This window comes from Ciconia boyciana, chromosome 7 (genome assembly GCF_034638445.1).
Source record: "Ciconia boyciana chromosome 7, ASM3463844v1, whole genome shotgun sequence".
Taxonomy (NCBI): domain Eukaryota; kingdom Metazoa; phylum Chordata; class Aves; order Ciconiiformes; family Ciconiidae; genus Ciconia; species Ciconia boyciana.
Window position 1 is genome coordinate 53,380,461 of NC_132940.1, and position 121,896 is coordinate 53,502,356.

Consider the following 121,896-nt stretch of genomic DNA (forward strand, 5'->3'; position numbering starts at 1 on the left):
CTCCTCTCCCAGATCCTGTCCTCACTTCTTGGACTTCTACTCCCACATGCATTTTTCTTCCTCTCTCCCCAGGATTGTCTACCTCACCTGGTTCTGTCTTTGAGGTTTCTCCACAATCATATTTCCCACTCCTGCTGCTTGCAACTTGGTTTCCTTTCCTACTGCCACACTGGTCTCTCTTCCAACATGCCTTTCACATGGCTTTGTGTCCAGATCTGAACTGGACGCTGTCATTCTCCTACCTGTCTGTGCCCAGTGGCATTGGGGCAGCAGCTTGGCAGTGAAGAGGAAGCAGAATGACCGATCTGCTTCCTCATAATTTACCTGTTTAATCCCAAGCAACACTTTGGTGCTGGGGAAATGAGGCTTTGCTCACATACAGTTGGTCTGGAGCTTGCTGCATGCACTTAATGCAGCCAGAATAGGAAATTCATTTACAGGGATCTGGCCAAACTGTATTCTGGCCAGAAGTCTGATTCTTCATGAAGTTGGACAGACATGGTGTCAAAAAGCATGGTTTTGATAAATGCACTTCCCCCAAAACAAATTATAAGCCCCCTTTTTTAAAGGGAGAGAGTACTAACCTCTAATGAGGAAAAGGTCACTAGAATTTTAAAATGCAGACCACATAGAATTTTTGTCTCATTTTGGGGGAGTTTCTTTTAAATGACCAGTGTTCTGGTTGGAGTACTGTCCTGGTTTTGGCTGGGATAGAGTTAATTTTCTTCCTAGTAGCTGGTATAGTGTTGTGTTTTGGATTTAGCATGAGAATAATGTTGATAACACACTGATGTTTTAGTTGTTGTTAACCAGTGTTTATACTAAGTCAAGGACTTTTCAACTTCCCATACTCTGCCAGCAAGGAGGTGCACAAGAAGCTGGGAGGGAGAATAGCCAGGACAGCTGACCCAAACTGGCCAAAGGGCTATTCCATACCAAATGACGTCATGCTCAGTATATAAGCTGGGGGGAGTTGGCCGGGGGGCAGCAATTGCTGCTCGGGGACTGGCTGGGCATCGGTCGGTGGGTGGGGAGTGGTTGCATCACTTGTTTTTCCTGGGTTTTGTTCCTCTCTCTCTCTCTCTCGTTGTTTTCCTTTTCATTGCAATTTATTATTATTATTATTATTATTATTATTGTTGTTGTTGTTATTGTTATTATTATTATTATATTTCAATTATTAAACTGTTCTTATCTCAACCCACAAGTTTTCTCACTTTTACCCTTCTGATTCTCTCCCCCCTCCCACTGGGGGGGAGTGAGTGAATGGCTGTGTGGTGCTTAGCTGCTGGCTGCAGTTAGACTACAACAAGTACACCAGGAAACCAAACCTGAGGCTCATAATCCTATGGAAAATGTCCCAAACTGTTGAGTTTGGCCATATCATTAGTTATTGAAGACAGCAGCAGAGTTCGACTTTTAGTTGCTCAAATTGTCTAAGTAAGTAGTTATTCTGACTGCCTCCATTTCAAGACATTCAAGTATTGAGCTCCTGATGGCCTCTGAAAACCAAGCTTCTTCAGGGTAGTTTTAAGGTGGGCAGGAGAAGTGAAGTGTCCTGATCACCTGACACGTTAAAGTGGAAGGCTTTCAATTTTTACCTGGTATCTGTTGGTCTTTTAGGCAGCCTTTGACTAGGAACTACAGAAGGGTGCCTTTTAAATGTTTCTCCATGCATAAAAATATTTTAACTCTTCCCAGTTAGCTAACATAATCTCTGGTACTTTGAAGGCACTGAAAGATCTGAACTATTGTAAGAGAAGTCTCAGCTCTGGAAGTTGTTCATAATCTCATTTTTTGTAATGAATCCTGTGAGTTAGGGCAAATTCTGCTATGGGATGTATCAGTGGTAGACTGAAAATCTCTGCATCACACTGCATTGTATAGGCATGTCCTGAGTCATATTCTTTAATTGCCTCAGATTGCAGCTGTAGAAAGTACAAAGATTAAAGGAATCCTTCATAGGAGCATGACTAACTTAAATGGTGCCCTTTGACATTGCATGACTGAGAGCATAGTGTAAATGAAAGCTTAGGAGTTGTCTCATTCTCAGGTTAATGCAGCAGAGTAGGGGCTGAACAGGGGTCCTGTAGTCATTCAAATTTGAAAGTAATGGATAGTGCAGTTTAGGCAGCTTAAATATTTTTCAATATTTCCAGGTATGTCAAGGTAGGGTCCTTAGCATGGAAGCATCCCAAATCATTAACCTTTCCTGAAACCTGTGGGTAAAAACTAGTCTCAATATGGAAGAGACATACTCTGAGGTACATATGGATGAAAGATGGTGTATAAAAGATTCTTTAGGAATATAAAAGGAATCTATAAAAGACCATCTAGAAAATTCCCACAAATTTCTGAAAGGATTTTAAACTTCAAGGAAAATTAACTTTTTATCCAAGGTTGTTTCTTCGTCTCTTTATATCAGGATTCTTTGAGTGACTTATGTGTTGATGGATGACACTGAACAATGAAATCTATTTATCTAATATTATTGCAGTGATTGCTAAAGAAGCATCACAGTTTTATTGCCAGCAGGAAACTTTAATATCCCTCAGGCTAAAACAAGTTGATGGTGAAATGATTGCAACTAGGTATTCCCCTCTATCAACTCTTCAACTTTGAAATACATGCCCCTTTACTGGAGGCCAACTTGAAAGTTTACCTTCACTTAGATACTGGACAGAAGACCCAGGGTTAAATCCTGGTTCTTACAGCCTATTCACATAGTGGTGGATGGATGTTCTAGTGTACATCCAGATGTTGACTCAGCCATGCTAACTCTGATGCAAAGAAATTCAAAAAACCTGGGGGGTGGAGAGGCAGACTGGCTGTTTAATCACCAGTCTCAGTCTGGAAGCAATCTAACCATACTCACAGAGCACAGATCTGGTAAGTCAGGATGAGAGGTGTGCTAGCTCAAGGCAATGCTGTAGGGTGCTGCCCTTGCCTGTCCAAACAGTGATTTTTAGCAACACCAAGCATTATAAGCTGGTTCAGGGCCCTGAGCAGCAGTGTACAGTTTGGAGGTACACTTCCTCCATTGTCTGTCTATAGCATGGAGACAAAAATCCTTTCTTTCTCTCATCTTCATCTGTTAGGACTGCAAGGTCTTTCAGGCACTGCCCATCTGTCAAAGTACTTTTGTGCTACACCTTTTCTGACGTGAAGCCTGATCTCAGCAGACACACACAGTCTGTGGGTGGCAATAAAGCCTTCTCTGACAAATGGAATTTTGCTGCAGCCTGTCATGACTCAATGAAATGCACTGGTTTCCAGTTTGCTAGTGGTTTACTCACTGACTTTGACCTAAGAAACCTTTAGGACCTGACCCATTCTGCCTTACAGAGACCCTCTCTTGCCAACGTGTCATCACAGCAGAGATCAAGCAGAGTGTCTCCACTAGACCTGCCCACTGGGGAAACAAAAAAATTACTGAGACCCCTGCCTTTGACTATCAAATCTTCCCTCAGTCCAACAAGACTGTAGATTGGCAGGACAATTAACATGAATTATATCTTGGGCGAGACTTCTGTCTGAGGGTGGGGAAGAGCACAGGTCGTTGGGTGTGAAGAGCTTATTTGCAGCCAAATAAATGTTAATATATAATTCAGGTTTATCTTGTTCCATGAACATGAAAATGGTCAACCCACAAGATGACTGAAAGTTTCACCACCTATCGAGAAATGATGCCAACAGGGAAGGAGGAGATGACAAAACTCATTGCCTAAAGATGAGGAAGGTATTCAATGCTTGCAGCTTAAGGTGCTGCCAGCTTCCACAAATTCCTCTCTGCCCTGGAGATAACCCAAACCAGAGAGCAGGAATGCACAGCAGAAAGAGCAGCTCTTTCCTAAAGGCAGTAATGCCAGATGAGGCAGGCAGGAACTGGTAGCTACTGTGGGGCAGAGAGTTGCAGCACTGGTATGGGTGTATTTCCATTCTGACAGCAGCATGTGTGGTGGGGCAGCTCTGGCCACCTGTCTCTTTGCTGTAGGATTTCCTCATGGATTTCCTGTGTGGCAACTTCTGAGAGAATTCTGCTGTCTATTCAGAAACTACAAACCTTGCCATATGGCTGCTATACAATAAATCAAGGCACATATCAATGTTATTTCTGTTGTCTGATGCTCACCGTCCCACAGCAGTTTTGCTTTTGCTTCATCCATGTGCTGGTTTTAGCTGGTGTAGAGTTAATTTTCTTTGTAGTAGTTAGTATGGGGCTATGTTTTGGATTTGTGCTGAAAACAGGGCTGATGATAACACAGAGATGTTGTCATTACTGCTGAGTAGTGCTTACACAGGGTCAAGGCCTTGTCTGCTTCTCACCCCATCCCACCAGCGAGGAGGCTGGGGGTGCACAAGAAGCTGGGAGGGGACACGGCTGGGACAGCTGACCCCAACTGACCAAAGGGATATTCCGTACCATATGGCATCATGCTCAGCATGTAAAGCTGGGGGAAGAAGAAGGAAGGAGGGGAGACATTCAGAGTGATGGTGTTTGTCTTCCCAAGTAACCAATAAGTGTGATGGAGCCCTGCTTTCCTGGAGATGGCTGAACACCTGCCTGCCGATGGAAGGAGTGAATGAATTCCTTGTTTTGCTTTGCTTGTGTGCGCAGCTTTTGCTTTACCTATTAAACTGTCTTTATCTCAGCCCACAAGTTTTCTCATTTTTACTCTTCAGATTCTCTCCCCCATCCCACTGTGGGGGGAGTGAGCGAGTGGCTGGGTGGTGCTTCATTGCTGGCTGGGGTTAAACCACAACAATCCACAACATAACAAAAAGATCTAAAAGCCTTACATCTGTGGGCTTCATTAAGTTGGTCTCTGTTCAGACAGACTGGACAGAAGATGCATGTTAAACAAATCAGAAGGAATGTCTGAGTGCACCCAAGTGAAACAGATTTGTTTTCCAAGTATAAAAGGGGTTTTTTATCACTCCTGGCACATACATTTCAAAAGTGTTACACTGCAGGAACTGTTATTCTAAGGCTTCTTTGTAGCAGTAGTTGAAGGATTAAGGTCTGCTTGTTAGAATATATTTTTCTCTCAAAGAAAGTTGTAGGCATAAGAAGGTGCTGGCTGTATAAGCCTTTGGCAGCAGATGCACATGTGTAGTCAGGAAATCTTCTATCTCTTGGACCCCTAGTGGGAGGCGTCAGCTCTCTCAAAGAATGCTGTCCTACAGCCTTCCAATTAATGACTCTTATGTAATAATGAGATAGCAAAAGCAAGCCACTATTTAAATATGGCATGTGATCATCCCAACCTCAGCTGGGCCTGCTGATGCTGCAGGACAGATGTATGCTGGTGGACAGCTTCCTCTGTATCACTGTGGGGGATAAAGGGCCAGAGAGATTCATTCACTCACAGCAGAGAAATGGGGATGTACTGAACCAGCCATCTCTTCTGCATCAGTAGGTGAAGTGTCATAGTAAAAATTAAGTGAAAGGGATTAATGAACACAGCCCACTTCCAACTAGGCTGTGGTCTCCCCACATCCCCTGACTGGCCCAATGGGAATCTCTCTTGAAAATGCTGATGGAGGGATGGTAAATGAAAGGAGTTCAAACTGTTGCCAGTCTGTAACAGGCCAGCATGTTTTCCAACAGCTCAAACCTGTATGAATGCTCAGGGACTAGTTGTGGGACACCATTCACCAGACAGAATTAGCCATCATTTCTATTCATCTCAGAGTGCAACAAAACACATTTGTTAAGCCTGGATAGCCTGTTTCAATTTCTCCTTCTGATTGCAATTTTAGACAAATAAAAGACTTTCCTTTCCACTGGAGCTTATTTAGCTCCATTGCTTTTAATGTTCTAGTGCAGACTTGTTTGCCTTCACTATATGATTTTAATTTAAGGACTGGTGAAGAGTTTCCCCCAGGACTTCCAGTAGCAATCACATCACTGATCTTGCTCAGTTGCCCCAGGAAGTGGCGGTGTGTAATCCCTCTAACTGGGCTGGGACTAGCCGGGTGGCAATTGGCAGGGGCTATGGGACTGCCATGAGAAATAGCCAGCGCTGGAGTTCATAGCCTCTGAAAGGCCATTCCCAGAACAACAACAACAACAATAAAACCACAAATTGGATTTTAACTTATCTCCATTCTTTCTGGTCCATAGGATACAGAGGGCAACAGTTTTTTTCTCCTCCAGGCAGAAGCCTTTGCTGTGTCTCTAGATGTTGCTACTTGTATCAGCCAGTAGTTCTCTTACTGGCCAGTGCTCTTGCTGGCAGTGATGTTGGTGGTGTTTGTTAGGCAGGTTTTCAGGTTGGTGTCTGCCCAGAGAGCTGCGTGTTTCCCTTCAGGCTAAGACCCTACCTGTAGGGATTACTTCTGCCTTCACACATTTCCAGATTTGTGATCCTACTAGTCTGATCAGTTCTTAGTTCCTCCACACGTTTCCAGATTCATTATTTTACTTGCCTGATCAGTTCTTAGTCCCATAGTGAAATAACATCTGCTTTGTCTGAGGTGTTATCATTACTACCAGCTATAACATTTCTACCAGCTATAAAGTTAGTCTATTCAACCACAGCTAAATTTAATTTTAAATAACAAAAAATGAAAATGCAAAAAAAATTAAGGACCCTTTATTAGAACAAAACACATCTGAGCTCAGTCCAGTGGTCAAAAGGTATTTTACTGGCTTTTTCTAAATCACAGGCTCCAAGATACAGCTTCCAGTACACCACCCTGGGATGCACACCGACTACTTTGGTGCATTCACAAGGAACAAACAGAACACAGAAAATCTGCATACAAGTCAGACATAGCAGAGCAGATTGAATGGTGTCTCAGTCAAGACTTGTGGTTCATGCAAGGTAGAGTATTTGTAGAATGCTGTCAAGAATTCAGGAGTAGGTTTTAGACACCCACTGCTACAATTTGGGAAGTCTGGGCTTAGTTTCCCAAATCTTGTTATTTCTCAGCAATAGAAAAAGGAACACAGACCTGGAGGGAGCCCCAAAGTGACCAAACCCAGTCCCTCTGCAATCACGGCAACTACGCAACCATTGAGATACACAGTCTCTGAGTCTGTCTCTTGTTAGGAAACAGAGAAGACAAGGAATCACTCTTTCATGAAAGAGAGTCCTCACTCGACCAAGTCTGTCTCCTCTGACTTGGGCACCAGCTGACCTGTTAGAGAAGGCCATGGTTCTTTGTTGCTAATTTTTGCCATTGGTACTAATTGGGAAGGGGGAGGGAGAAGCAACAGGGGAGGGCTTGTTCCTTGCCAGGGGGAAGGTACAAGATCCCACAGGTATCTTCAATTTATGGAAATGCTTATTTTCCGGTGAAAAGTATTCCTTTTTTTCATCAAAAGTCCACAAGCAAAGTCCAGCATTTTGTACTTTGGCAATGGCCAGCTTCCCTTTGTTAAGGGTAAGGAGAGACCTGGTCACAATTTTTCAGAGGAAAGGAAGAACCTTATTCATGGGAAATTCTGAAAGGAATTTCTGTGGGAAAGTGAAGGGAAGTAGTCTTATTCCTCAGCTCTAACAAGTCACAGTGAGGTGATTTCTTCCAGCATTGTACAAGAAATAGGGAAATTCATACCAGGCCTACAATAGATTTGTGCCTGTTTGTTCCCAACAGTTTCTACACAGAATCTCCTGTCACGAGGCATAACATCATGCAGTATACATTTATTTCTTCCCAGCAATATCCTACAGGAATTTGAGATACAAACGGCTAATGATTCTAGTCACTGCTCTGGGAAATAAGTGTGCTCGTCCCAGAAGGGTTTATGTTCATTTTTCTTGCTCATTGTGGAATTTTCTAGAGAAGTAAATGACTTTACATCTCTTACTTGGCATCTGCTTAACAAACCGGAGCACACTCTGCTTGTCCTTCTCGTGTTGCTAAGGCAGGAACTGCCACATTCAGGACCAGGAACAGTCTTGCCGCGCAGAGGAGAGCACTAGTGCCTCCCAAAGCCACTGGTGCAAATGGCACCCGGAGAGGAGCCAGCACGAACGCCTGCAACAGCAGTCCTGGTGCTGGTTGTGACCACAGCAAACACTGCAGGAGACTGAATGTTGAGCTCCATGGATGGTGATCTGGCTGTTTCAGAAGCCACCCTAAGCTTTGAGCACTGGTGAGGTAGCCCCAAACAGTAGAAATTAAAGATTCAAAATACATTTGTCAGCATCAGTATAACTAAATAATAGGGAAGAGTACAGTTCTGCAGGACATGGCTTTGGCACGCTGCCTCTCTCCTTGCTCCAAACCCCTGGCAGGGGTTTGATTATGGCCTGCCAGCCAGAGCCTTTGCTGCTCTGCTTGACTGCACAATGGGAGTGTGTCAGGACAAGTTCACTGCAAGGGAAACTCCACTGAAGTCAAGAGAGTTGTACTAAGAACAAATCCAACCCATCATTAGGCTTTTTTTCAGGGTGAATTAAGTGCTGACGCAAGCAGGGGCAGGTCCCACTGCGGTTGGCAGGAGTCTTTTAAGGGACTCAGGCCTGCCTATTCTGCGCTGCTCTGCTCTAGGACCAGCCAAATCGTCTAGTGCTTCTTGCCACATGACATTCCTCTGCAGGGGGAGATATCATTAAGGACAAGTATCACAAGTGCTTACAGCTGTGGAGAAGACTTCAGAAATCTAAGAGGGATGTATGTCACTGATAAAATGCTATTTTCCTGGTACTGCAAATAGTGTGGGAAACTAGTTTTGAGGCATCCGCATGCAGTTATCACAACCAAGTTACTACTGTTACTACCATAGCACTGTATTTGTCAGTTCTGTTTTGCCACTGATCATATTACAGAAGCATCCAGCTAATTTACTTATCTCATCATCCCCAATTGCCTTCTGTGGCTGTCTGGCTAGCACTCATTGCCTTCCCTTCCCACTGTTCCCACTGTCTCCAACTGGGACAGCTTCTGCACCCCCATGCTGAGCTATCAGCATGGAGATCAGAACACATGAAGCTGAATATGTGGGGTAGAGTCTAGTGAAATCTGATTTAAAATAAATAATTAAATAAATAAAGTAGCACGGACACTTCTCCAAACTTTGCATCATTTGTGGTAACCATTTATAGAGGAGAAACCTCCAGTTTTCAAAGATATCTGCTACTAAGTTTTCAGGCTACTGCATTGATCAGATATAGAAATCAGAGGGCCTGGCTGCAAAATAGATGCTCAAAGTACTCCATGAGGTCCTCAGCAGTATCCCAGGGTTTTGGAGATTATCTTCCAGGATTATTTTCTAAGATTTTTCCCTGATTTTCTTCTCTTATGCAAAACACTGGCTGAGGCAAAATGTTCAGAAGAACCAGCCTCGCTTCAGGATCTCTGTCACCTAACATACACCAGTACAACTGCACTGCCTCCGCTGAGGCAGCAGAAACCAGCTCTAGGCAAATGTCTGGACAGGCGTGGTAGAAATAAAGATAGTACTGGAATGGCATTTTTCCAGACTCCAGCAATAAATTTGGTATTAGTGTTTTTAGTGGCCATGACATTTTGCTGAAGATTAGTAATGCAAGGGGAGGTTTCTGTCCTGTGGTACTAATAAACCTGAAATATGGGTCACAAAACACACAAAAAAGCCCTTCCATTACCTGCTTTACAAAACCTAAGGGACTTCTCATGGAAACGCTGGCTAGAAACCATGCCCATGGGCTGTATGAGCCTCTTGTTTACAGGCAAGCTCACCCCTTGGCAGCAGTATCTCTGGAATAAAACCTCTGCAGTTATGTGGGGCTGTCACTGCAGTCACACTATGCTACAGTTTTTTAAAGGGCAAAAATATATGTAAGTATTAATTTGTAAACAGCATTGACATATCAGAGATGGGAAAAATCACTGATGTGTGCATGTGAATGGCTGAAATTCTACATGCTGATGTGCAGTCTCTGGCATTTGGGATTTCTGAGAGAATGTTGTTAAAAAGGGATCTTATTATTCAAACTAACTGTTCCTTCAGAGAGCAGGGCAAGAGGGGGTGGGAGTTTTCTCTGAATGCAGGGAAATTCAGATGGTAAGTAACGTGTGATGGAGAGACCACAAGTGGAACCCAGCCAGGTTTTGATTATGCCAGTTCAGATCAACACAAAGGAATCAGTGACCTGCTATATTTAAATGGTCAGCTTTAGTGGCCTGATTCTACCTTTTATGTTAAACCCCATCAATGCTTCTTTTACGCCACTTTACAAGCCCTTTGCCTGATTGAGGCCATAGAGAGTGAGCCAAGCACGCACTGCAGCTCAGGAGACACAACACTGCTGATGTCAGGGAAACCCTGTCCACTCCTCCCAGTGCAGGATTTTCCCCTGGATGTCCACATCCGTAGGAAAGTCCTGGGAGGTGGCAGCTTTCAAAGATGTACTGATTCATGTGTAAGCATCTCTCTTACCCATCTGCAGTCCTGGTCAGCTGTTATGCTAGGAGACATGTGGAGGTGGGCAGCAGAGCAAGTAAACGACAGAAATACATTTGCTTATACATGTGAACATACAGTACCCAGCACAGGTGGAGTGCATGCAGCTTCACCTGCAGGAACTGACAGGACAGGCTTGAGAGACACTGAGACGTGTTCTGCATTGTCACAGACATGTTGTATGACCACATACATATTTTGAAGTGACTGCTTCACTTTGCTTTTTCGTATTTTTACCCACCTGTAAAATGGGATGTATGTGATGCAGTTGTGGGAAATTAGGGCTAGGAGCGTGCCCTGAGTCACTGAATACAACTCCCCGGTACAGCAGGCAGCATCAGCTTCATACTGACTTTAACTCAACTTCCAGTTCAGACAAGCAAGAAGGCCTTCACCTTCCAGTAACCTAGCCATCACTCCACACACTTCCCTTGCCCTGGGCTGTGCATGGATAGGGGATTTGGAGTTTGCGTTGTACTCTGGCTTCTCTTTTATTTTATTACCTTACATGAAACTCTTTTCCATGTTTGTACATATGTTGATGTAAGTGAAGAACAAGAAGTCTAGTAGGATAAAATAGTCATTTAAAAGTACTGTGCATTTAAGTAAAGACAAGACAGCTGGTCTTAGTGCCAGAGAAACAAGACTGAAACTCAAGAGGCTTAGGCCGAGTTCCTAATTCTGCTGGGCTCTATACAGAGGCTATGTTTTAACAATTTTCCTCTTACTGTCTGGCCCTGAACAAGACAGCATTTCTGAGGCTGCTTTTATAAAATGCAATAAATGTATTGATTCACCTACTTTACTAAGTCCAGACTGATTAATTCCCGATGAGACAGAGGAAACAAGTTAGGTGTAAGTTGTTTTACTAGTTAAGAGGGTTAGTGTGGCTTGAATTTACACACAGATTTGTATATATGCATAAATACATACATATACAACTTCTGCTCACAGCACAGAAGGGAAGGATGTGGCATATGTGTATTTCCACAAATAAGGATGAAGAAATTTTTTTAAGCTTTCCATAAATAAACTATAACTAGGAGCAAAGAAAGAAAACAGAATTTCATTATACAAAGGATTAATTTTCTAAATCTCTGAGGAGAATAAATGGAGTTGTTCTAGACATGGAAATGAATTTTTTTACTATTGTACTTGCTATATTAAGTGTAGTTGGATCAATATGATAGGCTGGCTTGTAAATATATACAGTTCTTGACTGTGCTTTCCTACATTTAGTTATTTTGTGTTGTGTGGTGTTTTGAATGCAAATATATGGCCAGATATGTAGCTAATGGTGTTTAGTGATTTGTCTAAAAAGCACTAAGAAACTGTCTCCCCTGTATCTGAGTTATGGCTGAGTGGTTTAGAAGGATCCCCAGCTTATGAATGTCCCCTAAGTCCAGCAGGTCTCCCAGCAGCCTTGCTGTTCATGAAATCTGTCTTTGTCACAAATAGCAAATCTTGGGCTATGGAATATCACAATCTCATTATGGGATGTCATCCCACAGCACACATACATTATTCTCAGTGGATTTACAAACAGCGTAGCCAACATTGCCACCCGGACATGATAGATGTACTGGATCCAGATTTACACTGAAACATGATTTACACTGAAACATGATTTACACTTGTCAGGACAGTGGCAAGAACAAGCTGCAGAGAAGACTAGAAATACTGTTGAGAGAGTTTCTCCTTCATGGTTCCTTAGACACCATAATCCCTGTCCTGAAGAATGTGGAGGGGGAGGGAGCAGGTCTCCCTCGCTCTTTCAATTACAGCTGGATATAGGGAATAATATTCTGCTCAGTATTTCTGCCTGCAGGGCCTGAGCTGTGCCGTCCACCTGTGAGAGCAAAGCCAGTAAATAAGCCTTGTAATGTCCTTGTCAGCCTAGTCCATGGATCCTAGAGACGTTATCTTAGAGGGTGAAGGATAATGTCTGTGTCTGTCCAAGTTGCATTGACTCCAGTGCACATGGAGAAAGGATTGAAGATGCACCCTCCAATGGCTCCATAGCAGCCCTAGAAGCACGTTTGTGTCTCCCATTTGATCTACCATTCCTTGCACCCACATCCAGTGAACTTCTGTCCAAAGGGCTCAGGCCATGCACGGAGAGCAGAGAGAGAAGGTTGTGCTGGTCTGTGCTGAGTGCCTGCCCCTAGGCAGTTCCACCCCCACAAGCACATGCCCTTCTCCAAGGCTTTGCAGCAGCATGCAATTCCCATTACCCAATTGCTACCAGCAGCAAAGCACTTCCAGTACCATGTAGGGAATGACAGGCCTTTAGGACAAAAGGCTAGAACTGAGCTCTCCAAAGGAGAGACCCTATGGGTTTCTGCTCCTGTGGGGCTATGGGAGTGGTCTGGAAATTCACCAAACTAGTGCTATGCTGGGTTGTCAAAGGAACCAGATTAGGCAGGAGACAGAGAGGGTTTGTTTTTTTCACCCAGGAGGCCTCCAATTGTGCTCTGTGTGCAGTGTGTCTCAGTATCATCCTGCACTCCCAGGGCAACCACCCTCAGTGGCTTTCCAGGCACTCCTTGCGTGCCAGGGCAAACATCCCTTGGACACACTCTCTGCTCCCTGCTTGAAGGCAGAGCTGTTGTCTTTGCTGATGTTTGAAATCCATCCTCCAGCTCAAGCTCTGTAGGAGCCTACAATCCAGACCTGAGCTGCACAGGGAGCTGTCCTCACAGCATGTATGTCTGCATAGTTAGGGTACCCTTTCAGTCGGTTGTTAGTTTACTGATGGAGGCACGCTATCCAGCATCCCAGTGAATGAGGAGCAAAATGCTAATAACAAAAATAATACCAGTAAGAACAGGCTGGTTTTATTTAATCCAAGAACTGGCCTCCCTAAGAAGGGGAAACATAATTGTCTGGGAATTAAGGTAAATCAAACTGAAACAGGGAAATTGGCTCCACCAGAGCCTAAAATAAATGTGAGCAGACCTCCAGGGTTCTGTGAGATGAGACAAATGAGAGAGGAAATGATCCACTTAGAGCTAGAAAAGTCCAGATATCATATTAGCATAGAGGGACAGCAGGAAAGACCTTAGGGGATGTCTGCAGAGGTCTGTCACCACAGAGCCAGCCGGACTGATGGCAGTCAATATCACAGCAGCCTGCAAGGCCAGCAGGGACCCACTGTTTCTAGGGTACAGGGAGGAGACTTTCACTGTTTCCTGATGAAGGAGGCAATCAGAACATCCTTGCACATGCATATGGGGCAGGAGTGTGGGGTGCTGCTGGGAAGAGGACGTACTCTGCTTTCTGGAGGTAGGAGAAGCAGTGAGGGCTGCCCTGAGGGAGGAGGGAAGGAAAGGAGCTTGGCTGGGATGTAAGCAGAAGTTGGAGAGAGGAGTGCAAGTCGTGGAGCTCACTCTGCAATCTCGAATGCAACCTGGTCCCTAAAAAGGGGTACTCTTCAACGTTTGTCTAAGGTTTGGACAACCACTCATCCCTAAAACACAGTACCCTTTCACATGAGCAGCAGGCCGCAGTGAAGTGCTGAAGTGAGCTCTTGATCCAAACTGAAGGCCACCCTGGGTCAATGATCCTCTAGCCCTGAAAAATGGAAGCAAAGTAGAACAGAGCTGGCGTATCTCCAACCAGCAACTTACAACCTAATTTCCATTTCTCAGCTATGGGCATTTTAAGCCCAAAGCCTTTCTGAGTAAAGTGTCTGTGAAAATCAGGGCCTTTCTGATCCAGAGAGTTTGTTTATAGCTCAGGTCTGCATGAGTCTAGTGCTTGAATTTCCCATCTGTGAAATTTTAATGGGTGAGCCATAGAAAGAAAAGAGTTCTGCATGGTTTTACAGTAAAATCATGGATTTATGTTTTAAATATGCAATATCCACTGTGCAAAATCACAGTCAAGTACAAGGTGAGAAAATGAAAAAGTGAAAAGAAAATGAAAATTAAATGAAAAAAAAATCTGCATGAAAGTGAAAATCTGTTGGCAGATTACAGTTATGTTCCTGTGGTCACCAGTGCAACTAGGCTGTCTCCTTGGACAGAAGTTAGTAAGCTAGATGATCACTTACCTCTTCATTTCTACTGGGAATACCTTTTTTTGCAAAGTTCATGCTAGCGCTGATTCATTCTGGGCTTTAAGTATAAAAAAAAAATGGAAGTGACACTTGAAATGCTGAAGAAAAAATTCTTACAGAGGAGAAATTGATAGTGTTGCCTATGCAATGGCAATGTGATGTCCATTTACAAATTATGCGTATCAGACACTGCCTCTCACTAAAACAGAGCAGGTTTGAATTCAGTGCATAATTACATCGTTTTTCTAACCCAGGGAAATGGGAAATCACATGTCCACCTGGGAAATGAGCACCTCTAACGATGAGGCAGCTGCAGAAGCAGCACGCAGACATTGCTATATCTCATTAGGTCAGACTTATGGGGGAAATTCCCAAAATTAATGCCAGTGTTGCAGCATAATTGATATGGGTCCTGGTGCAGGGAATAAAGTGGGGCTCCTGTCCAGCCAGTCCCCAGTACTCAACTCCCCATTTGCCATCTTCTTAGGCCAGCACCCAGGCTGCTGCGCTGGCGGTCTTGTTGCTGTGTGCTTCATGGCTGCATCCTCCCACACAGCTTTCAAATGTATCTGGACCTGTTTCTCTTGACAGATAAATACAATTGCTTCTGAATGCAAAGATACACAAGATATAGCTGTGAATAACAGCTACCCTTGAGCCCAGTATTTCACCTCATTGCCTAATCAGTTGGAAAGAGAAGCAGGAGCCTTCTTGATGGTCGAGGGACTGAAATATCAATGCTTCTGTGCTGAATTCACGCTTCACCATAGCCTGTCTCTGAGCCTAGGCATTTCTGCTCACCCAGGTACTGACACTTACCTTCTTAAATCCATTACTCTTTGGCTGTCCATGGAACAGCACCTCTTGAAGTTCAGGTGATTTAAGTAGGTGTCTAAGTATGAACTTCCTTTGATTTGGCTTCATAAAATGGTTCAGGGTTGCCCAGAGGGAGACACTCTGCTTCTGGGTTACCAGCGCTTCCACCTGGAGTGAATCAAGAATGGCTTTTCCACTTTCACTCTGCAACTTACCATCTTGCAGACTGCCTTTCAAAATCTCACTGACTAGCAGTCCCTGAGGTCATACACTACACCATTACCAGAACAAGGGCAAAGACCCAGAGCAGGGGAAGAGTCCTGTGAAACTGCTTGGCCACGAGGGCATAGGAAATGGCTGCTAAATTGCTCAAGGCTATTGGTTAGAGCCCAATTTTCATCTCCAAGCAACTCCAGTCTCATCTACACCCTGCCTGCAGCACTTTGCCAGGAGCCCCATGTATCCCCTTCTGTTATGCTCTCTCGATCATAACAACACTCTGTTACTTCATCCTCGGTTCTGCCTCATGACAACCCATCCATGGCAGAGTGCAGTCAATAAATGGATTTACCTTGAGGTCTTCAGTGGGTGTTAGATCAGCTCCAAAGTGTACTGGTGGCTCTTCCTAAATAACATGTGTCTTAACTTTGCCAGGCAACCTTTCAAAGTGTCTCTGCTTAAACTTAGTCTTCTAAACCCTCCTTTTGGCATCTGGCTGAAGTGCCAGAGCATTCTGAGAGCTTTAGCTGACTGACATTAGTGACACTGCAGCCATGTCTCCAAGATGTCAAAATACACATTTTGTCTGGAGCAGGAAACTGTTGGGCTGAATTTGTTTGCATCAGGAACAGAGTTTTGCTATGAAGTTTGTTGTCTGTAGTACAAGGAAAGGTTATATTTCATTTACGGGTAATAGATCTGTGAATAAATACATCATTAGTGCCCATAATCCCAACACTTACTTCTGCTCTACAATAAAAGCGAAGCATTTCATGACAGTTAGAAATATGGCAAGGCAAATATTGGCCTTTTGAGACTCTGGAAAACTTCCTAGGTCTTTCACTCTGTGTGTATGTGTGTGTTTTCACTGGCTGTGGCCAACGCCTGGCTCTGTTTCTGTAGCTCTCAGTATTTGGCTTTGAGAAGAGACGAGAAACATGTCTGCAGAGTTATCCAGCTTGGTCAAAGGTAATCAGACTCAGATATGGTGAGACTGCAGGACAATGCCTACCATGTCCCTGATGCCCCGAGTCTCACAACAAAAGGTTTAGATAGGCTGAAGGGTCCACTGAAGCGATGCCAATCAGCCTGTGACAGATGATACAAATCTGAGATTTCTACAGGCCTTCCACATGAAGGGAGAAAAATAGAATAAGCTTGTGATTTTCACTTCTTTGAAAGTCTCCTTTCCTGTAACACCAACAGGAATGTGATGCTGGGTGAATGTGGGTGCAGGACTCTTTATCTGTCATGCTGGCCAATACTGCCTTGTTTCTGTGTTTATTCACAGACTTATGCTTGTGTGAGAGCTCTCTGAGGCAGAGATCCTCCTTTTTTTTTTTTTTTGGCACAGCATCTGACACAGTAAGGTTTGAATTCATAACCAGCTCTTATGTGCTAGCATAAAACATTTCTGATATGAGTACTATTTAAGAACAAATAAGACTTTTTAAACTGCATGTTGCTCTTGCGCTAGGCTTCTGTGTACAGTTGAACTCCACCCTTTGAGATTTCATTATGGGGCAGGGTTTTATGCTCTGAAGATGTGGCAAAGGCAACGATTTAGGGTATTCTCACACCCTACATTTCACCCCACCTACCCACTTGGTTTTATCAGTGCAACTGTTTCTGAGGGCCATGCTAAGAACCAGAATAGGGAGCTGATCTGGCTTTATGAAGAAGAAAAAGCATGAAAAAGAATGAAACTGTATATTCATTGCTGGCCCACTAAGCAAAGTCTCAGGCCCTTGTACAACCAAGGGAGTTCATTGCAGCCAAGTGAATGGGAACCAGCAGTAGTGCTGGGTTGAGTGTGGGAACCAGTATGGCTGCTAAATGCTTACTATGCTGAAATGCAGTCTGGAAGTGATGCTCTGAAGTCTTGTCTTCCTTCCAGTTTCTCTTTCACCCCATTAAAGTAATAAAACCTCCTACTCACTTATTAAGAGCCAGCCGTCTCTGCTCTTAGGGGAGGTGTTGGTTAAGAGAGAGTAGGAGCACTGAACTGATGCTCATTACCTGAATTGGCAGAGGTACAAATCTGGGTCAACAGGGACTGGTCAGGTCAGGTCAGGCCAGGGGTGTTGCAAGACCCTGTTTCAGTGCTACACAGCTGCTCTGCTTCACAAGCACTGATCTATTTGCTTTTTTTTTCATCTCATGCCGTGCAAGGGGACAGGTGCTCTGATTCTTGTGAAGAGCCGAAGTCGGTGACTCCTAGTTTGCTCATCTGTGCAGCAAAGAAATCAGTCAGTTGAGCTAACACGCTGACATGCATTTTGCCCCAAAGCCTCTCCAGCTAGAGCTGTGAGAATGGCTTTTGTTCTGCCACAATGGAGAGGAGAATTCTCATGTATATTTTAAACAGCATGCTGAAAGCAAGGACTGATCTTCCTTGCTAAATCCAGAGAAATTCTATTGAACTCAGTGAAACTTGCATCTGAAATCTCTCAGAGTGATAACAGGATCAGGTCTTGCAAGCTGTCTGATATGCCTATAGGGTTCATTGCCATTAGCAAATTAATTTTCAGTTGCTTCTGTCTAAATGAGCCATGAGAATGCAGCCATCATTACTAATAAGTGTACTAACACTGGTAGCATTGTCCTTTCCTGTCTATTGCTTCTCTCCTGTCCTGAGTTGCTTTGGACACAAGTGACATCAGTCGCTTCTGGAGCGATTGCAGCCAGGATAAGTGGATGTGGCAGAGAAAGGAAATTGCAGGAGGACCTGACCCAGCAGAGAAGCAGGGAGACACTGCCACTAATCAGTCCAGGAGAGGACTGCGCACATCTTTCAATCTAATGGAAGAATGGGTGTGATTTTATGGTGTCACTTGTAATGCAAGAGACTGTAAATTCATCTATAATCCAAAGTCGACTAAAAATTTCAGCGGACTGTTGACAGAGGATGTGTCCACTTACCTCACGCTCTTACCTCACATATAACTACAGAACATCTGATGGCTCCTGGGTAGGAATAAAATTAGCAGGTGCTCTTGTGTTGTCATTGTCTGTGTCATCATTATAGCTACAGTTCCATCCCATCCTTAATTTTGGTAACTGCACAGGTACAAATTATTGCATCTGCAAGGATTTGCACACACAAAATTGTATTTTAAATTTGGAGGCCTCTTTTCACCCTCTGCGTTCACTGGAGAGTGCGCAGTTGCTGACTATGTTCCCTTCTGGGGTGGGGGACCCTCAAGGAGACAGCTAAACAAGTCTGAAACTTCTTTACTCTGGCAGGCTCACACAGATCTGCTTGAGGAAGCCACATTGCAGTGGAATGTCCCAACACAACATAGTCTGGTTAGAAAAGGCAAGCTGATGTAGTTAGAGAAACCTGCCAGCAAGAAAATGAGGTTTAACTTAGCCCTGACATCTTCATTGTAGGGGGCTATATGGAGAGAACAGTTGACAGCTACCCAAATTTTCAATAAATCATGCTGGTGTTATGGAGATGGACAGACAACTGACTGGCTGACCAACCTTTTGGCTTTAATACATAGTCATCAGTGTCAAATCCCCAACATGCTGCGAGGCACAGTTTCTATTACAGCTTTTCTGCTGGAAATTGAGTAAATTCATGGTTTAACCCCAGCTGGCAATGAAGCACCACCCAGCCACTCGCTCACTCCCCCTGGTGGGATGGGGGAGAGAATCCGAAGATTAAAAATGAGAAAACTCGTGGGCTGAGATAAAGACAGTTTAATAGGTAAAGCAAAAGCTGCGCACACAAGCAAAGCAAAACAAGGAATTCATTCACTCCCTCCATCGGCAGGCAGGTGTTCAGCCATCTCCAGGAAAGCAGGGCTCCATCACACTTATTGGTTACTTGGGAAGACAAACACCATCACTCTGAATGTCTCCCCTCCTGCCTTCTTCTTCCCCCAGCTTTACATGCTGAGCATGATGCCATATAGTATGGAATATCCCTTTGGTCAGTTGGGGTCAGCTGTCCCGGCCGTGTCCCCTCCCATCTTCTTGTGCCCCCCAGCCTCCTCGCTGGTGGGGTGGGGTGAGAAGCAGACAAGGCCTTGACTCTGTGTAAGCACTGCTCAGCAGTAATGACAACATCTCTGTGTTATCAATCAGCCCTGTTTTCAGCACAAATACAGAACAGGATAACTCAAGGAGTCAGGAGCTAAATTACCTGCAGAGAGCATAGATAGATAGGGATACACAGATCAGACAGTACCATAGTCACCAGCCAGTGCATATTACAGCCAAAATGTTGGTCAGCCAGCTATCTCTCCATCTCCATAACACCTCTGCATTATGGATCTGCCCATCTCTGCTTGCCTGTTACATACAATGCAGTGGGCGTCAATGACTCAATAACTTTTGCTTATAATATACCTGGGCTGGCCTGGCTGAAGGCATAATTTATTGTAGTTTTATGCATAACATTTTGCAAACTCTTCCTGTGTCTCTGTTTTACTCTTCCATGAGCAGCTGTTAGATTCTTTCTTGTGCATACGTAAAGTCTTCATTTTCTTCTCCTCTAGCAGCATGTAGTTTACATGCCCTGATTGGAGTAATCAAAGGAACTTGAGAGATGCCCAGTTCATTCAGTTTGATTTTCTGCAGAAAGGTAGGCTCTTTCTTTAAACCTTGGAGTAACGTTATACAGGCTTCCTCAAATCTCCCTTTTCCCACAAAATTAAGAAGCCAGTTTTGCCCAGCTCAAGATGCTGTTTGAAGTCAGATTGTGGCTGTCTATACATCAGCGGAAAACGCAAACATCTGCACTGAATTGCTATCACACTGGGCTCACAGCCACTGTCTAGTTTCATCCATCTGCTTCATCTACTTCAGTTCAGAACTCTGTGGATGAGGAACTCCTTTTATTTCCTGCATACATAGAGTCTAGCTGCCATACATTAATCTAATACAAACCATAAAAACACAGTACCATTTACAGCTAACTTGCTGAGGTATCTAAACCCATTCCAGTGGATTTCCTGATGTTGAAGCTGATGTTTTAGCAGAGCTTTTGTTATAGCTGTGTAAAAGTATCTCTGCACTATGACAGAGACAGTTTCCCTGTAATGTCTTTGTTTCAGGGTACAACCACTTGAAAAGTACATGGTGGAAGGAGGGAACGTATTGGTGACATCTGGTGACGTTTAGGACATGCCATTGTGCACATCTAGTTTCATAATGGAGATAGGCAAGCAAGCCTATCAAGTTTAATCAAACATGCATGCATACTATTGTTTTAGTTACAAGTGGGCCAAGATGAAACCAAGGGGACCTTCCAAGGTCCTTTGTAAGCAGTAGCATTCCTCCTTGGCAAATAGATTGGGAAGCAGCCCTGTGAACATCTTTCCTCATCATTTTGTCAGGTGAAAGGAGGTAATTTCTCAGCTCTGGGATGCCTTCTGCAATATGTCAGCTAACCATTGCTCTGTATTTACTCCTGATGCACTTTCAGGACTCCTGGATTCCTCTAAGCTGCATGTAGTGAAACAATGCAGGAGAATGAATGAATGCTGTAGGAAGGTCCCATGGGTCCCAAAATTTATGAAATTCAGGCTGGTGAGTGGGCTGGGATGCTGACCTGGATCAGGATTGAAATCTTGGCACTTAGCGATGTCTCTAGGAGCTAGCAGCTAGGACTGATAGATTAAATTATTTGCTATTTCTCAGCCAACAGCTCCCAGCCTCCAGTGTGCATTCTCCTGTACCATAGAGTTTTGTGATGTTCTGTATCCATTTATTCGTGTTTATTTTCTGTCATCTAGTCTGTGTGCAGGACACAGACAGCACAGTGGACCTGTTTCTCACGGCTTTCTCCAACTCCGACCATGTATGCCAAAACAAGTCTTTGGAAATACCTCCTCCATAGGCACCTCCACCCCTCCCCATCTGCAACATAAACACCTACCTGGGCTTCTCAGCTCTAGAGCAGAGCACAATGGGGAAAAAGGGCACACAGAGGTATTGTTAGACACCTTGTTCTTCCCCACACTCTTGGCCTGAATACTGGCTAAAGCAACAGAGAACCAGGCTATGAGAGGGACAAAATCATACTGGAGAGGAGGCATGTACAACCATATGCAGGCAAGGCACACAGACAAGGTATCATCAGGCTGCTTGTCTTGCATGAATGGGATAGGAAATTTCCTTCTTAGTTTGCAACTTCTTTCTTAACCTTACTTCTAGCATTACCTGCTGCCTTACTGTGTTTCACTGGCGCACAAGGTTATCCCTTCCCCTCCAAACCACACCATATGACTTGAGCTGCCACTGAAGGAGGACAGACATGGGCCAACCCACTGCAGACCTGCATGGGGTCCGTGCCAGGCAGTGGAAGGCTCTCCCGTGCTAATGCCCTCTGTCGTCAGCTGACGACTTCATCTAACAAGGGATTCTTTATGTTCTAGTGCCAGGAAGTAATGTGGGAAAACACAATCAAAATCAATACTTCTCTGAAATATGTTGTGCAAGCCAACCTGGAGAGGACAACACTGTAATCTTTTTGTGGTTATTGTAACATATTGCCCATAAGGAATAACAAATATCAACTTCAAATTAACTGTGATACACACACTGAAAGCTAAGTGGAGTGAATGAGGAGAGACCAGAGATAAAACAGGCTGCTCTCCAGATATTATTCTGAAAATTAAAGTGAGTGGATGGAAGATATACATCACAAAAATAATCTATTATGCTCAGTGTACTAGAGCAGAACTTTCACCCTTTTAAACTTTCATTAAAATGCAGCCATTTTTGTTTCAAAGGATTAATATGTTGGCTCTAAAGAGAGGAGAAAAATGTGATTCATGGTGTGCTTGGAATTAGATATTGTTAATTGAAAATAACCCTAGGCACTTACACAGTGCTTTTCAGATCAAAATCTTGAAACTAGTTTTTTTTGTGGATGAAATTCATTCATGTAAAGGGGCTGCTGAAAGACTTGTGTGCAGCAAAAATCTCACCAAAAAGTACTGTGGGAGCTCTTGTATGCTTACCCTGTGCACTAAGGCAAACATCACCTTTGGGCAGAAGGCTTTTGAAAATGTGGGGACTCACTGTCACATAGGAACAAAATACCTGTCCATAAAAATAGTAGAAAATGATTTATGATGGTTTGGCTACAGCTGAATGGACATTTGTACAGCTAGGTAAGACAAGCCCCCTGGAAACTCTGGAAAAAAACACACTGGTGCAGTCTGACTTCTGTCACTCTGAACATGGAAAAATATTCATTGTGAAATGAGGGCTTTGTAGCCATGTGCAAACTCCTAATCAAAATAAACATAGAGAAGAAATGACCAGTGGTGGTCGTTGGCCGCAGAGGACTTTCTGATGCTCTGAATCCTCCAGTTTAGCAGTCAAAAAGTCCACTGTGGTCAACAGCCCGCAGTCCCCAAAGGAATTCCACAAGAGCTCAAAGGTAGGCAGACTGTTAAGGGACTTGATGAATTAGGGTCAGCAGCACCCAACTCACCTGCCTAGCATGTTTCTGCTTGGCAAGTGGGGAAACAGGCACACACAAGTATGGTGCCTTGCCTAAGGTCACAGAACAATTTAGTCTGGAGTAAGATGAAAAATCCTTGAGTCATGTCCTTTCCCTCACCCTCCCAGTGTCAAATGAAGAAGGAGCACTATTCATGAGTTATGGTAATTTCATAAAGCATCAAGCAAAAGCCATTAAAATTAATAAAAAACCCCCAGCTAATTCAAAGAGTGCTCTGTTCTTCTTTGGTCTCTGGAGTATTACCAATGACATTCTGTAGTGGTGCTGTGAGGATTTACGGTTTACTTGCTTGTACTGTACTGGCATTGACGTGTTGGAGTGAAGATTTAGCTTTGTAAGCCATTTGTTTCTGAATTCATTGCGACCTACTTTAAGTTTGCTGCTAAGTGGCTGGGATTTAGAGTGGCTGGGACAGTGATGTAATCAAAGTCACACTTTGGTACATGGAGGCAAAATAGGTCATTGGTATCAATGCTGGGCCAGGAAATTTTGCAATGCGCCACCAGATGAAATAAATCACTCTGGAATAAAGATGAAAAGGGCACCATGCACTGAGACAAAGGATCTGTTTGAAATGGAGAGAGCAGGAAGATGTTTTTCATGTGGCTAATTGATGCAATAATTCCAGTAGGAAGCCTTGTTACTGATGAGTGTATCCAACACCTCTGAAAGCCCCCTGGGAAGCAGAGGTGATGAACATCTTTGATAAGCCATTTTCTACAGGCTTCCATAGCCCTCCTAGCCCCTAATGACGTTCTTGTACTATCAGCTGGGGTCTGCCATCTACAGCTCCTGGAAATAGGAATAGCTTCCTTTCACACTGTGTCTGGGAGGCAGAAAATGAAATAGGGAAAGATACAGATACAAGAACCAGTGAAGACCACTAAATCCAAAGTGCTGTATTCTGTACTCAGCTTCGGCTCTGGCTTCTCCAAGGAAGAGCTAGCTATAAACTGCATGTAAAAGGCCAGTGATATTAAAACACTTGGCACTGAAGAGACCTGGGAATGAGAAATGCCACACAGAAGAAGCTATTATTGTTGTCATTTTACTGTGGGAAGTTACCTGCCAGCCTCAAAGAGTGCTGGAGGAGAAGGGTGGAACGGAGGAGGTTTTCCCTCCAGAAAACCATTAGGATGGGCAGAGAGGGCACTACCTGGAGTGGGCTTATGATAGCGCTATGGACAAATCTCTCATACCAGAAACCCAGGGTAGTCAATGAAAAAGCTCTTATTGTTGTCACCAAGGTCAGGATTTCACAGAGGCCTGACCCTCAGCTTTATGTAGTCCAAAGTATAGGTCACAGCTTCACAAAGGGAGCTCCAACAAAGCCTGGCACAGGAGTGATTTTTGCCTTTAAGCTCTTCGATATGTCACCATGGCTTTTATGACCCCTTCTTCTCTCATATGTGTGACCTCTTCCCAAGGCTCTGCAGTGAGTTCCCTCCAGAGGTCGTTAGTGCCTCTCCTGAGGCAGCAAACGTGGAGACAAGGGGCAAAGAAACATTTGGGTTTCACAGGAGCTCAGTACAACATTCTAGAAACATCATCTCTGCTTCCTGGACAAGATATAGGTAGGCACAGAGCTGATTTGGTCCTCAGATGGCTTTCCAAGCACATGATGGGAAAAACACTAGCGGTGTTTCAATTAGCACTCTGCAGCTCTCCAGACGTGCCGCAGTCCTCAGAGCTCTGAGTTCACCGCAACACTGAGCCTCCATGTGTTAATGGAGTGGGACCTGCTGCTGTGTGCAATGCCTCCACAAAGGACACGTTCCTTGCCAGCCCAGAGGGAAGAAGCAGCAAAATCACTGAAATTGTTTGACTCTAGCAGAAGGTGGAGTTTGATGTTCTGATATAAAAATCACAAACAGGGAGCCTAATCCTTGGCCCTCACTGTCTCCCAAAATTAAGTAAATTTCCCACAGAAATGAAAGGAAATTTTATCTGAATAAACCTCCAGAATTTACTGGCTTTACTTTGCTTAAGTAACCAAGGAGAATTTAAACTGATCATTTATTTTCCCGTGGAAAAATCCCATGAACTGTAATAGAGGAGACCCTGAAAGGCTTTTATCTTAATTACTGCAGAAAATTACAGAGAATTAGATCCTTTCTAATGGTTTTCTGAATCATCCTTTGGGATTTGATAGCAGGAATATAATTCGCTATTGAATTGTATAGACTACTGGAAAAACAATGCCTATAGAAAAGTGTTCACTATCTATTAATGTCTATAGGGCTTCCCCATAAAAGGTTTCTAAAAGCCTTTTATTTGCAAATACTTCCAGGGGGTTCTATTATGCTGTACACCTCTGTTTATAATGCACACTCATTAGAGTAAGAAAAACAAAAATAGACAGCAGAGACCAGTGATCTGGTTTCTGGGAAAAAGGACAGCGTGAAATCACAGGAGACCATCCTCATAACCCCATGAAAATGCATCACATAGCCAAGAAAGGCAGAAAAAAGCTAAGGTTTTGATCCCGTATGGAGTTCCTGCTGGCAGACCCTTGTTCCCACATAAACTCTGCAGCTCTAGGGAGGTGCAAAGAGCTTTACTTTGGATTACAGCTTCATAGACTAACACTGTAAATAGATAATGGAGTTTGATCATACCCTGGAAGCTTGCATGCAAGAAACCATGACTGCACGTGTAATGCAGCAATAACTGATCAATTCCTTGTTTACTTCTGTTAGCTAGGCAGCCTGGTCTTCCAACTGCAATTACAGACCCCTCCTGAGCAGACTGTGCTGTATACAGCCTGTTTCTTTCTCCCTTAGTACTTGTCACACTAACAGAATAGGACTCCCCAAACCTTGCTCTGCACCCTCACTCCCACCTCACAGACATCAATGCTGTCACATAACTATAAGGAGACCTGGGTCTTAGTTGTGCAGTCATTTGCTACAGGTCCAGTCTCACAGTTAATATGCTTAAGCTTCTGAGGAATTCTTGCATTCAGAGCATGGTGGGGTGCTGTCATGCACTTGGAGTATTTAGGGGTGATGCTAAGCTCCTCTTCCAAACTCTCTGGTCAACAGGCTTTAAGTAATGACTACACAATATCTGCTTTGGGACTTTTCCATTTCTGATGGGCATTTCTGTTCCTTTTTCTGCTTATGCTAACTACTTTTGCTCTGTTGTTATAGAACCTTGAAGGAAAAGACCTTGCTGAGTGTAGTTGTATGCTTTTCAACAGATTTGTTATTCCATCACCGGATGGGGGACATGCTGAACAGTGCCTGACACTAGCACTCTCTGCCAGAGTTCCCCTGAGTTTAAGCAGTACAGCTAAGGCTGCCAGATGCAAGTGTTTGCAGAGCTGAGAACAACAGAAGTCATAGCAAATGTCTAGGCATCTATTCTCGTTCACCTCTTGCAAATTCACAGCAGGGAAAATGGAAAAAAGATGACAGCAGCAGCATCAGGATTTGCCTGTGTCTGCAAAAGAGCTGAGGAAGGAAGAGGAAACACAGTGACTTTATGTGACTTTCTTCCCAGGTGACAACATGCCAAGCTTTCAGGAGTCACAGAGGGATTCTAGCACCAAAGGATATTGTGGCTTTTTTTGAGAAAAAATAAATTATGAAAATGATACAAATGTCCTTCTGTAGCAGGTGTCCCAACATTGCATACGCAGGCATTGAAAGTCCACATGACAAAAGGTGTTTGATAATCTCAGACTAAAGGATGTTTTTCATTTCCCAGGGAGCCGTTTATATTTCAGGTATTTGTATGCCAGCTGCTAGCACAAAACACTTAACAGTAAATACAGATCATTCCAGCCAGCAGGAAACAGCATGCCCAATACTGGAAGTAGAAAATAAATTATTTTAGTTATTAGATTTATAAGTTGAGCTAAAGCTAGAAAAACACATTCATACATGTTGCAATTCTGGCCAAGTCCTGGCTTACTAGTATCTTTCTTTTGTGAAAAGCACAATTCCGTTGATTTTCCATAACTTTCCTTCCCCCTTGCCTCACATTTTCCTTATTTTTCACTTGCAATTGTCTGTCTTGGCAGACAGACAAGTCCTGTGTTCAGGACACAAACTCCTACTCTTTATTATAGACCACTGAAATATTTTATCTGACACATTTGCAGTCTGTCACAAGCATTACAGGAGATTTTTTTCATTATAGATTGTTGCTGCCTTTTGTTTAGCCATCTCAGGTCTTCCCTCCCTCAGATATGAACCTATCTACCAGCCAGAGCTGTGCTGAATGCTGCTTCTCAGCAACACAAAAAGCAAGCTCTTAAAAATCTGTCTTCAGTGGACAGATGTCTCTTGCCATCAGATGCAGAAAGGTTTTTAGTGAAGTACGGCAGTTAAATACAGTACAGACCTCAGGCCTCCTGGATTTCATTTTATGCTAATATTTTTTATAGAAAGACACTCAGAAAGCTCTTAGATCTTCATGCTAATGAAAGGGAAATTGATATAGAAGTCAGTGGTTTGACAATCAGTTACAGATTAGGATGTTCTAACAGGAAGCACAATGTGGGGAAAGGCAGAGGAAAGAGACTATTGGCTTTCAACACATGACCAAGGGACTGTTTTCTCTTTGTGTGGATGCTGCCACAGGGAATTGTAGCATTTCCTGCAAACCTCCTTTTTCCCACTGCTTTATGACAACGTGTAAGAAGTGTGTTCTTCACGGACACAGGAAAGAGTCTGGGGACTGGAGCCTTTCCTGTTTTCAAACTTGGAAAAATATCCATCTTTTACAGCTACAACCACTACCCAATGGTCTGGGGAACTGAGTCACCTGTGAACTCAATGTGGGATTTTAGATAACAAATGATGCTGGGATTGGTACATTATGAGGCTCCAAAGAAGTAGCAGGTATGTCTAAATCACAAGGACATTTGCTATTTTACAGAGTCTGCATGAAAAGTGCCGTGTTGATATCTGCTCAAGAGCTGCAGAATATGATGTGGGGGTTAAACTGCTGCTGGTAGCCACCTTGTGAGCAGAGCGTTGGCACAGGAGAAATGGTGTAATTGGTTCTTCTCACCCTAGATCTGTACATCACTGCAGGCACAGACCCACTGGTAACTTTTCTAAGCTCCTGGGTGCGAAGAGAGTTGCTGAGCGAGATCTCTGAGCATACAGTGAAATGAAACAGAAGTGCTAATGACCAGTTCTTCATTATGTTTATATCCGGTTTCCAGTACAATAGGGCCCTGATTCTCATTTGTGGCTTTTGATATTACTGTAATACAAGTAATTAGCTACAAATGAACAACCGCAATGAGTGTAGTCAAGCCATACATAATGCATGTAGATGTGTAAGGGAGCGTGTCTTGCTGTTTGTATTCTCCAATCTGCCCCACCAGAATTTATTTATTATATATGGAACCGAACCCAAGCACCAAAGCTGTATCCTCTCCATGTAGGTGGAATTTGCACATACATCAGGGATTTCATGTTCTGGCCATATCCCTGTACCAGAGCATTAGCTCCAGTGCAGCACTACAACCCTCAACACTGCTCAGATCTGAATCCAAATTTTACTACTTGAGATAATCTCAATTTAAAAATAAAACTAATGACAGAAAATTGACATAAGCCCAGGAAACGAGCAGCAGAAATATTTCCAAACATTGTTTACACAGGCCCTGAGCCAACCCACTTACAGACTATGAGTTTATCAGATCAACTTCAAAGGTGTCTGTGTGCAATCAAATTACACTTACCAACAATGAAATAAACAGATCACCAGTATATTTTCACCAAAAAAAAAGGACACTGAGGCAAGAATAGCAAATGATCTGACTGGGATCTTTCAATAGTTAGTGTCTGAAGCTGGTTGAGAATCAGGGGCCTGCTTCTTAGAACCTTACTTCAGAAGCCTTGGTGGATATACGAGCTAGATATATTTCCAGCTTGGGATATGCAGTAAGCATCTGCTATTCTTTTAGAAAACGCTTTAAGCATCCTGAGTATGGGTACTTTGAGGCTGGCTACGACAGATGCAATGCCATTGTTTCAAAAGATTTTAATGAGCACAGCTCCACTGCCATGTGGACAGCTCGATGCTGTGTTCTGCTGACAGGATGTAGGAGATCACAACTCTTCACAGGGGGAGGCATTTATTTTTTTTTAATTTGGAGGAAAAGTTTAAGTCTGTCAAGGAGGCAACACACCCCTTTTTAAAACCATCTCAAGATTGTGGTGTGTGCTGGGTGCTATTGATCTGTCATAATCCTTTGCATATGGAAGTTGTGCCTGTAAATCACTCAGATTTTTATTTACAGACACTAACTTAGACAAAGTCTCTGGGGACTGGAAGGGGAACAAGAGCAGTCAGAGCTTCTCATGGTCTCTGGGAAACATCTAAGACACACTAGGTGTTTGGAGAGGGACAGAGTTGAGTATAATCCATGCTGCTTTGGCTGGCAAATTTTGCAGCTGGTACCACACATGTCCCCATGTGGAGACAGATCCAGGTGGTGAAATTAATGGGGACCATGGGCCAGAATGGGACTGGCTTTCCTCTATAAATGGGGGAAGGCAAGGAGGAGCCCTGGGTGCAGAGCAGGAGCCAAATTCCTTGCCAGCTCCAGATCTCCAGAGTCTGGGAGTGCTCTGGTGGGGCTGTGTGACTTTATGTTCACTACAGTTCCTTCAGGTCTTGCCCCTTTAAAGCATGCAACTTGAATAGCAGAGCCAGGGAGAGATCATGAGTCCAAACTTCATCTGAAAGACTCTCCTTGCCCTGAGTCTACACTAAACTCGGCCCTTGTTGATTCCAGCCTTGTGGAGCCTGAAGGCTCCCTGTGCCCTCCTGTGTAACAGCAGTTACACCTGTAACTGCTGTTTTGAAGATATTTTTGGGGTGTGTGAAATAGAGGCAAAGTTTCTGGCACCAGAATGAGGGGAAGTCCTGATGCAGAGAAGCATAAGGAGTGCTTTGGTGACACCATGGCATGCTGTGACATTCCAATACTGTCTGGGAGTCCCAAAATGCCTCACTCCAGAACCAGACTAGGGACTGCTAGTGGAGGGAAAGACCTGAAGAGCAGCGAAGCAGCTGAAGTACACAAGGATATCACCAGGGGAGCCTAATGAAAGTGAGGTCCTGATAAATGGGAAACTAGGTTTGGTGCTACTCTGGGCTCCTTCCTCCTGGGACTGTCTCAGAGCTGGGAATTAAGGCCACACAGAGAAAGTGTGCAGGGAGGAGAAAAGGGAAAAGATGGAAATCTCATCCTGGGTTCAGCTATCAGTGGGAAGAGCAGAGTTCGGTGCAGAGCCAACTGAAGGAGAGGGAGGAGGATGGCACAGCAGGATCCTTGGTCTGCTGCTGAGCGAATCCCTCCCTGTGCACGGCTCACTTCCCTGCTCTGTGTCACGCTTCTTATCTGCACAGACAGCCTGTTCTGTAGGCCAGGACCAGGTTTCTGCAACACAAGGCACAAAGGGCCCTTGAACAGCTTAGAAGGTACCGCAATAATATGAAGCAGAAATTGCAGCCACCAGACTGGAAAAATAGAGCACTTCCAGTCAGTAATTTTGTTCCTGGTGAAGCCCCTTGCTACATGAAACTTTGAGCTACAGCTGCTTCAGTGCTAAGTACGGAAAGATAAGCTGTTTCTTGAGTCTACTTTTAGCCTCAGAAAATCTGGGTACAATTTCTATGAAATGAGGGATGAATCTAGATCATTCTGTGTCATACTCTAATTACCAGCTGCAATGAAATATCCTGAGATGATGTATCTGAGGCTCCATCTTATTTCTGGATCTTGTTCCAATTAATTCCCTCCCAGTTTGCAGCACCTAAATGAGATGCACTGAGCATCAGGCCCTGGGTTGCCTGGTCTTTCTCCCTTGGTATCCCAGGCCAATTGCTTTTCATAGCTACTGCAGACTGTTTTGCCAGTCTTAGGATGGTGGTATTAATACTCACTTGTTATCCAGCAGTTTTTTGAGACAGCCTATTCAAGTGTGAAAAGCATTTTGAGGTCTCAGGTCATGCTACAGAAGTGAGAACAGTTATTTCTTCTCTTTCGCTTCATTTCTCTGTGGCCTGTTCTCTTTCTAAATGCTGGAAGGGGCACTGAGCAGAAAAGAGGATATCTGTTCTGCAGGAGAAAAAGAGGAAGATGCTTTGAAGGAAAGGGAAGACACATGGGAAAAAAGGAAGAGTGCATGTGAGACAGAGGGCACAGATTCCAGTGCAGGCAAGAAACAGTTTAGTAGTCAGGGTGTTCAATCCCTATGCTGAATAAGGTGAATATCCTCATTGGTAAGTCCTGGGCCCAGTATAGAGGCCGCAGATTCCTCCTAGGTCCCAAATAATGCTCACAGGAGGAGCTTTGAGGATGCTGCAACGTTTCCACAGAGAGTTCCATTTCAGAAAGAAAAAAGATTTGGTAGAAAAACTCCTGGCCAACCATACTTGCAATCTCATTCTCATTTATTTGCTCAAGTAATCCCCAGTGCTTGATTTATGTAAGACTTGAATTAACTGTGTATTTATTCAGAGATCTTAAATTGCACTGATGTGATGAGGTAAAATTGCAAGCTGATGCAGTTTCAAGGGTATTAACAAGCATATGACAGTGCGGCAGATCCCACTTGCCACTGAGGGACCCAAGCCCATTCAAAGGCTTCCAGAGAGGGTGGTAAAAGGGCTCCTTCTTTTGCAAGTACAACTGCTTTTCATGAAGGAGAATTTCTCTTAGCACTGAGGTGGGGCAGAGAGGTTCGGTACCTGTCAGAGACTCTTGAAGAAAATTAAAACTGCTTGCTCGATGCTGCTCTTGGTGAACAGTGTTGGTTTGAGCTCAGACCCTAAATAAAGCACATTCTTTGGTTTTGAGCAATTTCTGAATAATGCATGGTACCAGGAATAAAACAAATGCCAGATGAGCCAGAAGCATGGAGCAGTTAACACCCTGATCTAACGGAAACTTTCTGCAAATATGGTGACTATAGCTTCAAGCAGAGGTGCCATTAAAAAAGGCAATCACACTGAAGTCTCCATTGCTTCTGGCATTAGCTGTTTCTGAAGCACTTTATGTTTCCAATAGGTGTTTAGTGAATTCAGGCAATCAAAGCTAGCTATGAAGCTGTTACTGAATGGGATTTAAACATTTTTCAATGAAGAGGGGGGAAAATGATAATGTAAGTCTGTGATTGATGTGAGTGGAGAGTCAGTGTGACCATTTGGTGACCCACTGGAAGACAGAATCTGAGACAAAATGCTCATGAAGAAACTAGTGGAAGTCCCAGTATTGAAATATGTTGCAGCAAATAAGATATGGTTAGGAGAGAAAGCTACTCGTCCATGAAGCCTGTGGAGAACATCACCTTGAAAAAGATGAGGCAAGAGGGTTTGGGATGAAAAGTGTAGCTTGTATCAAAATGTCCAGCTACTTTGGCAAGCGGTGGCAGTGATGCATACATCATAGCTGCTAGCAGTTTGCGCTACGCAAAAGTGAAACAAGGATACCCACACAACTAGAAATGGTTATGGCAGGAGCAGAGGGGACTTACAGATGTCCAGAGATGGACAGGGCAAAACAGAAGGTCTTGAAGTGGTTTGGGGTTCAGGAGCTACTGTGCCTTCTGTGGGAGCGGTGTTATCACAAGAGGGAGCTGTCCGCCTGTATGAGATTGTCACCCCGGACAAAACCACACCGCAGAGAAATAGCAACAGGGCTCTCAAACCCTGAGAGGGGCAGGAGGCAAGAGGTCCTGAGTGCTCAGACAGGCAGTGCCCGCAGCAGGCTAGCATGGGAGGGCATGGGCTGAGCCGGGTTAGCAGAACTAATCCTGCAGGGCAGGCCACCAACACTGAACTCTGCTAACTGCTCTTCTGCAAGTCAGATCCCGCATTATGTTAATGCTATCAGTGAATTGTTTTTATTTCTAGGCTTTGCTGGGGAGAGAGATGAAGGAAAGGTGCTTGGTCAAAGTCAAACATGGTGCCGGTCAGAGGTTCATGTGACAATGCAGCTGATCACCAAGGCTCTGACGGTGAATGAAGTCGATGTGTGTCAGAGTCGGCTGTGAGCAGTATCTGAACACAATAGGGCCTGTGTACCCAGCAGAGGGCATGTGCATGCACACACACGCACTCCTACCTTTACCTTTGGGACATCATTTCTTAGATAATGAGCATATCAGTGCCCTCAGAAGCTGTGTAAGTGGTTACAGGACAAAGCCAGAGGCACCTCCCGTTCTTCTTTGAATAGGCTGTGGTTTCTGTTACAGGGTCCAAACCTACCCTTGATTTTTATTCTTGTTTCAGATAAGGTCCCACTGCAAGAGGTGCTGAACTCCCATTTCTGATCAAGATTAGTGGTCCAGAGGAACCAAGCCACATCCCTGAGCTCAGGTCTAAACACTAGCATCTGTGTTTACTATGCATCAGGGAAACCAGCCTGTAACCTCTTCACACTGAGCTTAGTTCCACCTTCCTGGTTTTTTCTCTGAATGCCTCATGCCCAATTTTGGTAGACACATTTTACCGTAGTCTGGGACTGAGCTGAAATCTTTGTTTTCTGCCAAGCATCTTGAGAGGATAATACATATCCAAGCAGTTTTGCATCAGTGCCATAGCATCTGAAATGCCCCATAGGAAGGCTAACACAATATATTTGTATGCTCCCTGGGCAGGAAGTCAGACAGTTCTTCCAGTGGATGCACTAAGGTAAATAATGGATTGAGCTAGATATGTTCAGTGATGGGACAAGGCACAGAAGATCAGGCTAAAGGGAGAAAACCACTCCAGGTTGAAAAGTTAGAAGGCATTAAAAATGCATACAGAAGAAAAGCATGTAGTCTTGACGATGGGGAATGGATGGAGATCAGAGATCTGGGCTCCTTGCCACAGGCTGCTTGACCTCAGGCAAATCTTCTGAGATCCCATTTCCCCTCCTACCCTTTGTCTATGTAGCTCCCAGGAGCTTCTAGGCAGGGTTGGTCTCAAGTGCAGCAGTGAGGATACTTTATCTTGGTCATTGCTTCTAAGACATATGATAAAATTATTTCATATATATATATATATATATATATATATATATATATATATATAAAACAATCTTCAGAATGCCTTATGGAGCAAAAAAGGAATAAGCGCAGAATGCCTCGGGAACATGTGGGAGGAGCAGAGTTCCCAGCCGGTTATTAATCCACTTGCAGGACAAGGCTTTTGCTGAAGTTTAAAATTAAATTTAGATTAAAAAAAAAAGGAATTTTATCCCGAGCCAGAGGTCCGGCTCCAGCCTCGGCACCCGCCCGCCGTGACGCCGGCAGAGGAGCGACCCCCCCGCGGCCCCGGCCCCGGCAGCAGGCGGTCCCCGCTCCGCTCCGGCCCGGCCCGGCCCGGCCCCCCCAGCGCGGCGCGGGCGGGCGGCTCCGCGGTGCCGCGGGCGGGCGCGGCGCGGGCGGGGGCTCAGCCGGCGCGGCCGCTTGTTGATCGCGGCGGCCGGCGCCGCTCCGCGCCTCCCGGGCCCCGCTCCGCTCGGCGCCGCGCAGGCAGACCCGCGCCCGGGCTTGCCGCTGCGCTGCGGCGGCGCTTGCATTCTTCCATTGCAACATTGCAAACCCCTCCTTTTTTTTTTTTCCCCTCTCTCCCTTTCTTTCCTTTTTTTTTTTTTTTTTTTTTTTTTGCATGAAGATGGCGGCGCCTCTCGCCAGCAAGGCAGGGTCCGCCGGCACCAACAGCAAGCCTCCCTTCCCGGAGCTGGATTTCCGATCGGGAGCCAGGGTGGAGGAATTGAATAAACTCATCCAGGAATTCACCAAGCACGACCAGAGGGAGTACGACGACCAGCGAGCCCTGGAGATCCACACGGCGAAGGACTTCATCTTCTCCATGCTGGGTAGGGCAGGGACCGTGCGGGGCGGGGGCAGCGGCGATGCCGGCCGGGGACGCCGGGGCAGGGCTCCCCGGCGGTGCGGCACCGGCAGACCCTTTCCCGCGCCGCGGGCGCGCCGGGCTGGGGGGTCCGCGGCCGCAGGGCGGGTCTCACCCCCAGGAAACTCTTTTTTCCCGTCCTGTCCACCTAGCCTTTAGCAGCGGTGTATTTATCAGCACAGAGCAAAGGCTGGGTCGTAGAGCTGGCCGGTGCCGGAGAAACACGCCGAGCCAGCAGGGCTGGAGGCGAGGCGAGCCCGACCCTTTATTGTTTTTCCCCCCAACTATCAAGGCTGTAGGAAACACAGATATTTTTTTCTGGACCGCTTATTTTGGTTATTAGCCCGGCTGATGCTTATACAGGAGCATCCTCTGAACTGCGTTTCTTGCTTAGGTTGCAAAACTTGCGGCGAGTGGAGCAAGTCACATTGTCGCGGGGGAGTCCTCATCTGCGTGAAACTTTGAATCGCGGACAGGGATCCCTAAACCAGGGGGAAACGTGTTGGCCCTTGCAGAAATCACCTGGGCTCTGGCATGACTAAGGCTTCTTAAGATTACCAGTTGGAATGACTAACAACTCTCATTCTCTAGGTAGTCAGTTCCTGATAAATATTTACCTTGTTTTGACTAAGAAATCACTCACACAAATGAGAGCCTTCAGGATACAAAAGGATGCTCTTTAACATGCAGGTTGGACCTTGAAATCAGTCATCCAGGTTTGAATCAATATCTCAGACATTTCTGCATGTAAAATAAGGACATGGGTAACAGCAGGTGTGGCCAGTGAATGGTTCTTTGTAGCTCAGAGGTACACATACACCCTCAAAGCGTATTTGGCACAGACCAAGTGTATGTACACATACATACACATGTACACTGTGAATCACCTACATCACTTTTCTCATTCAGAAGCACAGAGCTATCCTATTGCAATAATAATTATTTTCTGTATTGGGGGGGCTAATCACTATAATAGACCACTTCCTCTATAGCCATGAACATACCTACACTCACAAAATGAGAATCTACCTGTCCATCTGGTTATCTTGTAAGGTACCTGGGTAAGTATAATTGCCTGCTGTGGGATTTGCACAATTTTGAGTGTGTATTGCTTTTTCACCAAGGGCTGGACCGGATATAGCAGACTAAATTTAGCTTGAGAACAAGGACAACAAGCTGAAAAGTCAGTAGCATGTATATTTATAGTTGCTGTTAAAAATATTTTTCCCTTCCTGTTTAAAAAAAACCGATGTGGTGAAGCCACGGTTGCATCAAAGCCTGTAGGATTTTTGTTATTGAAAACCTGATCCTGTGGAAGTCATCCACTATTATGATCTGATAAATTCTTCAATCAGGGCTTTAAATAACTGTCTGAGGAAGCGGAGCTGGATGGGGTGAAGCAAAGAAAAGTGGAAAGAAAACAGCCAGAGCAGCAGTTCTGGGTGTGTGGCTAGCAAGTGGAGAAAGCTTTATATGATCCTGTTTAAGCATTTCTAGTCTTGGCCGGGGACAGGGACCACAGCATTTCTTCCTGCCTCACGCGGAAGAAGGCAGTAGAGGAAAGACAGAAGAACGGGCTGGAGCGTGCCTTGTATTTTTGCAAATGCACCCTAATGCCTTGCTGTTAATGAAAACAGGGAACCTTAGGCTATTTAGAAATAACGTAAATTAATGTGGCTGTCTTTGTTAATATAAAGGCTGGGAGATGAGTGTTCTTCAGTTTTAAACGTGTAGGCTAAACCCGGGGTTTAAACAAAAGCTATATTTCTGTTTAAGTTATGCCTGGCAATTTTCAATGACACTTGTTTCTGAAAAAAAAGAGGCTTAAGGACCAAGCCCAGGACAGAAATGGGGATGGGATGGTTCATTTGTCTTCATTAGACCCAGAAGTTGTGTTTGTGGATCAGACCCTTCTTAGCCAGAGAGGCTCTTAAATCTAAAAGGATTTAACTTATTAATAAATGGCTCTTTCCCCTGTGCCTGATCCCTCCCCTACGTACTACTCTTATCTCATCGGGTGATGATAGGAAAATTAAACGTAGCTTTCCTGATTTAATTACATTGGTGTGTAACTGGTGGATGAATGGTAGGCGAGGAGACTTTATGCGGATTCTCAGATGTTTATACTCTGCATGGCTTGCCCTCTAGGCCAAATCTTTTCTTTCTTTTTATATTAACTCTTTTTCATCTGTGTTGTCTTGCCCTTGCTATTAGCAACTGAACTCTGGGAGCTCTCAAGAGTATGGCTATGATAAAATTAGGGAGAGGTACTGTTTGTTATGCCTTTGTCCAAAATCTTGTGCACCAAGCATTAGAATGGGACTGTAAATGGTGGGGGAAGTGAGTATCTTCTGAATGTGGGCAATTCCTGGGCATCCCATTCATAGTCACTGAGACCACATATGGTCTTGCTGACACCTTCACTGAAACAACAGGTGTCTTTTGGTGCCTTTGCTGGGTAGCTTCCTGTACTGGCGCTGAACTGTGCCTGGTTGTTACTTGTCTCTTTGACACAGGTATAACTGAGCCTCAAAGGAGGGGAAGGCTGTATTAATCAAGAAAAAGAGTGGAGAAAAGACAGTCTTGTGTTCTGGGCAGCGGGCTGGCTGGAAGTGACTGAGAGACCAAGTCTCTGCCTGCCATTCGTGAAAGGAGCTAATTACTCTCCCTGTGACTCGGTTTTGGGGTTTTTTTTGTGCTTAAAGAGTGATAAAGGAGTATTTTTTTGAGTGATGCTATTACAGTCAATGATGTTTTGATTTTTAAAGCACTTGCTGCTATTGTGATGAGAGGTGCATAGCACTCACATTACAAAACCTTTTAGGGGTACCTGGCCTAAAGAGTATTGTTCCTGCAGTACAAGTGCTTCCAGGAAACTTCTTTAATAAACACTACCTGTCTCTTTCTGTTCGACACCTAAATTAAAAAGTGTTGTAATGCACAGATGTGCTAGGCTTAAAAAAAGCCATATATTATGCTCTTGGGAACTAGAACATTGCATATTAAACAACCCCTTGAAATTTCTAGTGCTATTGCTGCCTCAAACCAGATCATGTTATTAGGGATACTGACTCTTGTGTTTTACTTCTTAACAAGAGGAGAAGAAAAGAAAAGAGCAAGGAGGTATGAATGAATACAGACGATACAAAGCTATTTCCTCCACTTCAGGCACATGCTGGCACTCAGTCATCTAGAGCAGTTTTCAAGCTCTTCAGGTTGGTATTTTGTTTCCCTTTCCTATTAAGACATTTTTTCTTCTCTGTAGAGTTGGAAGAGGGATGCTGAGGACATTTCATACCATTTTCTTTCCTCTCATTGCCCTCTTCCCCCCAAATCAGGGGAAGGACTGGTTTAAATTGGTGCTAAACTAGCCTTTTTTTTTTTTTAAGGCCTCTAGTGTATCTTTTTGTCACTTCAGTGGTTGCATCTCACTTCTGCGGGAGAAGACTGGGGCTGCCCACTAGGACAGGCCACATGTTGGGGATTTGCAGCCAGCTGCAACTTAGAGCTGTTGACAAGACCTCTAGAGAGCTTGTGTCAGCACCTGATACAGGAGAGGTGGTGAGCCTATTCTGAGAGCATTTCCCTTTTCTCTGGTGTCAGCCTGGTGCTGAGCTGGGTGTGCTAACAAGTGTTTGTGATAGAGGCAAGTCTAATAGTGGAGGCAGAACTGGCATCAGCAAAAGATTTCTGCTGCCAATACCAGCTTCCCAAATGAAGTGAGTTACCCTGCTGGGCCCCTGCATCTGTAGCAGGGCTTCCAGCTGTTTCTTGGACTGACAGGCCCCTAAAATATGTGCAGTGGAGGTGCAGATTGCTGTGCTGAGAACACAGGTGTCCTGACAACAGCTTGCTTTTATTAGCATCTTCTACAAGAGAAGCATTTTGCAGTCCTCCCCTGTACCCAAGGTCTGCATAGGAGAACAACATTGGTAGTGTGACTCTGTTGTGTGGGTTCGTGCGGCATTTTTTCTTCCTTTCCCTACCTGGCGTAACTTGCTGATGAAACCTTCTATTGTGTTAGATTTCAAGCATTGTTGGAAGTATTACCTGTTTGTCTGTGATACATCACGGAAATTCTCTGGTTTCTGTTGTGGTGTCGAGCTGATGAAATAGCAACAGGATTGGAGTGATCTCTCCAGGGTTAAGTCTTTTGTGTGTGTGTGCCTTTTCTCAAGAGAGGCCAATCATGATAGGAGCACACTGTACTCTGAGGCCTATGTTAATAAAGGCTCCCTGCTGGCATTCCCTGTGCTGCTGAATGCATAATGCACAGCTGTTAAAAACAACCTTACTGTATTGCAGATTTCATTTCTGGCTTCTGTTAGGTCTCCTCTCCCTGCAGGCCACATGTTTCTGTATTTTTTCTGTATCTGTGGGGGTTTTGTGGTTTGTTTGTTTGTTTTTTTTCTTAAGGGACAGGGTGCTATGCTGGTAAAATAACCCTAGCAAAGCATTGGTAGCTTCTATTTGGTTGTAGCTACCAGAAGTCAACCAATGTCATCTAGCTGGGGATTCTTTCTGTGTAACTAGTTAAAAAGGATTGGTAGCCTCCTCCATCTCTTTGTTCAAAGCAATTGCTGCTCCATGTGTGCAGCGAAAATAGCTTGAAAATCTTTCTCTCAATTGGTTTTAAGATGCTGGTACTTCACTTGCTCCACTACTGTTTTGGAACATTAGACTGTGATGCAAAGTATTTAGTGTAATAGCTAGGAACATGTCCTAAGGGCACAAATTCTCATGGCAGGCTCGTCAGACTGCCCACTGCCTGTTCCTTCAGTCTGTGGAAATATTTGTAAAAGATTTGGGTGAATACTTGCCAAGCCCAATTATGCAATTATGTTTTAAGGGCAATTTTATAATTATAGTGGAGGATGGTAACCAGGATACGTGAGTTGTTGGGTTTTTGACTTTTCCTTTTTTCTTCCACATGACTTTGCATGAATGCTAAAACATTCGGAGCAATTCTAGTCAGAAACCAGTTGTTCAACTTTCTTTTAGGCAGCTGGCTGTTTTTATAGGTGAAGCTAAATTAAAGGCAAATACAACATTACTCAGGAAGGCTGGAGGACATGTTTTATTATAGCTTTGGTAATTTATAAGATGGATGTGTACTCAGAGCAGCCCATAGGCAGAGTCCAGTCTAGAGGAGGCTCAGGATGTAATGGTCTTGCCTGGACTTCTCAAAGGGAATCTCCAAGCTGTGCAAGTTTTTTTGATACTTGGGATTGTCTTTCTTAATTTTTATTTGACAAATGCCAGGTTTCTGCTGGCTTTAACCATCTCCTGTACAGCTAAAACTTTTGCATCTTTTCTTGGGCCTTGACATGTACACTCTTGCCCCTGTGTACGTCCCAGTCCTTTTTCTGCAAAGATGGTTTTCCCAGGCACATCTCTGAAACCCTTCGCTGTGTTCCCTTCTCTGTCCAGGTCAGACCCTAGCTGTTTGTACTCTCCAAGATCGGTTAAGTGCAAAAGTGCCAGGAAGAACTGTGGTTAAGGCCAAGAGATTAGCTCTCACCTCCACTCAAGGGGGCTTCAGTTGCCAGGGCTGCTTCAGCATCACGCCGTGAACAGTGATTGAGATGACAGCTGCACCTCCAGGCATGTCTGTGTGAGACCCAGTGGTGGCAGCTGCAGGTAGAGGCTCTGGCATAGACCTCTCAACTCTCTTTGAGTCTAAGAAAAATGACCCGCCGTTGAGTCCATTACCTATGGCGGGGTGATGCCAGTGTATGAAACTAACCTGAGAAGCAAGAGCTGTAGCTCATTTCCTATGAAAAGAGAGGCTCAAGAATTGAATGCATTATGTAGGGTGACATACCTCCCGAGCCAGGTTTTCCTTTAGCAGCTTACAGCTGGAATGGGTTAAGTTCTGTATCCTAAAAGAAAACTTAATTCTGCTCATCGGTAGCTTTCCTTGCTATCCTCTGAACAAGGAGATAAAATTCACTGAGAGTAACAGTCCATTCATCTGCACAACATACTATATTGCATTTAGACTTTCTTGAATTTGCCTGTCTTTGCAGTATGAAACAAGCAGTAGAGTAGATGGAGTTCTGGGGAAGCAAAGAAGGGTATCATCTGCCCTGCTTTTTCCCTCAGAAAAGCAGAGGGCCTATCATGGGAGCTAAAGCAGAAGGCAGCTTTGGATGTTGTACTCACAGAACTTTCCCTTATTGAGAAAAGAGGAGTGTGTCTGCATGGGAGCAAGGGTGAGAGAGCTCAAAAATGACCTTTAGGTGGATGTCTCAAGTTATTTGCCCAAGACTTGTTCTGAACACTAGTAGTGTGATGTGAGTTCAGGAGACTGAACTGTAGCTTTATTGGAACTTGCAACCATACTTCATAGGTTCTCCATCCTAACTGTGGATTTTATATCCAGTGAAGGTTTATGACTTCTGTTAGCACAAACCTGTCTTACTGTCTGACTAACAAAAATATAAGGGTTGGCTTCTTTTTTTGCTAATGCAACTGAAAGGCAGCTTATGAGACATTCAAAATAAATCTTTCAGCAGCAGCTGATGTTCCAATTGACAGATGCTGCTATGGATTTTGCTCTCTTTAATAAAGAGACCTCCACTGTTTGCTTTCATTTTTACCATTCTGTTGCATTCCCTTTTACTGCAAATAGCAATTGTCCTGGACTGAGTGGATTAATCTGCGCCTTAGTACTTCAGCCAACCTGACAGGTCCCTGAATCATGTACTTCTGCATTAGATAAACTTTCTGCAGTTCTTTCAAAGCATCATTTCAGTGACTTTCTGTTTGTAAGGGAATCAACATGTGCTGTAGCATTCAGTTTGAGGAAGATAGATTCCCTTCTCCCCAACAAATTTGACTTTTGAGCTTTTAATAAACACTTGATGCTAAGGAAGTTACAACGATCCTGTTAATGCATTATATTTCATCTGTCAGACAGTATGATTTTGATCTAATTTAAAGCATTTAATTAGAAGGTTGTTAATGCATTTTGTTACGAGCATGCTGATGTCGAAAGTACAATTTGCATACCACTGAGTGGGGGTGATTAATTACTTTAAGGTTCATAATATCCGTGTCTTTGAAACAGCAGTGGTAGCTACTTCCACCCACTCATGTTTAGGGCTGTGGGCAGAAGTTTGCACAGCACTGGGTGGCTTCAGCTTGTAGAACAGGAGGTGGGTGGCATCCATTTCACCCTAAGAAAATGAGCCAGGACACCCTAGACCTATGTTCCATTCTGAGCTGCCCCAAAATTTACACAGAGCTGCACAAGTTTCTGAATATAATGATAGATAGTGGGACCTTGGTACTACCAGAAGCCTTCCTCATCTCCTGTGCTTCAACAATCTGTGAAAGGTGGGGTGATGCCAGAATAGTGGAACATCGTGGTGTTACTGTTCTTCATGATAGGATGGTTTAACCATGCAACCCTCTGAGACTGAGGCTGGAAAAGGAAGTCTGTTTTTGAGAGTCTAGCCTCAGAAAGTATTTTAAATAGTGAAGGCAAATAGTTGCTCTGTCATTGGGTGTTGATCTAGTGGCATCGAGATCAAGTACAGTTCAGCCTCTGAGAGAGAGATTACAACCTGACCCAGTTAGGAAGTTCTAGCAAGTAATCTTATTTTATACTGAAGAGATCCCAAAGCAAAATTGGGACAAATTAGTTTAAAGAATGCATCCTGGCCACACTCTGTATGCTGATGTAATTTGGCAGAGTCAGGCAATGCCAAGCAGTAGACGGCAGCAGTTTGGGACAGAAAGCAAGGGAAAAATACAAGACATGGCCAAAGCTAGAAATCCTGCTGGGATAGCCGTAAGGAATTGGCAGAGAATAATTTTTTTTTGTCCAATGTTGCCTTTCTAAGGTCATGATTTAGATGAAAAGTAGAGGTTTGTGTGTGGGATGTTGTTGGTCTGCTTAGATCTTCTCTACTGTAGCTTGCAGTCGGACCATGCGGAATTTCTTCCACCCACTGACGGGGTGAGAGTTCATAAAAGATTTGGTCCAGAACTGCTGAGCACCTAGGGAACACTTGCAGTTGTATCTAGAAATAACAAAGTCGGTTCTTGTTTTACTGCATAGTCTGTTAGGCTGTGTGCTTTTTCTGTTCTAAAATGTCTTAACTCTTCTGTTCATGTTGTAGGATCTTTTGACACTGCTCCACACCTCTCTCAGGGAAGGATGTTTTTATTCAGTGGTGCATATATGACCTTGTTTAGAAAATCAGGTGCTGAGGTTGTGAGGAAGGAGTTGTATTAAACAGCTATCAGAAATGCTAAGACAAACACTGCAATTAGCTTCTGTGCTTTTCCCTTCAGCACTTCTACTCTTTGCATTTTAATGGATCTCTTGAAGAGCTGGTGATGCTTTGGGTGACTCCCCTTGGAAACGAATCCTGTGCTAATAGCTCTGGCTAGGCCTGACCCACAGGCAGATGCTTGGAGATATTTCATGTTTGTTTTGTACCTCACTAATTAATGTATAACTTAGTGGTAGAGCAGCAGGAAAACTGCATTTGCTGACACTTCATGATGTAATGATTTAATCCTTTGTGACACATTCCTGCTGAGTGTCAAAGCTGATAACTCTAATCTCTGTCCCTAGCTCAGTGCGACATAAACCTGTTCTAGAGGGCATTTTGCAGGAGTTTGCAAGCTCTTGTAGGTACTTTGTGACCAATTTGTGTAAACTTTTTTTGTACAGTGCCACTCTTGAATGTGATTGTACAGCATTGCCTGGTGCACTGAGGAATCTGGAGTTGAGTGCAAACAAAGGAGCTAACTGACTGCATTCAAATGAAATAAGGCTTGTCCTGGGAGGAGGGGGGAAATACCCTAATCTCCTTCTAAATACACTTCTTCCTTGCCAGCATTAAGAGCAGTGTGGTTATAGTAATTCAGTGGTGCCTAAACCCACTGCTCTTTGTTATATATTCTGAAGCCTGGGTATGGGTGCAGATCTGTACACAGGGATGGCTGTACAGCAACTCTCCAGTGGTTATTCCTTGTGACAGAACCAGCAGAGCTTGCTTCTGTTCCAGCATGGACAGTGAATTACTGTTTATTTTAAACTATTGGTTGAATGGTATTCATAAAACAATTTGCGGTTCTGCAAAGAGAGGAGGGAATGTCACTGTAACAACACTTCAGGGGCTCTGTTGCCTTCTGTCTCTGAAATTTGCCTTTTGAAAGTTGCATACGGTGTGCTGAATGGCAGATCAGGTATTGATATTGGCCCCTTGATATTAGGCCCTCAAAGCTTGAGTTGCTGAAATGTCCGTATTTCATAGACAGTATGGCAACCATGTGCTAAGCAATCAGTAACTTGAGGAAAATAAGAGGAATGCAAGTCTCTCTGCAAGTGCAGCATGTCTCTGAACAAGCTGCACCTTCTGAATTAAATGCCTGGGTTTTTTTTCCAATGTGCAAGCTGTAATGCACATGTATCACAGAATCACAGAATCACAGAATTGTATAGGTTGGAAAAGACCTTTAAAATCATCGAGTCCAGCCGTAAACCTAACACTACCAAGACCACCACTATACCATGTCCCTAAGCACCTCATCCAAACGTCTTTTAAATACTTCCAGGGATGGCGACTCAACCACTTCCCTGGGCAGCCTGTTCCAATGCTTGATAACCCTTTCAGTGAAGTAAAATTTCCTAATATCCAGTCTAAACCTCCCCTGGCGCAACTTGAGGCCATTTCCTCTCGTCCTATCACTTGTTACCTGGGAGAAGAGACCGACCCCCACCTCTCTACAACCTCCTTTCAGGTAGTTGTAGAGAGCGATGAGGTCTTCCCTCAGCCTCCTTTTCTCCAGGCTAAACAACCCCAGTTCCCTCAGCCGCTCCTCATAAGACTTGTGCTCTAGACCCTTCACCGGCTTCGTTGCCCTTCTCTGGACACGCTCCAGCACCTCAATGTCTCTCTTGTAGTGAGGGGCCCAAAACTGAACACAGTATTCGAGGTGCGGCCTCACCAGTGCCGAGCACAGGGGCACGATCACTTCCCTAATCCTGCTGGCCACACTATTCCTGATACAAGCCAAGATGCCATTGGCTTTCTTGGCCACCTGGGCACACTGCTGGCTCATACTCAGGCGGCTGTCAACCAGCACCCCCAGGTCCTTTTCTGCCAGGCAGCTTTCCAGCCACATCTAAGTGCAGTATTGAGAAAAAGGATCTATTACAATTTCACTGAGCATCAGAGGTTTGTTTTATGTACTAAGTTGTCTGTAAAAGCTTGACCCTGTACCCCCAGTTTTTCCCAATATCCTGTGAATTTTGTGAATGTGCAAAGCATGCAGTTGAGGCAGCAATGGTATACTGAAAATAACTACATTGACACAGGCTTCTAATATCAAAGAATGACTATGTCTGTGCAGTTATTTTAAGTAACTTGGGGAGGGATTAATATGTTCTATCTAAGCACTTAGCAGAACTATTTGCACATTATCAGAGCTGCAGAGTTAAGTTACAAGTTAGTCTGGAAAATCAAAGTCAAAAAAAAGTGATTTTTCATCTTCTTAAACCTAAATTCTGGTTCTGGATACATAAGGCACTCCTGAGTTCCCTTTCACTCCTTCAGCCAAGCTGCAGACAGGAAGTTGAGAGTCATCTTTTTATCTAAGTTGCTTCTTAACAATGCAGGTAAAGAAATCAGTGTCTAAAAATCTGCTCTTATGCTGAGACCACCAGTCTTGTAAGACATTGCTTGCGTATATGAATCACTCTATTGTGCTAGTGTATGTCACTCTGAGTTCTCAACTTCTTTTAACTAACCCTTTCTTTACCTTGAAACGTGTATGTGCCTTTATTTTCTGTCTTACTTTGCCCCAAACAAATAATTTAGGTGGAAAATATTTTCTGTTCAAGGGCAATGATGACAGTGCTTTGGAGTGAAGGAGAGTGCTGTTGAGAAGTGATATAACCTAGGTTTGCAGGTGGAAGTCTCATCCCCTCCTGGCAGAGCTGTTCCACTGTGACAGGCTTCACTGAGCCGAGGCCAGCCCTACTCGGCAAGGATTGTAGGAGTCCTATGGAAGAGATTTCTGTCTGAGGGAGACAGGAGTGTGGGAGGCAAATGAACAAAATCCCCAGACCCACAAAATGTCGATAGACCTGCTGTCGTTCTTAATTCACGTCTGTAAATGGCACTAGTTTCTGCTGTTGTGCACCAAGACAATAATAAATAACAATCCTTAGCATTTATATACCACTTCACAATTTTCAGAGTGTTCAACACACATTAACTAATTCAGCTGAGATGCAAATATTCTGTGAGCAAAGCTACTCTCCTTGCTGCCCAGGGGAACCTTTCATTACAGCTGGGACAGGGCTTTTCTTTTTCCCCTTAACTGGAGCTGTTGGCAGGAATGTTCTATACAGGGACAGTGTCTTTCTTCCTGAACTTTTTGAGCCTTTGCATGTACCCCTGTTTGCACAGGAATTGGACTACTCCCAAGTCATATGTGGTACTGTTAAGAAAATTATGCAGGAGACTTGCCTGTATGATCTGTGCCACAGGTATGCAGACCCACAGTTAATAGATTTGTGGTTTCAGAAGCTATTGAGTTGATGTATTAAGTGCGTCTTTCTGTGCTTGCATAAGGCCTTGGGGGAACACCATCTCGAGTGGACCTCAAGGCTCAGGAGGGGAATAAACATCTGTCAGTTCTAACTATGCTGGATCATCAGACCATGTGCTGAACAGAATTGAGGATGCTTGGTGGATGGCTTTGGTCCATGTTTCACTAAACCCAGCACCTTATTGCGAATGAGTGATTCAGAGCGCTTAAAAAAAATCACCGTCAAAGGTATTAGCAAAAGTGGTTTTAATATGATGTCATAAAAGTACGACTTAACAAAGTTTGATGGCAAGGTTCACTGTATTAATTACTGCATGGAAGAAATGTACAAAGGAAAATTGGGTTACACTTGAGTTAGAATGATTCACAGAGAGACTGGGGATACAGAAGGGTATGGAGGACACTTCCGTTGAGTCACGAGGTTCAGAGTAGACCCCCTTGCTCTCTAAACTCCTGATGGAGCTCAGGTGTGGCTAGGTCCAATCTTAGTCTCAGACTTGGACAACGGTTTATATCTAATGGAAGGAATATAAAGAGTAAGGAAGAGTAAGGAAAGGGGTGTACTCTGTATCTTTGAGCTGGGCAGGATTGGTTCTACTTTTTATTTGCAAGAATAGCATCTCTTTTTAGCATTCCATTAGGGTTACTAGAAGATAAGCATCTTTTTTTATCAGGTCACATAATAACCTGGGTTTAGTGGTTTACCTTGGAAATAACTATTTGGTAGTCGTAAACTGATGCCTGGTGCTATGGAACTGCCCGCATGCCTTGTAGTTATAAACCTCTTTCTAATCCATGAGGTTTAGTTATAACTAGGTGGTGGCACTTCCAGATTGCCTCTTTGTCTAACCTTTTGGTAACTTTCTCTTTTAGAAGTGATGCCTGCAGGTTTGACCTGAAAGTGATTCTGAAAGAACAGTGTAGGTTACAATTTTCGTATAAATGGTTGTATGAACAGGAACACCATTAGCCTCTTAGTGACCTAATTGTGCAGGGAGGTAGCAGCGCATTTTGAGATCAAAACTCTCATCTTGCTACAGCTTTCCCTTCAGCTAGCAGTGCATGGGAGAACAGCATGTTTCTTGCAGGTGATGATTTCTCTTTCAGTGGCTTTGATATCCTCATTTTCTGTTTGAAGTTAATGTGCAGATTGCTAGGTGGCATCACTCAAATTGACTGACTGAGCTGCCATTGTATGTGAAGATGTCTCCAAGACAACTAATTTCCTGGTCAAACAGCACATTGGCTTCTGCCACAAGACATTTTAAGGGAGTTGGTCAGCTGAAGGAGCAAGATATTTTAACAGTTTATTATTAGCACTGTAGCTGCCAAATACAGCTCAGAGTCTAAAGCTGAAAATGCTCCTATTAAACATTGCAAATTAATAGCTTAAAAAAAAGGATTGTGTGATTTGACTAGCAAACTGATTTGTCAGAGAACTTCTACCAAATAATAGGAATTAAATCTCTACCTCCACAGTTCATTTTCTCCAATTGCTATGTTCCTATGGTGGAAGCATAGGGAATTGAGAGACCTATTTTCACTCTTGTATTTTGTTGTTTTATGTCCAGACTTCCCTGCTACATTTCAACTCTGCCTTTTTACTGTTAGCGTGCCATATTTTTTCTAAAATATACCCCAAAATCAAATGTTTGTTTCCATTTCTTTTCTGCTGTAAAACACAGAAAGGTTTAGTGACTCCTTCCTGTTTTGAAGTTAGGATAAAATAAGCTTGAAGCATTGGATTCTTTTCCCTGTTTTGTCCCCTCCTCCCAGTCCCCTTTGTCTCAAGAGGAGCAGTATTACTGGACAGGTATAGGGACTTACAAGTATTTTTCTTTTGCATTTCCGATTTTTTACTTTTCTTTACAAAATACTCCTATGCCCATCCTGTTTCAAAGGACTCGGTCCAAACCAAAATAAAAAATACCCACATTTTTTCCTGCCTGCCTTGCAAGGCTTGGCTGTACTGCCTAAGTGAACAAACCCCACCTTTGTCTTCGCTTTGGAATAAGAAACAAGCAGGCTTGTTGATTCCTGCTGCATTAACTCTATCCTCCTCCCTCACACTGATGTAGTGGTTATCAGGGGGGTAGGGTAGAAGCTGCTTGCTGCTGTTTTCATGAGACCTCCCAGGAGGCTGCTGCAGTGTGGATCTCCTGCACTCAGGCCCCGGAGACCTTACAGCACTTACTCATGCTCTAACGACTGGAGGAACACAAGCAGAAAACGCTTTGTGCAATAGCGGGTGGAGAGAGGACACTGAGGGTGCTACTCTGAGAACACCTGAAGATTTTCAAATGAAAGCCCAGGAGGGACAAGGAGCCGTATCCATGCCCTGACCTCCGTCCCATGGCACATCTGAACCTGAACTCTCAGCTAATAACCCCTGAGCCACTAAGCTGCCTTCTCTGAGCATGCCTGCATGCGCTGGGGAATTTTAGGAATGCGGACTTCGGCATGGTGTGGGGTTGCTGCTGCTCACCCTCTGTTCAGCCAAGAGCTTTAGAAGCTGCAGTGGGATTGGTATTGCCACGGTAAAGCTCCATTGTGGTTGTTTGCAGCACTCTTTAACTAAAGATTTATTTTCCTGGGTAAGGTTCCATTAGAACAGCAGGAGCCAACATCAGAGAGCTGGAGAGAGGCCTCTTCCCTTCCCTGGCACAGCACAGCTTCACCGCTGTCCCTTCACCATCCCCTCTCCCAATCCCTTTGTTTTTAAGGCATTAAAACTTTGTGACTGGGATATCGAAGAGGCTATAGTTAGTGGTGTATTGCCCCAAATTACAGGGGCAATTGATCTAAGGAGGTAAGAGGAGAAAGTCTGTTGGAGGATGGAGCTGGTATCACTGATGCAAACCTCTCTCTTTCGATGTCCCCTCCATGCTAAAGCAACCCCATCTTTAGCCTCCAGCCACTTAAATTGTTCCTGTTGGAGGATGTGGGAGGTCTGCTGTTGACACATATGGGAGGAAGGTGGGAACTAAGCTGGTCATATGGGCCGCACCGCCTGCTTGGCTTTGTCCACAGATCTGTGTCCTGTGTGCCTTTGCTGTGTGTGTGTCTTGCACAGCAAGGCAGCCTGAGTCTGTGGGTTTTGTTTTCTAGCAGGTATGATAACAAGGTGTGAAGGAATGCACTCCTTAGTCCCTGTCTCTGCTTCTAGTGGATAGTAAAAGGTCCTCCTAGTTGCTTTGAAAACCTGCTGACAGAGGAAGGCAATGCAATTTGTGTCCTCAGTATGGCAGAACAACCATGTGCCCAGCATCTCTGAAAGATCCCAACAGTGCATATTGGAGTCCCATCCAAACTGTTAGCATGGAGTTCCTACACATGCAGGCATTCAGTGCCACACTTGATAACTAGGCAGTGATTCAAGGTATTTGAGATGCTAAGTGCAGTATAAGAAGCAGCCTGGACCCAAATGAAAACGCAGTGTGATTCTGTAGGAAAATGTAAGGTTCTTTTTTAGGGTTGTTGCTATTCTGTTCTACACCAAGGAGGATAATGCTCCAGTTTTGCACTACAGTTCAGCATTGTTCTGCCTTATTCCTCATTTCTTGATCCCATCTATTTTAACTGGCAAATATTGGTTGCTTGAGTACCTCCTTTCCTGACCCTGCATCTTCTCATCTAGGTGCTGGGCAAAGCTGTGGTTTGAGACAATCCAGGGCTTGTGTTCCCTACAGAAGACACTTAAAATCATTCCTGGTCGCCTTGCAGCAAATCTATTTCTGCCCTGCTGATGGCCTGGCTTGCAAGCTGAAAATGTCTGGATAGGATTTATTATGCTCTGACCATTAAATTTTAAACTGCTTTTAATGGTAGATGTTAAATCACTGCTGTCCCAGTTCCAAGCTCTGTGCAAAATTTCTGAGTTCTTAGGAAGGCATTTCACCTGCCAGCAGCCTGTGACAACTTTGGTTTCTGAGAAAGACAAGAACAAGTTACAGGGCTGTTCACAGGACAAGCAAGCAGTAGTTTGCTGAGGGACCTGTGTTCTGGCCAACATCCAGGCATCTGTCTGGCTCTAGAGAGCAGAGCCAGGCAGACCTGGTACGGCTGTGATGGGAACGAGAGATGTTTGTATTGGTGTCTGGGTGCAGACACTCCACTGGGACACAGTGATTGAGTGGCTCTGCCCTTGGCTTTGTTCCTCCCTGAATGAAGCATCTTTGAAGCAGCAAGAAAACTGAAATTCAGTGTTTCAGGACTGAGCTGCTTACAGCAAGCTATTTTATTTTTGTACTTGTCTAATAAATACTGAACTGTTCAGTGTTGTCACTCAATGTGGCTTTGTCCCTTGCTGCTAGGAGCCTCTGTATAGATTTCCCTTGAGACTGGCGAAACATAGCCATAAAGTCCTGTGACTCTGTACAATGCAGGCTGCTTCCTTGAGTATGACATGAGATGCACACTCTTCTAGCTGAGGCTGTTATCTGTCACCTTTGCCTGGAGAGCACTAAAAGCACTAAACCAGAATCTAATATTTCTCAAACCACTTAACAGTCTTAAAGCCCTTTTCAGCTACTTGCAAAGGCAGCTGTGGCAGGTGGGCAGGAGATGACTTCCTTGCCAAGGAGAGGGAGATGCCTTCTGGGTTGCATGTCTTTGCAGGGGAAGCAGAGAGCCACCTGGGGTGTCCCACTCTCAGGCCTGTGCATTTCACGTGGCTCCATCTTCCTCACAGTAGCCTAGCACAGGGCTTTCCTTTCCATCAACAGGAGTACTATCTAGTGTGCTTTGCTTTCTTTATCCCAAAGTTGGACATCATACAAAATAGTCATCCAACACTAGGCTGGTGGGAAGTGTTGGAGATCATCATATCAAAAAAGGCTGCAAAGTTTTACAGTATGCTGTGGCAGAGTTTTCCAGAGCTTGTGCTTGACCGAAGCAGGATAACCCCAGTCCTCAACATGGTGTTTAAAACCACTGTTCACAGCAGTGTTTGCAATGATAGCAGCTAGAAGCAAAGCTCTGGACCAGAGTAGCCAGAAGCTTAAAACCATCTTGTATTTGATAATTTTCCTCTTCTGGAAGATCTGTGCTCTCTAACTCTGGGGTTATTTCAGTTTGCTTACAGTGGGAGAGGCAGGCTATCATCAGTAGAGACTGGTGATACTGGACCAGGGGTTTAAGCAAAACCACTTTCAGCAAGAATGCTTTCCCCGAGTGAGTCTGCCTGTCTCAAGATAAATGGAGACTCTGACTTTTTCTCTGCTTATTCTCACACCTGTAGAGTTTGAACAGACCGTTTTAATGTCGCTGCCGTATGGCTTCTTCCCATATTAGAAAGGAAGGTGCTGAATATGGACATCCCAGTGTGCATGCGTCTGTCTGTCTGGACCTGTCCCATCAATTAAACAGGAGCTGATGTCATATGTGAAGGTCAGCTGTTTTATAACCTAATATTACCATTTTTTTTTTCCTCTGGGTTTATTATCTCCCTCCAACCTGCAGCTCAGCACCATCTGGTGCAGGCACACAAGGGAGAAAGATTAGAGGAAAGTAAAGCAGCTTTGTTCGCTTCCCCCATTGCTTCCGATGTACAGAGGAGTCGGCAGTCTCTTACAGTATTGAATTTTAAGTGGTGGGAAGGGCTGGATCCTGTTGGCTGTCTAAGGGAGGGAGAAATAGTCTGTGCTTACCAGCGATCTGTCAGGAAGTGTCTCATGATTCCTAGGGGACTTACTGTGGGCACAGAGGGCTCTTTGCTGCATTTTATTTTATATTTAAATACTCTTGGTTTTTTATGACCTGTTTTTCCCAGCACCCATATTTTCCTTACTTGTAAATTGCCAGAAGCACTCCTAAATGAGGTACACACACAGTGCCAACCCAGACTACAGTCTGCTTTGGTAGTGAAGTGCTGTGAACACCTGAAGTGCATTTACACCTGACAGAGCCACCAGACTGACACACCACAAGCATGTTCTGCCACATGGGGAGACCTTCATCTTCCCTGGTGGCATCTGTCTGCGCAGACCAAGGAGATGCATATTTACTTGGCCAGCCTCAGCCTACGGTGAAAACGCATCAGTTGTTTCCATTTCATAGGCAGGGTTGGATTTGCACCCAAGCTTCACCGTCGCTCCCATCCTCCCTCCCTCTTTTTCTCCATCCATCTGGAGGTGTGATCGCTCTCTGTCCAGACTGCATGGTGATTGTTTTCTGTAAAAGCAAAGCTCTTTTCTTTCCAATAACAAAATGATAATAATTCAGGAATGCTGATCTCCTAGGCCAGCAGGATTACTTGCAAACTAATATCTTGTTGTTGCAAATTTTACATTGGGCTATTGTGAAACAAAATGTCTCTAGCCATAAATAACTATTATATTTAGCTATTTGGAAAGGATGGCTAATTGGTGTGCACTGGTTGGATACAAATATACAAGACAAGTTATGAAAACATTTGGCTGACTGTGATTCATGATATGTTATGTGGCGCTGTATCATAAGGCATTTAATGTGCATATAGACTCTTTTTTGTCCACCTTTTCTTTGCTGCTGTGTAGCATTCTTCTAAACTGTGATTCTGTCAGGTCAAGGATGCTTTGTACAAATTCCTAATTCCTGGAGAGAAGGTAAGCTTGGAGGCTTTTGGGGAGGTTTATTTTTATTTTTACTTTTTTAAGAAAAAATAAAATTAGTTTCTAGCCCCTCCCATTATATAAAGAATCTTGAACTAACAACAGTAAACATTCAAAAGAGGAGGATTTATTTGGCCAAAAGGAGGGAGTTCAGGGTTTTCCAGTGCTTTAGGTTTAGCTCCAGTTTGTGACAGAAAAGCGTTTGTCTCCTTTCACACATGTTCTGATGCAGTTCTTTCTGCTGTAGTCTTTGAAGACGGGATTGGACTTTTTCTTCTTCTGAATCAGTGTAATGTACAGTGTTTCTTCAATATTTGATTCAGCTTTTCCTGTCCCCAGCGTCTTGATTTATACAAGGTTCTTCCTAGGAAAGATCCATAGTAAATGGAGCAATGGTTCCTGCATTTCTTGACAGGTTTGTAGGTTTGTAAAATGCACTTTTCCAAGTAGTGAGACAAACTGAAGTCTCCGCACGTGGCAGTGAAGAGTTAAGAAGACAGATGCACACAACGAAGGGCCTGACTAAGTCACCACAGTCTTCTTAATGTGAAACTTTGTTGCCTTGAACTGAACTTGAAAATGGTACTATAGATTCTCATTTGCAGCTTAACTCTGAAACCAACTGTGGTATGTCCTGTTAATTGCCTAGAAAGGTGTTTTCTCCGCCCCCCCTTTTGTTTTTAAGACCATTCTTGAAGTAATTTTGATCACTCTGTCCACAGCAGTTTACAGCACATTTTGTTTCCTGTCCAGACTGGGTCGGTTTTCTCTATACCTTAGCACTATAGAAGTAAAAAATACCCCTTCTTTGTACTAGCTTGCCACTAGGGAAGACTAGGTCTAGGAGATACTGAAATAGTGGTTGAGGAGGGAGAAGGAAAGCAAATGGAAGGTTTGACTCTTTTTTGCAAGTTTGCTTAGTTGCTTTTAGTGCCCAAAAGAAAAGGAAGGAGGAATATTTTATTATTCAGGTCATAATGTGGCCTTTGCAACCTAAAATGCTCCTAGACTTACCACTTTTGTACTTCTAGTGCTCTCTCTGAAAAGATCTCCCACTTCCCTTTTCAAGGACAGCATAAGACAGCAGTGCTTGGCTTGGATCATTGCGAAATCCCCTTATCTGGCTGTTCTCACTTTATTTTTCTTCTAACTCTTGTCTTCATTGGTATTGAAAGCATGCAGCCAAGGTTGATGAGGACAAAACTTAAGCTATGGTCAGTCTCTACTTACTCTTTGCAGCTTTTCTTTAAGGAGGAGTGTGAGTGAGCAAAGCTATTAAATCTCTCTTTTTTTCTTTGTTTTTCTTTCTTCCCCAATGCAGAAAGGAGTTTTAATCTGCCTTTTGAAGACCTGAGAGCTCAGTCACTGATCTGAAATGGTGTACTGTGCCTGGTGGTACTGAGCACTCTGCATGGAGCTCGTGTTCCTCCATCTCTTAGTCTTTTCTTTTGGACATCAGGAGATGCATACACCTTATGATTACCGCAGGCGAGGTTGTACATGCCAGATTTCCAAATGTCAAACTTCAGAAAAGAGGCAACATGATAGCTGGCTTTGCTACCCAAGATTTCTGCCCCAGAAGAATGTTGTGCTGACAGACATCTTCATGTAGCTCCTGGTGCTGTGGCCAGAGCGGCACCTACACTATCTGGTGAGGTCTTGGCAGGGAATGAGCCAGCAGTACTGTTTCATCTGATACACATCCAGCAAAGCCATCCCACAAGTGTCAGGTTAGTGGTTGGCAGTAAACTAGCATTTAATGTTGAAACAGAGGCTTTTGGTTTCTATTGCTAGTACCTCTAGGATGTCTTGGTTGAGGACAGAGCCCTATAGTACTCAAGTCTGTGCAAAGATTAATGGAGAACTGCGATCTTTGCTTTGAAGATGTCTTTAGGATATACGTAGCAGAAGCATTTTAAGTAGTCCTGTGCCTTCTGCTACTTTGTTAACTTTCACTTCATTGGGTTATTTTAACCATTGACTGGACTGTTTGCAGTTGCTTGGTTTTTTGATTGCTCCTCTTTGCATCTCAGCAAAAATCCCTGCTGATCATCTTTCAGGGTTTGTCTTATTTGTTTCTGGAAGTTCCCCTGTTGAGGAGCTTGGCAGGGGTTTGCTCACTGTCTCTAGCAATAATTGAGCTGATTTAGTGAGTTACGGAGAATAAACTGGATTGATTTCCCTTTTGCAGTCTGGATTAGAAAAGCTGATTCCCTTGGTCTGCTGCGTGCTCAAGTCCACAAGCCAAGCTGCTATCAATTTTACCTTGTTCTCCTGTGAAATTGCTAAAGAAAAGATGCTTTCCAGATCATGTGTGTGGAACAGATGTGGCTTATATTACTAGATGATTCAGGTGAAACTGGTGCCAAAACATCTTCCAGAACTCTTAGCTGGCTGTTGGGTTGAGAAAAGGAATAACTTGATAGAAATGCTGCACTGGCTCTGCTGTCTGGGTCTAACTACAGCCATGTCAGGTACAGTTCCCTTTGATTTAGCAAAGGTCTAACAGAGCGATGGGGTGAGGGGTGCACACGGAGGTCTTGTGCCATGAGGCCAGGGGAGGCACTGGAGATGTGTGTTCAGAACTGGGTGCTGCCAGCCCAGGAGCATGAAAAAGAATACAGAAATGTGATTGCAATAGGCTTGGTTAATATGTGGAGGAGCTTACATACAGCCTGTGCCCAAATTACACACTACTTCTCCTCCTCCCAGTGTTCCTTTATTGACAAATACCGTCCGCATAGAGATCACTGGGGTCTTCTTGGCCAAATGTATTTCCTTCCACCTTGTGCTGAGATGGAGGAAATTCTGTTTTCACAAATAGGAATGTGATTAGCTCACCTATTTTTCCCTTTGCAGTCACACTTGGCAGTCTCCCAGAAAGCCACTGGAATAAGCTTTTTTGAGGCTAGATGTATACACAGACTCATGCCAGAGATGGGACTGGGCAGCTGCCTGAAAGTCTAGCACTGTAAACGCACATTTATTTGTTTAAAACTTGCTTATACGTAGACTGAGAAGTGCAGAGAATGAGAGAAATGCTTGATCAAATTCAGTCAATATGTCCTAACACTGCGGCTCTTTGGACTTTACTGCTGATGTTGTAAATTGGAGCACTTTAACCCTAAATCAGGTTAAACTTTTATACATGGGTGAAGTCCAAGTGAAGTGTGCTGCTGTTGGTGCCTGGGGAATCCAGCCCAAAGAGCAGAAACTGGCTGTTTTGTAACCCATAATAGGGAAGTATTAATATCTCCTGATGAACAGCTGAACCAGACATGTTTTTTTACTGCACAGAAGGCATTTATGGTGAATACAGAGTAGCAAGTCTTGGCACTGGAGAATGTGGAGTTTGCAGTGTTGTGTCTATGACTGTCAGAAATCACATTTATGCAAAATGATTGCAGGGTACCAGCTGCCTCCAGCAGCCAGAACACAGGGTGCTAGTAGCATCACTTGTGGGTGCATCAAAGGGAAGAAATGTCTACAAGTGGTGGTGGTGGGGGGGATTGTCTCTCCTCCCTGTTCCCAGAAAAACTTAAGCTCTGTCAGAGTCTTCTGCTGAAATCTATACTACATACTGCCTTGATAAAGAGAACTAACTACAGGAAGAGCTGTGGTTTGTTTCTGCGACTGCTGAGTCAGGAGGGGGCGGAGATGAGAAACGCAGGGTTGTCATTCTGTTCCCATGGGAAAGCTGTTCACACCTTGGCATAATAGTTTCTCTCAGAATCTGTTCTCTGGGAGCTCGCTCTATGGTTCAGCAGCCCTGCCTGCCTTCCATTAGAAATCAGGATACCTCCCTACTATTGCTTGGTTCTGGATTGTAGTCTATAAATTGGATCTGCTGTGCCAGTGAGCAGAGCAGCCGAAAAAGCAGTCTCTACTCAATGCCCCTGGTATGTCTCCTGGTAATTTGGGAGAGGTCAAGTGTGGCATGCTTGGGCTACTGCGTCCTATTGGATGTAACCTTGGTGTTCCATGGGAGATGGTGGTCCTTTAAACAGTGGGTGGTGCTCCCCATGCTGTGTGCCTGTAGAGTCCAGCTGCTGGGGAGGGGGCAGGGTTTGCACAGTTTGGCTTGCCTCTTTCTATGTAATTATTAAATAAGGCAACGGGGGTCCCAGCTGTGCCGCTCTGGTTTCTTTTGTGTTTCATGTTGTGTCTTCTGTTCTCTACCCAGCCACTGAAGATTTTCGTGCAGCTCAAAGTGCAGGGGCTGGTGCTTTCAAAGCAGGAGGCTTGATGTCCTTTCAGGTTCGTAAGGGCAGGCTCTGTCAGCAAAGTCTTGCCAAGATGCTTGTAGTTTTTGCCAGGAAGGCTCTTTCCTACCTTTGCCTGTGTCTGAGCAAAAGATGGCACCAAGTGGCAAATAGACTGGGCTCATACTGCAGGGTTTCAATGGCAACACTTTGCTAATCATGAATTGCATCTCTTGCACTTCTTGGCAGTGCTGACAGAGAGCTTGCAGTAGAGGCTGGGTTAATACTGCTTTTGTGTTGCTACCAAATTCTCCTTAATGATAGAGTACTTTGTGGTCCCTTGAATTTCACTCAGAACTGCATGCATGCTTTGGTGCTAAACAGTAAAATGCTGCATATTGCAGACTGAGGTGTGCCATGGTAGGTCAAAAACCACCCAGTAAACACAAACCCAAGCCCTGGTGGATACAAAGATGAAGTAAAATGTATTTACCAAGTTTTATTTACTTTTACCACAAAGATTTTAAATGGAAGCGTAGGTGCTAATCAGATGAAGAGGCTGTTTTGTGTATTCAAAGTGTAAAAGTTTTTAGTCACTTGCACTCTGAATAAGTTGCTGCAGTATCAGAAGTTTGCGGTTCCCTCCCTAGCTCTGTGGCCGTTGAATAGTGGAGAGGATAGAGTAGGCTAAAAACATAATTTGGAGGAAATAATCTTCTCTCTGCCCCACCTCTTCCTGTGAGCAAAAGGAGGGGAAAGGCACAATGAAGACATCTGTTCCTTTGAACCCACTCACAGACTTGCTGGGTAATAAAACTGGGGGAGAGGAGGAGAACCTATTGCTGCTGTTCAAGTGGTTGCTAATCGCTGATTGTTGAGTACTGAGGGGGTGAGCTTTTATCATGTTGACCTTCTTAGGGGATATTGAAAAGAAGCTGGCACTGACCTCTGCCAGGATTTAAATGCAGGAGACTCAGAGTCCCTTTGTGCCCCTTTCAAAGAGGAGGCAAATCTCCGTGGTAGCCACGCTCTCCCCTCCGCCTCAGGGTAGGTGCCTCTGCTGTACTGACCCCGATGCTGCACTCCCCTCTCCTAGATGAGCCCTTCACTGCCAGTATATGACCACGATCTGGGCTGCAGCAAACTGAACAGGAGTCCTGCAGAAAAAGCAAAATTATCTTGTCTCCTGGATTCAAAGCATGCCCTACCTCCCATCCACATTTTGCTCTTGTTATCTGTAGTGCTTAAAATCTTAGGGCCGTAAGCACAGGGCTGCGGGGTCCTTCCCATCCCCCTGCTCCTCCTGCCTAATCTCATTGTGCTGCTTAGTCACAGCGAAGACCACTCTAATGGGTTTAAGTGGCCCTGCTCCTGGCTGGGTGTGTTGTGCTTTATGTTCAGCCTGGGGTGGTTGATATAAGTGAGAGATCAGGGTGCACACATCTACTGCTTCAGAGTCCTCCTGTTGTGTCAGCAGGTGCATGCATGAATATTAGGTTTCTCTCTAAGTATCATATCTGGAAACAAAAGCTGTGTAGTAACCAGCATGTTAAAAAATGCCAAGGGGGTGATTAGATTGATCTCAAACTAATAAAATGTGGCCGACAACCCTTTTATGAGCTCAGCCACAGAATGCAGGGGCAGATGGTCCCTTAAGAGTTTTCCCAGGCCCTTAGAAGTGTCTTAAGGCATAAACCAATGGTTGTGGCACCCACTGGCACTGGTAAGGCTGATGGGGTGCATTCTTAAGTTGTGGATTTCAAGTCTCCCGTGTATTCTTCCATGACTTTCTCCCTTAGCTAGTGAGGAGCTGTCAGAGAAATGGCCATCTGGGAGACAGTATAAACTCTATAAACCTGGGATGTTTGTTCAGAGTGGGAATGGTTCTGCCTTAACCAAAGGTAAGAAGCAGGCAGCTGCTAGAGAGAAGAAAGATGGCTTTGTGCAATGATGTGAAAACCATGAGCCAGGAGCCTGCTGGTAGGTATTTGCAGAGCTGTCTGGGTTGGATAGAAAAAGTCTCTTAGGGGTGTGATGGACACAGAAGTATCTCTGTATTAGTGAATGGGATGGAAACCAAGGCTGAGCTGAGCAGAGGCATTCAAGATGAGAGATAAGTTCCAGAGCACTGAGTGAAACGGCTGATGTCTTCTTTGTGAATGCATGCCTAGTGATTATGGCTCTCAGCACAGCTGAGAGCTGCAGATACACAGTCCCTGAAAAAATTCTCATACAGCCTTATAGAAACAGAAAACTCTCTCTGGCCTTTCAGTTTCTCTCCCAAGGTGCAAGTTTGATGAACCCACACAGTGGAGGAGAAATAGGGACTTTGTTATTGTAGGTGGCACTGGAGCATGATGATGTGATTTAAAGTGATGGGATTCTCTAATTTGTGGCTATAAACCATAGGGACAGACATAATATGTTACAGAGGTGAGAAACGAGTACAGGAGCCCCCAAACACCTCCCTAAACAGTAATGTGTGACATAATGTGAAGGGAAGAGACAGCACCACAATATAACAGTACATATAGTGTGGGCAATGAAGTTGAGCAAGCTAGCAGGGGTAAGCTGCTGCAGCGGCCTGGAAAAAGAATGTGAGAGCCCAACACTGACAGAAGAGAGGCAAGTAAGGCTGGTAAAGCAATAGGCAAGAGGAGAGGCTGGTACTGAATTAATTTTATGAGCTAAATAGGAGTTTGTTCCAGAATTAATCACTTGCAATATTAAGCAATGGAGACTGCTAAGGTGTTATGCGCAGTGTCCCTAGTAGGCACAGTTGTCCCACACCTCAAGGACCCTCTGAGTGCAGGACTGAAAAAAAAAATCACCAGAAAGAACCCTGTGTTTCTCCACCCAATGTTTTTATCCCCCTTCTCTCTCTTACGGCATGGAGCATCTTGAGGTGCTGGGAAGAGCCTTCGGAGACAGATTCACCCTTAGCAAGAGGAACAGGAGGGAAAACCCAGCACTCATACATCACTAAGCTCCAGAGGAGGCACCAAGTGCCTCTAAACAACGTAAGACTGCTTGATGCCAGCACAAAAGGGTGTAATACGCGCAAGAGCTCATCAAGGGAGAGGAACACAAAGCCAAGGATGTAATTGATGGGAGGCAGCCCTCAAAACCAGCATGTGTGTACTAGTCTGTGGGTGAAGTGAGCAGCTGAGTGGGAGAATGATGCTGCAAGGAAATCTTGTGAGGTCGGGGATGGAACTGTTCTGTCATTAAATACGTGGTAGTACCACAAGCTGATCTGATTATGCAGATGGCTACTCTAGCAGTATGTTTGCTTAGTTTCAGTGCAAAGCTATAAGCAGAGACAAGCAGGAAGGAAGGAAATGAAGGTCAAAGTAAGTTCCTTTATAATAAATGCATTAAGGTGGCTAAAGGGGAGTGGCAGATCTCTCTAATAGGTTGCAGCATGTTCCCTAGGCTGGATTAGTTTTAGTTTTAAAGGGGATAGAAAATAGAGCAGAGCAAAGAACACAGGTTAGATAAAAAGGGATACTCTGTCTACCCAATGAGTGGGAATTCAGGCTGATAGACTTTAATGGGGTGTCTGGGAAAGGTTTGATCATATGTGCTAACATCAGGAGCTCTCCTTGTCCTTGAAACACGTTGCTTATCTGGAGTAAATGTGAACACGAAAATGCAAAACTTAGCCGATTTTACTCATCTGTCAGGGCACTAGATGGGAGCAGACCTTACAACCGTATTTAGAGGAGGTTACAACACTGCCTAGCAGAGGTTATAATACTGCCAAATCACCTTCATGGAAAAGAGGTTTTTACACTGCAAGGTAGCTTGAATAAATTATTTTATTTCCTTCACTAAAGCAGCTTTTCTGGCAACACAAACGTTGTGCAACATGATTGTACAGCATACTATATTCTATCCTAGAGACAGAGGAAGAGCCACCGTGGATTTGGTTAGCAGGTCATGTAAAGGTCTTCTAAGTTGACAGGAGCACCAGGAATGCAACCTGTACTGACAGTCTTGGAACAAGCCAGGCTTGTTCTTTCTTTTCTCTGTCAATCCCTAGCCAGTACTGAGCCGGTAGTTAAGATTTGTATGCAACACTGGTAAGTATGGACTCCACTGTGTGCTGGGACTTAGAGGACACTTGAAAGGAAAGGCTGGAAAACAGAACCTGTGAAGTATTGTTCTCCTTTGTCCTTTTCTTGAAGTGCTAGCCTTGGGCCTTAAATGTCCTGGATGGAAAAATTGCTTCTAATAACCCATGATGCTATTGGCTTCATGGAAATGAAATCTCTATGCAACACTGCTCTCTCTTCACCCTGCCTTTCAAGACAGAGTTTGGTGCAGACACCCGTGGTGCTGCTAGGAAGAGCAAACAAAGGGTTGCAATGGTGTCCTGGGAGCTACTGCCTGGCCCTGCCATAGTCCAGCAGGCTGAAGGCAGGGGTCTGAAACCATTCATTAAGGCTTGGTGTGCTCTCAGGTGTGAGTTTTGCTGTTCACACTAGCCAGGGTGTGACAGGCAGAGGGACATCTCAGCACCCTGCTTGCTATTTGGCTAGCTCTGTGCAGAGGATGGGTATTTCTAATTTGAGAGTTGCGTTGAGTCTAGAGTTGTTTCTGGAATTGCTCCCTTTTGCTTGGCCTGAGCTGTTCAAGGAAAGTGCTACAGCGCAGGCAGACTCAGTCAGGAGCCAGGGAAATGGACCCTGAGAAATGGACCTTAAATCTATGATTCTGCTTCAACAAAGAAGAAAAATGTGCTATGAATATCCTTTTAGGGTGCAGATTATTGTCCACAGATTTCTCTCTAGTTGGGAGCAGAGCCCAACTAGAGAGAAATCAGAGCCCTTGGGTGCTTGCACCCAGATTCCCAGTGAGACCCACGTCAGATGGTTCCTCAGGAACGTGAATAGCTGCTGTCCTCCACAAAGCATACAGCCCCAGCCACTGTGTAGGGAACCACAGGGCTGTTGGGCCCTGCTTTGGATGATGTTGATGCTCAGTGCTGCTGTCAGGCTGCCTGGGATCCAGGATGGAGGCAGGCTCTGGGGAGTGCCACCCCACAGGCTGCAAGGAATAATCCTTTTCTGGTGTCTTGGGGTAGTACAGTTAGAAGAAACCGCAGGGTCTTGCATCCTCTCCTGAAACAACCAGACAGCTGGTTTTACAGGCAGGGTGGTGGACTCAGTAGGCAGTTGCTTCTGCTCTGAGGTGGTTGTGACTCTAGTCTGACTGATGCGTAGCTATCTGCCGGGTGGGATGGACAAAGAAAGTGTTTTTTGCTAACAGATCTCCATATCTTCCCTTTCGTCCTGACAGCATTCTTCTACTACAGTTCTTCTTACTAATCTCCCATATATCAGCTTTAATTTAGCAGTGCACAAACCAGAAAAAGTTTGTCAGTTCTTTCCCCTGGAGCAGGATTTATTAGCCAGCAGTGCTAGAAGGGATTCGTCTGCCCTGGTGCCTTCCTCTCTTTGCCCCGTCCTCTGTTATGCAGTGGGATTTGTCTGGACTGGTAATACTGATATCACTTACAGAAGCACTCTGCCCAGACCTGTCATTGGCTGGTAGAGGTGGGGTTTTTTTTGATCATCAGGCCTGGGCCAGAATATAATCTCTCTCTTCCTTCTAAAGCAGCCATAGAGCGGCCCAAACTGTTGAGATAATGCTCTAGGAAAGAAGCAGCTTAAAATAATGAACTCCTGACACGTGGCATTTGCTACTGCGTTTTAAGAGGAGTCTCCTCTTTGTGCTAACCTCCTTTTCCCCCCGATAGGAATGGCGGTGAGTGGGACGGAAATGGTGATTATGATATGAATTCTGGTCATCTTCCACGCTGCAGAAGAATTGCAGGCACCAATAAACTTACGAGGTGGCCACTGAAATGCAAGCATTTGCCATGACCCGTAGTTACAGCATGGAGCTTGTTGCCCCATGACACATGAAGGCCAAAATACAAACGGGTTTAAAAGGAGTTGTGCAAATTCATAGAGAATTTGTCTGTCAGTGGTTATTTAGCATTTACAAGTCCGCATGCAGAAACCACTAAGCCACACACTGCCAAAAGCTGGGGAAGGTGTATCAGAGGAGGTATTGCTGTAGGCTACTCTGCCTTTTTACACTTTCCCCTGAAGTTTCTACTCCTTGTCACCGTCAGACAGTCTGTGGTAGATGAACTGACCCAGGATTGTTTTTCTACTGTTGTTGAACACTGACTGTTGCTTTGTCACGATCTCTCTCCCACCCCTGTCATTTTTGCCTTTTGCACAGAGACTTGTCACGCAGGCTTCCCAGTCGGAGCCTGCTTGCGTGAGGCATCATCCTAATGAGCGCTGGAGCTCAGAAGTTCCCTTTTCACACAAGTAGGGCAGCTGCTCCAGTGTGGGTGAGAGAGGAAAGGCAGATGCAAGTATCATGAGCAATGAGGGTGTTTAAAAATAAATGGCACAGCAGTTCAGTTGTGCAGACAGATCAGCTGTTTTGCTTTTTTTCACCTGTGTGAGCTTCTCTGACGTGCCCGCCATTGTATTTTGCTGCTTGATGCCTTCTCATTCCTCCTTCGTTTGCAGAGCCCTTGTCTCTGGCACTTTGACTACAAGGATCTCAAAGTATGTTAAAGGGATAAATGTTAGAGAGATAAATGTGTCAGTTTTCTGGCATCTTATACTGCCCCCGCTCACAGCAGTGGAATAGAAAGTATATTATCCAACCCCCTTTTCAGCCCCTTTTTTTTTAAGGGGCCTGGTTATGAAGCTCAAGAGCTTTGCTACTGGGAAGGTGATGCTGCTTAGTATTTGACTAGTGTCTGGATAGGTGGCTTGTACACCCAGGTCCTTCTCTCTGGGACCAGCCAGGGATGTGCTCTGTAGCAGACTGTGGGGCACAGGCTTTCTTAAGGATTTTAATCCAAAACATGTAATTCACAAAGCTTGTCTTGCTGGAACAAACTTTATGACCAAATATGAACAGCTCTTAGTTTGTGGACCTGATTGGTTGTGTGTTTTTCTACCTTCCGCTCCTCCACCTGCTATCCCCTCTGCTAGTTGCTTTTCATCAAGCTTATCTGATATTTCTTAGTAGACAGGAATATCGTCAGCCATTCATTAGATGCTTTGGATCTCTGTTGAAATGGCTTCTTCTTAACGGGGGGTCCAGGCTTTGGTGTCCATCCTGCAAAACTTCAGGGTGGAGAGAGACTTCCCATGTTGGAAACACTGGTCTGTGATCTGTTATGTGCTGCAGTTGGATACCTTTTGGCCTGGACTGCTAGGTGAAGGCATCCTGACAATGTTCAGTGCTGGCTTTTTTCCTCCTACCAAACTTTTCACACAGCACACTAATGTTGCTGGGTTTCTATTCCAGTTTTCTTTCTGATGCATGCACCTCTCTTTTTCCCCAGCCCTCACTCTGCTCCTATCACCTTAGCACCCACCATGCGGCTTTGGGTGAGACTTTCAAACACACACTGGGTCAGCCTCTTCACCTCCAACAGCAGGTGAGACAGAGACAGATGGCTGGGTTGGTATTTAAGGCCACACATATGTGTTAGGTTACCTTACTCTGTTTCTGTGACTTCAGGGAGCCTGTGTGCTCAGAGAGAATACAATGCTAGTTTATGTGCTACAAAAATTTGCAACTTAAAGCTCTTTCATTAAGAAGAACTGTTGCATTCCTTTAGGACTACTTGTATGCTTCAGCTAAACTCCCTTCTCAAAACATCACATTAAAATGTGACTCTTCTCAAAAGCTGCATGCATAGCCTTTCTGGTATATGCAAGAGAGGTGCTATTGGTTTTACCTTAGCTTTATTCCCTAGCTAGTCACGAGTTCATTTATTTATTCATATTTATTTATTATTTGCAATGCCCAGCTATGTAACCTCATTGCTGACCCCATTCTGTAATCAGTTCTTCCCATCTAATAGGAAAGAAAATAAGCACACACTGCAGTTTGTGTTACAAATTGCTAGCGTGCTTGTGTATCTCAGCATCGACTGTGAAGCTGTTCTGCGCCTTCGTGTCTTGTGAAAGCTCACAGAGTTACTGTTTTATAGGATCCAATCCAGTTCCTACTTAATGGAAGAAATCTTATTGGTTTCAGTGGTATATGGATCAGTCTTCTAATCCTATGAAGGAATGTAGCTATATTCTTCTGTGGATTTTAGCATTACTGTATGCTGAGTGCCATAATGACTGCTGCAATATTAGCCTGCATATTTTCCATTGGGGTGTGAAATCATCTTGATGTTTGGAACTGCTCAGATATTTTTCTAAACTATTGCTTATCTCTGCATGGGAGCACTATGCTGTAATAGCCTTAGGACTGATTGAATATTGCATGCTGCTGGACTGTGAGTTCCCCCTTAATCCAAGGGATTCCTACAGTCTTTTTGAAAACTAGGATAGGGAAAGGGGAGGAGGATGTGAGAAAGATTTTAAAAGGAATTTGTAATGAACCTTTGCAGGCAGTTAGGTATTACAGGTCTGCTAGTGTGGTTTTCTGTATAAACTGACTGATATCTTACTTTGAAGCCATTCTGTAGATTTCCATCATGTTTTTAATCTTTGTAGCATTATTGAAGCATATCTAAATGCTACCAAGAAGTTTTCACTGACTTACAGATATGTGGGGTCTCCGACAATGTTTCAATATAATATTTAAATATTTTTGGCAGGTTTTATGGAGTGCTGCATATACACAGTGATTTAGAAAGGAATTTAAAAATAAATTTTGTGTTACTAACACCTCCTAAATTGAGACACAAAGTAAAGTCCTATGTGGTTGGTTTTCTTTCTTTATGCTGCCAGGTTTAACTTGCTGCATTGGATTCGTCCTGAAGAGTTCATCAGAAACCAGCTACTTTCTCTGCTTCTGCATTGAGCCTGTTGCTTTCATGCAGTGCCAAAATAGTAGCTGCAGATACTAACGTCACATTTTCTGTAAAGAACAATCTTCTTAATAAAACCAAGACCATGCAACTTCCCCTTCCCTTTCCTCTGGATATAGCTTTTCTTTTTCTGTCTGTAAAAGCTGCTTAACCATTTAGTTTTCCTTGGAACCGACAGCTCCCACTACTGATGTGCCTCTTCTCTGAAACAACTTTGCAAATCATTTCCTTTACATGGCAGAGTGGATGCATGTCCCTTCGGGGTGGTGGAGGGCACAAGCTGAATGTGAACAGTATGCTGGCTGCCTTGTTTTGGTTCCCGTTTCAGGGGGAATTTTTGCTGTAGTGTTGCATTTCTGCAAACCACTTATCAACCTTCTTGTATCCTTTTGCATGGCAGTGGGACAGCCAAATGCCACCGAGTCAGAGGGTTAAACAGATTGTGAGGATCAGCTGCAATGGCTGAATGCAGCTGAAGCCCTTGGCTGAAAATTTGGTACCCTGAAGTCTTAGTGACCTTGTGCAGCACTACAATTGTTTTTCAGAAGGGGACCTACATTTTTCCTACGGTGAAACAGAGCTCCTTTCATGGGCTCATCCCAGTATGCTGATAGCATCAGGACAACAAGATGTGTCAATAGTGTCTTCCCAGGCTTTGCTGGCAGATGAAAGCAGACCTTCCTTATGCAATTCCTGCTTTTTCTGGCTTTTGTTGCTCTGAGAGACCCATCTACCCAGCAATGGCAATGAGCTATAGAGCCCTGCCATCCATCCTGTGTGTGGATGTGGAAATAGCAGCTTCCAGGCCACCGATGGTGACAGCTTGGGGAGAGTTGTCTTGGCACAAGGAGTGCAGAAGTGCTTCACTCGTATTTGGTGCCAGATGTCTGCTTATTTTTGGCTACTGGAGTAATGCCAGCTCTGGGGAGGGTGTGGAAAAAGGGATTTGGGCAGTTAAGAGCAGGATGGGGAAGATGTGTCAGCCCTGGCTGCTCCTCAGTGCCTCACAGGATCTTTTTACAGCAGAAGCCTTAAGGGGCTCGGTGTCCTGCTGCAACACCCATGGGCAGCCCTGTGATCTGTCCCCAGTCTCACTCCTAACTACTCTTCTTTTTTAACATCCATGTGAAATATGTGGGGTTTGGCCTCACACGTGCTTGGCACGAACAGAGCTAGAAACATGCCTCTGAGCATGGGAAACACGCTCTTCCTGGGAAGTCTGGCCAGGAGCACAGTTGGAGCAAGTCAGATGTGGATCACAGGGTCAGCATAACGATTAGTCCTACCCTTCCCCCTAGTTGTAATTAGCTGTGTTGATGTCACCCTCTGTTCTGACTTCTCGCTGGCATTAATTGCAGAGCTGCAAATTTCCTGCCTTTCCCTTTTAATCGCTCTCTGGGAAACTCAGAGTTTACACCCTCTTTTTAATATCTGCCAGCAGACTTCCTCATCACATGCTGCAGGGCCTAACTTCTGGCTTGTAGCACCACCTGGAAATAGGCTTGATCAGGCTGCCTGCTCAGGTGCCTTTCTGAATGTGAACACTTCTGGGTCATGAATGCTCCCTCTGCTTCTCTTGAGCTTGTGTCCTTCCATCCCATTTCATTTTAGATTCAGTCCTGAGGAGCAAGAGATGTTTAAAACCCACAGTGATGTTACCCCTCCCTTTAAGGGAATTCTGTCCCCTCTAGGAAATGCAATTTCTCCAGCTAAGCTGACCTGTAGCCTTAATACTAGTAACTGAGGAATTGGTGAAGGAACCACTAGATGAGCCTGTTTCTGTTGGAAATATCCTCTCTGCTGGTGGGACAGGATCGGGAAGTCTGAACTGGAGCAGTTCTGCATAGCTTGAGTGGCCTGGGATCTGTACTAGTCCCATGGGGACCCTACAGCCCCCTGCCTACAGCCCCCTGCTTGGACTGCACTGCTGATGGACTCCGCCTGTGCAGCTTAAACTTTGCTTCAGGGGCTGTGGCTTGAACCTAACCAGTAGTGGCTTGTAGGACATCTCTGTCACCAATGGACCCTCATGAGCTCTCTGCAGCTTCTAATCACTGGGGTCACATGGGAAGTACGCTAGCGAGTACTGCTAGAGGGATGCAGGAAGGAGATAACAGTGTTTGCACTAAGAGTTGTCAGGGGAGAGAAGGACTTGGGCTGTTGAGGGCAAGCGAGATCCTGGGAGCCAGGATTGTCAGCGTGAGCTGGCTGGATTTATAACGAGTTCAGAGTGGGCAGTCCTGGTTAAGGGCTGAGGCTCCAGATATGGTCCATCAACCCTGGAGCCAGGCTGGTGCTGAGAGAAGGAAAGGAGCCTGTCTCCTCTGTTGGGGTGTTCCTCTTGGCATGTGGGTATGCAGGGCTGCCTGTATCCCTGAGCAGGCTACCCTAGGCAGCTTCTGTGCTAAACATAGAAGCTGACGCAGGGTGTGAGGAACCAATAATACTCCTCCGTTTAGAGAAGATCATAAAAATATGGTTCAGATCCTGTTCTGAGGAAACAAAATGCAGAGCATCTGTAGAGGCACTTGGAGGGTTTATTTTGGTATTGCTGGATGATATTTGCCCCTGATCTTCATACCTGTTTTGCAGCCATTTATTTTACTGGATGATTTCTCAGTGTTGTGCATTTCGCTCTGTACAGACCTGAGCAAGGTGGCCTCGTGGCTCCTTCAGTCAAGCATCTCCCAGTCAATCCTCCTTTTGTTTTGGGTGTCTCTCCCCTTTCAAGTGGGGTGCGTCCATCACAATGAATCCGTCAGTAACATGAGGGGGAACATATCCCATAATCAGGAACGTTCTGTCTAGAGAGAAGTGTTTATTATACACAACTTGTTAGGGACTGTCAATCAACCAGGCTCCCTTTGTTAGTCCATAATGCATCATTAATGATGGCTGCTGCTGTGCATTTAATTTCATTGCACACAAGGGCCTTGTCTTTGTCTCCTCATCCCCTTCCCCTTCTTTATAATCACCAGCACAGAAGAAATTAATAAATCGATCCAGGGAAGGAGAGCTACAGGCTTGCTATAGGCTATGTTCAGTGTCCTTGCTCTCACTGAGTTGTACCTTACTCTTAGAGAAGTCTCTTGGATGTCAGTAGAGCTGTTTTGGGATTACTGCTTGCTCTGCATCCCAAGGAAGGGGATTGGTATCTGCCCGCACACATACATGAGCATGGATAACGGGCCATGTAAAGAAAGGCCAGAGGTGTCTCATGAAAGTGATCTGTTGAGTGCCAGGGATGCATATGCCGCATCCTTTTCAGCTCTTAATTTCTGCCCCTGCCCCTCTGGATCTTTGAGCCCTGAGAAGATGCTGGTGCTTTGCTGATTGTCATTTTGCTCATTCAGCCCAACCCAATTAACTTAAAGAAGAAGAATATTCAACTCCTCCAGGGCTTGTGAAAGGTGGCTGGGAGAAACAAGCTTACTGGAGGCTATAAATTCACTAGTAAAGTCGGTGCCTCCCCTGGAATTTTTTAGGAAACCACTAATAGTAAAAAAAATCCCAACCTGGAAATCCCCCAGTTAAGACTGATAAGAGAAAAGGCTAGTTGTAGTGTGTTTTGTTTGTTAAATAAACCTAACTATGTGGTTTGGGATTGGCCTGTTGGAAGCCCTGAAGCTGATTTTCCCCTACTCTCAAAGTTTGCAGCCTTCATCTGCAGCTGAAATTCAGCACACCAGTAGTGGCTAGGAGAATTCTGCCTTCTGGCTGGAGTCTGCTAATCAGTTTTCGTTGGTCTCCCTGTCTCATTTCTTTCTGTTTGAGTATCTCTAGGGCTTTTTTTAGCAGAGAGGCCCAAGCCCTGGTGTGAGCTACGGATACCAAACTCTGGTTTTGTTGCACTTCCCAGGATTAGAAATTAATCGGATTGCCTGGGTCCTTTCCTGCTCTGTGGAAAATCCAATCCTGTTTTGTGGTCCTGAACCAGCTGCCTGGTGTCTATCTCAGCACCAAATCTTGCATAAGTCCTTATGTGGTGCTGCCTGCTCATTTTACGTCGCTTAGGTACACAAGACACTGACATATTTGTTCATGTGGAAATGGTGGTTTGTGTGGTCATTCCAGCATGAAAGCAAGGAGTGGCTTGCGTTGAGGGTAAGACACCCTCACAAATATTTCTGCTCCATTGTCCTGGGTTTTTCCAAAGGAGGTCCCCTCCTTGTCCTGATACCTGTTTCACAGAAAGACCTGTAGCTATTTCCCATCAGTCCTGAGGGCACTGCATAGCAATTGGAGGAGAAGGAAATTTGGTCAACTTCAGATGGACTTCTTTAATTCTCTCTCCCCACATCCTTGGCTCCAGGCCATACTCTTTTGGGATTTCCCCCTGGCAAACAGCTTTGGCAGAGTGCTCCAGGCTGGGTTCCAGCTTGTTCGCCTTTGTCCCGTGTGTGTTGGGGCAGCCAAGCCTGGCTGTGGGTTTCCAGTATTGCTGGATGGGATCCCACTCCTGTCCATCTGCATGGGTGTGACCTCTCCCTTGTGTAAAAGCGAGGGACGAGGAAGCTACGCACGTGACCTTCGCTGGTTTACAAGAGGGAAAAGCTTGCCTCTACTGCTCATCGCCAACAGTTTGGCCTTTCAGTCAAGAGAGCATCCTGTTCTGGAAGGCAAAGGCCATGAGCGGAGCTGTTTTAAACACCTGATAAGCAGAGATGTTGCAAAAACCTTTGATCATTTCTCAACTGAAGGGAGTAACTCACAAAACGGCTTTGCCTCAGTTTTCCATTGTAAAGGAAAAATAACAAGATTTGAAGTTTATTTTCTGGAACAGAGCACTTGAGGTTTTTTAAAATGTTTTGCATATTTGCTATTTGCTGTTCCTGTACCCAACTATCTGAAATATTTTTAGATTCTTCCCCTTGTGAATAATTTCAGAGGTTTTATGGCCTTTGTTTCAACTCAAAGTCAAATTTCAGAATGTTTAAATCCTGGTTATAATGGATTTCTGTCTTCTGTACTGCTCTGTGGATTTGTTTGATATTTAACAAACACAGAATTTAGCACAGAGGAGGACAAATTTTACCTTTTGTTTCCAGTTTTTTTCTAAGACCCACCATTTCACTGGAGTCACGTTTCTGGAATTGCTTTCTCCACTCTAAGGTTACTTTCTCCCTCCACTCAGCACTAATTCTGGGGCCTCCAGTGGCCCACTAATGGAGCAAATGGTCTTGTGGTTCTGGGCTGTGAACCTGTCTTCCCAGGATAAGAACATGCCACTTGGGTTAAGGGAGTCACCATGCATTCGCCATGGTGCTGGGGGCATAAAGTGGCTCTCAGTGTGATAACTTGTAGAGTTTATACAATTTGGCAGAGGTCCTAAATGCACATTACTGGGAGGAAGGTGTGAAGGTGTAGTGACCAGTCTTGTCTAAAAGAAAAGGAAATTGTTGGCTTAAAATTTTATTGTACTCTTTGGTTTGACCCTGTAGGCTGAATTCAGCCCTTGGATTTCAATAAATGTATCTAGTAAAAAGGATTTACCGATTTACCTGCTAATACTTTATTCTCCTTTATTGGAAGGTTCTTCAGAGAAGACTTTGCCATGCGATAAACGGGTGCTGAATTACATCTACAAGACAAATTGCGTGAGAAGCTTAACTGTCTAGGTCTTTGTGATGGTAGGAGGCTGAGCAAAAAGTTGGTATGAGAATGAAACTCTCAACTTCACATTCTGAGTTCTTTGCTAAATTTTGTTCCTTTACATCGAGTACATTTTCAGGCTTGCTTTATCTTGAGGATGGAGCTATAAACCTTGGTACTCCCTCCCTCATTCATGGCTAGTGTAGAGCAAATAATTAATTATGGAGTCTTAAATCACTGCTTGAAGCTGTAACATCAGATCATCATTCCCTTTAAATGTCTCTGGCACAGACTCACTATCGCTGATTTTCATGTCTCACCAGTTGCTATTTTTACATGTTTTGTATGGAAGAGGCTGCGCCAAATAAAGCTATGTGTTGTAGTAAGTGCTTGCGGACTTTAAAATGGCTCCCACTCTGTTATGTGCCTTATAACCTGAATTCCCAGCTCAGCTTTTTCCCCATGCCAGGAAATGTCTCCTACCTTTGAAACGCCTCTCGAGAGATGAAAGATTAGCCTTATGCTGTCAGGAGCTGTCATTTCAGGCAATTAGAAATAGATCAGCTGATGCCTGGTAGTTTTGCAAATATCTTGCTTTCCTGCAACTGCTTTATTTCTGGCTGGTTTTCAAGATTACATGCAGGGTAACTCTTCCTGATTACCTACATGCACTCTTTGTTTCTGGCTGCTGTTTTCTGGCTGCTTTTTCACTGATGGTGAAGTTTTTGGTAGCTAGTAATGCCCCTGTGAGGTAGCTTTGTTTGTAGTGTGGAAGGGCTGGAGGGGTGGAAGTGGCAAATTTCTCCCTCCTAGTTAACCCAGTCTCTGAAGAAGGAAACAGAGAAAATAGAAGTTGGTATTGCTGAAGGCAGAGGCAAATAAAAAAGCAGCTTTTATTGCCCTAGAGATCCGTCCTCTATTAGGACTGGGAGGAAACATGCAGCAGGAGCTAGAGAATTGCATCGATAGAGTGAAACTCTGCATACCCTTCGGCTACATCTTTCATTGGGAAGCGCGTGCCAACCCTCTGCTGAGCACCCATCCCAACCCACCTGTCTGGTCTTGTGCTCTCTCCATATAGGTGCTTCTGCTTTCATCTGTTTCTAGGTTAAATATTGCCACCTGAAATACACAGTTCCCCGAGGAGACACAGTCCATGTTAGTGAAAGGCTAGGATCTGTTTCTTTGCATTTTAGGTTGAATTTGGATTATAAAAGCAATGTGGGAGAGTGAGGGGGAGGCTGAGCCACAGCGCTAGGAGGAGCACAGCCCTCTTTGGTGACCTCTGCATTGCCTCCAAAGCATCCTTATGTCTGTGAAATTATGAACTCCGGGGCTTGGTTATGCTGCCAATTTCATTTTGGCTTTCTCCTCTGTCTCTGAGCCTGTATTTTAACTGAAGTAGAGCTAGCAGGACGTTAACCTGAGTGCTCCACCTTGGAGATGTGCTACCCTAGATAATAACATAGCTTCTATGAAACTGTTGTTTGAAAGAGGTCTCCTTGACAACTAAGTTTCTTGGCAAGGATCTGTTATCACTGGATGGAAGCTAAACAGGGAGCCTGGAAGGTAACCAAATGCCAGGAGCTGGCCTGTCTGCTATGTCAGACATCTTCAATGGCAAAGGCAGAGGAGGGTCTGCCCGCATCCAGAAATAGTGAGACAGTGAGGCTCTTGGCTCCCTGTGTGCACGTAGATGGAGGGGAAGGAAAAATGAGTGGTCTCAGGGAGCACTGTGTTCAGAACTTTGTTCTGTCACAGGCTCTGAGCCCCTGGGGGAGCCTTTTGTGAGAGGGTCTGAAGGGTGGAAGACTCTGGGCTCTGGGGCTGAGTGACTGTGCCCCTGATGCATCAGCTGAGTGCTGAAAAAGGCCAGGACTTGGACAGATGGAGTAACGGAGATTGGAGGCGGGGGAGCCTGGCCTTCTGCCAGCCTGTGGAGTGGGGTGGGCAGATCACAGAGAGGATCTGGAGGCAGGTCAGAGGAGGATAATCCTCAAACGGCAATGAAGGCTGCAGCTGTTAGCGTTAGAGCATGGCATTGCAAAGGTTTTCTGCTGCTGTGCTGTGGGTATCAGCAGAAGTCTGCCAGCCCTGAGAGCTGGGTGAAGTGCGGCACTGACCGGCTTGTCCCCTTCCGTTAGTCAGTGTCTGAGGGCATGTTCTGGGACATTCAGCTGAAGGTGGAGGAGCCTGGAGGTGTGCAGAGCCCTGGACAGAGCCTTGCCTGGCATGGAGTGGGGTTGTAAGACCTAAGACAGTAGCTGGAAGGGAAGGCAGTGGGCTGCTGGAGCTGGCATTTGGATACACTGGTGTGTGTTGCCTTAGAATAACTGCTGAGCTCAACCTGCATTTTTGTCCCCCTTTGCACTGAGTCACAGCACTCTGTAATGTCTGAATGCTTCTTCCCAGATGGCCCAGTGGGGCAAGCGGGGCACTCCGGTGGGAATGATTGACTCATGCTGAGCAGGGAAGCAAGTGAGGAGCCCAGCAGTACAGCTAGTGAGCAAGTGAGGGCTCTCCAGGCCCCTGGAAGCCACTTGCTACTGTCCCTGGCAGAGGCACCCAAATTGCGCTGCAGTGCGGGACCTGGCAGGCAGGCAGTGGTCCCTGTAATAGAGCCCTTTGCTCCTGCTCTCTGAGGCATTTCTGATTTCTCCAGTACAAGTGTACATTGCTGCTGTTTTGCTTTGAGACTGCAGGGAGTTTGGCTGGGTGGAAGGTGTGTGAAGGGATATTAGAAAATCCAGCAGAGTTCCTGGTATGAAAGTGGGCATCTAGAAAATCACAGTGAGGCAGGGACCACTAGGTGCTGAGAAAAGATGCGCTGCATCCTTGCCCTCCAGAGAAGGGAGCTCTCTGCCCTGGGAAGAATCTGCCCTGCCCTCCCCATCCCTAGGGCTGCAGACAGATCCCATTTTGGAGTGTCTTCCCAGGACATTACTGTCCCAGGGAACAATACATGGGATCCTTCTATCCCTTTCCTAGCAGTGCCACCTCTCCACCTCCCTGTATGAGGCCCAGTATGTTTTACTTGCCATTATTTTACCCGATAAATTTGTGGAGAGAGCTGACACCAGCCATCCAAGGGGAACCTTGGAGGGAAGAGCAGTGAGCTGGTTTGCTAAACCTGAGGCACTCAGAAGCTATGAGTTGGACTCTAAAAATAAAAACTCTTAGTGTATTTTTATTTCTGTTCTATCTTCTTCAGCTTTTTAAGTCCATCTGAGCCTCATCTCCTTCAGGGTATTTTTGGTTATTTGCAGTGGTAGATAGGAATTGCTCATTTCTTTTCATAAATTTAAGCTGAGACTTTTGCCCCATCTTAGGACTCCAGAAACTGGGGTCTTCAGCAAAAAGACAGACGCAGAAGACAAGTAAGAATTGGCAATATGGCCAAATGCTGAGTATCGAACTTTGTCAAGCACCTCCAGCACATCTTTGCTTAGTGCCAGGACCTCAATGCAATACAAACACTTGTCTGAGCCTCGGGATTTGGAGGCTTTGGGAGGCACAGGTCTGTAGGGGTCTGTTAGGTTGGTACGTGGAGGTGATGGATGAGAATGGATCTTCTTCTGTGCCATAGCCGAAAACGGTTTGTAACAAAACGTAACAGTCACTACTGCCCAGCTGGCAGGGGCTGTTGATAGCTACTGTCTCAAAAGTGCAGACAGGTCTCCATTTGCTGAAATTTCAGCAAATTTTTCCTCTCTCTGTTCACTGGGAAGTTTGAGATCTGGCTCAAACTCTGCCAGCAATTCTGTGCAAGAGCTGTCTAAGATGAGCCCCGGCCCTGCTTGTTCTCATTCCGCAACTTGGGATGCGCTGGAGCAGGCAGATCAAATAGTTATGAAGGGTGTGAACAAGCCCTGGGAAAGAGCAAGCAGGCGGCTTGTTTTATGTTTGCTTCCCTGTGTTTGTGTGAGTCACGGAGCTGGCGGTGGTCCTGCTTTCACCTTACAGAGAGCAGAAGTAAGCGTGTAAGAGCCCCACGCTAATTTGCTGAAAATAGCTGAAAGCCAGGCTCTTAAGATACTCACAAGAAATTGCAGCTCCTCTGTCTATTGATTCTTTTTCTCCCCCCTTCAACTTAACAGCTTTTAAAAGACAGTAAAACAGGGAAGAGCATGCATGCAGCCCGCAGTGCATGGCTGTCTGACCCAGCCCTCGCCTGGATGGCATGTGTGTGTGACCTTGCAGTGCGTGCACAAGTGACCACAGGGCAGTCAGTGGGATGGTGTGTGGAGACAGACATTTGAAGCAAGAGAGACAAGGTAAAAAATGTCTTCCCCTGTTACCCTGGAGGCTACTGGCATGCCATGCCGCTGTCACGGCAGCAGAGAGGCTGGCTGGCTCTTCACCATCACACACCAACTCTGCCCTGAGCAGTCAGGGACCAAGGCAGTTTACACCTGAGCTGGTGAGTCTCTAGCGGTTGTGGCATGCCTCTGCCATTTGCCAGTGCAGGGGGCAAAATACCAGTTGAGTGCCTTGCAGTGGTTCCAGCTCATAATTGCATTTTTTGTTTCTGCTTTTAATCAAGAGTGATGTTAAATCTTATGCTCTCATTAAAGCTCCAGCTTCTGGAGCCAGTAGATGATGCTGTGAAAATCCCAGCTTTGTTTCTGAGCAGGGGAAGGAAGTCTAGAAAGGCAGTCTGGCAGCTTGTAGCCTGAGGGCAAAGGTAGCAACAAACCCTTGCGTTCCTTCCATGTTTCCATAGGCCAAGTCCATACATGAGCTCCTGTTACAGGTTTTGAACACAAGGGTTGGCAGAGCAGCCTCTGGTCTAGCTGGCATGTTGGGAAAAGCAGGAAGAGTGCTTCAACTTGCAAAGGATACAGGGCTTGCGTGATGGCCATGTATTCAGGCCAGCTGAGCTAAGCAGAAGGGGAAGTCAGTGAGAGGCTGCTGTCACTTAGGCCATTGGTGTGGGGAATGCAGCTGTGGTTTGGGGGCTTACTGAACCAGGGCTGTTTGTGTGCTGAGCATCTCAAGCAGGTGAGAGAGCCAGCCATCTCCCAGCATTCGTCCTTCATGCAATCAAGCAATTGCTCTTTAGCAACACAGGCTCCCCTGAAGCCCAATTCCTGCATTTCCTCCCTGACTTAAGCAGTCTTTGCTTCACTTGTTTCCACATTTGTTTCTTCTGTTACACAAACTCTGGTCTCAGGCCTCTGAGCTGAAATACTCTGGGCTTTCAAAAGCATGACTCTGAATTGCAGAGTCTCTGGCTCCTCTCTGCTGCATGCCCAGCTCATCTTACCCTTCGTAGAGCAAGCAACAAAGTCAGGGAGCTAGTGAGTGTTGCTGTTCAATGCTTAAAACCCATGTGTGTCTTCTGAACTGCCACAATTTTGCTTTAAACCCAGACCACTCTCCATTGGATTCAACAATTATTCCTCTGGGAATCTGCAAGCTTTGTGGCCATGTGAACCCTCTGTTTGCCACTTCATTCACTTTTTCTGGTTCCCCTGCCTTTTTTGCAGATGTGTGCCAGTCCTCAGGACCTTTACCGTCCCTGCTCCCCTAACTTCCCCAAAGGAGAGGATTTCCTCCTGTGGTCTGTGACCCATCTACCCCTCCACCCAGCCTCCTTGCAACAAGTGATCTGCACCTCACGCTGTCTGGCTGCTGGGGCTGGGCAGACATGCCCTACACACCACCCCTTTCCTTTTAACTGGGGTGGAATGGGAAGATGGGTATGGAGATTCAGAGTTATCCATCCACCTCCCTGTTTTCCAGACTCCTGACTGAGGATGGGTTGGGGGGGAACAAGAACATGACAGGACACCCTGCATCCTGCCCTGGCGCATCAGTGAACTTAAGCCATATGGAGTGCTGTCCAGGGGTTATGTTCCAATACCTGGAAACCAGTTCTAGAGCTTGAAATGGGCTCACTGATGGGTTGCTTCTAGATATGTTTGTCTTGAGCCAGCAAGAGAGGTATCCCAGCAGTATCTCCCACGAGAGCCTCTGAGCAGTGTTGCCAGGGTGGGTAGTGTTCTGGGGTATGTCTGCTAATAAGAAATATGTGTTTGTGTCATCCATTAAGGTTTCTGCTGGCTTACACCTAAGGTGTGGGTGTGACAGTAACTATTTAAATGCAGCTTCAGAAGTGTTTGTAGGAGATACCCAGCATCCCATGAGAGCTGGTTGCTGTTGCTTGGCACGGTGCTATAGTGCGTGCGGTGGCAGCGCTGCTAACACATTGCTTGCGGTAATCAGTTTGCTATTTCTGTAAACTCAAAGGATACTTGGTTTTGTTCCTTTGATGCTCCCTCATCCCAGATGTGTTATGCATTGCCAGATGTTCATAACTGTCTGTGTTAGAGCACACACCTCTCAGGCTGCATTAAGTGCACCCACTAACCACTCTGGACTTGTTCCTTCGCTTGCCCATACCTCGGCTGACACACGGACAGTTTGATGGATCTCGGTACTACCGGTGGAGTCATGCTGTAACCTCCTACCTATTCTACAGCACATTGCTCACAGCAGAGGGTCTGTATCTTGAATCTGAGGAGTCACACTGACAAAATAGGAATAAAATTTCTTTGAGTAAGAAGCTAGTTTTGGCTTCCAAATGTGTCTGCTATTTAGGTCCATTTTAAATTTATTTAGTTTAGGAATTTTATACACTGGATTAAAACATGCAAATACCACTTTACAAGAACACTGGTTGTTTTTTCTTTTTCTTAAAGCTTTCTTCCCCTGCCGCATCTCCGGGTAGACTTTCCATTTATTTCCCTGAAACAGCTTCAAAATCCCAGTCCTGCTATTCAAATATATAGCATGGATGTATGTGCATTCCTACATGACCCCCTTTGCATTTAATTTTGAATGCTCCTAGATTACTTTTGTTGCATTCACTCTGTTCTGAGGATGAAAATAAATAAGGGAAACTAGTTAGGTGTCAACTTCACCTTCACCTTTAGTCTGAATCACTGGAGGGCTCTGTCCTTAAACTGAAGTACCTGCTTCCACTGAACATAGGAACTGCTCCTCTGCCTGTGTGCAGGTGTGTGCTTGCTGTGAGTTTGCTTGCTTTTCAATGAAGAAATAGAAAATCTAAATTTCGAACTAAATTTACCTGCAATGATTCATTCAGAGCACTGCTCTTTTTATAACTTATTAAAATGCATTAGCAATAAATTCTTAACAGTGCTTCTGTAAACAGCAATTGTTCTGCTTTGAAGCCATGATGCACACTGCCTGCTCAGTTACGCTGCTGTGTAGAGTAGCATAAATACTCAAAGAGAAATGACACAAAAGGAGCCTTGTACAGATGGCTTGGACAAAATGCTGGCCCTTCCCTTCAGTCATCACAAGCTGGAAATCTGGCATTAAATAGGATTTGTAGACAGGTTTGTTGTCTATCTTCTGGCTTATCCCCTCTTAAACTTGCATCTTGCTCCCACCCTGTACGTTGTATACTATCAGAGGACTTCTGACATACACTAGATGAAAATTATGTACCAAATCTGGTTTGATAGAAGATAGCCTGGTACCAGAGGTCTCTTTCCTCTCATAGCAATAGTTGTGTCAGAGCTGGCTTCCTCTTCACTGTAAACCCTAGCAGGTGACGGGGAAAGATGTTTGTATGCCTGCATGTGGCTTCTTCCCTTACCCACACTGCAGTGTGAAAACTCTATCGCCTTTTGTTTTGAACGGTTCTTTTTCTCTCTGCTCACAAATCCCATAGGCCTGCTGAGCTCTGCAGCCCAGACACATTGATGCATTCGTGCCATCTGCTGTCAGAAGAGATGATTGCATGTACCAGTTTTGCTGGAGTTTTTCACAACTTCTGTGGGGATCTCATATGCGGAAGGACAATGATCATGCCCATAGCAAGGGGGAATGTTTCCTGTCTTCTTGTTAAGGTGGCTGGGTAACTGGCAGTAAAGTTTGAAATAAGTTTTGAAGCTCAATATTATGATCTAGAGAACCAGCAGTCAAGTAGAATGTTCCAAAGTCAGGAAAGCAAAGAGATGTTTTAGTAGCATCATGATTTCCTAAGCCATCTTTCTGGGAAGGGGTAAAATGGTGCTCCTTCCTCAATCCCAAAGTTCTGTGGAATATTTCTTGCTTAATTTCTGAGTACTGAGTATAATTTGGGGCAGGGAGTTGTGGTTTAGCAACCAATTCTACTTTACAGGGTCCTCCTAGTGGTGCCCCTATCTATAGGCAGAGAATGCCAATGACACATCGGAGCACGAGCAAATGTTGCCTCTTTGGGAATCGGCATACTTTTGCCCTCTTCTGGGCTATGGCCTGTGGATAACAGCTGGCTGATGTCTGAGCTTAGCTTGCAAGTGCCACAAACCCCATTCAGCATGACACCTTTCATCCCTGGTGGGGAAGCAAATCTGAGAGGTCTTTTTGCCTGGTGGCAACACTCCTCCTGGAGGGTTGTTTTGTGAGCCAGGGAGAGCAGAGCAGAATGTAGTTGGGTAGAAGAGCTCGCTGGGGCCTCAGGTCCGAGCCCAGCCAGTCATACAAGGTAGGGCTACATTGGCACAAGGAGAACAACCCCAGCTGGAAAGGCAGTGCAGCTCAGCATATGACTTGTGCTTTGCTGCTGATTGGCTTCAGCTGCAAATCAGCATTTCTCTGTCTCTGCCTCTGCCAGCTCCTTCCCCAAGTGCAGCCAGGAACAAATAAGTAGGATTGTGCTCAGATGTCTTCTGGGTACGAGCTGTACATCAGCTTTGTCTGACTTCAGGGGCGAACATCCTCGTTAAAGGGCCAGCTCACACCCTCATATTCCCACTTCTACATTGTGCAATTAATTCTATAGACAGTGTTAGCAAATTTAGGAGGTCTGTAATCTTCTTCGTTTGTCCATTAATCACAGGGCGCGGGGCCAGCTGTCAGTGGGAAGCTAGTGAGGACAGTGTTAGTTGTTGCTTTCTGCGTAGCAGGACTGTATTCAAACAATATCCATTCCTGTTGTGCTGGGACGTGTTTTCATGCAAGGCATAGCAAGCCCTGCAGGAGCTGAGCATCCACCAGGGAATTTTACAAAGTGTTTTCACAGCAACATCTATAAAATATAGGTGAGGTTTCTAATTACTGAATTCATTTGAAGGGTCTGTATTCTACATGTACCTGCCTCTTCTAAGCCTAACTTCTTTATCAGCACTTGTGAACAAAGCTTTTTAGCATTTTTCATTATTACTACAGATATATTAGGGAATTTGTAGGGTTAAAATTCAAGATTATGCACTGTGTAAGACAATAAAGAAGGTAGTTTAATTTTTGAGAGAAAATTCAAATGCAACAGACCTGCTAGGACAAGATCACAGAATCACAGAATCATATGGGTTGGAAAAGACCTTTAAAATCATCGAGTCCAGCCGTAAACCTAACACTACCAAGACCACCACTATACCATGTCCCTAAGCATCTCATCCAAACGTCTTTTAAATACTTCAGGGATGGTGACTCAACCACTTCCCTGGGCAGCCTGTTCCAATGCTTGATAACCCTTTCAGTGAAGTAAAATTTCCTAATATCCAGTCTAAACCTCCCCTGGCGCAACTTGAGGCCATTTCCTCTTGTCCTATCACTTTTTATGTGGGAGAAGAGACCGACCCCCACCTCTCTACAACCTCCTTTCAGGTAGTTGTAGAGAGCGATAAGGTCTCCCCTCAGCCTCCTTTTCTCCAGGCTAAACAACCCCCAGTTCCCTCAGCAGCTCCTCACAAGACTTGTGCTCTAGACCCTTCACCGGCTTCGTTGCCCTTCTTTGGGCACACTCCAGCCCCTCAATGTCTCTCTTGTAGTGAGGGGCCCAAAACTGAACACAGTATTCGAGGTGCGGCCTCACCAGTGCCGAGTACAGGGGGACAATCACTTCCCTAGTCCTGCTGGCCATGCTATTTCTGATACCAGCCAGGATGCCATTGGCTTTCTTGGCCAACTGGGCACACTGCTGGCTCATATTCAGTCGGCTGTCAACCAACACCCCCAGGTCCTTTTCTTCCAGGCAGCTTTCCAGCCACTCTTCCCCAAGCCTGTAGCCTTGCATGGGGTTGCTGTGGCCCAAGTGCAGGACCTTGCACTTGGCCTTTTTGAACCTCATACAATTGGCCTCGGCCCATCGATCCAGCCTGTCCAGGTCCCTCTGTAGAGCCTTCCTACCCTCAATCAGATTGACACTCCCACACAACTTGGTGTCATCTGCAAACTTACTGAGGGTGCACTCGATCTCTTCGTCCAGATCATCGATAAAGATATTAAACAGGACTGGCCCCAACACAGGGCCCTGAGGGACACCGCTTGTGACCGGCCGCCAACTGGATTTAACTCCGTTCACCACAACTCTTTGGGCCCGGCCATCCAGCCAGTTCTTAACCCAGCGAAGAGTACACCCATCCAAGCCATGAGCATCCAGTTTCTCCAGGAGAATGCTGTGGGAAATGGTGTCAAAGGGTTTACTGAAGTCTAGATAGACAACATCCACAGCCTTCCCCTCATCCATTAGGTGGGTCACCCTATCGTAGGAGATCAGGTTGGTCAAGCAGTTCCTGCCTTTCCTAAACCCATGTTGTCTGGGCTTGATCCCTTGGTTATCCTCTACATGCTGTGTGATGGCACTCAGGGATGATCTGCTCCATCAGCTTCCCTGGTACTGAGGTCAGGCTGACAAAGATCTACCAGTATACTGTGGTTTTCCTTAAGGCTTATTACTGGAGTGATGTGAGGTTCTCTATTAAATAAAGCAGAGTGTAAACAGAGCATTTCTAGTTCTCACGTTTTCAGGGGAAAGTTAAGTGAACTAACTGACCTTACTACGTTATTGGGTTTGAATTTTCAAAGGTAGCTGCCTTTCCTCTGTCTTCCTTGCAAAAATGCCTGGAGAAAATGAAACTTGAAGATATTGCTGTGATTTCATGGCCTGTCTCTTACTTCATGGATGTTTGGGTTGGGGACACTGCCTCCTAAAACTTTGGGGGATTGGTGAATGGGATCCTGCTCCCCTGAGCTTTTCAGAGTCACCAGGGTGAAGCAGCGCTGATAGGAGATGAGATGTGAAGAATGAGCTTTGATTGTCATCAGCTTTCCATTACAAGAGGACTCTGAGATCCTACTCCATGAGGTCTTTTGCATAAGTTTCTGACAGTTCTCTGGACCCAAATCTTGCTTATATCAATATTCCACTAGAATTTTAGATGAGAAAGGACTTTGGGACTAGGCTATTGGAGAGAATGGCTTCCCGGAACATACTTTGTGGAATTTATACTTGATCAGCAACAATTTTGCTTTCTCTTCTTTCCTTCACCTCACAATGTAACTATCATCCTGATGAGCTGAGAGATCACCAGGCCTGCTCTAAATAAATGTGTGTGTGAGGCTCTGTTTCATGCCAGGTAAGCACAAAAAGGCTTTGCAACAGATGTAGGGCTGGTCTCCTGGAATTTCTCCTGGGTGAGGAGAGCAGGCAAAATGGGATGAGAGTCCCGTGCAAAGGGCCATGAGTGCTTCATGCTTGAACTGTTACTAGCATTTCAAGCCCTGTTCCTGGTAACAGAGAACTGCTCCAAAAATACAGCCCTCATCTCACTGCAAATGCTTACAGGGCATCAGCTAGCTGTGAGCACTGCCAGGCCCTGCCTCAGAGCTCCACCTGCTCCTCCTTCCCACCAGCCAGTTCATGCCTTACACGGGAAGGAGGGCAGTTGCAATACCTGGATCTTGCAGAGCCACCTGGCTACATGACTTCTTACTGTTGCTTTCGTAAGATCACAGTGCATTTCACCTTTGGAGTCCTGTGCCAGTGTGACAGTGGCATTTTACTGCGTGCCTTCACGCAAGGTGGCCCAGGTTCTACTCTGCTGTAGCAGTGGTTGCTTTTCCCTTTCTCTTTTACTCTAATTGTTCCAGCTCCTGTGCTTCCTGGCTGCTGCCTGTGCTGCAGGGGTAAGAGATCCTTGACAGCTGCTGGGGCCATGGGCTTGGCGCTCGATGGAGATCGAATCCGCACAGCGCTTCCTGCTATGCTCTTTAACAGATGCCAGTGCTCAGCTGCACATAAATGACTATAAAATCTGAGAATTTAGGGACTGACAGTCCCTGTTAGAAACCTCTGCTGGCTTTTCTGTGCTGTCAGATATGACCTCTGCATGATGAAGCTGGGGCAGGAGGGTAGGAGCAATGGGACATGGACAGGCAGGTTTGGAGGACTTAGGCTTTCCTCTGTCTGTCTCCCATGGACAGGGAGGAGGAATGCCCTTGAAATTTCTGTCAAGTGTTCCCACTCACTTCAGGGGAGCTACTCTGTTTTCTGCTAGCAGAAAATCTGGCCCATAACTTCTTTCCCTGGCGATGTGGACGAAGGGGAATTTTGCATGAACGTCAAAGCCAACCAGCACTTTTCATACAGCTGATGCTGTACATGGGGCCTTAACAAATATATTTCATGTAGGTCACTTGATCTGGCTCCACATGGCTTTGGCAATATTCTCAGTGGTGGGTGGGAAATTGGTTAGTACTGCAGGAAAGCTTGCTCTTAGCTTCATGATCTCAGACACAGTCGTATTGTTTAAGCCTTTTTGATTTCAGCACTTTCTGACCAAGGATCTGCAGTCCCTGCCTCATCTTGCCTGTCCAGTCCATGCTCCTCTGCAAGGACAGAGAAAAATGATACTGTGGTTCTGGCATTGGGTGTCTCAGCTGTATTTGGCTTATCTGTCTTGGCTTCCCCCAGTGTTTGGACATAGGATCTGTCAAAGGAGCCAGGCCAGGGCTGTATGGATGGAGTCCAGTGAATTCTGGGGGCTGGAGAGAGGATTCGCTTCATGTCTTCTTCTCCACCATATGCCTCAGAAAGGCTTCTGAAGACACCTGCTTTCCTTCTGCACTCAGAGAACAGTTTTCCCCTGTGTCCAGTACTCTTTTGGGGCTTGGCTAGTTTCCTGGAATCATCCTTCATTCCCCCTTTTTCTGACCTGTCCCATGGTATAAAGCTAAATAGATTTCGTGATTAGTAGATGAAGAGAATGAAAGTGATTGAAGGAGATGCCATTCTGATCATGCCATTGACCCCAGCAGCCAAGTTTGATGGATTTTAAGGGAAAATCAAGAACAAGAGATTGAATTACAGCTGTGGTTATCCATCAACCATCTGATGGCTGTTTGTTGCCATGTATACTCCACATGTAAGTTTTAGCTTTGCTGGATGATTTAGTGGAGAATTTTTGAGTCAAGGACAAATCTCCTGCTGCTCTGCGGCGAGGTAGAGCTGTTATTACAGAATAGGCAGGCACTGAGGATGGGCGGTGTTGGTTCAGGCCCAGTTCATAAGGAATAGTGCTGTGATTTGCTCTGGCTGTGACTTGTCTTTGTAGAAAACACTCTGCTACAGGAACAGAAAACAAGCTGGTGGTTAAGCAGCTGGAGAGAGAATTTCCAGCATGTTGGATAACTGCAAGCAGGAGGCTTGACAGAACAACTCAAAGTGCATTTACGATGGAGGCTCTTGTGTTATTTACAGGACGTGAGGGTGTGGTGGCATTCCTCTGAGCATAGCCCTCTGGCTGGAACCTGAACATGAAGTGATGTAGCAACTTAGCCCTTTTGGGACAGGCAAACAGATACTAGACAGTAACTAAGAACAGAAAACCATCCCAGAGGAGCCCAAAGTGCTTTTTCAACCTTGGAGTCAAGTTCTGCCTGACATGTACACGCGCCCCTCTGGCTGACTTGGAGTGAGAGGAGAGTGTGTTCCCCGGTCTGGAAGGGAACAGCTTTGCTCATCGCTGGAGAGCTGCCACGTGTCTTCTGCAAGAGGCACCTGGCGCTGACTAGACAGATTGGGATGAGAGCTTGAGGGAGGCCGGGGACTTTTTTCTCCTTTTTTCTCCAAAACCTTCCCCTGTCCTATTTCCACTGTTCTTTTCCAGTGTCATCAACGCCCTTTGTAAAGTGGTGGAATTGGTGTTTGCTTCTTCGGGGAGAATATCCTGAAGGTGAAATTAAATTTTGGGGCGGAGGACTCTGTTACATAGAGCAAACCAGCAGTGGAGTGGGGCTAATTTAGCAAGCAGGGCTGCTGAGGTATTTCCAAGAGGACTGTGAAGATATCCACACAGAAGTCACCTTTTCATGTGACATACAGTGTTGACCACCTCATTTCACCTAGGGTGTAGCAATACTAGGGCCCACACAAGTGCTGAGAAGGACAATTGGGTATAGGAAGTTTAAATAAGTTGTTCTTTTCGACGTGGAAGAAAGATGACTGACTAACCCATGTAAAATTGTGAGTGATCTGTGAAAGGTGCCATGGTTAGGTGAATTTCTTCATTTCCTACCAAGCCAGCAAAAGGAAATACTTTTTGACACAACATGTACTTTGTGAAACATGGTGCTGTAAGGCACTGACTATACCAAAAATATAAATGATTTAGAAAGCAATGAGAGGCATTCCCAGCAGATAAGTCAATCAGTGCTGTTAAAGACAAAGCTGCAAATACTGGCTCCGGTTTGGGAAATCCCAAAGCCAGAGACTGCTTGGAGGTTGCAGAGCAAAAGTTATTATGCTGTACTTTCCTTGCTCTTGTGCTCTTCCCCTGAAAGCAGTCAGCAGCAGTTGCCTGAGACAGTATGCTAGGATAGATGGATGTGTTATGTACCTCACTGAGGTTGTTATGCTCCTGTAAAAAGCACGGTAACAGTGAAGGGACTAGGAAAACAAGGGCAAGAACAGCCTCTCCTGCAAGGAGCTGCATGTTCGCACTCAAGATGCTTGACCTGGTTTGTGCCTGCTGTTGTTACGTTGTAAGCAGATCCAAGAGAGGGGTCCTGGTGAGTCTCCCTCAATGTAACATCTTGCTGAATACTTAGCAGGGCTCTGGAAGGGTGTGAGCAGAAGTGGCCCATCTAGACCCCGTGTAGCCCTTACCAAATGTGTGCTCTCAGTCCCAGAGGGTGGAACTGATAAAGCAATCTGTCCCCTGGCAGATTTTATCCCTGGAATTGCAGTTCCAGGATAAATGGCATCTTGTGCCATTTCCAAAGGGAATTTTATGTGTTAGGCACACTTAAAAATATGGACACCGTATGGACACATTGTACAGTGTTAAGCAGGGTGTAGCAGCAAGCTGTTCTTATAAGCATAATTTCTGCCCCTTCTTCCTTCTGTTCTGCTTGTCAGCTGCTCTCAGACCTCATCGCACGTATTCTTCAGACCCTAAAGCACCTCCTTGACTTGCACTTCATATTCTTTGTAGGCTTTCAGCTTTCAGACACTCTTATCTTAGTTTGGCTAATAATCGCTCTGGAGTAAGTCCATTGGATAAGCAGACTGGCAGGCTGGAAACCTGACATGAGTTTGGAGGGTGACTCTTAAACTCTTCACTATCCAAAGCAGAGTTGCACAGCGATGTAGGGCCTCCCTCTGATAGTGCCGGTTCCAACTCTGGAAGCAGTCTAGCCCTGATATTGTGGTCTCCGAGACCTGAGTATGTTAGCCGAGCAGGTCACTGCAGTAACACCACTGCTGGTTTTGGTGCCAGGGTGGGTTTGGGTGTTTGTGGCAGCACTGCCTTTTGCTGTACAGGCACAGCCTTTGAATCTGGGTGCTTTTTTTCTCTTTTTTTTTCTTTTTTTTCCCCTTGCACCATGAAATACCCCTCTGCATTGGCATACAGGATTTCAGCTAGCTGGGTGCCTTCCACCAGGGCACATGGGAACTGGAAAAAAACTGGGACACTACTTTTAAGATTGTTTTCAGAGAAGACTTTGGAGAAATAAGTTGGTTTCTTTTACAAGGGGGTGCTGGGTCCCTGCAGTGTGTTCTGTCACCATATCACAAGATTTCTAAAAGGAGCAGAATCAGTAGGACACTGGTGTATCAGTCTGCAAAGAGCAGCTTCCTTTGCTCGCCTCCCATATTTGACTAAACTGGTATCACACGGTTCAGTCTCCCTACTCCCCTCCCACCCCCTGCCTGCTCCCACCAACAGTCCTCTCAAAATGTGCTTTGTAACTAAAGACTCTCCTAAGGAGCTGACTCTTTCAGTTCTTCTGCGTAACAAAAAACTTGTGCTGCTCATAAATAGATTTGCTATTACCAAGAGAAACAGAAGAATCCATGCAACCCAGCTGCATCAGAGCCAGCCTCCCATCCAGTCTTAAAGAAGCCCCTGAAATTCAACACACGTCACTCAGGCATAGCAGGGAGATCTCTGCGGGGATCTTTCCTTTGAACAACATTCCTCTTCTGCAGGATCTGCTGTTTGCAGCAGAATTGTCAAGGAACCGCAGAGTCACTGTCTTTACAAAAAATGACAAAAGCGTTTTGTTTTTTGACTAGCGTGGGGTTTCATCTATTTCTTTTAGCAGTCAAGGGTAAGAATTGCCTGGCCAAAGCAGAGGATCCTGAGATTTATCATGAGCTTACAAATTGGTTCTCTGCTAATAACATCTGGTATGTGGTTAGTGCCATCTGAGCAATTCCAAGCAAACTCAAGAGCCCCGACTACGCTGCATCCTGTGGAAGGATTAAGCAGTAGAAAGGAGGGAGGCAGTGGTATACGTGGGTGATCCCTAGCCTTCCCTATAGAAGAGATCACCTATACAAGGGAGATCCCTTCTATATGTCTTCTCCCTAGGCTGCCAGGGGGCATGAGGGAGGCATACACCCAGCATAGTGGCTTTTGTCTGCCCTGGTGAGATGAATGGGCACTACCCCTGCCTTTGACAGCAGGTATGTCAGCTCCCTGCAAACTTGGGTGGGCTCAGCTTGTCTTAGATCCTGGGCTCAGGCTCTGCATCCCCGCAAAGTGTAGTTAGTTTCCCAGTGATATACTTCTGCATATCCCAGAAAACATGCCTGGAGCTGGGGCATGCAGTACCACAGGACAAGCTTCCCTGCAAGGGCTCTGTGCTGCTTCTTGCTGGAAGTGGTGAACCAACGAGGGAAAATCAGATCCATTGAATCAAAAGTAATTCCCAGCATTTCTGGTCTCCTCAGAGACATGATTGCTTCCAGGAAACCCTCTGGAGAGCTTCCCTGTGTAGGAGTTCACTTGCCCCAGGGCCTTGGATGGGTCTATGGAGGAATTTAAACATACAGCCCTATTGATGTCAGTGACGACTTTCTGATTTCTTTTATGAGGGGTATGTACCTATGTTTCTTCCCATATGCTGGGGGTGCAATAGCAGCAGCATGATGCTCACTTTCTTTCAATATGATTACTAAAAAATGTTGCTTAAGACAACAGTCAGGTCTGTGCAAGACTGGCTGCAAGTAACAGAAGACTTCTGCTGGAGCACAGGCTAATGGTTTGGAGAAGGCAAACTTAAAATGCAAGGTCAGCTGATGATCAGTGCCAGAACACCACATCATTGCTATTGATTGAGGAAATGAGCATACAAACTTCTTGTTTTGTGGAGATTAAGTTACCTGCAAAGTGAGAAGGAACAGGGGGAAGAAGATATCAATGAGAATGCCAGCTCAGGTGTTGGATTTCTCTAGAGAAAATATCAATTTGAATTCTGTAGACTTTCTCCTGGTGTGTGAGGGAGAGAAAGCAGCAGGGAGAAGGACACTTCTAATTTTGTCCAGTTCTCCTTTCCCTCCCTTCTGTCCATGTGCATGTGTTGAAGTGTGTAAAGCATCCGAGCATCCCAGTTCTTCTGATTGATTATTCACAGGCAGCACTCTGTCCGTAGGCTGAACCCACAGTGCTTTGGGTCTTTGAGCAGGGTTGGAGGGGGTACTCTGGCATCTTCTGAACTCCAGCGTGGGGGCTGAAGCGCAGGTACCAGGCATGTTTATTCTGTGCTGTAGCTATTTTTAAGAGCTGATGTTACACAGACTTGTGCTGCTTCTCAAATCAGATTAGATGGCAAAGTCAAGAGGTGAGCAGAGAAGCTTGGTAATGAGGAGCAGCCGCTAACATCACTTTTACTTGCTGAATTGCACTGCACAGCTGCCTGCGGGCTGCAGGCCGCCCCTTGCCATGAACCTGGGGTCTTTCCCTTCTGCAGAGAAGGGGCAAGCTCCTGGCTGTATACCCCACAGATAAGCTTGTGTGCATCGTTTACACGCGTCTTGGGATCATCATGTCCGTAAAGGTCTTCAGCAGCCTGGCCATGGTATCTTTATGATTTAGTAGCCTCTTGCTTGCCTCCTGTGCTGGTGATGTATAGAATACATTTATGATCTTAAGAAGTTGAAGGTGATCTGTGAGGGACCACATTAGCTTTCTGAGCCAGCTTGAAAACCCTTCCTGGCACAGAAAGTCTGCAAGGACAGGGGCATTACAGTAAACTTATGGTCCCAGCAGCTTACAGGGAGCCTTGCAGGCTGTGCAGGAGGAGTGGGTGGTGCAGGGGTCAAGGAAGAAAATCAAGGCTGTGCGCTGTGTGGACTGTCTCCACAGGCTGGTGTGGAATGTGAGCAAGGCGTTTGCTACTGCGGACGCTGGGGTCTGAGTTGGAGAACAGGAGCAGTGCAGAGCTAGTGCCTGGGTCTGGCTTGGCTCCCAGAAGAACTCCCATGATATGCTTCTGCGTGCAAGGTTCTGCAAATCCTCCTTTGTGGAGCCTTTCTGAGCACCCCCTGCTCTTTTGACCTCTCTCTAGTTCCCATGCAGCAGAAGTGTCCCTTAATTCAGTGACTGCCCTGGACATTACCCCATTCAGTTTGCTGAGACCAGGTTAGACTAACAGAATGGCATCTTGCTTTGCTCACATTTTCTTTTGGTGGCAATGGTTGCTTACCTAAGGCATCAGGAAGGAAGGCTTCAAGAAGGAACCCCAAATTAGGAAATGCATATGTTGGAAATAAGTTTTTGTGTAATTTTTTCTTGTGGTCAGTTTCTTCAAAGACAAGTCTGTAGGTTGTTTACACAAAGCTGGTCATGAAATAGCAGCAGATCCCAGCGTGCACTGCAGTGGTCGTGAAATCAGTTCATCTGAAATTCTGTAATGGATGGAGAGCATCTTTGCATTGCTTTTTTTTTTTAATGGGAAGAATAGTCTCTGTGTCATGTGCATCAGAGACCCAGTTCATTCAAGGATGTATCCCAAATGTAGGTGTTATGTAAAAGTAAAATCTCTTTTCTCTGTCTTTATTCTCCTTGTATCACAGTGCTTGGAGTAGAAATAAATCCTATTTTCCTGCCACTGAAGGAACAACAATGGAATGAAATTCTGTCTGTAGAACTCATTTGCTCACCTGTGTTACTCTGAACTGACTGCTTAGGAAACTAACCAGCAAGCTTGGCCTACAGGTGCTGCTCCTAATTCTCACATTCCGTGCTTTTCTCATGCTTGCAAGCATACTTACCTGTTACGATGTCAAGTTTTATAGCTTGGGAAGGTCTTAAACTAGTTACATAGCTAGGAAAACAGAACTTCTTTAAGGTACTTTAGACAGAAGTGGTAACTGAACACCAGCCTCCTACTTAGCAAAATACCAGCTTTGCCAAACAACCTTTTCAAAAGCACACGTCACACAAGATATGACTGCAAATTATGTGGTTTGCCTGGTAGCAGCAAGAGACTTCTTAAATATCAATGAACCTACTATGATGCCATGAGAGCTAGTCCTTCAGCTAAAATAAATTTTTTTGTGTTTGACTCTACAGGTCTGGGTTCAGTCTTTACAGACAACTCCACAGGGGTTCTTCAGATTTCACAAGGTTATCTGTAACCCCTATTCCCTTCTCCTCCCAAATGGTCCTGGTACTGAGATGGAAAGAAGAGAACCCAAATGGCCCACTGGTGCTATTATCTTAAGTACTTGGGTCAAGTACCAATCTTGATATTTTTCTTCTTTGTATTGGCACTTACATGCTTGCTGAGCTGGAGTGCCTGCTTCTGTTGTACATACACGTGGTTCTCTCAGCTTGTGTTTGAGCTGTGGAAACTTGGGATGAAAGCTTTATGCCTGGGTAGTGTATGCCATACAATGTTGGCTAATGGGATTCCTTGAAATCCCTTCACATTTCAAATAGATTTATGAATAAGGGGGGCAGTTTGAACACATTGCAAACCCCTAAATCCTTAGTGAATCCTGAATTTGGCCATCTCAACTATTTATAGAACACTCTATGCCTATTCTAGATACATTTTCCTCAAGGGGACCTCATCTCAACCCCCTGCTCCACAGCTTAAATTGGATCAGCAATGCTGCTATGATCTGTTAGCAAAAATTCCTTCTCTATCTCTGTGGCAGAGCTGCAAATGTTGCTGGTCCAGGCCTTGATGGGGAATTTCTGTGCTAGGCAGACCTCAAGGGTTTGGATTTAAACCCAGCAGCCAGCCAGGTAGAGAGATATTGATGATATATTGGATCATTTCCTGTAGCCATTGCCTGATTATTTTTTATATTCCTCCTCTGCTGGTAGGTCTAGAGTTCTGGAGGGGGAAAAACAAGTGGCTTATTGGCAGTGTATGGCACCTTTCCCTTCCAGGGTTCTTCAGCTTTGCGAACTAGGCTTAATGGTGAGCACACAAAACACTTCCTTTCTAGAGGAAGTGTAAAGAGTGTTCTGTGGGCAGAAAGCATTTCCTATTGCAAGGATGCTTGAAATTGGTGTTCTCTTTTTCTTACTCTGCTATAGGGAAGAGAAGTGTCTCTTCTGTGGAAGTACCAATGTGAGAGTGCTTGGAGAGCTGTGCCTCTGACTCTACAGGATGGTTCTTCCTGAAATGTTTTCCATGCAGAAGCCTCCTCTTTGCTAGGTGGCATTTTGTAACCAACCCCTCTGGCAGTAGAGCAGGCTGTGCAGGCTTTATCCAGTGCAAGCTTTGCTTTGTGTTAGTGAAGGCAGGAGTGCTGTAAGATGGTGTAGAACTAACACTGCAGGAGTGGCTCCTGCTCTCATCTGGCTTTGCAGGTTAATCATACATGTTCACTGTTATTTTCCAGGCAGGTGAACATGGGGCATTTAGAAAGCAGGGCTTGAGTCCCACTTGCTGTTGACTGAATGGGGTCAGACTGTCAACTCTATTTCACCTACATAAGGACAGAGGATCTCTTCAGGCCAAGGAGAACAACTCATCCCACTGTAGATTCCATAGTGGAGAATCTCTACCTTTGTCCTGATTTTGGCTGGGATAGAGTTATTTTTCTTCCTAGTAGCTGGTATAGTGCTATGTTTTGGATTTAGCATGAGAATAATGTTGATAACATACTGATGTTTTAGTTGTTGCTGAGTAGTGCTTACACTGGTCAAGGACTTTTCAGCTTCCCATGCTCTGCCAGGTGCGCAAGAAGCTGGGAGGGAGAATAGCCAGGACAGCTGACCCAAACTGGCCAAAGGGCTATTCCATACCATATGACGTCACGCTCAGTATAGAAACTGGGAGGAGTTGGCCGGGCGGCAGAGATCACTGCTCGGGGACTGGCTGGGCATCAGTCAGTGGGTGGTGAGCGGCTGCATCACTTGGGGTTTTTTTTCCCTGGGTTTTGTTCCCCCCCCCACCCCTTTTGTTGTTTTCCTTTTCGTTACAATTTATTATTGTGTTTGTTTTTTTTTTTCCCCAATTATTAGACTGTTCTTATCTCAACCCCTGAGTTTTCTTACTTTTGCTCTTCAGATTTTCTCCCCCATCCCACCAGGGGGGAGGGTGAGCGAGTGGCTGTGTGGGGCTTAGTTGCCGACTGAAGCTAAACTACGACAACCTTTTGGAAAAATCATATGATTTTCTTTTTCAGTCAAAGGCTCTGGTTGTACCATAGGATAGAAGTTTTGGTGCAAAGGGCACACTGCAGAACTTCACAGGACATTTTTCATCCTTCAAGTTTAAAAATATTTGGAAAAATACATCCTTTATTGAATTCTGTAGGTTTGAACAGTTTATTCTGTAGGATAGTTACATTCTGTCCACCTCTCTCAGGAACATCTGCAGATTTGCATGGCAGATGCTGCAGATCACAGTCCTGAGCAGAAAATTTTGGGCCAGTGTAGAGGCAGGATGGGCCATCAGGACCCTACATATCCTGAATAGCTGTGCTGCCCCACAGTAGGGGTCGGTACTGACTTGTATGCTTGGAAAAAAGCAACTGCTCCCTGTCCCTATGATGTGATTGACCCAGACTCTACTCCACAGGTCTTGGACTCAACTTAAAACTGGGTGTAAAGCACCAAGGCTGCTTGCACTGGTTCAAGGACAGGATTTGGAAGTGGTGTGTCAGTACTGCCTCCAGAAGTCACGTCAATTTAGGTACCCATGAGAAATCCCCTTCTTCTGGGTGCAGTGAAGGAGTGACTGCCACTTACTCGGCCTCAGGGATAGAGAAGCCTGTGCAAGGCTTTGCTACTCCATAGATCAGGGTAACGTAGCTCACTGTGTATCTAAGCCTCAGAAAATGTCTTTGAGGTTGACAGAAGCTTTTCTTGGTTATTACCCTTTAAGGATGAATGGGTCAGTGTGTGGCAAGATCTCAGAATGGGATTAGCTCAGGACTTAGCAGGAAGAATTTCTTAGCACTCCTCCAGAGCTGCTTCCTTCTCTTGCAGCATCTGGAGCTGCATGAAACAGAAAGGGTTATGTCCTTGCCTGCCTGGCAGGAAAATCATCCCAGCTCAGTGCAGCAAAATGGACTGGGTCCAGTGCTCTTGGAAGCAATAAAACAGGTAAAGTGTATTTAACAAGGAATTTCACATGGGGGACTGCACAGTTACCCTGAATATTGCCCCAAGACGCATTCCCCTTCACACACAGGCCTCTTCCTACAGGCTCCTTGGCTCTTCCAAGGAATCAGTGTCAGCATAGCTTTAGATTTTGCTCCGGTCATGGCTTACCTGTGTGCATGCAGGTAGCGTTTCCTTGCCCCTGGTCCTGGCATGCAGGAACGGACAGGTGAGTCTCTCCGAAAGGACTGCAGTGCCACTCAGGCTAGTGCAGCACTCAGCGCCTTGGGGTCCTGCTGCTGGTGCAGTCTGCTAGGGAAACCCCCTCAGGTCAGGCAGCATCTGTGATCCCATGGAGATGCATTAACTCAGGAAAGGCTCTGCAGTACCTGGGGCTATGCCAGAATGGGTGCTGGGACTCTGTTGCTGATCATTTGTGTTCACATTTCAGTAAAGAAACACTCCTTACGTATCTGTCTGTGGTTCCTGGTCTGACGGTGTGATTGGTAGCTCTCTGGCTCACCTCGTCATGGCTCTGGCCAGTTATTCCCACCCATGTCTCTCTAAGACTGGATTCCTCGTAATGGAAGGTCTCCATTTGACCACTCTTGATATAAACAAACTATAGTGCCTTTCGAAAGGTAGAGTAAGTAAACGCATGCCAACAAAAACTAGTACATTTGTGCTTGTAAGAAATAATGATATATCCCTTTTGCAGTGCTTATAAGAGATTCAGCTTCTCCATTCAGAGTCACTGGCCTTAGTTCCTTCGTGTACTGGGTGTGTTGTCTGAACTGAGGCTGGGAAGGAATCAAGAGCATTTAACCACAAGGCGAACACCAGGAGTGAAACAGCCCAGACAGCAGAAGCAGACTACAGAGCAGCCGAAGCGCAGAGCTCAATTTTAAGCCTAATTTGAACATTGAATGAGGTGCTAATATCTCAGCTACTGTGTGGAGTCTCTTCTCAGTCTGCTGTTCATGTTCTGTGAACAGAGTACGGTGGTATATATAGAATACACAGTGAAGAACTGGCTTTGTGCAACTGGTGCGGGCAGTGCAGGGTGAAGGGAAGTGTCTGGTTTTGGTGATGAAAATAGAAATCTGTCTGTGCTCTAGGGAGCTGATCAGATATTTTATGGCATGATACTGTCATTATAGCTTGAAGAACCAATTTCAGAGCTGACTTCTGTCATTGCCTGATAGTTTAACCTATCTCCATTTCCCCACAAGAGGAGGACATATTGCCTTCGTTCATGTTGCCTTGTTCATCAGTAAATGTAAAGCAAATTGTAAAATCAGACCTGCTTGAACTATTCATTCACTCACGCACAAACCAACCCCCTGATGCCGGTCCAGCTTTTTTCTTGTACCAGAGAGAAAATAAGAACAGTGAGTCAATTAATATTCTCTTTTCTTTTTGAAGTGTCGGGGAGGCATTTGGATACCATGGAAATGAGCGACAATATGGTGAAAAACTGGTTTAGAAGGTGTTTAAGCAGTTAAATTTAGTCCTGGAAGTAGCTTTGCTGTGTTTTACCAGAGGCTTCTGCTTTTTTCCATTGCTCCCAGTATGATATTTAGGATGGACTTCCCCCATTCCCAGGAGTGCAGGAAAGGCCCTGCCCTGAGCCAAGTGGGACTAAAGGTTGGCTGAGTGCTGGGCCTGGTGTATGTTTGTGTTACACGAACAGTGATGGATACCTCTGGTTGCTTTTTTTCCTGCTGGGTATGGGATGGGTTTTAATCCTGGTTAAATCCTGCATCCCAGATCTGTTTGCCTTCTCTTGAAAGGACTTCTCTTTCTCTTTTTGCAGGCATGGTTCAGAAACTTGACCAGAAGTTGCCTGTAGCCAATGAGTACCTGCTGCTTTCAGGCGGTGTGCGGGAAGGTGTGGTGGACATTGATCTTGATGAGCTGAACGTTTATGCACGAGGCACAGACTATGACATGGACTTCACCCTGCTTGTGCCTGCCCTGAAGCTGCATGACCGCAACCAACCAGTCACGCTGGACATGCGCCACTCAGCTTTGTGCCACTCCTGGCTGAGCCTGCGTCTGTTTGACGAAGGAACTATCAGCAAATGGAAGGACTGCTGCACAATTGTGGACCATATCAATGGAGCTACCAATTATTTCTTCTCTCCAACAAAAGTCGCAGACTGGTTCTATGACTCCATTAGCATTGTCCTCTCTGAGATCCAGAAAAAGCCTCAGCGAGGGATGCCAAAGGTGGAGAAGGTAGAAAAGAATGGGACTATCATATCCATTATTTTGGGAGTGGGCAGCAGCCGCATGCTGTACGACATTGTCCCTGTGGTGTCCTTCAAAGGTTGGCCAGCTGTGGCCCAGAGCTGGCTGATGGAGAACCACTTCTGGGATGGGAAGATCACAGAGGAGGAAGTCATAAGTGGGTTTTACTTAGTGCCTGCATGTTCCTACAAGGGGAAGAAGGACAATGAATGGAGGTTGTCATTTGCCAGAAGTGAAGTGCAGCTGAAAAAGTGCATCTCCAGCAGCCTCATGCAAGCCTATCAGGCCTGCAAAGCTATCATCATCAAATTGCTGTCCCGCCCTAAAGCCATTAGTCCATATCACTTGCGGAGCATGATGCTGTGGGCTTGCGACAGGCTACCAGCCAACTATTTGGCCCAGGAGGATTACGCAGCCCATTTCCTCCTGGGTCTCATTGATGACCTCCAGCACTGCTTGGTCAATAAGATGTGCCCTAACTATTTCATCCCCCAGTGCAACATGCTGGAGCATCTCTCTGAAGAAACCGTCATGCTGCATGCACGGAAGCTGTCCTCAGTCCGCTCAGACCCTGCCGAACACCTTCGAACTGCCATCGAACATGTCAAAGCAGCCAACCGGCTAACACTAGAGCTCCAGCGGCGGGGCAGCACCACCAGCATCCCCTCCCCACAGTCAGATGGAGGGGACACCAACCAGCCTGATGACCGATTAGCCAAAAAGTTGCAACAGCTAGTGACTGAGAACCCCGGGAAATCCATCTCCGTCTTCATTAACCCAGATGATGTCACACGGCCCCACTTCAGAATTGATGATAAATTTTTCTGAGCTTTCGTCAATGTTTCTTGGGATTTTTTTTCTTTTGTTTTGTTTTTAAAAACTCTTGCAGTGTGCAGGTTTTTTCGTTTGGTTTTCCTTGATGACTTAGCCTCTTGTTTTTTACATATTCAGCATAGATTGGATCTGTTGAGAACAATCTGAATAAATTATAATTCCTGGTTCTGCAGGACAGTGCAGATTTTGAAACGGTATATTACTATTTCATATGCTGCTTTGATTTTTTTCACCCACCTAGCCCCATTGTCTGTGAGTAGTTTCTAAAGGAGAACATGCACTGTAAACACACATGCCACAGTGTAATGTAGATTTTTTTTGAAGCTTCCATAATTTATGTACATTGTTGGGCCTGGGGAAGGGAGAACTCACCTTCCATTGCTTCAGAAATTCACTTCTTTTTCCACGAGCTTCCATCACCCTAAAGAAATGAGGAGAGACTCTGGGTTGAAAAGCAGTATTGGTAATTTGATGAGGCCAAATCTACTGGGCTGAAGCCCAGTTCATCTGTTCTTCACACTTCTTACACTAGGGGAAAAAGTTGACTTCAAAGATAATGATGCAGCTTTTGGGGGAAAGAGTTGTTTCTGTCTTGATCTACTTTTTGAATGTAATTGTTCATAATTGGACCTTGTACAGTCCAGAGGGTTGTTTCTGCTGCTTTTCCATGTGGAATAAGGTTATGGAATGTTAGTTTTAGTGTGTGTAATTATTCAAAGCTTTATTTAAATTCTATTAAAGAACATACCATTATAAATGTTAATTGCACTAATGAAATCTCTGCCATTACCTCAGTCCCACTGTTTCTGTTTCTTTCATGAATTAGCATCTGTTATTAGGTCTCAGTATTGCAGATTGCTTGAGGCCCCTCGGGTCTCATGGTTTCAGGTGATTTCTTGATTGTCTTTTGTAAAAGGCTCTTCCTTGTTAGCCCTGCTATGTGTGAGAAGTCAGAATTTTGCATTGGCATATTTCTTTGGATGCGTATTGTGTGTTGCAGTGCATATTGCATTAATATGTATTGCATGTTGTTGAAACAGGTTTACCATTAGATAAGGATGTAATGCTAAAGCAGTGGTATGTGCAAAGTGAATCAGCCAGACCTCGAGCAAAGGAGCTACCTTGCTTCTGTAATGCATGTATTAGGCCTGATCCTTTATGGCAGTTACCATTCCCTTGACTCCTGTGGACTTTCTGACTTACCCTGGGACATATGAGATCTTACTTTGGTCTCATGTTTGCAGAAGTTGTGTTTGTATGTAAACTTGTGGTGCAACAGTAGCCTTGAAAAACACATACGCTTTCCTTTTGTGTGTAGGATAAGATGTATGGTTACAAGGGTTAGTCTGAGCCAAAAATAATTCCAAGAGTTCAAGGATAGAGTGACTTTTTGTGGCTGGCTGGCCAGTGACTGATATTTAGGCCTTAAATCAGCAATTTGGGCTTACTGATTATCCCAGAGAAGCTGTTCTGATCCAAACTTGATGCATGTTTTAAAATGTGATTATTAGAGCAGGTTGAAGTATTTTTAAAATATTTGACAGACAAATGAGGTGCATATCTAGTAAATTCTAACAGATAAAAACTGTGTATGAAAAATGTGTCACCTTTTTAGCCCAGCCTTTCTGGTAAAGAAACCAGGCTGGTGGAGCAACACACCAGCAGCTTTGGAAACTGCTTTATTAGATGGCAGGGAGGTTTCGATACCTGGTTTAGTGCCCAAATCATGTCTTAAAATGGAACTTTGGCTCCTCCATCTCTTGGGCATATTTGAAAACTTCACGCCATTGCTGTAGCCAAGATGTTCACATTTACCTGAATTTACTGGTACACACTTACATGAGCCTGAAGAAGCTCTCAGAAGTTGCTGGCTAGATGGAGTGGATGAGGATTTAACTTTAAAGCACAATTGGCTAGTGATCGTGAGCCCCGGTGCAGCTGTGGTTATGGTCCGGGGAAGGAAATGTATCGACTTCAGCGGAAGCAGAACTGGGTGCTACCAGTGTGGCTATTGCCAAAGATGAGTCTCCATTTAAACCTGTGTGACCTGCCGAGGGAGGCAGGAGAACCTACTGGGAATCCTCGCCAGAAGTGCTTGGAAAATGCAGATTCATTGAAATGGTCTTTTCCAGTCTCCAGGACTTCTGCCTGTCTGTTGGAAAAAGAGTCTGGGCTCCAGGATGAAGTTTCCCATCACCACATGAGAGAGAGCTGCTCAGCACAAAGCAGCATAGCCTGGCAGGCAGAGTACTTTCCCAGGAGTCCCAGTGTCCGTGCCAGTGCTCCTGAGTTATGCAGAAACACAGCCTTCCTCATGCCAGTTTAACGTCCTGATGACCAGCAGTTTCGCTAGCCCATGTCAAGCTCTGGTGTGTGGTCCTTTTTTTGGTTTTAATTAAAAAACATTTTGAAAAGTATCCATCTTGTTCTTCCTGCATTATGAGGAAAATGTGTGTGTGTTGGGTTTTTCTGGGGGGGATAGGAGGCTTGGCTCTTTACTGGACTGGAAAGCAATTTCCCAGGTAGGCCTGAGAGAATGTTACATCCTCTGCCTGGACTGTCTGTCTTCCAGGGAGGCAGAATCCTAACCTCCAGTAGGTTTTGAATCTCAGTCTAGTATTTGCTCCTTTCCACATACTTTAGCTCAACTTAATGAAGTCGATTGCCAGCTCAGAAAGGTGATGTGTGCTTTGTATATCAGAGTACATCAAAGGCTCTATTTTCTCCCTCTCTTACTGTCCCCTCTTGCCTTTGCGTATATGCTGGGACAGACTTGCAAAATGCATAGGTCTCTATGTGGGATTTCAAAGTAGTGAGTGGGTTTAGATACCAACGACCTATTATTCTTCACTACCCCCTGCAAGTTTCAAAGGGACTGCAGTGCTTTTCCTATTGGGCAGTTCTTGAAAGTCCTTCACACAAGCATTTTAGAGCACCCAACCCCATGGGGTTCAACACTTGGCCAATCTGACAAACACTGGTGTAAGAGGGGATTTGCTTTTAAACTAGCAACGTAGTCATCTTCCCTGCTGACATCAAGAGGAGACAAGTCAGTGCTGTGAGCCTGTGTCTCAATGGGAGATTCAGTTCTGCACCCACTGCTATGGGGGATAAGAAAGATTTATTTTGCTTTTGCCCATTAGCTACCTTCCTGCTGGCTTCTCCCGGTTGGCAGGTGATGTAACAAAAGGACTGGGACAATTAGCGGGGGGCTGGCTGCATGTGTTAGAATGTAGGAGGTCTCATTTATGTGTCTGCACATTACTGCCTCCTACACTGCTAAAAGGGAGTAGAGTCGCAGCCAAGAGGGTCTGGCCTTGAGGCATCAGAAAGGTGGGGAGGAAGAAAAAGTGCCCTTCAGAGGCTCCACGTCCACTTCTCAGTGTGGGCCTCCTTGGGCGTCCTGGCTGTGGTCCTACTATTGGGACAAGCTTTTGCCTTTGCTTTTTCCATAGGGCTTGTGGCCAGTAGCACAATGGGAGGAGCAGCTAATTTGACTGGTTCCAGTTGTCACTTCTTCTGGGAGACCCTGAAGAACCTGTCACTTCTTCAGGGGGACACCTGAGCTGCTGCAGAACTGACAGAAACAGCAGCCAGTGGGGGGCTACTCTGTGCTACGTTGGGGAGAGTACTCAAATTGGAGCAGAAGGGAACAACAAATAGCCCAAGAGCTTTGTGAAAGCCTGCAATCTCTGCTCCTTCAAGCATGTTATGTGAAGCCTCGGTCACTTCTGGCTGGCTGTGATACATCAGTTTGTCCACGTTTTCCATACTCTAGCCTGGAGAATTTTTGGTGCTGTAACCAGAAAACTACAACTGAGCATCAGAGTCATTCTTTGCAGGAGATTCAGCAAAATACTGGCAGGAGTTTAACCATCCACTGCCCCGAATAGAAGCCAGTCCCCAAAAGCCGCTGAAAGAGCTGTTTTTTAATGATGCGTCTTTTCTGTTGTCCTTCTGTCAGTGTGAGAAATAGCTCTAATTTTGATTGAAATTCTTGGACTTTCCCTGATTGCCTTGTTCCAGTGGAGAGCGACCTTGCTTTGGCAGCCGTGGTGGTTCTGGGCTTGACAGGGACATCCGAGCTCTGTGCCCTTCCACTTCTTGGCCTCCTTATGGAGCATGATAGTACACTGTGAGACAGGCTTATGTCTGCTACAAATTGACACGTCAGTGACTGAAACAGGCACTGAATGGCAGTAGTCACTCTTGACGTGACATGTGCCCTCAGCTCAACTTCTGTTGGCCAGTGTTATGGGCCATATGAAATGATCTCAAACTCTCTCTGCGGGCACTGTGCTCTAAAACAAGTACAGAGTGGCTGGCTTCATGCAAGATGCTGTCCTGGTGCCAAGCATCCACCAGTAGCTAGCAGTCTACAATTGCTAGCAGCTAGCAGTCAGTTGGTTGGATTTTCTGGTAAATCTGGGGTTACAGGGAAAAATACTACTTAAAAGCCTTAGAAGGCCAGAGATTCCTGAAGGCCACATTGCTCTGCTCTCCGGAGGCTGTGGCTGGTGCTTAGACCCAGCTCTACTCAGCTGCAGCCCCTGAAAACATTTCTGTAAAGAAGGTTTAAGTGTCTCGCAATCTGCTTGCTGTGGGAATGCAGATGGCAGCTGGGTAATCGGACCAAAAGTGTCCAGGAGGTGGTGGCTGGGGCCAGAGGGTCACAGGACAGGGCCCAAATCCCATTAAAGTCCATTGGGACTTGAAAATGTGCTTGAAACTAAGTGTGTGCGCTTTGCTGGATCAAGCTTATTGTGATCAGACCAAAAGTAAGCAGACGTCTGTCATATTTTATTAATCCATGTAATCCAAGCAACCATGCATAATGCAAGTGAATGTGGCAGAGGGAAAGGGGAAGATAGACTTTGCTAATGATTATTTCTCGAAATTTTTTTTTTAAAGGTGTGCATAGTTGGTGCTTAGAATAGCTTAAAAATATCATAGAACCATAGAATATCTCATGTTAGAAGGGACTCATAAGGACCATCGAGTCCAACTCCCTGCTCCTTGCAGGACTACCTAAAACTAAACCATATGACTTAAGAGCGTCGTCCAGATGCTCTTTGAACTCCATCTGTACCTTTTTGCAGGTTCAGTGCTGGATACGTTTTGCCACTCTGTGTTGTATTAAAGTGAGTATGTTTGAAAGGTCACTGGGCAGCTGAGTGCAATAATGTTCAGATTCTCCTGGCATTGCTCAGTGATTAGAAATATTCAGCATGCAAATAGCTTGTTCAACTTCAGCAAGTACATCGTCTCCCTTCTGCCAGCCTTGCTTGGGGTGAGCTAATGGACTTTTAACATTATACAGCTTAGAGAGTGACTGTCTCTAATAGCTCCTGATCAAGCTCTCCAGAAAGGCAAAAAACCATCATGGGGCAAAGGCTAAACAAGGGGAGGGGGGCAAAAAAGCACAGATGTTAAAAAGTTGCTGGCCAAGGGACTCTTGCTGACATGTTTTGTATTTAGGGAAATTCAGCATTATATTTAGCACATTTTGGCTTTTGAGAACTGTCTGTCAAATGGATCCCAATTTATTTCCTCTGAATGCTTTTAGAATAGTGATAAAACAGCCCTCCATCTCTTCTCCTCCCCCTTTGCTCATTTATAATCTATTATTTTAGGGCTGCTCTGAGGAACTATTGTGTTTTCCTATTATCATTGTCCCTGGCTCAGCGCTGTGCTTCCAAGCTGAATGTGGGCTTTTGGGGGTTATTTTTATCTTACTGACCTTCTGTGGTAGAGGAACACGCTCTCATTCAGTCTCCAGACAGCCTGATTTGCTGAGCAGAGAGATGTGGGTGTGTATCGGGGGCATCAGGCTCTCTTTAAACTGACTCGGCCCTGTCTTTCCCTCTCAGTTTTTGTGTTAGGAATATCAACGCGTAAGATATGACTGAGGTCTTGCTAGGTACAGAGAAGACATAATACGTGATTCTGAAGTCAAGCAAGCTCTAGTCCAACATGAAAATCGAGCCCAAACAGCCACTTTTCTCCCTGATTCTCAACCACTCTGACCCCTTTGTTTTAGCTTTCTTTTGGGGAGGTGGGGAGGAGAGAGATGAGCTGCTTTTGTCCACTTCAGTGGGTACAAATCATAGCTTTGGCTTAGGATGTTAGACACTTCATTCGTTAATGGCTCTGTCTCCAGGACTCCCTATTGCTTTACGCCCTATCATGACATTGGCGGGACAGGGAGAGGGTCTGATGATCTGTTCAGCCAATTCACAACAGAACTGTGCAAAGAAAGGAATGGGCTTTTTTCATGAAGGGCTAGCAACCTTGTGTCTTTCTCCTGCCTCCTGTGTGCCAAGGCTCGAACACAGTATGTTAATAGCCACTTCTGAGGGCTTCAGCTGATCAGAGAATAAAGGCCAAGGTGCTTCTGTGCAAACCAGCCAGCTCCTGTTCCTGGCCTTCAGCATCCCTTGCAGGGCAAGTCTGCTCCTATCTGCAGTCAGTGCTCTCAGAGCAGACTTTGGCTGTTTGTGTTTGCAGGGTACAGGCCAAGTCTGCATCTGCAGATGACAGCAGACCAGGGGACAGCTTCCCACAACTGCCACATCAAGAGATAACTGCACTTGGCTGGAGTTTTTGAAACAGCACAGAGGAGAAAATCCTTCCTCCAGGGAGGCCACTGCAAAGTCTAAATTTTCTCGCCAGGACCATGACTTGTGTAGTGACCAGGAGAAGACTCCATGACCAGTGCTACCAGAAAGGCACCCTTGTGTCTAAGAGCTTATGAGTGTCATGCAGCAGCCACTATCCCTGAGAGGTGCTGGGGCTCTTCTGTCTCCTGCCCCGACGTGGGACAGAGACCAGGACTGTTTTAGGACTACCCTGGCAAGGATGGCAGAGGGGGAGCTGGAGTGGTTGAGGACACACTCTCCCCTCACTCTGACCTTCAGTCTCTGCAACACCACCATAGCTGCAGCAACTGCTTGCAGCTTCTATGACAAGATACCATTTGTGGAGCTTTCAGGAAGAGAGGCTGTATCTTACCCAGCAAAGATGGCTCTCAGGGAAAGCCTGCAGCGAGCCCAGTGATTCCTGTGTCTCCCTACTCACTTACGGAAGTGCTCAGTGTGTGTGTGAGGCCCTTCATTGTGCCTTACACCTTCTTTGCAGCCATGTAAACTAATGCAGAAAAGTTGGGGCAGTGAGGAACAAGGACCAGTGAAGGACATGTTTCTCCTCTACATCCCATGGTGTCCAGTATATGCGCATTCAGCAGTGATTGTCCTGGGAGGATCCTCCAAATCTTCCTCAGCTATTAATTAGTGATACAGGGCTCAGAGGAGCCACTTCAGTCATGGAGTTCAACCACCACTACGTCAAAAATGGCTATACTGGTGTTTTTGATGTTTAGGCTCCAGAGAGTGTCTAGTCCACGCCCAATCCCACACTTCTTAATGTCCTGTAACAGGCAAAAGGGCTGTAGCAAAAAAAACCTCAAAGCTGCAACCTTCCTTTAGCTTCCCTCAGAGGTTGCCTCTATGTGCCGATGGTTCTGGCTAGTCTTGGATGATGTACATAGTGCTGTATTCATTACATTATTTTGTTAATTGCTGGTGGCAAAACTGGGATTGGGAAGCGTTGTCTTTAACCCCTGTACTGCTACAGGTATATATAGATGTTATCTTGCTGAATACTTGAACTAGTTGCACTAACATCACCTCTGCTACTAATTAAAATGGAGGGGATGATGGTGGGAAGTCATTACAGAAAGCCTCCAGAAAAAGCATGAGCCCATCAGTTAAAGGAAACTCTAGAAACTGAACCCAACAGTCCTGAATCCCACCAGCCTGTTGTGACCAAAGGGCTGATAAGTCCACCAAGGCATATGTTACCAGGTCAGTAGTACAAAGCTAGTTCCTCACTTGTTCTTTCCCCAAGGCATGGCTCTATTCAGCATCAACCCACTGAAGGCAGAATGTGAAACCCAGCCTGCCAGGAGGCATGGAAAGCACATGTTGCTCAACTGGTTCTTCCAGTCTGTTTCTCCATTGCACCCAGCCTGCCCCATGCCTCTCTCCAAAGCATCTTTAAATAAACTCCCCAGAGGTGTTCTGCTACACACTAATGCATTAAAATGAAATAAAATGCTGCTGAAAGGAGCTGGATAAATGCCTTGTCATATTTTGTTATAATCACCTAGAGCAACTTCATCGCTTGTGTCATCTGTCTCTCCAGCTTACTCATGGAGCAGCAAGCATCATGGTGACGGTGCAAAAAAGGAAGAGACATGCAAGTTCATGTGAGTTGGAGTAAATAATTCAGAGGCACTGGCTTGTCGTTCTGATACACAGTGCTACCCAGGGCAGCCAGGGCATACTGGTCCAGCACGCACAGAAATCATGCTCTCCCAAGTAAAAGCAAGCTATGGAGAAAACTGAGCGAATCCTCCAGCCTGTTAACTTTCCAGCTCATTGAGCAGGTGGAAAATCAGCAGTGTGACTCCGTGGAGGGCTGGAGTGAGGCTGCAGGGTGCGAGAGCAGCGTAAGTACGCTCAGGCTGGTGGGCTCTTCAGCTGGTGCTGCTGTACCTCCACACGGGCACCTGCGGTTGCACTACTATACATCGTTATGCAACTGACTGAATATAGTCAGTGCTTGAGTTTGAAAGCCATTTCTGAATAACAGCTCAAGAAATAAACTGCCAAAAAAAAGAAGGAATATTTGTGGTGATTTCTGGAGAAGAGAGATGTGATCAAAATAAGCCAGCAGCCTACTTTACCTCTTTGTAGCCTACCATGCTCTGTGGTTGAAAAGAATCTGTATCTTCCTCTCAAATCACTGGGAACAGGAGTAGACCAACAAATGCTGACAGGAGCTGATTTATGAATTACGCTAAATATTAGAACCTAATAGCCATGAGTGTTCTTCCAGGCTGGGCTCCTCTCAAAGGGCATGGCCTGTCACATGGCCTGTTTCCTAGCCCAGAGAAGTTATGTGTTAATGAATAGAAGAAATCGGTGCTGGGAAGAGAGCAAGCTCTCCACATGTGAAAGCCAGGCAGGCTCCTAGCTGTAGCCTTTACACCCTTCATGCATTCCTGGAGTTTTCCTCTTCTGCTTCTTACAGCAGGAGGGACACCATGGCTCTGTCCTTGAAGCAGCTGAGTGAGTTTGGACCCTACTGTGGGAGACAAAAGGCTGTAGGAAGCCCAGATCTGTGCATATCTGGGCAGTGCTGGAACAGGGGAAAAGAGTAATGAGGATTATTTTGCCCATCCCTGCAATCAGCCTCAGAGCTGCATGGCACGAACGGGAGCCATTGGATTTCTTGGGAAACAGGCTGTGCTGTGAAAGCTGAGAATCAGCTGAAATCTTGTCACTTCCCTTCTCAAGACAAAGTGCAGTTCTCCTACCTGCTCTCTGATGTAAGCCCACACAACTGTGGATGCTTAAAAAATACACTCACAAAAATACTCCTTTCCCTTGAAAAAAACTCCACCCACCTAAAAAGCAGTACATCATGCACAGCCCTTCCACAGAGCAGAGCTGAGAGGGAAAAGGAACTTCATGTGATCAGTTTTAATTTTGTGGTAGACTTGGATTTCCTGCCCAGTTGCCAACTCACAAGGAACCTTACTGTATTGTGCTCTGCCTGGAAGGGGTTCTGTTCTAGATAGACAGCTCTGATTGATTGATAACTTTGGAAAGATGCAGTCTTGGAGGAAAAAGCAAACCTGTGTCCCACCATTCCAGCTCAATACTGAGCATCAGGCACAGTGGTGGTTTGTGTGCAGCTGCATTTGTCAGATACTTGAGCTTTTAGTCTTCTAGTTTCTTGCTATATCAGTGTCTTAGAAGTTCTCCTGAACAGCAAAGATCTCCAGGAAATGTTTCCCACCTTGATACTTCTGTCTAAAAACGCAAGGAAGACAGTACAGTGCAACAGCGCAAGGACAAGGCATGTTAGGTAATTCCCATACAACGTGCCAGGGGATCTTCATGGTGTTTGTAGAACAGGGTCCCGCCTGGTTTGCCTTTCCTGCCCCTCTGTGCCATCACACCCTTGCACACACAGGAGAGGTCTTGGGGAGGTGTTGGGGACAGCTACAGCTCTCCCTGACTGACTGACCAGCTCTCGGTTCAGCCCAGCAGAGCAATTGGTAGGTTTGGATGATCATGTCTGTTTGGAGTCCAGCTGTCCCAGTGGCCAAATTCTGTTAACTGCTCACCTTTTATTTCAGGCATGAGTAACTCCATCTATACAGCTGCATATGCCTTGAAGAACTCAATGTATCTTTGTACAAAGCTGGGGGGTTATGAATTGCTGCGGTTTATGACTGGGGGTGGGATTTATTTATCACAAAGAATTGAGTTAATGTGACTACTTGTGCAACCAGATCTGAGGTCTAAGGAAACAGCAAGGTATTTAGACATCTGAGTCATAGCCCTCATGCATTGCTGGTGCTTGCTGGCACAGACTTGGTCCCTCAAATGCTTGTTTAGTGGCATGATGCCATTGTCATATAATAACTTGCCCCAGCAGCTGGCTGGGTCCACATGTAACTACATGTACTCCTCTGTCCTGACTGCAAAAAGATCCTTCAGATCCAAATGCCATTTCTCTTTCAATAGTTACTCTCTCACTGAGCACTTCCCTCAACAAGGGCATCAGCAAGGCACCCTGCGAACCCAAAGAGCTCTGACCGGCTGTAATACAGCCAAGGACCATCGCCAGCCAGGAGGAGATGGGGTGCACCTTGCTCCCCCTTCCCAGCGCCCTATGCTTGGCTTGGAAATAAGACCCGGGTCTTTTACTGCGACATCCAGCCAGCAGAGCTGATGCACCTGCACAGCACAGCCCCGCACAGGACCAGCCCAGCACTCGCAGGCAAGGCAGCTCTGCACACAAGCTGATCTGCTCTTTCCTTCAGTGGCACTGATTAGACCACATGGAGCTCCTGTTTCTGCGAAGAGCTCTTTTAGAGCCAGCTCAGGTACCTCTCAACTGCACGGCATTCGCCAGCTTGGAAATATCCACTTTGCTTAGAAAGCTAAATGATGTCTCACAGAAGTATTGCAGCCTCCCAGGTCTTACTGGAAATAACCTTCTGGTGTTGTCTGCCTGTGGCCTCGTCCCTTCACACATCTGGCAGGATAAAACATTAATTTGAGGGTCAGGGTGACGATGGGGAAGATATCCGCTCTTCTCAACTTTACACGCAGTACTTCAGCAAATGTCCACGTTTGCCAGCCTGAATTCAGAAGACGAAGGGAGGGGCATGAGGATAGAATGGCAACACAAATTAATGAATGTGTTTCTAAAACAATCTCTTGTATGCATAACTCACTTTTAGTACCTGATTCTCAGTCTAGTCACAGAGAGATTATGTTGATTTGCACTTCTGCAACCACTGAAATTCCTTTGCAGTCTGTTAGAGCCAGGAATTTCTGTTAAATATATATAGTATTTCTCCAGGTTCATTTGAAGAGAGTAATAATATATCGTTTCTCCCAGTGGGGACATAGCTGCCTCCCAGCTTATGTCTGCTGACGTGCATTAGAGCTGGGCTTGAACGGCAGCAATCAATAGTGGGAAATGCAGCAGCTGAAACTGCTAAGTGCAGCTCTAATGTTCCTTATGCAAACGTTAACACTCACCAGAGAGCACGCCTGCTCAAATGAGCAAAGAAACAAGATTGACTGCTCTGTTTGCTAAATGATTCCCAATATTTCCTGTTGGCTTTTTGTGGTTTGCATATCTTGGAAAAAAAACAATTGCCGAAACTGCAGAGGGTAGTACCAGCCAAAATTATGAAGAGAGCACCTCTCTTTTTGGGACAAATGTGTGTTGCCCACACACTCGAGGGCAGGTGGGCTATCTTGGGCTATCTCCAAGCACATCAGGACACAGCTAGCTGGGTTCTGCCCCCCTCATCTGCTTAGAACCTACTGATCCCTATCCTGACGCAGACCAAAGCAGGCACACGTGTCCCTGACTCGGCTCTCGAGCAGGACTAGTGCATGGGTGTTACATCCTTCTGTGTAGCTCCTGGGCACCCCTCGGCCCTCTCCAACATTGTTATCCGCTAACCAGCCGCTCAGCCTGAAGCTGGACCTGATTGCTCGAGTAGCTGAGCACCTGCTGCTCGCACTAGATTAACAGGAGCTGTGTGTCCTCAGGGTTGCCAGTGGCTGGACCTGGAATTTGCTCATGCTAAAAGCCAATTCATTTGCTCTGAACACACAGCTGATACATGGAGGGAGACCACCGTTATGACAGCCAGGCCTTGAGGGTCTGGGATCACTTTCTTACTCCATCTGCAAGCTGGAGTAATTGCAGTCATGACTGAGCTTCATAGCAGTACTGACCTCCTTCCCCCTCTGTAATACACAGAAAAGTGGAATAGGAGAAGGGGAAAAAGACCTTTGTTTTTTTATTTCTTTCTGCACAGTAACCATGACCTTCGTGGCACACCTGGCTGTTTCTGTGTCTGTGAAGGTTTATACTTACCAGCTGGCCGCAGCACAGCTAATTGACTGCTCAGCAAGGCTGGGTACAGCAGCGGCCCAGGTGAGGGGGATGTGTGTTAGCAGCCATTTGGCAGAGCAAGGTTATAAAGGAGGAAAGGGGGCCACTAGGAAGGTAATGCTGATGGGTCTTTGTGCTCTGAGGGATGATTGGATGGGGACTGCAGTCAGAGGAAAGTCAATGATGGACTGAGAAATAAGTGAAACTTTATGTAGGACTAGTATGAATGTGTGCATAAAGTAGGAAGCAGCTCTGCATCCTGGGTTTGGCCCCTTGAGAGCTTTGGGCAGACCTTATGGTCAGGAGGGGGCTAGATCCTGAGCTGTAAAATGGTGATCCCTCATTTCAGAGGATGTGTGTATTCTTTCTCACCTTTCCATTTCTTCTTATCATCTAGAGATAACAGCAAAGCTGCAAGCAAACTTGTGAGCTGAGTGAGATGAAAGGCTAGGGTTTTCTTGTGTATGCCCAGAGCTGGGATGCCTAGAGAGCCTGAGGCAATGTTATGGGCATTTGAAGCAGCAAGTGTCCTGCTGCCTGCTCTTTCCCTAGGAAAGGATCAAGGTAACAAAACAAGGAGAAGTTGTTAGTGTGACTGCCTCACAGATGTGCTATCTGGAGGAGTTTGGATTGGGAAGAGCTGAGCAGGAGAGATCTGCTTGATCTTGAAGGCAAGGAGCCTTGGAAATGCTGCTGGGCTCAAGTAATCTGAAGCTGTTGGTTCCTTGTGTGATAATACTGCCTCAGCCAGCAGCGCCCGCACACGTTCATCTGTGGGGAAATATGTGGTCAGACTGTAAAGAAAGGGCACATCCTGGCACAGAGTCAGCTTTGTTTACTACTATCACTAGTAAGCTGGACACCAGCAGGTATTTATCAGTGGTTGTAAACCTTTGCGAGGTGTCATGGAGGGAAGGCAAAATGTTTCATTGGCTTATGTGACAAATTGCTAGGAAGGATGCATTCTTTTACACTGTGAGTTGACGGAGCATAAGCCTGCTGAGCCTTGTAGTCCATGTGCTTTGTATCTGTCCTACAGGGTGCTCACCTGAACACATTTTGGGTGCAGGTATGTCAAAGAGCCCTGTTTTTGCTATTGCTGGGTGCATTGGGCTCCAGCACTGTTAGCCTTGCAGGGGTGACTGCTGTGAAGCCAGGGGCTTGCCCCAGCTGGGAGGACAGCTGAGCTCTCTTGATCAAGCAAATTCAGTAGCTTGGTTAGATCCTTACCTGAGGAGCATGTTGTCTGCATGTTGCTTTTGGGTTATGCCTGCCTGAAATGCTTGCAGTAGTGACTTCACTGACCCACACAGTGTGAGGGTCATCAGCAGAACACAGGTGTACTTTTTTAATGCTAATGCATGAGTGTCCCAGGCTGTGTTCTCAAAGTCCTTATTGCCTCCACAAAGTTTCCAGCTTGTTAAAAGCAGAAACTGTGCAACAATATGCTCTCCAGTGTACCACCACCAGTGAGTGCTTACCCAATGCAGCCTGATTTTGGCTTACTGTGTTTTAAAGGTCATAATTCCTCACCATGCTGCACCACCTCACTTCTCCACCTTTCTGAAGTAAGAAATATAGCCTGGAAAAGCAATATCCTGCTCTTGAGAAGGAGTATTGTTTAGACCACAATTTCTATCCCATTGTTAGGTTGTTACACCTCTGCTTGCCTATGAGCATAGCTAAGGGGTATGATTATATTATCCATCTCTGCTGACCCTAGATGTGGAGATGAGAGCAGTTGCTGCCTGATTTCTTAGTGAAGCCTTCATGTGAGCTGTCTTGAGGGTGTGAACCCAAGGGAGAGCTTCCCTATGGGTGACTTGTTAAAAATGCAAACAAAACAGAAGTAAATCCTCCAAGTGCTGGAGAGGCTGGTTCTGTTGGTCCTGAAATAAGAATTTCAGGCAGGTCTAAGCCATAGGTGGTAGGTGCATTGTCATTGCTCTCTGTATAGCCTGCTTAGCACATCAGTGGAAATGGGCAGAGTCAGAGTTCTCAACTTCAAAGTTTTAAAGATACAGTATGAAAAGAAAAGTCACCACCTTCTTTCTCCTGTAGCCTGCCTCCTATGAGGCTCTAGCCACTGTCTCTAGACATTTTTTGGGTGAATTTTTAATCTTCTTTATGGATATTTCTCTTACCTACTGGTTTCCATTACAGGTGGTAGAATGGGAGTTTCTCTTTTCTGGATTCCAACCTCTGGATGAATCTGAAAATCTAATGGGAAGGGTGTTTCTTTATCTGCACTTATTTTACCTGATATGTATAAATGCATGATGAACAGTCTTATTACAACTGTGAATGGCTTACTTCTCAGTGTCTGACTTCAGCCAGCTGCTGTTCCTGTTTCCCATCCCTGATGCTTAGTGAATGAGGGATGATGATTTCCATATGGAGATGGACTAAATTGGCAGCAATGCTCCAGATCTTGTGGATTTTCATAATTGCTGAAGGATTTGGTTATCTTGGGTAACAAGTCATCATCTCTGGTGGGAGATAAGATTGTTTCATGCAGCCATTTATATTCTTGAAATGATAGTGCCCTTTTAACTTTGAGATTTTTAACAATGCAGAAAGATAGTATTGCATGACCTTGCTTTTGGCAGTGAGTACGAACTGATGGCAGCCAGCAACGTTTTCATCTGTTCTCAGCTCAACTTCTTCCTTCCCAGTCCTCTTCTCCCTGATTGCCCTTGTAATTGAAGATAAGCTGGACCCACATAGTTATGCAGTATCAGAAATGTAATCTAGACATCTCTTCTGTTTGAAGGGCATGTTAGAAATGCAATTCACAGAAGTCAGATGCCTACAGTCTGTTTTCTGTGAGCTGCTTGGAAAAAATCTGAGCTGCAGCTATTGATAGGTACATGTTTGAGGGACACCTGGAGGTGTCTGATGTTCTCACAAAAACAGCACAATACTCCACTGAAAAGCAGCTTTGCTCAAGGACAGCTTTATCCTCTCCCTAAAAGGAGATCAAACTCTTCATGGGAGGGCAGGCAGGGGCCACTAGGGACTTTGATAAGGTGATGAAAGCCTCGAAGTGATGCACTTTTTGAGCAGAACAGGAGTTCAGGCTGTGCAGGTCTGCAGAAGAGATTTTAAAATACCTTCTCATGCTGTCTGGGAACAATGGAAGACTTGGTGAAAGATCAGGTGCGTTGTCTGTCTTTGTGCCCTATCCAGGCCATTTTGTTGCTGAACAAAACCCTGCTTGCTGTGTGATGCAGCAGCTAGCCAAGGTTCAGATGCCCAAAGCTGGACCTTCTTTTCAGACTATCACTGAGCTCCTGCCTTTTGTTCCAGAATGACAAACTTGTAGAAACATAGGGGAGAAAGTCTCAGCTGAGGGGAAGCAAGAGTGGGGGTGAGCACTTACATGCAGGTGATAAGAATTGTCAAAATTTCTTGCCTTTGTTGAGATATTGAAGTCCTCTAAGTGTAAGATAAGCCTTACTTCCAGATCTTGTCCCTATCAAGGGTCTCCTCAGGATCTCCCTCTCAGGAGGCCTCATGGCCATCTACAAGTACACACATTGTTTGGCAAGGCTAAGGCCAAGGAAATGGAAAGCTTGGAGGAGGGTCAAAGGAGGTATCCAGACCAAAAAGAGCTATTTGGACTGTGCCATTGCTTTGAAACAGATGAAGCTGCACCTACCTGTTCCTGACAGATGGGTTGAGACCTTGAGGCTTTTTTAAAAATACAAAGGTGTAGATTCTGGAGCCTCTCAATACACTTATCTGAGATGCTCAGATAAGTGATTGCTCTGAAATCCTGGTTGTGCTGGATCTGGGGGCTTTCAGAACCACAGCAGTTAAGCAAACTATTGCATTTGACTGAAACTGTGAATGCATTCCTTAGCCTTCCCCTCTGCACAAGTCTCTTGGATGTTTGAATCCTTTAAGTGGTGGAAATGAGATGTAATGCTCTGGAATGCCCTGGCTGGGTGGTCAGTGAAATCCTGTGTTGTGAGGGCCAGTAATGCTGGGTTATCCAGATTAGACACTGCATCTGATTATCTTGCTGATAATCCTACCTTCAGTAATTTAATCATGATGGGGATTGCAAGGCCAGGATCAGGCAGAAATAATGGGCGATTGCCCCCTTGTACATCTGTAGTAGTTGGAACTCTTTATTTGTGGCAATATCTGTAATGCATTTAAATAAATATACATGTGTGGTAGCGCTGTGTTGCCACTGGCATTGCAACTGGAGTCTCCTGTTGTTTCTCGCTGTTTGTAGTTGAGAAATCAGTTATTGAGTGGCTTGGGGTGACACAGATTCCTACATTTGCTTTCTTCGAATGGTCACAAAGTGTGTGTGTGAGGGGACTGATGATGTGATGCCAATTTAAACAAATTGGGATGGCAAAGAGAATGATCCAGTCTAGTAAGAAGAACAGATGGTGTCAACCTGCCTGTCAGATAGAGGCAGGACTCCTTGCTTACTGCTACGGGAGGGCTGGGTGAAGTGATCCATGAAGTGATCCATGAAGTGATCCCTTCTCTGGCAAAGGCTCTCCCACTGTGGGCTGGGAATAAAGCTGCTTGGGTATGTGTTTGTAGAAGTGCCTAAAGGGGGGCTGTGTTCATATGATCTAATTTGGTCCAAAAGGCAGTGATTTAGACTGCCTGACACCTGGAGCACCAGATCCTACAGAAAAACTGGTACCCAATGTATCCAGCTTCCCCAAACCTCAAATGAATTAAGACCTTATTGTGAGACCCACCTAAGCATGCACACATGGGAATAAGAACTGCTAAAGGGAATATAAAAAGGCAACTATCTCCATGTACTCTATGAACCTGACCCTAGTAGCTAAGTAGAGTCTTATTCAAGGATGATTGGTAGTGCCTTAGGACTTGGGATGCATGCTGTAAGATACAGGCTAGAGGATAATGGGTGCACTTGGAGCAGCTCCATGCATACCTGGGTGTCACAATTTATGTAGGGCTTTTACCACAGTGCATATACGTGATCTATTGGCAAGGTATTTGAGCAATGCTAAAATGCTTAGAGGTATAAAATATGTATCCTGTGCAGACCTGCAACTTTGCAAGGACTGTTAAAATAAGCCTAGAGTGTAAATACTAACTTTCGGGAAGTGCTCATGCTGGATACGGTGCAGGGGATGGGGAGAAAACCGAGCTCGTCATTTCTTGTTCCAGCCAGGAGAGGGCAGAGGTTCATACACAACCACGTGTGGCCTCGGGAGGTTGCTGATACTTAATGATGGCTTTTAATGGTCACTGCCAAGGGGCTGAGCACTTGCAGCTGAGGTGATGTTTCCCTCCTAGATCATGACACTGGAGGAAGCATGGGGCTGCTGCGAGACAGAGCAAATGCTCAGCCATGTCTGGGGAAGGAGGCTCATCCTAGCACAGGGATGAGCAGAAGTGAGAAGATGCTGAAAGCAGGGGAAGAAGGAATGAAAAACTAAGGGAGAGAATGGGTGCTGCAGGAAGGGGAGGAATAGCAGGTGGCAATGGCAAGCCTGGGTGCTGGGCAGGGAGCTGAGAGCTTTCCTCCATGTGGCAAACGTGGCTCGTGTCTGTGTGCAGATGCCAGAATTGCAATGCTTCGTATGTGTAGGAGGGCTGCAGCCGGGGAATGGAGGAGATGGCTTAGCTGGAGCTCACAGACTGGAGGGCTGCCTTGGGAAGGAGTCTGCATGTGCTGACCCAGGGTGCTGCAGTTCAACATGACTCCTACCTGGTGTTGTCCCCTTAGCGGTGGCACCCTGAGCACTGCACTGATGTAATTTTGTTGCTTAGATATTGATGACATGGGGAATTTTCAGGATCAAGCAGTAAGTGTTTCCAGCAAATGCTTTTATTTTGGAGCTGTTTGCCAGTTGGTGCTTTCCTGGTGCTGGCAGGAAAACATTTTCCCACTGCGAAACAACCCCATTGCTTATCCCACTTGCTGTTGTTACTGGCTTTTTTTTTTTTTTTTTTTTTTTCTGCTGCCAGTTGGCTGCACATCCCATCACTTGGTGTTGCTGCTGGTCTCAGCCTTGACATTGCATCTTCTTGTTTCCTTGCTGTCTGCCTTTTTGATTGCTACAGCTGATCCCTGTCACCCTGAACCTCTTGCCTTCTCATCCCACTGCAATGTGGAGCTTGTTGATTCCCAGTCCTCGTTCACTCCAGCCTTGGCTTCCTCTGCTCCTGTTACTTGGAGGGTCTCAAACTCTATTGCCATGCTGATTGTACTAAACTTTTCCAGCTTTGCCACCTTGCTGACTAAATAGTTTTCCTTCTCTAGCTTTCTTGCTGGCATAGGCTTCAGTCACAACTGGCTTCCTGCCACCTTGAGTCAGTCCAAACCTTCCTCCTCTGCCTTCATTTCTTTTTCTGACCAAAATCTCTTCTACTTTTTCTAAGTTTAAAAAGAAATGCAAGATGATGTGCTCTCCTTTCTTGTCCTTGTCTCTTGGATGTGAGCACAGGCACCTTCTCCCATCTCCCAGGCTCCCTGTATCTATTCCTATCCATGCTGTTATTCTTCCCCTTCAGTCCACCCTCTCTTCTGGCAGCTCTTCCTTACAAAACAAACTTGCTATTCAAGCCCCCACATGTTTCTCTAAATACAGCCCATCTCTGCACCTTGACTTGAAAAGTGCCTTCATCAGTCAGCCCTTCTTTCCTCTCATGTCCTTACTCTTACAACCTGGGATGTTCCTCCTCTGTTCTTCTCTTCCCTCCCTAGACTGTCTTCCAAAAAGTCCCTTGGAGGATGCTGTTCTTCCCTTTGGCCTTTTCCAATTTAAATTTGTGCAAGTGTCCCATATCTCTCTGTCCTTGAGCTCTTTCTCTCCTCCCTTTCCATGTTATTTAACTGATCTCATCCAAGCAGTAAATTGCTTTTGTGGACGCCTTGTCACCTCTTCTCAGTCTGCAAACAGAAGGAGACAGGTCTATCCTGAAGATATCCGTGCAGATCCAGCATCTGCTTCAATCAGTCTAGAGCAGAGCTCCTCATTTTCCCCTCACCTCTAGTCCATTCTTGCTTTTCCAGTGACAATGGACATTGCCATCAGGCCCTCCACCTGCACGTCACTTGCCTTGGATATGTCACTGGATTCTCAGGTCACAGCTATTTTAATGCATACTACTGTGTAAGGTTCCCTCTCCCACACCACACAAACCTTCCCTGGCATCTTTTCAATTATTGACACAGGTTTTTTTCCCCCCCTTGATGGGAGTGATCTTGGGCTCTTCCTGTCTATGCTGAATGTTGCTTCCAAGGCAGTCCTTTCCCTAGCTCAGGAAAATATATCTTGGAGTTGGTGTTTCTGCAAAGCCAACCACTAATGCAGCAAATACTGTAAAACTGCCCAAGGAGCTGTTTTCTTCTTCCCACCATTCATTATCTGCACAGCTGCTCCTCTGACTAGAGAGGAATGTCCCCTTAGCACTGTTTACTAAAACTGCTGCTTGGTTCTGGTGTTTTAGTTTTGAAAGATAACCACTTTGACTAAGAAACAGAAATACCCTTTTGCCTCATCAGTCAGCTAAGAAAAAGGTTCTAGAAATGCAGGGGAGGAAAGACTAATTTTATATGCAGTAGAAAATGAGAACCAGGGAAAGGGCAATGGTGATCCATTCTGACCCTCCTGAAGCACACAGAGATCAGCTTTGGGCATGGCTGGAATACGTAGTGGCAGGACTGTGCTCCTTGACATAACCTCTCAGCTGGCTGTCGTGGCCAGCTCTGGTCTGCATGGCAGATGTGTGCAGCACTGACACAGATAGAAAGCTCTGCTATGCCAGGGCTTCTGGGCCACAGAAGGATTCCTGGTTCTTGAAAAGACCTCTGAAACCCAACCTGGACAGCTCTCTATGATGGGAAAAACAACCGTTTACACTTAACATGTGTTGGACTCTGTAGAATAAAGGAAGAATCTTCACAGGAGCATGTGATTCTTCCAATTTAGTGCTATGCTTGCTGCAGTCCTTTTGAACATCTAACTGGCAGCAGGTTATGAATACTGCCCATGATCTCAGTCTTGCTTCATCCTTTGCTGAAACATCTGCAACAAGAGCAGAGATGGAGAACTGCTATAGAGTGAACAGGATTTAAGTAACTTGCTGGCTACTCTGAGTGTAATCCCAGATTCTTTGAATCTCCACTATTTTCTACATTTATATTTAACTGTCACTTGGAAGATTCCACTGCAGTGTTTAGAAAATAACTATAGGTTGCTATGTATATTCCACCTATGGCAAGAAGGAGGGTTGTACTCACCAGGTAGAGCTGAGCTCCTTCTAAGCAGTCATGCTTTGAAAGTCTTGGGTTAAAGGTGTGTAGTTTGGTTGTGCAGATGGGAGATGCAGCTGAACTCCCCTGCACCTCTTGGCCTTGCTGTGGCCACAGCTGCCAAGGGGGGAGCAAGCAAGAGCCTCCAAATGGTCTTCATCCTTTCAGGGTCAGGCATGCTCATTTTCCTACTGTTTGCATTGGTTGCAGCCCAAACTTCTGGGATGGATTCAATGAGATCTCATCAATCAAGGAAAGCAAGGCTTAAAGAAATTTATTTATGTATATAAGCAAAGCAAACAAAGCAACCAAGCTTTTCTATAAGCAAAACCTCAGCAGAGAAGAGCAGAGGCAGGCAATATCTTGGCAGGCTTATTAAATAAGCCATTGAAGACTGCCTGTGCCTAGCGTCCAAAAGATTTGGGACAGCTGGCAGGTCAAGTCCATTTCTGGATACTGTGCTGGTTGGAAACCGGGGTTCCCTGAGCTTTAAATTAGAGCCATCATGCATATTCTGGGCCTGACTGGTGCTTTCCTGTTGGTGCCAGACCCCACTACCTCCAAGGGAGGCATCATCCTTGTGTCTCAATCTAGGTTGCCACAAGGGTTAGTATTCTCACCACATAAGTTTATATCCCATTTAAAAGACACTGGAGCAGAAAGCAGCAGCATCTCTTTGTACTACAGAGCTGCTGGAAGCTGGTGTGGGTTAAAATGGCTTTAGGGGTCAGGCTTCACCCAGGCAAGGTAGAACTTAGAATACTCACTTCAGGGATCAAGTTTTGCCTACAAGCATGAAGAGCTGTCTCCTTAGCTTGCAGCCTTTCATGTCAGGGAAGAAGGTGTTCTACGATGCTGTCTGTTCTTGTGGGTTTGATTTTTGGGGGAGAACTGAGCCAGCTTTTTTCTCAATTTCTCCCGGCAAAATGCATGAGTGTGTACTTCAGGTTAAGTATGTCAATATTTTTTTTGCCTTTACCACAGCTGTTCAAGTGCTTAAGGTTTGCGTCACTGCCTGATGTAACCATCTAATGTGGAGACAAATAACTTCACATGTAAGGGTTGGTCTTCCCATCTTTGGAGCTGAGAGTGAGCTAGTTCAGTTAGGATTGCCCTCTGCTTTTGTCATTCTTCCTTCTTCACTCCTCTTCCCCTTGTTTTCTGTTACATATCTCACTTTTATTTGAATTTCACTTCTCAATATTTTTCATGATATCTGTCAAGAGGAACTCAAGCACTGAACCGGTCCAGCCAAATGGCTGTCGGTGGTGCTGGTATCAAGCAGCAGTTATCTGACTCTTGTATTTGGACAAACTCTGAGTTTCAGCTTGAATTATCACAGAAAGATCTGATTGCCTGAGGCATGGGAAAGCTGCACTATGAATACACTGATGCTAATGGTCTTGGCTCCGCAGGTTTTATTGCATTTGTTATTTTCTAATGTTCTGGAAAACATAGCATTAAAATGAACAGTATGAACACAGACAAGTGGAAAAAGTGTTGGGGCTGGATAGGAGATGACTCTTTGCCCAAGGTTCTGCCTGTCCCGTACCTCAGCGACACTGGAGCAGCCTGGCACATGCTTAGGATTTTGATGGGTGTCAGTTGGCATTGAATAGCCTTCTTAGTGGGCATTTCACAGGACTGGAGGGTCTGAAGGCAGAGTTCCATGTTCTAGAAATGGCTCTTACATGGTAGGAATAAGGCAAAGAAATTGCCTCCGGGGATTGAGGCAGAGGTCTGTCTGCTGTGATTTCTTGTAATAGCAGATAAAGAATACGAATGTTACTCAGGCCTGATGGCTGTAGAGTAGTGATGAGCTAATAGTCTTTTATTGTAGGAAACAGGCGTAGGCAAACAGGATTTTAAGATAAATAGTCCATTCTCTGTTGAGCAGCTGGCTCTTAGGAGGGCTGAGCTGCCAGCAGGAAGCTCCTTCCTGCCTCTGCCCTGTAAAGTTTTTTTCCTTGTGTAAAGCATTCCGAATGCATGTAATTACCCTTTTTAATCAAGTCAAAAAGGGGTTAGTGCTTAAGTAGCTCCACTCAGCAGCTTAGTTTCATATTTTCTCTTTTTACATGAAAGTCTTAAGCTTTTATAATGGTATAACAACCTGACTTCAGACACCTTCTTCCCTGTCCCCACCTGGCAGAAGAGGTAACAAAGTTATTTACTAAACTGAATAACTAGAAGTCTGTGGTGGGGCTCAGGGGGTTTGAGAGCTAGCCCTGAAAACACAAAGCATTATGCTGCAAGGACTGAGAACAACCTCCAGCTTCCCTAGACTTTGAGGAGCTCAGGGTGCTCAGTACCTCACAGAAAACTAAAACTGGGAGTTGAGCTGTTTGGGTCAGATCCAACTGCCGTTAAAGTCAACATCAAGACTCTTGTTAATGTTAATGGGCGTATATGGATGTTTATGAAAAACAGTAGCAGAAGAAAGCTGGTGGTACTCTACCAGCTCAATGCTGGTGCTCAGAAAGATTTTCCTCTGAGTCAATACAAAGATGGTTACCTCAATCCATTATTTTCTTCCATAGTAATTTTTGACTTAGATGCAAGTAATTGCAAAACTACTCCCTTGTTTTGGTACTTTTGTGACTTTGTTAGTGCTTTTTCCTTTATTAATATAATACTGGCTGATTAATTTCAACAACATTTGATCAATAATTTTATGTAATTAAACTGACTGTGCTTGCTCAAAGGTTGTGGCTTGCTTTGGTCTTCATTGCACACACCAGCTCCTAATGCACTTATGCTATGCTTCTAGCAACTACTTGGATGATGTAAGGAAGTGACATCAGCTGATGATATAGTAGTTATTGTTTTTCTTGTTCATAATCAGAAGCTATGTATATCATCCTCAGGGTGATGGATTACAGCTTGTAGAATGTTCTTTGTATTTTACTCTACCTATATTATTAAAAACTCCTAGTCTCTGTTTACTCCCTTTTTCCCCCACTGTGTTCTTTCCTTTTTCAGTCATGTTAGAGGTCCGTCCTGCTGCTGCTGTGTGATGGCCTACTTTCTTGGAACCTGCTGCTTTGGCTTGTGCTTGTCTGAGCACAACTCATGGCACGTGGACATCTTCTGAGCATGGTGTGGTACAGAGCTGTTTTGTTTTCTGTCCTAAAGGAATCTGTTCTGCTGCCTAACGATGGCAGTTAGGTAATGATGCCCATTGGTTTTTGGGAATAGATGCTTCAGAGTCCAAAAAAGGACTTCCAGAAGCACTTGGCTGAGTTCTGCTTCCCATTGCAGCTGGTTTCAAGGAGTGCTCTGGTTTCAAGGTTAGACCCACACTGAACATCAAGGTTAGTAGTTATTCCTCCCCCTGGTCAGAACTCAGTGCCGCTCCTTTTTGATTGAGCTGTTCATTGTCTTTAAGGAACATTGTCTTTAAACTCTGGGTGGGACAAGTGCTTTTCTGTGACCTGCAGTGAGAGCAGCTCTGTCTCTAGCCAGGAAGTCTTCTGAACTGGGTGCTGAAGTTGGCTTCTGGGCAGTTTGGGAACAGGCTGAGACATTCGCACCTAGATTCACAGTCCCTGGAAATCAAAGTGAAAAATTGAAGCTGGCTTACGGCCAGTTTTGCGTAGAGCTTGGTGCAGAAGCTAGGTCCCCTGGCCCTTGAGATAGTGCCTCTGTGCCTGGGTTTATTGCTGTTTTGGATGGTTATCATCAGAAACTGGCACTGAGCAGATGAAATCCCACCACTGATGGGATTGCTCCCTCCTGGCACATATAGCCTCATGCAGAA

At 45.2% G+C, this 121,896-nt stretch overlaps 1 protein-coding gene across 1 annotated transcript; it reads left to right on the forward strand.

The window, feature by feature from the left end:
- The first annotated feature begins 34,362 nt into the window (after positions 1-34,362).
- MB21D2 (Mab-21 domain containing 2) lies at positions 34,363-99,772 on the forward strand. Its single transcript, XM_072868040.1, has 2 exons — positions 34,363-34,822; positions 96,105-99,772. Exons 1-2 carry the CDS (start codon positions 34,612-34,614, stop codon positions 97,367-97,369), a joined length of 1,476 nt encoding a protein of 491 aa, XP_072724141.1. The 5' UTR covers positions 34,363-34,611; the 3' UTR covers positions 97,370-99,772.
- Positions 99,773-121,896: the final 22,124 nt, after the last annotated feature.

Coding starts and splice junctions, on each gene's coding strand:
- MB21D2 (XM_072868040.1), top strand. CDS start 34,612: ATGAAGATGGCGGCGCCTCTCGCCAGCAAGGCAGGGTCCGCCGGCACC. Junction 34,823..96,104: donor CTTCATCTTCTCCATGCTGG/GTAGGGCAGGGA, acceptor CTCTTTTTGCAG/GCATGGTTCAGAAACTTGAC.